This window comes from Tamandua tetradactyla, chromosome 16 (assembly GCF_023851605.1).
Source record: "Tamandua tetradactyla isolate mTamTet1 chromosome 16, mTamTet1.pri, whole genome shotgun sequence".
Taxonomy (NCBI): Eukaryota; Metazoa; Chordata; class Mammalia; order Pilosa; family Myrmecophagidae; genus Tamandua; species Tamandua tetradactyla.
Genome location: NC_135342.1, coordinates 79,607,341 through 79,749,667, shown reverse-complemented (window position 1 = coordinate 79,749,667; position 142,327 = coordinate 79,607,341). Strand labels below are relative to the sequence as shown.

Below are 142,327 nucleotides of genomic sequence, written 5' to 3'. Positions count from 1 at the left end.
GAAGGCTGGATGGTGGAACCAGTCTCTTGAGCCCAGCCCAGACTGCGGGTCTGGGTGGATTTGCATTTATAGGCTGCTCCCAGGTGATGCTGATGCCTCTGGGCCAGGGACCCCACTTAGCAGACTGCAGGCGCCCCATACCTAACTGCGAACCGGCATCACCCAGGGAACTTGCTGCAGGAGGGCGGTGAGGGCCAGCCTCCGACTTTTGAGGACATTCTTTGGAGGATTCTACCACACGGCTGGGGTTGGAAAGCCCTGCTCTGCGCACGGGGGAGCCAATGAGGGTGTTAGAGTCAGAGAGTGCTCTGGGCAAAAGTGTACTGAGAAGAGTACAATCTGGAGCAGATGGTGAGGGGTGGGGCTTCCGGGGGGTGGGCAATATTCCACGTCTTGACCTGGGTGGTGGCTACTCGGGTGTAAAAGCCCGTTAGGCTGCACACTTGCGATGTGCACGTCACACTGCCCTGAGTGCGAGTCACACCTCCACGCAAAGGTAACGCAGTGACAACGTGTGCCCACACATATGGAAAGCACGGGGCGGGAGGGAGGCGGGTGAGACCAGTGAGGAGGCGTGAGCCCCACCGTCGGGCAGGCAGTGGCCCGGGACACCGAGCAGACCTCGGACGTGGCCACCAGCTGGGTGCGGGGGTGGACGGCAGTCAGAAGCGGTCAGCATCTGAGCTTGTGTCTCTGCAGCCCCAAGTAAATGCAGTGACTGCCTGGCCCCCCAGCCCATCCTTCGCCCCACGCCAGGTGCTCCTTTCTCCTAGCAATGGGGTGCTCCCATTTTATAGGAGAGAAAACTGATGCTCCGAGAGGTTAGATGACTTGCTCAAGGTCACACAGCAGAGCTGGGCTCTGAGATTTGGACCTGTGTTTGGCTGACACCAGAGCCCTGATTTTCCTATGCGCTTAAAACAAAACAAAACCAAATACCTGCTGCATTAGGAAAACATTCAAATGTAGACAAAATAAAGAGGGCCGGATGAGGACGCGCGGGCACCCACCACCAGGTGGCAGTGTCGCTCGTCTTCTGGCGCCCTGCTCTCACCTGTGCCTCTGGCCCTGTCCACCCCACTCCTCGCTCCTCTCATCCTTGTTATTTTTAAGGTAAAGTTTATATACACTGAAATGCACAATTCTTACCGTTGGTTAAATTTATTACACTCACATCAGCACAGTTCTGTATATATTTTCTCCTTTGCGTATCATTTTTATTTTCTTACTTTTCCAAAATGGGCAGGTACTGTTACAATAAGGAGATAAAAGCAATAACATTCTGGTAAAAATGTTAAAGATGTTCTTTTGAACTACTTCCTACCTACCGCCGCCCCCTCCCCCCCATTCAACTGAAGAGCATTTCTGGGGACTGGAAGGTTGGAGATTTGAGGCCTTGGATCCCCCCAAATTTACTGTGATTTTTCACTCCCCCTCCCAGTAACCAGATCACTAGGGAAGGCCAGTGGGGGTAGGTGGGGGGCAGGTGGGGACAGGTGGGGGCAGATGGGGGCAGGTGGGGGCAGGCAGGGGGGTAGGCAGGGAGCAGATGGGGGGTCAGGCAGGCACAGCCCCCTTGTGGGCAGGGGCCACACACAGGACCCAGCCCAGGGCTGAGCCCCAGGCAAGCTGCCCTAAGGCCTCTTCCGCCACCTTCTGGGGACCCCGCCACTCATCCCACTTCCACAAGAGCTTCCAGCTAAAGGGCGAGTGGGGACCTGTTTGGGACCCCAGTTCTGAGAGGCGTGGAGCCCTGAGCCAGTGCAAGGCAAGCCCCCCTTAGCAGCTCCCAAGGGGAGCCCAGCCGGGCCTCGGGGAGGGGTTGCCTGGACGACCGGCTGTGGCTCCTCCCACGGCCGGCTGTGGATGGCAACGTCACCTGGCAACCAGGTGGCAGCGTCCCCTGAGCCGGGGCAGCACAGCTGCGCCCAGCCATACCCACCCTCCCCAGGGCCCAAGGGACCCCTGGGCCTGCCTGAGTCCTGGCACAATGAACGTGGTGAGTGGCCCTGCTGGGAGGAGAGGAGGAAGGTGGGTTTTCAGGACCTGGTGCACCAAGGAAGGTGAGCGCAGCCTGGGACCCTTCTGGGAAGAGGGGGACCCCCACTCACATGCCCAGCCCATCTCAAGGTCAAGGGAAGCCCAGGCTCTGGGATCTCAGCAGCTTCTCCAGAGTCAGTGTCACTACTTTTGGGGTGTCCAGATGTACTGGGTCACTCCCGCCTTCCCTCGCTCACCTTCACCTGGAAAACCCCTCAGGCCTCTGACCCACACCCTGCAGCACCCTTCCTTTGGACTCGCCCTGGCTGCCCAGTCCCCGCAGGGTTCTGTCCCCCTTGCTCACGGCTCCCCTGCCTCTCTCCTGCCTGTTCTGAGGTTCGCAGCTGAAGGTGCCTCAGAAACACCAGAGGTGTGAGTTACAAATGCAGCTTCCTGGGCCTCGCTCAGCTCGCGGGGATCCTGGCTTGCAAGGCTGGGGGTGGTGGGTGGGTTGGGGCCTGAAATTGCATACTTTTAACTTGAGGGCCCCACCTGGGAAACTCTGTGGCCAGCTGTGTGAACTGTAGTAAGATGCTTTACCTCTCTGGGCCCTGGTTCCGTAATTCTGAAGTGGTGATGAGAAGAGCTTCTTTACAAAGGCGTCCACGTGGAGTGTTTTGCACACTGATTAGTTGGGAGAAGGACAAAGAGCCGTCCAGCAGAGAGTTTCCAGCTTAGGGATGGGGTTGTCTGGGGTCTCTGGTCCCATGGAGAGTGGTGTGGGGGAGGGGGCGGCAACAAGCTGGCACCAGAGTGAGGAGGGGGTGTGGGCCAAGGGAGGGCGGGTCCTGGGAAAACGAAAGCAAGCATGTGAGCGGCGAGCACCAGGCTGGGAGCATATATGGCCGAGGCAGCCGGCTCCCGCCTGCTCGAAGTGAGAAGTGGCCGTCTCATCAGAGAAGGAGAATGCCAAGAGGTTGGGGGCAGAGGTAGAATGGGGGGACAACAGGGGAAAGACGGGATTGTCCTAAAAAAAATAAATAACTCTGCTAGGAAGATTAAAAAGCCCATTAAGGGGGTCCCGGGAAGGAAAAATCCAAACTCACATTTCCATCCCTGACCAGCCACTGGCCCCACTGTCCGGCCTCCTGTGTCCTAATGGGCCTGTTGGTGGTGCTGGCAGCCTGACCCCAGGGACAGTGGCGCGAGGGGTGCTGCCTGGTGGGACCAGCCCCATCAGTGGTGGTCTCTGCGTGATGTGACCGCTGTCTGCTCCTCGGGCTACGGGGGACCCCGCGTCACTGCCCTGACCTGGTCGGGCACGCCCGCCTCCCCAGGGACGTCCAGCTGTGGGTGATGGAAACCACGGTGACCGCTGCTGAGAAGTCCTTCGGCCAGTTCTGCACGCTGCTGGCCGCCTACACCCGCAAGACGGCCCGGCTGCGGGACAAGGCCGACCAGCTTGTCCGGCAGCTTGTGGATTTCGCCCACACCGAGCAGCCCGGGCTGCGGGCCGCTGTGCGGGGCTTCGCTGAGGACCTGGCCAGGGTGCAGGACCACCGGCAGGCGGAGGTGAGCCCGCGACGGATGCCGCGGCCAGGCGGCGCATCCCCTCCAAAGGGGGGCCCCGAGGGCACAGCAGGCCAGGAGACCCAGGGAGCCAGTCCTGGGGGCTACTCCCGGGGGCTCCCCAAATCCCAGGCAGGTGGCCTCCCGGGGGGGTCTTCCAGGGGCTGGAGAAGGGACACAAACCCTGGAGGGTGGCTGCAAGGTGTTGGAGAAAAATGAAAATCTCCTGCCAACCCAGAAATCTCTTCTCACAAATTATAGAGAAGAGTGAAAGTTTCATCTTTGAGTTACCGTTGAACCCGGCTGAGCTGCATAGTCTGGCAGTCTCTCCCTGGCTGGGCAGATCCAACCCCTGCCTGCGTGTTCTCGAGACACATGGGACATGTCCCCAGGGTGTCGGCTGGCAGCACCGATTGTCCTTAGATTATCTGATAACCGGGTGGCCTTCGGTGTTAGCTAACTGCCTTTAGCCAAAGGAAAACAAAACTGTGTACCCGGATGGCAAGCGGGTGGTTTCGCAGGCCAGAGGCGCAGGCTTCCTCAATACCTGCATTTCAAAGAGAAGGTTCCAAGGACCTGGAGGAAAACATTCCCTGTTGGAACACAGTCTAGAGGCTGATTTTGCTTCTAAAAAATATTTGCATGCATCTCAAAGGACAGAGAAATAATTTACCAGTAGGGGTTTTCTAAAGGAAATGCTCCAGGAAAAAGGAGAGGGAGGCCCGCCCCTTTAGACTCCAGGGAAAATTATTTTTAGAGGCATAAGCAGATGGCAAAAGAGAAGAAAGGGGCTTGCGGGGGCTTCCGGCTTCCCCCGGCCCACCTGGCAGTGCCCCACATCCTGCTGTTAGCAGTCACTGTCCTTGACCCTGAGAACTCCGTGGGCTCAGGCAGGCCTGGGCTGGTCTCCACACGCCCCCTCCTCCCGCAGGGGAGCAGAGAGCCTCTAGCGCTGGACTTGGCTGGTTTCGGGGCTGTGACAGCTCCTTTCTTGAAGGTCTGCAGTGCGGCAGGGGCAAGCACTCTGTGCCTCGGTTTCCCTGTCTGCAAACGGGGATGAGCTGTTCCCACCACGCCACCAGAGGGGGGTGGGAGGACGAACAGGTCACTAGCACTTAAATCTTGGCTCTCAGAGTGTGGCCCCAGGACCAGCTAGCTGGAAATGCAGCTCCCAGGGCCCCGCCCCAGGCTCACTGCCTCAGGAACTCAGGGCCTGGGGCCCAGGAGTCAGGGTTTTAAGCCAGCCCCCTGGGGATTCTGCTGAGAACCCCTGGTTTGGATCAGTGTCACTTAATAAGCGTTAGTTTCTATCATTATCATCCTTCTAAATCATATTTAGCGCTCCGGCTTCTCGCGGTGCCCACGCTTGGCATTGAGGCGCTTACCCAAGGGGGGGTCGATTCTCGCTTCCCTCTATCTCCATCCACATGCTGGGGCGCTGAGCCCCGGACGGACTGGTGGTTCCCCAGGCGTGGGGGCTGGCGCGGAACCCATCCCGCCTCCCCACCCGCCACCCAGGGGCTGGCCCAGGGGCCCCGCCAGCTACCCGCCGCCTCCAGCCCCGACCCTGCCTCCCCGTTTCACCAGCTGGATGGCAAGGCAGTTTGGTGAACTGGAAAGAGCCATGGACCCAGGTGAGAGAGCTCCGCGTCTGTTTTTCTTTGCCTGCTGTCACTTTCAGCACAAGTCTTGTCCCCAAAGTGAGGCTCGGTTTTCTCATCTGCAAAGTGGGTGCTGGGCTTCCCACCTCGCCGGTGGTTGGGACGGTGCCAGGGGCTGACACACGGAACGGGCCCGGCACAGACTCCCGCGCTGTTCCTCCCCACCCTGGAAAACAAGCCTCGCTCAGTTCCTGCAGGCGACACCACCCTGAGAGCTGCCCACGGCACACGAAAGCGCCATGAGACCCTGGTGGACGCAGGCACAGTCCCGGTTTTGCAGGGAAGGAGATAGGAATTTAGCCAAACTCAACCCACTGCCCGAGCTTTTCAAGGGGGGTGACAGGCATCTGATGCATCCCAGCCCCTCCCATGGCCTCAGCACCGTATACAGACGGTGCTTCTAAAATGCTGGCTGGAGGCTGGGCAGCTGAGCCTGGCTACCACGAGGCCCAGCGTCCCTGGGGCTTGTTTCTCCCTGATTCTCGGCGTGTCCCATCCCTCCAGGTCGAGAGGCTGGAGAGCAAAGTGGTGAACCCCCTAAAACTCTACGGGGTGCAGATAAAGCAGACCCGGGTGAGTGGGGACCCCGGGGTGGGTGGCATCTGGGTCCGCTCCACCATATCCCCCAGAGACAGCCCTCCTCCTCTCTCCTTCAGGCAGAGATCAAGAAATTCAAACGTGTCCGGAATAACGAGATCAAACAACTGGAAAAGCTGGAGAAACTGAGGCAGAAGTCTCCCTCGGACCGGCAAATGATCGTATCCACTTCCTGGAGGCGGGCGTCGGGCTGTGTGGCCCGGGGGCTGCCTTGGCCATGGGGCCGTCCCAGCCAGCTGGGCAGGGGCCGTGGAGGGTGACCTCCCCACAGGGCCTCACTGGGCTCGTCCTGGTTCCTTAACGGTGGCTTTTCCAGTCCCAGGTGAGTGTCTTGTGCCTGTCCGGGGAAGGCAGAGTTGCTCTCAGGTAACAAATGGCATCATGAAACAGCCAGAAGAGTGGTTACCTGGGCAGAAGCAGGTGTGTGAGGGCCCTGAGCTCAGGAAGGGAGGCTCAGGGGTGCAGGAAGGAGTTCGGGTCTGTGCTGGCAGCCACACTCTCTGGCTGGGGGACCTGAGGCCAGTCAGCCCTCCGCGGGGCTCAGCTGCCTCTGCTGTGATGTCCGATGAGGCCTCCTTGCTTCCTAAGTGTCACCCGGCCCCAGCACCCAGGAGGCAAGCGCTTCTAGCTTCACCCCACTGTCAAGTCTAGGAAACCGAGGCTCAGAGCCACGGGTTCACCACAGGGAAGCCAGCACGTGCTCCCGGCACCCCCTGCAGGAAGGACAGCCACGTGTGCCAACGCGGCCCTGCAGCGGCCTGAGCCAGTGGGTCGCACCGGGGCAGCTTTGAACCCATTTTTGGTTGTCCCGACTGGACAGAGGCGCTACTGGGTGTGCGCTGGTTTTCTCCTGCTACCATAACTGTCACCCAACTGAGCAGCTTAAACACCACCCATTTACCATCTTCCAGCTTCGGAGGCCAGGAGGGCACCCAGGGCTCACGGGCCAATAAAGTCCAGGTGTTGGCAGAGCTGGCTGCTCCTGGAGGCTCTCGCAGAGAACTGGCCTCTTGACCTTCTCCAGCTTTGGAGGCAGCCTGCGACCTCAGCTCCGGGCCCTGCCCCTTCAAGACCAACAGCTTGGCCCCTCTCTGTGCTCAGCTTCCTTGGCAGTGCCCTCCCCTGACCCCCTTCTCCTGCCTCCCTCTTCCATTTTCAAGGATCCTGTGATCATGCCGGGCAATCCAGGAGGAACCCCCCACACACACCCTGAGTTCTTTTCAGGTCCACAGCTCAACATCCTTAATTCCACCTGCTGCTTTAATTCCCCTTCCCCATGTTGGGGACAGCCACAGATTCCGGGGTTAGGACGAGGCCGCCTCTGGGGCTGCCATCCTGCCTACTACACGCGGCCTTGTGAGTGGAAGCCCCCATCTAATCAGGGTGGGCTGGCTGCTGCAGGGGCGCTTTTGATTCCTGCTGCAGTGACTCAGCGTTCCCCTCGCCACCTCCCTGATGCCAGCCTCCTCCCCTCTCCTGGCCCTGCGTTCCCCAGACATGGGGGCATCATCAAGGCCCCTTTCAAAGCTGAGGAACCCAAAGGCCACAAGGCCACCTCTCCCAAGGCCACATGGGTAGTTAAGTGGCAAACCCTGAAGTCAGATCTGCAGGCGTCCGACTCCAAAACCCAGGTTTGTCACCCACTGGGCCTGGAGTAGACATCGTACAGATGACGGTCAGAGGAATGAATGAATGAATGAATGAATGAATGACATAAAACTACTCTTCTACAGACAAGAACAGACTTTCAATGAAGGTGGAGCACCTACAACAATAGCTCAGGGGGTGCCGGCCGCTCAAGCCCCAGCACAGCAAAGCAAGCCTTACCATTATCCACAGTTTACTGGAAAGGAAATAGAGGCTCAGAGAGATTAAGTGACATGCCCAAGGCCACACAGCCAGTGAGCTGGGGCTGTACCCAGGCCTTTCCCTGTCCAGCGCCTGCCCCCTTAGCCATGTCCCTCAGTAACCGAGTTGCAGGAGGTGCCCCCTGGGGCAGGGCCTCCAAGAGTCGGAACCAGGGCACTGAGAATGATCCAGAATGGTACCCAGGGTAGAGCACCTCTGTGACCTCGGCCTCTCGTTTCCCTGGGGCCAGGCGGAGACGCGCGTGCAGAGGGCCTCGGTGGATGCCAGCCGCACCAGCCACCAGCTGGAGGAGACGATCGATGCCTTCCAGAAGCAGAAGCTGAAGGACCTCCAGGTAGGGGACGTGTGTCCTCTGCTCGGAGTTTTCGGTGTGTCTGGGAGCACGTTTTTGTGTGAATCTGTATGCATATGTGCCAATATTTACGTCTCAGTGAGCATGTGTAGGTGTTCATGTGTGGGAGTGTGCATGTGTGTGCTCATGTGTGAGTCCATGAATATGTGTGCTGTGCATGCCCGTGTGTGATCATGTGTGTGTGCATGTGTGCAAGTGCATGACCCGTGTGGGTGCCTAGCATGTTCGCACCTGAGTGCTGGCATGTGTGCACACGTGTGTTTTTATGTGTCTATGTGTGTTCATGTGTGTGGTGAGCATGAGTGTGTGTCTGCCTGGCTCTGGGTTCAGTTAACCCCTGACGGGGGCGCATGGCAGCTAGCACACTGCGTGTCCCAGGACCAGCCCCAGCAGGAGGAGAACTGGGAAGAACTTGTCTTCTCCCACACTCATCTCCTTTTCACTAATCATTTCCTCCCTGGGGAGAAAACACAACCACCCACAATCACCCCTTCATTTTCCTCCTCGAAGTGCTGAATGGGCTGCCTTCAGGCACGGCTGGATGGGTAAGGGGCCTTCTGCTTCCTGCTAGCTCCCCACCCACAGCAACCCCAATCCTGGGCCCTCTCATCCATCTTCCAAACCGCAGCCTCGGGGACATCTTAAAAGGCAGAGCTGATTTGTCACTTTTGGGTTTCACACCCTGCCCGGACTTCCCTTGCTCCAAGGATAAAGTCCAAAGTCCTTTCCACGGCTCCTGAAGCCCTAGCCAGGCCTCCAGTTTCATCCTACTTGCCTCTCCAAGCTCAAGAGCACCCAGCCCTTTCCTACCGCAGGGCCCTTGCACAGCCTGGGCCTGGGAAAGCCCTGCCTCACTCTCCATCTAGTCAGTGCCCCCAGTCCGTCAGACTCAGCTCAGAACTCATTCCTGGGGGCACCTCCCTGAACCCCAGGCCCAGCCGGATGTGAGCTCATCTGCTCTCTCTGCATTCTGCTCTGCTCTCTCTGGGGCTGTTATCCCGGGGGTGGGGTGCTGATTGTGTATTGAATTCACTCACTAATTTAGCAAATGTTTAATGAGTCCCTGCTATGTGTCAGGGACTGTGCTTGATGTTGGGGAGCAAAGTGGGGCCCCTATCCTCACAGGGCTGACATCCTGGGGGCACATGGACAAATCAAAGTAAGCCTGAGAGGCCCACAGCCCTGCCAGGGAGTGGACAACGTGCTTGCGCTGGAGAGTGGACACCTGCCTCCCACTCTGCGTGTCAGTGGCACAGGACAGACACTCGCTGAGCCTGTCCCCTGGTGGGTCCTCAGCACAGATCCAGAGCCAGAATCAACAGAAATTTATGAAATGAATGAATGAACAAATGGACAAACAAGCAAATGCACACATGAGTGAAACAGCGATTACTAGTGCTGAAGCTATCTGTGTTGCAGACAGGACCTAAAACAAATAGTAGCTCATTTTGAAGCGCCTGCTGTGTACCAGGGGGCTGGGATCTCGGGCGTGGTGCTCCATGCGGGATCAGTGGGAGGGCAGGATGCGGCCCAGGGTTCTCAACCTCCAGCTGCAGCACCAGGGGCTGAGAAAAAGCACATGCTTTGGGCATCCCTTTGAACTTCTGGAATTAAATTCGTAAAAGACACTCAAACTCTCCCCTACCTCCCAACCCTCCTAATTTTAAAAATGATTAAAACAAGAACCTGAAGTAGTGATTATCACCATATCGGTTTTACCTTGCATTTCTAATTTCTAATAAACTATGCATTGATAAACTATGTAAGTAGTGCTAAAATATATGAGCAGTGGTACTCATATGTGAGGATGCATCAGAATCATCCAGAGGTGGGGATCTGGAGTCCCTGATTCTGGGGGGTTGGGTATGGCTAAGAATTTGCATTTCTAACCAGCTCCTGGCTGAGAGATGCCACTCTGAAGATGGCTGTTCTAAGGGAATCTAGTGAGGCTTTGTGAATGGGGGGACTGCCCTTATCTGGTTTTGCAGCCAAGACTCAGAGAGGGTGAGTAGTTTCTCCAGGACCACATGCTTGTACAGGCAGAAGGAGGCCTTAAAGCCCGGTCTGTTGATACCATACAGTAGGACTTTCCACTGGGGCCTGGCACACAGTAGGACCTTCTGCTGGGGACCTCACACATAGTAGGACCTTCTGCTGGGGGGCTGGCACACAGTATGATTTTTCACTGGGACCTGGTACACATTAAGACCAGTTAGGGCCCAGCATACAGTAGGAGCTTCTGCTAGGGTATGGCATACAGTAGGATCTTCTGCTGGGGCCTGACATAGTAGGACCTTCTTTTGGGACCCAGCACACAGTAGTACCTTCTGCTGGGGCCTGGCATACAATAAGAGCTCTGTAAGAGCTTGCTGAGCTGGGTGAACCATCTGGTCAAGAAGAGCTCACACGGGCCATCCTCATCGACTCCTGATATCACAAGTCACATTTAACAGTGGGGTCTGGTCAAGTCGAAGGGCCTCTGGTAGAGCCAAATCACGTCAACCAGTGCCCGTCCATCTGCAAAGGCAGAGAGGATGAGCCGTGTGGACAGGGGATGCCCCGCTGAGACACGAGCCCTCCCGCTCATGGTGTGTTCCCCACAGAGATGCATTTAACCTTCCAGAACTTATGCGGCAGCTGCACCGGTCCAGGAACGGAATGATGTCTGCACAAGGCTCTCTGTCACTGTGTGGTTTGTTACAGGAAAAGACTGAAGTGTGGTTTCTTACAGGAAAAGACTGAAATTAATCCAAGCGCCCACCTGCAGGGACTGTTCAATAAATGAGGGTCCCTCCCCACAAAGAGATACTGTGCAGATGCAAACTGAGCAAAACAAACCACAATGGATAAGGTTGCCTCCTATGGGAAGATCACCTGGATTTGTGCTTGACTGATACCAGCAAGGATCAGAAAGAGGGAAAATGCACACCTGTTCATGTAAAGAAGTGGTGGAGGGACACGTAAGACACTTCCAGAAAGTGTCAGCTCAAAAGGGCAGCAAGGAAGGCAGAGCAAGGAGCAGGGTGGGAGAGGACTCCTGGACATACATCTCAACACAGTTTTGACTTTCGAACCATGTGAACATGTTATCTGCTTGAATGAAAATAAATCACATTAAAAATAAAACACTGAAATTGCTCACCCAGGACTTGTCTGGAAGGAGATCCCACCCCGTCCGGCAGTTTGTCTGTGGACAGGTTATACCAGCAATGTCCTTCTAACCCAACTACCTACCTGATCTGGGTTTCTCGCCCCGCAGAAAATTTTTCTCGACTTTGTCACCATCGAGATGGTCTTTCACGCCAAGGCGGTAGAGGTTTATTCCAGCGCCTTCCGGACCCTGGACAACTACGATCTGGAGAGCGACCTAGAGGTGAGCTGCGGGGCCCAGGCTGCTGCCCATCTGGTGGGTGATGGAGGGGATTTGAGGTCTCTTTTATTTCATTTTTATTTTTTTATTGTGGAATATATATGTAACATCAAATGTGCCCTTTTGACAATTTTCAAGCATACAATTCAGTGGTGTTAACTGCGTCCCTGATGTTGTGTTCCCATCATCACTGTGAATTGTTACAATTTTCCAACACCCCAAACAGCAACTCTGCACGCATTAAGCACTGACTCCCCACTCTTTCTCCTCCCAGCCCCTGGGAACCCCGAACCCACTTTCTGTCTCTATGAATTTGCTGGTGCTAGATATTTCAAGAAGACTCATGCAACATTTGTCCTTTAGTGTCTGGCTTCTTTCACTTGGCGTCATGCTCCAAAGCTCAGGATGAATTTGATTTTGGTTGTGCTTGGATGCAAACGTTTTATATTGGTGACATTTTGCAACTTTTCTAATTTAGAAAACGTGTTCTGATGAAACATTTGAATATCTGTCTCAGGGTTCCAAACCTTGAGGTAAGGAAGCTACCCGCACGCCGTCTGCTGTCCATCTGGATAGTCTCGGGTGCCTGTCATCCAGATATTTAAAAACAAATGGACGAGCAACCACAGACCGTGTCTCCAGGCTGCTGCTCGCTGTGGTTTTGATGGGAACCACGTGTTTGCTGCCCTCATCCGATGTGGCTAAAGTCCAGGGAGCTTAGCCCGTTGCCTACAAGGCGCGACCCGAGCCCAGTGGTGTGAAGCCGGGTCACTGGGCACCATCACTGGCCACCGTCCTGGGGTCGGCTGGGCGCAGCCGAGCCCCCTGCTTGGGTCTCCTGTGTGGCTGTTGTCCCTCCGTGGCGAGGGTTGGAGCTCCTTCAAAGTCTTCCTCCTTCGCATCTCCGCTGCCACCTGAGCCCAGCCCAGGCTATGTGAACACGCAGGGCCCCTCGTTCCACAGCGATTAAGAGTGTCTAGAAGGCGGCAACGGAGCCTTAACTCACCCAGGCCCTTTACGGGGTGGGCAACACCACCAGGAAGCCCACCGGTCCTGGGCCCTCAGTGGGTCTGTGGTTGCAATGTCTACTCAGGGCACCTCCGTGCGGCTTGGGCCTCCTCACAGCAGGGCAACAGCTTCCCTGGGAGGGACAGATGGGACCCAGCGCCCCAGGTACGGGTGGAGCCCTCACTGTTTATGGCCTGACCTCGGGAGGGACTCAGCTCCTCTCCCTCCCCCACACCGGATTCCTTAGAAACGAATCACTAAGGGCTGGCCGTGTTCAGGGCGAGGACCCAACTCCACTTCTGGGGAGAGAAGTTCACAGAGTTTGCAGGCCTGCGCACACGCCGCCACGTGACCCCACCAGGTGCTGCGTTCCCAGTAGACAAGCGGATAGGGCCGAGGGCCCAATACAGGAAATGGGGTCGGTCAGTACGACAGGGCATCACTCAGGCGCAGGAGGGACGGGGCTCTGCACAGGCTACCGTGCAGCTGAGCCTTGAAGACAGCATGTTGAGTGGCATCAGCCCACCAGAAAAGGGCAAATATTGCAGCCCCCATTAAGATGAAGTGCCCGCTGTTAGGCAAACCACAGAGACAGAAAGCAGACTGGTGACGGCCTGGGGCTGGGGAGGGACTTCTGGGGTGATGATGAGGTTTTGGAATTACATGGAGGTGGCGGTTGCACAACATTGTAAATTAGTGCCGCTGAATTGTACACTTAAAATGGTTAAAAGTGCCAAATTTCATGCTATATATATTTTACCACGATATAGTTAAAAACCAACCAACCAACCAAAAGCCAGTCTGTGAGCTTCAACGAAGATCAGACAGGCTCTTGGGCATCTGCTCTTCCGCTCAGTCCTCCTTTTGGGGTGCAGAACCACTCACCCCAGTGTCTTCTCCTGTGACTCTGGGCTGCCACTCAGCTCCTCTGGGTCTCAGTGTTCCCCTCTGTAAAGTAAATTTTTTTTTTTCTGATAAAAAAATATTCCCCTCAGTGTTCCCTCTGTTTTATGGGGCGATAATGCGGTTTAAGGATGGGGTGAAGTAAGAGACAGGAAGCACTGGGTCAGCGCCTGGCCTGGGGGGGGGGGCAGCAGGTCCGTGGCGGCCCCCACCTCCGCTCTGCACTCCGGCCCACCCCCGCTGCGCTCTCCCCCCAGGACTTCAGAGCCAAGATGCGCGGAGTTTACGGGTCTTACGATGCGCGGCCGCTCGGCGACACCACCCGCTCTGCAGCCGTCCCGTGGGCTGTTGCCAGCCAGGTGGGCCTGGGTGGGGGGTCAGTGGGGGTGGGGAGGCTGTCAGACCCGGGACGCAGCGACGTGGCCAGGAGGCCGGGGACGCTGAGAATGGGTCGCCGCTGGGGTCGAGGGCGGCTGTTCTAGGGCCTGAGTGGACCCTGCCTCGGGCTGAGACCATGAAGCTGCCCCCGGCCCTCCCCGCCCCCACCAGGGCCCCCGGGTCCTGAGCGCCCCCGCGGCCTCTTGAGGTGTTCCCACTTAGGAAATCAGGCTCCCGTGCAGAACTCCGAAACTTTCAGTTTGGGGAAGCGACGACGTGCAAGTGTTACGTGTCGCAGTAGGAACCCACCGCGTCTAAACCACGCGCTGCTGTTTCTGCAGGGAAATCTACGTGTATTCCTCCAAGTGGGATAGAGAGATAAAGAGCGCAGGGTCCTGGCAGGGGTGGGGGGTGGCCGCACCTCCTGACTTTCCAGATGATTCCCTCCAAAGACAGCGGAGGAAGCCTGGCCCCGAGCCCCGCTTCCTGGGCCCCAACGCACCGCCCCCGAGCTGGACTGCGACCGGGGCGGCCCCTACCCTCCCTCTGCCTCGGGTTCCTCGCCTGCCCGCAGGTGGCGGTGAGCCCTGGATGAGTAAACCTGGGGGGAGCGCCTCCACCTGCCCGGCTGCTCAGGACATGCCGCGCGCTCCCTGCCACTGCTGGTCCCAAGGTTGTGTTACTGTTACTGTCACCGTCGTTGTTGTTTAGAGCGTTCAGAGCGCCGTCCGCAGCCAGAGGGAGGAGGAGACGAGTGAGGACACCTCTGCGGAGGAGGAGCAGGTGGAGGACCTCAGGAGACAGGGGTGGGGACCCCAACAGCAGGAAGAGCACCCCCACGGCAGCAGGACCTGACTGTGCTGTGTGACCTCGGGTGAGGCACGGGGCCTCGAGCCTCAGTTTCCTCATCTGTAACATGGTCACTACTCCTCTCCTCCAGGCTGCTCTGGGGACCAACGTGCCTAGCGGGGCCTGACACACAGTTGGTGCTCAATAAATGCCTGACTCATGCCCTGTGTCCTTTTCTACCTTGGGACCTGGGACTGGGTGTGTTTAAATCTGGGTTGACGTGGAAGCAGGGGTGTCTGCACCCAGGCATGTCACAGAGGCCCGTGGAGGTTGGGGGGAGGGGAGGCGGGAGTGAAAGGGGTGGGGGTCCCCAGACCCTGCTGGCTCTCTGGGCCCTCCAGGCATGCCTTCTGGGGTGGCCCCCCATGGGATGAGACCGAGGCAGTCACCGACATTCCAGGTCCCAGAACCTGAGTCTGCACCCCAAAAGAGACAGGTTAAAGTCCTAGTCCCAGAAGCCCAGGCCTGGAGCTCACTTGGTTAAATAAGACGCTCTTAGTTAGCCGAGGGCTAACTCGGCTGGGCTAGGCGGCCCCGACCCAAAGCCTGGGGTCCTTCCGAGGAAGCAGACGCGGGAAGAAGGCCAGGCCCGACGGGGCTGCAGGCCACGGAGCACAGGGGAGCCTCGTGGGCTCCTTTGGAGGGGCTGTAGCGTTTGAAGATGGGCAACCACCATGCCCCGGCTCACCCAGGCCCCGGCGCTTTTCTCGGGGCTCCCTGTCAACCCCAAAGCCCTGCGTGAGATACAAGCTGTGGTAGTTAGGTTCAGGTGTCAACTTGGCCAGGTGAGGGTACCTAGATCTATTGCTGTGGACATGAGCCAATGGCATGTGAACCTCATCTGTTGCTGATCACACCTGCAGTTGGCTAGGAGGCGTGCCTGCTGCAGTGAATGATGTTTGATTTAATTGGCTGGTGCTTAAATGAGAGACTCAACATAGCACAGCCCAAGCAGCTCAGCCCAGGCCTTTGGAGATGCAGAAAGGAATCACCCCGGGGAAAGTTGTTGGAACCCAGAGGCCTGGAGAGAAGGCCAGCAGAGACCATCCTGTGCCTTCCTGCGTAAGAAGGAACCTCTGTTGAAAGTTAGCTCCCTTTCCTCTGAAGAACTATACGTTTTTAACTAAATAAATTATTAAAAGCCAATACATCTCTGGTGTGTTGCACGCGGCAGCTTTGGTAGACTGGAACACAAGGGCTCCGCTCTAGAGCCAGGAGCCCTGGATTCAGCTTGGGCCACTACAGGCCCCTGGTCGGCAAAGTGGGGGACAGAAAACCTTCCTCAGGGTGCCATTGTGGGGACCCGAGTCCTGACCACAGGACCCTGCTTCACAGCACATCCTCAGGGAAGCCCGCCCTGATTCTAGCTGGCAGGGCACTCGCCCCTGAAAGATCCAAAACTTTTTGTGTTTCATATATAATAAATAACAGACAAACTAATATGTGCCATACGTTATATATAACATTTTATGTTGTATCTTTATCTATTGCATTTTTACATTGTGTGTGTGTTTCACCCTTTATCCTGGCACTGCCCCTGACCGGCTCCTGGGCTCTCTGTGAGGATGGACACAGCGCACCTGCGGGAAGCCGCGTGGCGAGAAGGGAGGGGGACCCCCGCCCAGCTCCCAGCCCCTCTCAATCATCGTCTCTATAGTCTCACCAGGCCCACCCTTACGGTCTCTGAAGGGGACGGCCCTTGCTTAGCGGGTCCGTCTCGGAGGCCTGGAGTGGGGGCGGCGGGTGTCCCTTGCCCTCTGGCCCCACCTCTCCCAAGGACAGACTATTTGTACAGCTGGCCAGGAGCCCGCCTTGTCGGTATCTCCGTGGAAGCTCACTTAGGAAGCAACAAAATCCAATGATTTTCTCTTTCTGGAGGGCCCCGGGACGTGGGAGTGGGTGGGCAGGGAGAGCGGACGGGCAGCTGACTTTCAAGGGTCTCTTGGGGCCAAGGTCAGCCCTTGTTTTGGGATGGTCTTCCTCCCTGGCTTTTCCCCTGGTCCCTGAGGACCAGCTCGTCCATAGCCCCCAGGGCCAGGTGCCAGGCAGGGAGGAGCCAGGCAGGTGGACAGGTAGAGAGATGGCAGCTCGCTGATGGTAGGTAATAGATAAGTAAATGGTTAGACAGTGTTAGTAGATGGACAGGTGATAGGTGATAGAGTCCATGTAATGATAAATTAGATGCTAAACACAGATAGGTGATAAAGACAGAGATAGAGATACAGATGTATAGATCCATAGGTAAGTGACAAGTGTTTGGGAGAAAGCAATGTTTCTATTGTTAATTTCCACCAACTGAAAATGGCACCCTGGGGGAGGCTGTTGCCCCGTGGTAGGAAGATGTGAGGCTTCTTTGGGGAGCAGGAGCGTCTCCACCCTGTGGCAGGGACCATGCAAGTGGCAAGCAACAGAAGGATGGCGTTCAGCAGGAATGTAAAGAAAACCCCATTAATATCCAGGGTGTGCGAGAAGCTGCAGTGCAGTTTGAAGCTTTCATAACTTCAGAAGAGAAAGGCTACAAGCTGCCAAGAAACAGTCTGAAAGCTTACTGTTTATATATCTCTTACCTCTATTTTGTTTTGTAAATTTTGAATAATTTCTTTTTAATTGAATTGTATAAATTTCAGAGGGAAAAGTTTGGTCCCTTTTCTTTTGCTAGGGTGGACACTTACTTTTGAGTATGTCTCTCCGGGTTTATTTCCTCCTTGTTGGGAGGAGGGAATCTGGTATAGTGAGCAGCACAGCTTGGCTTCTGTAAGGTCCTTCATTTGATCCTCCTGGGAACCCCCCAGGAGAGCCGATGTTTCCTTCTCATTTGACGGATGAGGGAACTGAGGTTCAAGGAAGGATCTGGCTAAAGGCAGGCAGCCAGCGGGCAGGCAGTGGGGCCCCTGATGCAGCTTGGCTCCCTTCCCCACCCACCCTGCCCTGTGCTCTTGAGGGGCTCTTGCTTCCCTTCCAGCCACCTCTGTACCTGCCCCTCTCCTCCTGCCAGTGCAGTCCTGCTATCACCTGAGGAGCGTCCAGGCGTGTGCCCCAGGTAGGGGGCTTCGGCATTCAGGCCTCTCTCCAAGGTTGGCCGAGGGGCACGTTCCTGCCAGTCTGGGTGGGATGTGGGGACCTGAAAGTCAGGGGCACCACCAAGGGACAGCCGTGGGTGTGGGGTGGGGGGGATGTCCACCTGTCTGCTGCACCTGCGCCCTGGGAAGCAGCCTCCTGCCCTCCAGGGCTGCATAAGCCCACGACCAGTGCTAACCCTCAGGTCCTGAGGATGCTCTGCGCTGTGCTCCTTTCCCGAGACCCCTCATGGCTCCGCAGATTCACCTGCCACATCCTTTCAGGCCAAAGCATCAGAGTATGTTCACTGGCTTCTTAGACTCAGAAAAAAAGAAAAGCTGACATTTCTCAAAATGCATCCACTGAACCAAATCAGAAAGGACACGAGTGTCCCGTTGGCGTTAGGGTAGGGGACACACAGCCAGGCTCCAGGTACCAATCCTCCAAGTCCCCAAATGCATGAGTCAAGAGGGCTTCAGGCAGAGGACAAACTAAAAAGGATTAGGATTCCAGTTGGAAGGGACAGAGGCATACCGATGGTGTTACAAGATCCACCTCAGGGAGGGTTTGCTCCAAGTGGCTAAACAGGCTGACCAGCTGGCTTTAGGGTCGCACAGAGGCTTTCCCCCTTTTCTCACCTGCCCTACGTGTTAGGGGTTGAGTTGTTTCCCCAGAAAAGACATGCTCAAAGTCTAATGTCCAGTCCTGCGACTGGGACCTTATTTGGAAATAGGGACTTTGGAGATGTGATGAGTTGAGGCCAAACCAGAACTTGGGTGGGCTCTAATCTAACCCACTGGTGTCCTAAGAAGGGAAGATCTGGGCAAGAGACAGACACAGAGGGCGGGCCATGCGGCGATGGAGGCGGAGACGGGAGTGAGGCTCGGCAAGCCCAGGGTGCCAAGGACTGCTGGCAACCACGGAAGCTGGAGGAGGCGGGAAGGAGCCTCTTTCGTGGGTGTCCGGGGAAACAAGGTGCCAACACCTTGATTTGGGCTTCCGGTCAGAACTGCACGAGGAGAGACGTCTGTGGTTTTCAGCCACTAACTCGGTGGTACCTTGTCAGGGAAGCCCCAGCAGACCAGGAGACACCCCGCTGTCCGAGCCCCAGAGCTGCTCAGCCCAAGCAGGGAAGAGCCTCTATCTGACTCGAGGAAAAAATGCTTTCTTCTGAAAAGTCGCTGGTGTAACGTTTGGCAAGCTGGTAAAAACTCCTTGTAGATAGGTTAAAAATTAGACAGACTTGAGTTCATTTTTTTCTTTTAAAGATAATTTATTTCAGTTTTCACCTCTGACAATCCAAGGTGTAATATATATGCATATGTATTTCTTCTTCACAGGAAACAGATTTGATTTTAGCACTGTTTTGAGGTCTTCAACCTTGAAACTTTTTCAACCTTAAGATATAGTTTGTGGAATCTCACTTATCACCTAGTGGAACACGAGTTGCAGAATTGTAATACATAAAACACCTCCGTCACTGAACTCTATTTTTAGGTTACTAAAGAGGCAAATGCTTTAATGTGACAATGACATGTTTAGGTTCAAGATAAACTCAGGAGAAAGAGAAAATAGAGAATGTACATATGCAAAACATCACTAAAAACTTCAATTTATAACAAAGGTTGCAGATCAAACACTTTCTGGCACATGTACATATTTGAGGGGATATATGCCCATTGTTTGAATTCCTGGCACTTTCTAGTTGAGCTCATCTGTCTCCAGGTGTCCTCCTGGCAGACGCTAAGGCCGAGCCCTAGGCTTTGGCTCCTGACCCACCGGGATCCTCCCCAGTGGGTGGCTCTATGGCGACACTCTTCTTGCAAAGGAAAGAAACCAGGATTCCATCCACTTCAAAGCTCTACGCCACAACGGCAGGCCCTTCCCCCCACGTTGCCCCCTTCCTCGTTTTCACAAGCACATCCATCTAGGAAAAATGAGGGACAGGCCCAGCTCCCAATTCCAGCCTAGCGCAAAGGGGATCTATCTCACAACAGGAGTCCTCAATCCGTTAAAGTGCAAAGTTCCTTCAAGTGTGGCCCTAGAGAGCCTGCTCACTGCAGGCCAGTTCAGCTCTGCCTTGTCAAACCCTGGAGTCAAATGCCTGAGTCTGGTTCCCACCAAATCGCACGCGTGTTCTGTGGAGGTGTGGGTGTGCAAACGATGGGTGGGACAACCCCAAGACCCCTACTCTCTCCTGGAAGCGAGTTTCTCCCTTCCATTGGTAACTAATGACCAACTTCCCCTATGGGGACACTGCCCCATTAAAACCCCGTGGGCACGCCCAGTCCCCACGATACTGCAGGCTGGGACCCACTCCCCAATCAGGCACTCGCCTGGGCCGGCACATGGAGGCCGGGCTCCGGGTTCCCTGGGGTCAAGGCAGCCGAGCTGTGCATCCTCTCCTTCCCATGACCCCGAGGTGGCTCCCCGAGGAACAGAGGACACGCGGGCCCAGACATGGCAAGAGGAGCCCACTCGTAAATAAGGGCCCTCCTCCTGAATGGAGGAGCCGGTGGGCGGCGATGGTTTGGGTGTGGAGGGCAATTGCTGCATTTCCACAGCCTCGAGCCCTCTGTCCATTCCTCTCTGACCATCCCGCATGTCCCTATTCCCGGCCATGGGAGCAGAAACACAGGCCGGGAGCATCCACACCCAGTTGTACGGTGAGTGAACATCTGGGCCTCAGATCTAAACACAGTACTAGTCCATTAGGGGCATTTCCAGCCACTGCAACCCCCCTTCACTGGGAAGCTCGGCTGAAAGCTTTGCAAGTGAGCCTGGTCTCCAAAGAGCATAAAAATCAACAATATCCAGGAAAGGCGGCTGATGCAATGGAGACTTCAGAGAAACGCTTCCACAGAACTAAAAGGCTGGGTAGGGGGAGGAGAAAGGGGTGAAAAGAAATCAGTCCTGTATCTGGGGGCTCTGTAGGGACCCCCGCCCAGCTACCTGAGAGAAGAGACTAGCCTCTCTACTTCCCTTCTGACCTGGAAGCACCCCTCCCAGAAAGGGTGTCCCTTCCTTCTCCCTCTTGTGACCACAGACCCCTACCTTTTTGGAGCCCCTTTTCCTGCGCTGCCCACTTAGCGGAGGCAGGAGGGAACTGGATGATGCCGCTGATTAGCCCTGTGGCGCTCCTGCATCCTCCCGGGTGAAAGCAGTACCCAGCCAGCCTGATGCCTGGAGTGACGTGAAGGCCACCCACGTCAGATGGGAACCTTCTGGAGACCCCTTTGCAGTGTGAACTCTGGGCACGTTGTCACATCGGGAATCTGGAGTGCCAGGCGGTCCCCATGGAATCAACAACCCTACACAAAACAATCCACAGAAAAGCATATCCCAGTGCCATCGCCTGCCGCCTGTGGGAAAGGACTCCATGGCCAAGGAGGGCTGGGAGAAGTGAGTAACTGAGGACCCATTTGGAGTCAACTCGGGGAAGGGAGAAAAGAAAAAGGTAGCCTGGACTTGGTCTCAGGGGCGGGGGCCTCGAGCTGAGCGTGCCCCGTGCTCGACGCCTGCGCTGGGCTCCCTGTGCTAACACCTCGTCCAGGTCTGAACTGCTGCATGCAGCGCGGGAGCTGGTCCACCGCCCACCCCCCTTTGTGTCATTCCAGCTCCTCAGCCCACTTTTCTCTTCTAGCAAGAAGAAAATCACAGACTACTCCATTTCACAGTACAAGGAACTTAAAATATCAGAATTCGGCTTCCCTACTCTTGTTTAAACGCACACACACACCTGCATGCCCCACACACGCACGCACACAGTGGATGGCATCTGAATATTAACATGGCCCCTCTGAAACGTCTACTGATATTGTTAAAATTATAACAAAGGCCAAAATCATACATGGTTGCATCTCAAGCAGGAACTTTTATTGGAGAGTTTGAACTGTTTTGGCTCCGGTGCCTGGAGGTCAGACAGCAGAAAGGAGGTCATGCCATTGCTAATCACAGGCCTCCTGAGCCCCTGCCACGACTGGAGATATTTCTTCTTGGATGTTATCTGATGCCTCCTGCACTGAGTCAAAAGCCCCTGAGCTTTGAAGGCAGCATTATGTTTTCATCTACAACACAGCTTTCTCCCACCAAGGGGCCCTGTGTCCGGCTGAGTGTGAAATCCCTGCACACAGGGATGACTGCTCACCAAAAGAACCATGGCCATGGAGAGAAGAAACTGCCCCAGGAGGAGAGGAAATCTTAGTGAAGCCAGCAGCCAGCCTTCTTCAAGGGAGGTCACACCTTCTCCAGGTGGACAAGCCAGAGGTACCCCTGAAACGTGAAGCTCAGCCAGAGAAGGGTGTCAACACAAGAGAAGAGAAGGCTCAGCAGCCCCCAGGCCATCTCCAGAATCCTTTCCATCTGGGGGACCCCAAGTTCTCTTGGCACCTTTCCTGACTGGGGAAGCCTAAGATCTCTTTGCATCCCTTTCCCTTGAGGACCCCAAATTCTCTTGGCAGAATTTCCATCTGGGGACCAGCAAAATAGGAACCACTGCTAGAGACCAGATTCATTCCAACTTTCAGGAGTTAGATCTATAAAAATAAGGAGAAAGAAAATGACAACCTCTCTTTCCACTTTAAATTGCTATTTCAAGAGGCCTGTCTGGAAAAACAAAACAAAACAGGGTATCAATATTATTTGGGAAGGTCAGAAATTGCCTTAAAGTGCTTGGAAAAGTCAAAAGGAGTCAAAGCAACATTTGCTTCCTTGGCTTTGACGGTCACCCACCCTACCCCGTACTAGGAGCAAAGCAGGAACCAGGAACTTCCCATCAGCCATGGGGAAAGTCTCAGTTTCTTTTCCAGAAATCAGACCATATCAACACGTCTATACAGAAATCTTATATATACAAGGAGAAGTCTTGTGGACATCTTAAAGTTTGAATGCATTTCAAGTAACTAGGACAAAGCAAACACCGGATACGGAGACAGCAAAACAGGGAGTCCCAGTGTCAGTGCTGCACAAGACAAAGCGCTCCTCTGGACGGGTTTTACAGAGAAGAGAAGTCAGCACAAAGCCTCTAGAGGCGACCGTGAGGCATTTTAAGGGGGAATGAGTTATCTGAAGCAGACACCCAGGTGCCAAGCACACTTGACACTGTTTCCTAAAATCGACTGGGAGGAGATGGGCAGTACCCCCGGCTGACGGTGAGGATGGGCCACTCCCACCACAGGGTCTGCCCAAGCACGGGACAAGTGAACTGGTGACAGGCTGCGCTCTGTTTAGTAACATCCGCTGGGTCGAGGGAAATAAACGTGCGCACACATTCTCCTCTTAGTGAAAACAAGCCGAGTTTTCGAAGCTCCCATCACCTAGTTCTTCTGGTGGCAACATCCCCCACCGGCGCACCAGAGCTCGCTGTCCTTCGGCCCCCCCTCTTCTGGCCACCTGGTGCCCAAGCCCTGCTCAGCCGCCGCACACTCCCTCTGCAGCATGCCTGGGTGGAACTCCGTGCAGGGAGTCGGCCCCAGCTGGATGAGTGACCATCAGGCGGGTGTTTGTTGTGCTCACATACGGAAGGAACTGGACCTCACAGACTGCAGGAGGTGGTGAGGGTAAAGGAGGAGTTGGAGGATGGAAGGAGAGAGCCCCCTCAGGTCTAGTTCAAGGCCAGTGACTGCAAAGCAATGGGGAGGAGGCAGAGGAATCCAGACTGCCCGGGAAAGCTGACAGGAGGGAAATGGAGCAGACCTGGGACCAGCTCGCTGGGTGATTGGAGTAAGATTGTAGACCCCTTTTCCCAGATAAAAGCCTTGTTCCAGGCCCTGGCTGTGACATGGACAGAGGTAAAAAGGCTTGGGCTGCAGAAGGTAGAAGCCCCTTCTGGAGAATGCCAGGCTGCCAGGGGGTGAGGGTGCCCACTGTTCAGAGATGCAAAATCCACTCCGCTAACCAGCCTCGGGCAATCGCTACCAGAAGCCGCCTCTTGCCGCTGCCCTGCTTTGATCAATGTAATGCTGAACATGAATTTCTGTCTTTTTTGAAATAAAGAGCAGCACTGTTTGGTTTTACAAAGGGAAGTTGTCTTGCAGCTCTTAGAGATGCTTCTCTTTCCTGTGCTTGTTATAAGACAGAAAACACATGGCTACTCCCAGGAGCCGCGCACGGAATTTCTCTGCTTCCAAAGGCAGCTGTCAGCTGACCATGAATCCTTTGAAGATGCTGGCACACACCAGCTGATGTGATTCATTTCCAGCATGGCCACAGAGGTCCTGCAGTGTCCAGGGACTCACGGCAGGCAGGCAGGACACCCTCTGCACCCGCCTCACTCTAAAATAGGTGCTTCCCTCCTCTGCGGTCCTGTGACTCCCAGTTCCCACGTACGCAGGGAGGGGTGGGGAAAGAGCAAGGCCAGCTAACACTGAAAGGGCTCAGTGCCCCCTCCTCACAGCGGCTCCCCAGTGGGAGCTCCGTTCGCTGGGGTGCCCCAGGAGAGGGTGGGTACTCGAAGCCCCACACCTGCCAGGGAGTCTTGGGGCCTTGAGCACAATGGACAGCACCTGCCCTCCCAGTCACTGGTGTAACACTGGTTGCAGCTCCCTCGCCTCCCGCCTGCCCTTCCCCATATCCCATGCCCACCCCAGCCCTTCCCTTCCGGCACGATCAGCAGGATGGCAGTCCGTGCCAGCTGGGAGCAGGAGCTGTGGGCAGACGCTGCTCCTCCTCCTCCCTGTCGGGCACAGTCACTTCGGTTTTAGCCCCATGACCCAAGGGGCACTGTGGCAGGCAGAGTGGGAGTGGACACAGGCAGCAAGGAGGACGACAGCCGGGCATCTTCTAGCTGCAGGTCTGGGCAGCGCAGGGGCTCTGGGAGTGGCGGGAGCCATGCAGGGGTATGTGTGTGACAGCCAGGTGCTGGTCCTGGGCAGGCAGCCCACCCCACAGTCCTCTTTGGGGGGCTCTGAGGCAGCCTCCTGGGGGCCTATTCCATGGCCATTTGCTCAATGTGGTCACTAAGCAGCTTGTACTGCTCTGGAAGAGAAAACCATGTTATTTCGGGGAAGAGAGAAGGCTGAGCGTCCAGGTATGTCCTACTTTTCTTCTCTGGGGTAATGGCAAACCAGGACCTTACAGGAAAGGTGAGGGCTGGCGTCTCTGCCTTCTACAGTATCCCCTGGGTGCCAAGCCCCCAGAGCAGGGCTATGCTTCCAAGGGGCTTGGGTAACCCGGACCCCTCAGTTACAACACAGTGGGCACTGGGCATGAAACTGAACTTGCAAGTGGGTTCCTTGGAGGCAGGGACACGCCTTCGTACAGAAGTAAGGTCACAGCGGCTCCCCCAGGAAGCCCGTGGAAGGCCCAAGAGGTGGGACGGGTACACCCCGCAGCCCTGGCCTGGGTTCTGAGACCACACACAGGGGCTGCATGGTGGGGACAGCAGTGGGGTTCTCCTTGCCCTGTGCCAGCACGGGGAGCCAGCTGACAGCATCCTGCCCCGTCCAGGCCGTCCCTGACATGCCCACGCCTCCTGGGGGCCCTCCGCCAAGGCTCCCTGTAATTTGGAAATCAGTGTAGGATGGACTTCTTTTCAGGCCATGAGGAAGAACTATTTTGGTAGCAGACAGGATAATACACAAAGAAAGGTCAGCCTGGAGGTAGGCTGGGAGCTAACATCAGCAACATGTTCCCTTTTGTCATAAAAGCCAGTGATTCTGGGAAAAACCTCAAGACCCTCCCCCCCCACTTCCCTTTGTCCCCCCACCCACCATGGCTCTCATGACAGCGTGATTCTAGAAGAAAAGAGTGGCCAGAGGTGGGGCAGCTCATGTTGGAGTGAGACTGTTTACAAAGCTCGGAGTCTGAGCATTAAAAGGCCTCTTTACCGTGGGCCGTGTGGGAACAGGGGCTAGCCAGCTCTGCCCCCAGTCCAGTCCACCCTCGGCAAGTTCCATCTAGGAGGAATGGCTTTCAAAAGTGGAAAATGTGGGTGTATGGGGTGGGTCAGTGGTAGAATGCGCGCCTTTCACACAGGGGACCCGGGTTCGGTTCCCAGACCATGCACCCCACCCCCCAAAAATGTGGAAAATGTGTGCCGAGCACGGAAGCGGATGGAAGGAAAGAGGAGGGGTGAGTCGGGAGTTGTAGTTAACCTCACATTGCTCCTCTCAATAGGAGCTCTGCTCCGCGGGTGGGAAACTCCGGTCTGCAGAGCAGCGGCTCCTACAATCTGCCGGCCCCTCCCCATGGAAACTACGCCGCGCCCCACGGCCCGCGGCGGCTCTCACCTTCATCCAGGTTGCCGATCACTGCCTGCTTCTTCAGGAAGTCGTTGCACAGCTTCTTGCTCAGCCCGAAAGCCAGCATGTTGTGCGTGAACGTGCTGGAAGAAGAGACACCCGTGAGCCTCCACCCTGCCGGCCTCCTGGGGAGAGGGCGCGGCACTGGGGCGGGCACCGGCATGAGGCCTGCCTGAAATGGCCAGCGAAAATAACAATGCGCTGTTACCGAATAGGCCACCTGACCACACCCTGAGGTCACAAGGCCGGCTGCCATCAGGTGCTATGCTGGGAGGCTGGACTGATTAGGACTGGACGCGTTGGCACAGGAGACCATGGATCTCCTGCCGTGTCATGGGTCTGCAACGCAGAGGGGGTGGCTGGAGAGGACGTGGATGCAGTGTGCCTCCCTGAGCACAGCGGCTGCCCGCCCCTCACCCAATCCTGCGGGAGCTGCGGAGAGGGGGCAACTCCGAAATCTAGACCTGGCTGCTGCGACCACCCCACGGCCTGAGGCCCTTCCAGGGAGGGAGGTGCTGGGGCTGGCGATGCGTCCGTCCCTCTGCCCCCAGCGTCTTACCCCAGCTGCCCGAAGGTGATGTTCTCGTCAACCCGCAAACTGTCGTCGCGCTCCTCCTGGGTCATGTGGCACCACTTCTCCCTGCAAGCACAGGAGGCGAGAGGAAAGGGGAGTCAGAGAAGGCCATCCGTGGCCCCAGCCACTCCCCTCCAGCCCCAGCACTGATCTGCAGGGGTGACAGGCACCCTGACCAGGAAAGGGGGGAGGGAAGGAACTTCTCAGCTGCAGAGCTGTCCGCCTCGCTTTTGCAGAGGCCTGTGAGGATTCTCCCCACATCGTCTGCTGATGAACCCAGAACAGACTCGGGTATTTCATTCTCTCCAAGATGACGAGCTCCAGGCGCAAACACGCTTCCCAGCGAGCTGGGGATGGGTGCCCAGAACATTCTTTAGAAAACGAGAACACGGCCACCCTCTCCTCATCTCACGGCTCCACCTGACAGGGCCCCCGGGCATCGCGTGGTGAGTGGGGCCCGGCACAGGGCAGGAAGCTCTGGGCCCCGTGCCCGCAGGCCCAGGAGTAGGGAGCAGGTAGGAGGCCTGAGGATGCCCCTCCTTCACCAGGGCTCCCCTCCACCCTGGCCCCCGAGGCATGACAGCATGCCCTTCACAAGGCCTCTGGGGACCATCCCCAGTGGGGGCACAGCCGTAGGAAGGCATAGCTGGAAACCCCGAGTGAGAAGTGGGGAGCACCCCGCCAGCAGGGCTGTGGCTCTCGGGAGCGCACCAACGCGGAGGCCTGCAGTGCGGGTGCTCCTCTGTGCTCCCCGCCCCGTGCTCGGCTGGGAGAGGCACTGATTCTTTGCATTTCCAGAAGAGAAATCACCCGCTCCTGGGGGCCAAGCGCCCTGCCCCGCTGGTGGCGGTGGGGCCTGGCCCGTGTCGGGGTGGCCTGTACCCTCTCCCCCAGCACCGCCCTCTTTGCGGGGGGCTGGGAACGGCCCCTCCTCACCACTCCATGGGTGAGGACAGACACATCTCAGGGAAGGACACTACTTGCAGAAGCACCTGCAGATGTTGGGGAGAATGTCACTTTAGACCATTTATCCCTAAAAATAAAACGCTGGATGGATGAATGTGACTAAAAAAAGGCTAAGAGAAAGATAAAAGAAAAGGGAGAGAGGAAAAGTATGTGGGAGTGAGGGGTCAGGATGATGGAGAAGCCAAAGAACGAGAAATGAAAGAAAAGAACAAAAATTTGTAACTGTCTTGGGCCGCGTGGCCGTAGGCGGTCCTGGGGCTGTGTGCAGCGGGGGGCACAGGCGCCAGGGCACAGTGGGCAGGGGCACCCCTTCAACTCACCACCACACCTCGAGGCACACCCCAAGGCCCCACTTCCAGGTCCCTGATTAACACCCTCTTCCCCCAACACTGCCCTTAGGGCTGTCCTGGGACCCCCACCAGCAGGGCTGCCATGTCCAGCCATGCAGGTGGGCACTGCACAACCCCAGTCACTAGGGGGCATGGCCCCTGGCCTGGACGCTGTGGCTAGTACCCCATGGGGATAGTTCCCCTGACCGCCTGAAGAGGCTGGGGCCACTGACCACGGGCAGCACAAGGCGGTGCCTGAATGGGAGACACTGCCACGTGCACGTCACTAGCAGCTTGGAGGTGGACATGCAGCGAGCCACCCAGGGTCCAGACAGGGGACTCAGACCCAGTGGCCAAAGGCCTGCTGAAAGGGGAACGTCCCAAGAGAAAGTCATTTGTGCCCCTGTGAGCAGGGAGGACGCTACTGGAGTCTTGTCGTCAGCTCAAGTGACAAGAGAAATACTGTCGGAGGCTTGCCGTTGCTGGGGACCTGGATTCACCCCCCACCATGTGCTTCTCTTGCAGGGGAGGCTCTGAGGTACCTCTGCGTGGGTGTCAGGGCAGGGCAGAGGGGTGAAGACCGCACAGGGGTAGCCGCGATGGGCAGGCCCAAGGCCTTGGGAGGCTGCTGTCCTCCCAGCGGGGCCTGGCATGGCACTGCCACCTGGAAGGGGCCCGATCAGCGCAGAGCTGACCGCAGTGTCCCTCTTAGGACCCAGGCTGGCTGGGCCAAGCAGCTCTGCTCCTGGAAGATGGGTTTCATTGTGGTATTATCCGGATAAAGTGGGGGAATGGGGGGAACCCTTTTTTTTTCATAATCACACAGCCACATTGCAAAAGTTCTATCATTAGACAATCATCTTCAAGAAACATGGCTACTGGAACACAGCTCTACAGTTTCAGGCACTTCCCTTTAGCCACTCTAACATACCATAAATTAAAAAGGGGATATCTATAAAATGCATAAGAATAAATTCTTCAAGTTCACTCATTAATGTTAGTTCATATCAGTGAGACTATACAGTATTTTTCCTTTTGTTTCTGGCTAATCTCACTCAGCATAATGTCCTTAAGGTCCATTCGTGTTGCTACATACTTCATAACTTTATTCTGTCTTAACAGCTGCGTAATATTCCATCGTATGTATATACCACAGCTTGTTTAGCCATTCGTCTGTTGATGGACATTTGGGCTGTTTCCATCTCTTGGCAGTTGTAAATAATACTGCTATAAACATTGGTGTGCGAATGTCTGTTTGTGTCTTTGCCCTCATGTCCTCCGAGTAGATACCTAGCAATGGTATTGCCAGGTCATATGGCAATTCTATACTTAGCTTCCTGAGGAACCACCAAAATGCCTTCCACAGCAGGAACCTTTTTTTTAAAGGTATATTTATTATACCCAAATGTTCCTTTCAAAATAAAGTTACATAGTAAGTCAGATTCCTCATAAAACTCTAAGCACTACAAATAGATCACTGATTAAAGGAAACATGCATCATGGAATTTTCTTCAAAAAAAAAAAAACTGTATCTGAAACTATATTTTGAATAGGCAGGTCTTTAGCTCTAAGAATAGGATTAAAAAGGATATCTAAGGGAAACAATGTTTGAACAATTAGAAGGGCAGACGGGACTTCCTTAGAAACGGTGGAGAATTACCTCCTTCCTCACTCAGAGAGAACCTTCTGACTGACCGGAGGCGGGGACCATATTTCTCAGCTCCTTTGAAAAGCAAACACGTCTGCTCTCCTGGCCTACCAGCCTGGCGTCGGAGTTTCACGGTACGCCTGGGGCAGGCCGCTAATCCGCCTCACTTGTGGCCGGGGACGTGGTACAGTTGCCACCTGCCCACTCACGTGCCACGGACCAAACCTACTGGCAAAAGGGTGTCTCTTTCCAAGTAACAGTGTTGACTCTCAATCACTCTCAGACACTCCACATGTGTATTTTGTGGGGAGAGAAGGGTTAGGGGCAAAGAGGAGGCAGTGAGAAAGCTGCTCTTACAAGCTGTTATGATACATACATATATATACATTTAAATACAGTCTGAGTTCTTTTTCAGTTTTCCTTATTCATTTCTTGCCAACTCCTAATCTTTAAACATTCGGGACCCTAAAGGCCCTGGACACCTGGGTTCTCTCTTACTTCCATGCCACCTCTGCCAGTTTACCTGGTCTACACATGCAAACACATCGCCAAATGTGAGATAAAAAACCCTGCCATCCGCAGGGGCCCCTGTGGGCTCCCAGCAAACAGTCCCAGTGCCCCAGAGACGTGGCTAGGGGAGGACCCCGGCCACGCGCACAGACCCTCCTATCACAGGGTGGCCTGCCAGCCCCTGCACCCCAGGGGTACAGTATGGCCCAGAAGAGGGACTCTGCACCTGCCCACGTCCCCTGTGCAGGCTGATGTGACTGAGGACAAGGAGGTGCGCCGCGGGCAGGTGCCAGGCAGCTGGGACGGGCAGGGGGCTGGCTGAGAGCTCCACTCACTCACCGTCGGGGCACACCTTCCCTACCCTCTCCCCTCGGCCAACGCGTTCTGGGCTTTTCGTTATGTCTCAAGGGTCACAGCGGTTTCCTGATGATTTCAGGGTGCTCTGTCCTTGGTAAGCTCCTGCCCTGTGAAATCTAGAGATAAGCTCATCGCCGGCTGGCCACCCGGCCCCCGCAGCCCCCTCCCTTCGAGTTGCACTGGCGCCTGGGCTCGGGTTCCCACAGCGCCCAGGCTACACCCCTCCCCGGGGCCCCCGATGGCCCGCACTGGGGAAGGGGACAAAGTCACACGGACACACACCTCTTCTCCTCCTCCTCTCCAGCATCCCCTCTGGAGCGGCAGCAGAAACAGGTAAACAAAGGAACATGTCAGAGTCATGCAAGATATGTGGGTGGAAAAAAGAGAACAAGTGAAAGAATGAGTTATCATAGGCAGAAAAGGAGAGTGACAGAAAGAGACAGAATATCTGAAATAAATCTATCTCCTAGAAGTCTGAGAATGAAACAAGAGGAAAACCCCATTTGCCCTAATTACTTTTCCTGGCAGAGTATAAAATTCTCTCTAGAGTCCTCTGGAATAGTTTGCACATCTTTCCTGCTCCATTCCCTCCCTCCGCTTCCCCAGCTGATGCAGCCAGGGCAGATGGCTACAAGATGGCGGCAGGCCACTCTCCCCTGGTGGGGGGTTAGCTACCCCACTCCCAAAAGAAAATGCTCACAATACTCCCAAATGCAAGATTACAAATGTCTTTACTCAAAAAGCAGCCATGTGCTTTCTCTCCACCAGGGAGAAGGCTGAGGGACGGCCCTGATGTTGGAGAAGGAGGGGAGCTCGTTTTATTAATGAGGAAACTGAGGCTCAGGGGGCCCTGGGACTGCTGGGGCCTTGTGATCACAGATGCCCCCGGGGTCTGCTCCCCCTTCACTGCCTGACCGCATTAGGCAGTGGGGGACAGTCTCACCTCACTACAGCCAGGGAGAGAACCAAGCAACAGCTTCCACAGATGCTAATGCCAACCCCCTCACTGCCACCACATGCATTTTGGAGACGGTTTTCAAAAGGGGTACCCTGAAGTGGCGAGGCCAGGATGACCAGAAGAGGCAGTACCAAGTAGCAACTGCATTTTCCCTCCATTCAGGCCACCAGCTCCCCTCCAACCCCCAGGCTGGGCAGGGTCTGGGCCTCAGGGTGCCGACTCCAGGCGTGTAAGCAGGGTGCATCTAATGGTGTCATTCAATCGGATTTTGCATGTTCTGGGAGGGCGAGGCCAAGTCATGCCAGAGCTCTAGGACAGAAAGCGCTCATGCAGGCTAAGGGCCCCCACCCCAAGCCGTGTACCCCAGCACCCTTCCTTCAGGCAGCTTGCAGGGTGCCAGGGCTGAAAGGGGATGGAGAAAAAATGTATACACATCAACTCAGCTGCGCCACTGCTCTCCTTGGTCCTGAGGCAGAGTGGGGCAGCACGTGGCTCCTACCTGGTAGTGGGCGATCGCTTTCTCCTCTCACAGTGGACGGCGTCGAAAAAGGCTGCATTCCAGAACCGCAGAGTGTGCCTGCAGAAGACAGGTAGTGGGGAAAGTTCTCTTCATGGAAGGCAGGAAAGGCATCGGTTCTCAGGCCCACTTGTGGGGCACAAGGTGGAATTTCTTGCCACATCTGCACGAACTTACAAAAAGTCTCAGAGAGGCAGAGCTGAGGTAGGAAATTTCTCCAAATACAGATGGTTCCCGAGGGCCTGTGTCTCTTAGCAGAGCAGGCGGAAATAGGGCGAGAAAGCCAAACCTAAGCTGTGAGGCAGGCCCAAGAAGGGGATGGAGCTGGGTGAACTGTGGGATTCATCGGATTCAAATGGAAGACATTGTTTTTCACTTCTCCATTCCCTATGGAGGCCCAAGAGGAAGCAGAAGGTTCGGGAAGAACTGCTTTTTTCAGAATGGGAAGAAGCAGGGCTAAAAACCATAAATGGAAATCTGGCAGGGACATACCATGTGCACAGAGGACAAACAAGTTGACAAACTAAGAAAAACTCTTTTTAAGGATCAGTGGTTGGCAAAAACGGCCTGTGTGCCAATTCCGGCCCACTTTCTGATTCTGCAAATAAAGCTTTATTGGCACGCAGTCACCCCCATTCATTTACGTCTTGTCGATGGCTGCTTTTGTACTACAATGGCAGGGTTGACTACCTGCAACAGAAACTGTCTTGCCATCAAAGCCTAAAATATTTATCATTTGGTCCTTTACTGAAAAATCTGTCTGGAGGAGCCAAGCTCAGTCATTGGACCCCCAGAGTCTCTTTCTTTACTGGACCCTGGCCGGGTTCAAACTTCCTCACTGGGTCTCCCTGACAGCTCCAGCCCAGAGCCCCTTCCTCGGGCTGCCCTGTGCATGGGCTCTGCTGTGGGCAGACTGCAGTCTTCAGGGGCGCTGACGCCCACATGGGTGCCAGGTGCTAGGACACCACCTCACTTGTGAGTGGCTGCAGATGAAACACAGAGATGGAGGGCTCTGCAGGAACAAGGACGGCGTAGGCGGCTGTCTGCAGAGCAGGGCCGGGCAGGCTGTCCCCTGACCACTGCTCTCTCACTTCAACCAGGGCTTCCTCACTCCTTTCAACTCTGCTGAGATCTAACTCACATACCATAAAGTCATCCTTTTAAAGTGCACAATTCAGTGGTTTTTAATATATTCTGAGTTGTGCAACCATCACCACTAATTTTTCACCACCCCAAAAGGAACCCTGTACCCATCAGTAGTGACTCCTCTCCCACCAGCCCCCAACCCCAGTCCCTGTCAACCAGAAAGTATCTACCTTCTGGATTTGCCTATTCCATCGATTTGCCTATTCTGGACTTTCATCTAAATGGAATCAGACACTGTGTGGTCTTTCGTGTCTGGTTTCTTCCACTTGGTGTAATGTTTTCAAGGTTCATCCACGTTGTAGCATGTGTCAGAACTTTGTTCCCTGTTATGGCTGAACAATATTCCATTGCATGACTAGACTGCACTTGGCTTATTCATTTATACTGATGACTATTTAGGCTGTTTCCCCTTGAGCTCTGATAAATAATGCTGCTGTGCACATCTGCGGATGTGCTTTTGTGTGGACACACATTTTCACTTCTCTTGGGTAAAACCCTAAGAGTGGAGTTTCTGGGTCATACGTTAACTCTGTTTAACCTTTTAAGGAACTGCTAGACTATTTCCCACAGCAGCTGCACCATTTTACATTCCCACCACAGTATGTGAGCTTTCCAGTTTCTCACATCCTTGTCAACACTTTTTATTGTCAGTCTCTTTAATTTTAGCCATCCTATTGGGTGTGAATGACCTTCATTTTTGATGGATACCAAAGCAGCTAGAAAGTGAATGTGGGGTCAGTGGCTGCTGCATGTGCAGATGGAGATGGAAGCTGCGAGCCAGGGCTTACCAGATGGGCTGCTGCTGCAGGTGGGCGTACAAGTAGATCTTCTCCCCCCTCCTCTCCTCAGGGCTGAGTGCAGGCTCTGCGGGATGGGCACAGAGGCTGAGGGTGGCTCTGGCTGAGCACCCACGCCAGCAAACCCCACAGCCAAGGTCCCTGACAACTGCTTCTCCCACCAGAAATAAGAGCGAAGGTCAGAAGCACACACACTGAAATCCCACACCAGCCTTCCTGCCACTCACAGGCAGTGACGACGCGATGCACGAGCTGTTTATAGGGCCCTCCCTTTGCCCCCTTCCTGCCAGTCAAAGGGCCCCCATGGGTGCCAGGTGCCGAGGACCCACCGAGTTCTAGCACGGTAGCTAGCACAAGGTAGGGAGGGGCCCTGCCCCCCCTTGGTGCTGGCCCCCGGGGCGCCCAGGGGGCCGCGCAGAGCAGGGCCCACCCACCTATCTTCCGCTGCTTCTCCTTGGGTCTGCTTTCGTCGTCCCTTGGGGGAAAGAAATCACAGTCACAACAAGTCCATGCCAACAAGCTCAAACCAAGACTCCTCGAAACACGGAGAGTTTTACATTTCTGAACTGGGGGCGCATCGTAGCATCAATGTGTGCATTTAATGGGGTTTTCTGTGAAAACTTCTATTCAATTACTGCAGCACTTGTCAATCACTACTATTTTGGCCTCAAGGGCACGTGGCACTTAGACGTCTTTATGCCACTTTCTCTGAACCCCCAATTGTACCGACCAGAGAAGACGCAGGCCTGGCCCCTGGCTGTCACCACACCCTCGGCAGGGACATGGGGATCCGGGGTGGGCTCGTGGCAGCCCTCGGGCTGAGAGCTCTCTCTGGCGGACGCTGCCCCTGTGTTGGTGGAAGTCTCAGTTCCTTCCTCCTGCTTCTAAAATGCCCACCCCACAAAGGTCCCTCCCATTTCCCCCCAAGAACTGCTCTCCTGGGAGAGGAGGCGCCTGTAGCTTCCATACGCTCCTCAGCATCCTGAGAAAACCACGGAGCCCACAGGGAGCGCCCTGTGTGCCCACAAGTGGTGTGGCGCGGGGGTGGGCTGGCTGGCAGGTGGCAATGCCCCCCCACGTCCGCAGTGCTCCTCAGGCCCCTTGTCCACTCCCGCGCGGCCTGTGCCACGTCCCACAGACCCGGCAGCCTCGTCCACCAGCCAGAGCAAGACTCGGCCTCTCAGCAGCACTCACTCGCTCTTCTTGACCAGGGGCCCCTTCAGCTTGGTCTCCAGCCCCCCGAAGAAGCCCTTCACGTTCTCTGTCCGTGCCGAGGTGGTCTTCAGGAGCCGCTCGGCCATGTCCTTCTTCTCTGCAAACCAGCTGTTGGCAGACTTCAGGTAGGAGTCGACGCCCCCTGCGGGCTTCTCCTTGGCCTCCGAGGGGAGCAGCTGAGGTTTACCTTAAGAGGAGACAGGGAGTCCGCACTGTGTCGGAGCCTGCACCATCCCTGGGGCGGTGGGGAAATCTCCTTCCTCGGCCCCCCTGGTCGGGAGGTGGGTCAGGGAAGGCTCCAGCTGCAGGGGAAGCAGTCAAGGGCTGGGACTCCTTCTCCCTCTCAAGAGCAGTCACTAAGCACCTACTGTAAACCAAGAAGTCTGCCAGGTACTTTCAGGGACTAAAGAAGAAGCAGGTAAGGGTCCAGCCCTAAAGAAGCATAAAGTTTGGTAAGGAGTGAGAAATGCACAGCAGGGAGGGGGGGACTGTGGTGACAGGGCCAAGTGCTGCAGGAAGACAGAAAACAATGCTTATTTCCTGGTGTGAGATTTAAGACAGGCTTGGTGGTGTCTGGGCCAGGCATGAAAGGCAGGTGAGTGTGGATGTGAGACGGTGGCAGCAGGAGGGATATGTAGATGAGAACAAGTTAGGGCAACAGAGGGGCCCGTCTTGGGGCAGGGCACAGGGCTCGCAGGTCAGGGCGCCCTGCGCAGGTCATGGGCGGCGCATCCACTGCTGGTGTAAGCGGCTCTGCGCCCAGATCCGGCCCCGGCAGGCAGCACGGCCACAGCTTCTTTGGGAGCAAGGCACACAGCTAGACAAGAGGTTCCCACCTGACCCAAAGGCAGTGACGGGAGGCCTGGCCATGGGCAGAGGCCAAGGGTGTGGAGAGGCCAGCAGCTGGGGATGAGAAGTGGGAAGAGGACACACTGTAGGGCCGGCATGCAGCCGTGGGAGAGGGTGGACATGGGAGCTGGTGCTGGGTGCTGCCTGACCCGGTCCTAGGCCCCGGGCAGGCTCCAGGAGCCTCTGCTGAGGTTGCCCGAGGAGCTCCAGGCAGGGAATCCTCAGCTCCCCCACACTGGAAGGACCCAAGGAAACGCGCTAGAAGAGGCCTGGCAGCCTCAGTGTGCAGAAGAGTCTGCACGCAGCAGGGGCATCTTCAGCCCCCGCCGGGGCGTGCTTTCCAGTCGGCAACCCCAGCCTTCCCCGCGACGTCAACAGCCAGCCTGGCATCATGTTTTACTAAAACATAAAACCAACGTCGTCCTGGCCGTCACTGTAACGTTCTCACTTCCTAAGTGTGGTTTCAGACCGTGGGGTGCAGCCACTCCCCCCTCCCCGCTCTGGGGTATGGCTCTCGGCTTGGTCCCTCCCTGCGTCCTTTCCCCCATGTCCTCAGGCCCAAGAAGAGCCCGCCGGCCCTGCAGGTGCGTCTTACCCACGTGGTAGAAGGTGAAGCACATGGTCATGAGGCTCTTGGCAGGCCCGAAGTCGTCCAGCTGGTGACACCTGGAAGGAGAGGCGAGGCGTCCACCCGAGCGCTCACGGGAGGGCATCAGAACAAGACCGAAATGCTTCCCAACCAGCGAGAGCAGCTCCTCACTCCCACGATGTGCTCACCCTGGGCAGCCGGGTGAGGGCCCAGCTACTCGCCGGGGCCGGGCCGGGTGGGCAGGGAGGACAGCGCAGCCCCCAGCGGCCCTCTGCTGCCTGAAGACCCAGGCGGGAGGCCCTCGGCCGCGGCAGGGCCCAGAGGTCGGGCTTCAGGCTGAGGAAGCGCAGCCCCGACTCTGCTCCCAGCCCACAGCCCTCAGGCCCATGATGGGCCCAAGAACCGCGCCTCAGACTAGAGAGCCTCACAGCCCCTGCTTCCAGCAGGGCCCGCCCGGTCTCTGATGATGTCCCCGTCTGTTCTTGTGACGCTGACACTGCGCGCCCAGGGCCCCATGCCGAGGACTGTGGCTTTATGTTATAAAATTGGGGCTATACACCCACCTACCCTACATGCTTGATGAGGATCAAAGGAAACTATGATGTTAGAAAGACCTCACATATACTCAAAAATATTCTATAACCATAAGGGATTCTAGTTACTATCGTAATATTCTAATGTACACAGAGATCTGTTCAACTTCGCAAACACAAAAAAGGATGGGGTGGCGATGGAGACTTCAAAAAGAAAGACTTCCTGACACTAGTTACTTAGGCTACTAAAGGTACCAAAGCACCATGTTCACTGCTAATAAGAAAAGAAAACGAGGAACTAACTAAATGCCACAGGGGTGAGCAGAATGAACTGAAGTCCGCCCTCACATTAGACCACCACACAGCCAATAAAAATGCAGAATTGGACATAAGCTATTAACGCCTTTTGTGGGTACAAGAGAAGTTTGCTGGTGCTTAGCAGCGGGCACCTGTTGGGAGCTGAAGGCAAACCGCCGCAGCAGGCGTGCGTGGGGTCTTACCTTGGCATTCTGACCCTCTTCTGTTCTGCTTCCTTTCACAATTTTCTTTCCTCTTTAACTTCTACTTTGGACAAGCATTATTCTTTTTGTAAGTCAACAGATATGATCTAGACAGTGAGATTCTGGGCCACTTTTATCTTTTGATGTTTTTAAAAATCTAATAAATTTAAAGAACCAAACCACTGATAAAATTATAAAGCACTAAATGAAAGTAGAAACTGACGACTGAAATAATAAAATAAAATAAAAATAATTATAAAACTCAAAATTTTAAAACAGATAATTTTCAAACATTACAAGGTTCCTTTTCTATTTTTGTTTTTCACAACCATACAAATCTGTTTGTGGACAAAGCAATGGAAAGCTTTTGGATTTTGGCAGGCTTAGAATTTAAAGTGAATTTTTCTCATTCATTTGAGGATAAAACTGAGAATTAGACTGGCACAATTTATGCAAAATACAGGTCCATGAAAATTTTGATATATGCAAATATTAGCAGATTGAGGTATTTTAAATGCACTGGAGGAGGTTTCGTACAAGGCCATCTGGGTGGCTTGTTGAGCCCGGCCTCCACGGTCAACTGCTTCTCGGGGGTTTTCTGCCACCCCCCCCACCCCGCTCCCTTGCTAGCTGAGTCCCTGCTTCCCTGAAGGGAAGTATACCCTGCACTGGGGACATCCTGAGCAAGTGTAGGGGAAAGAGGGCCCCTTCTCTCCTTTGGCCTTTTCCCACGAGGACAGGCCTCATGTTCAAAGGTGAAGAAAGCAAGGAGCTATCTAGAAATAGGAGAATTTGGATTTGAGAAAGCAGCTCCTTCGGTGTGAGGAGAGGATAAGGCAAGGTGAAGGGGGTGGTCTTCTGAGCTGGAAGGAAGATGGGTCTGGGACGAGGGGCAGGGGTGCTGGCAGAATGAGCTCAGGGCCCAGGGGCCTGGCCTGGCGCATCTTGCAGCAGAACTGGGGTGCGGGGCTGAGGGCTGGGAGGTCACAAATGGTCATGCAGGCCTAGCTGCGTGTCCCGCTACAGGCCCCTCTTCTCTACCCGCTGTGGACTGTGGCTGCATTCGGCTTCCTGCAGCAGGGCTGGAGGAGGGCAGAGAAGAGCCCCCCATTTCACACTGTGGAGGGCACCGTGCCTGCCTGCCTCTGAGTCCAAGCAGTGGGTTTGGTAATCACAGACCCGTGGGGCCTTGGGAGAAGAGCCCTTGTAAATCAAGCAGTCTAGGACCCGACGTGACAGGTGCCCACAAACACGCAGGCAAAGAGGGGCCCTGCCCCACCTACTGCTGGTCCAGTAAGGCCTTTTGGGATAAAAGGCCCAGCAGTGTAGAATGCTAAAGCCATCAGGTCACCAAGCCCTAGAGGGTGTATTTGCTCATGGGCGGGCGGTCGCCCAGTTTGACACACTTCACAATGCTGGAGGAAGCAGGGACATCAGGGTGTAACCACTGCCTGTCCCCAGCGCTGCCATGGGAGCCTGACCCAGCCCAACTGCTTTGGTTTCTAATCCTTCTGCTGGGCAAAGCCCGTGGTCCACCTCCTGACATGCTGGCGACGAGCCCCCTCCCAGTGGGGGCCAATGCCCCAGAGCGTCAGTGGGGGTGACGGGTGCTGGGCTATCCCTGGGAGGGCAGGAAAGAGCACATGGCGGCTCCGGGGCACAGCAGCACTTACTCAAACAACACCACTGCGAAAGACTGCACCAGGCGGTAGAAGGTGGGCTCCGAGACACACTTGGAATTGCAGCGCTGTGCGGAGAGAGGCAGGCAGTCACCGGGGTGGCTGGACGATGCCCGTGAGGCTCTCTGTGCTTGGAGTGGCCATGCAGAGTACCCCTAGGCACTGCTGGGATGGAGCCCAGGATGGCTCCACTGTCCCCACCCTCTATGGAAAACTGACCCCCTCCTGCCAGGACCCAGGAGAGCAGGGCAAGCGACAGCCAGGCTGCAGGACCCCGGCTCGTTGCAGGCCTCAGCAAAAACCAAGCAGGCCCTTCCTGGGTCATCCTAACCATACTTTAGGAATTAGAAACTTCACACCCTCACCAAACACGGGGAAGTATGGAGGGACAAAGCTCCATATGACAACACAGGCTATTTCTGCATTGTGGGTTCACGAGTGATCAGTATTTCTTTTGTTTAAGTGCATTTTATGATTCTTCTATGAAAAATAATATGTGCAAAAAATACTTTAAAAAGAACTAAGAACTTAAGCCACTTTATAGAAAGAATCTATTGTATATTTATAAAGCTCAATAATCTTCTGAACCTTGGTAATATATGCATATTTTTACATGGCTGTGATTGTCTTAAATATATTCTTTTTTGCAAAAACTAAATATTGTAGATTATTTAATAAAAATGAGCATGGACATAATCCAAATACTGCCTTTAAAAAACAATTTCCTTGCATGTCAGGAGATTAAGCAAGCTCAGTGTGCTTGCTCATTCCTGTATAGGGAGTGTGGTATCCATGGGCTTGTCCATCGGCCACTGTTCTAAGGGACCTTTCCAGAACAACTTTGGAAGAATTTCCCCTTTTTGCTTGGGTTATTGGGTTATTCCCCCGGGCTGTTTACCCCAGAGTCAAACCACAGGGAAAATTAAAGACACACTGAAATGTTACAGATTGTTACCTGCTTCCTGAAGAAGGGCCGCCCTCCCCTCCCCTGCCCTCCCCACCCCCCTTCCCCTTTCACCTGGGCGCTCACAAGGCGAGCAAACCACTCCCGGCCCTTTCCGTTCTCGCTGCTGCAGTACTCTCCAAACTTTGCTTTCTCCTCCTGGTCCAGGTCCTCCCTGAAAAAAAAAAAAAAAAGAGCAGAGGGTAAAAAATTACCCTTTTTAATCTCTGGAACTAAGAAGGTTATAAGAGAAGGAAGAGAAGAGAGAAGGGACGCACGGGTGCTGCTCCCCAGCGGGTGGGGACCCCTGACTCGTGTCCGCGCAGCTGCCCGCCATGCCACCCGTCAGGAGATGCCAGCGCACCTCCTTTACAGATGGGGACACTGGCTCGGGGATCAGACACAGCTTGCAGGGCTGGATAGATTTCCCTCCAGACTTTCTGATCCCAGATCCCACTTTCTTTCTCTCGTTCCCTCCCGCCTTCCAGTGAAGTCTGGGCAACAGTAAGTTACCACCGCCCTACAAGGGTTTTGGTCCCCAGCTCACTGAGCCCCCACTAATCTTCAATACTGAAGTCAGTAAGAAATCACTGCGGGAATTCAAGAAGGCCTGGATTTGCTTCCTCAGCAGCACACACTGGGGACAGCACACATCGGCACAGGGGGCGTGGACAGGTCCCACAGCAGTTAGGAACCCACCTCCCACCCACCAGAGGGAGGGCGAGGCTGCTCCTTCCCCAGCACATCTGAACAGGCAGCCCACTCTGTGAGTGAGGAAGACAGGTAAGTCCTCCGCCATGGGGGTTCCCCCCCCCCCGAGAGGACAAAATTCTCACCTGATCCCAAACCACTTTCAACCACTCCTTGGGAGGGAACAATATCTTTCTACAAATTTTAAGACTCAAAAATGAAGCTAAAGGCTGATAATCAACTGGCTTGTGCAAGTTCTATTTATTTAAGCTGCTGGAGAAAACATTTATTCCCAAATACCAACACCAGACGAAATATGAGAATTTGCCAACCATTGGGAATGATTTTTAATGCTCTTGAAAATGCATCTAACTCACGTGTCCCTTTCCAGATTGCTGACAGTTGCTATAAATATAGACTAGTCTTCCTGGCGAACAGCCTACTTCTTTCTGGGCTTTCTCCCCTTTTTGTCAACTGGTATGTGCTCAGAGAAAGCAACCTGATTTCAGTGTTAGTCCAACAAAATAATCAGGAAGCCCTATCTACTGCTTCCTCAAATTCAAAATTAAGTATAAATGCACTTTTGGAAATAAAATGTTTGGGTTACCATATAATAGTCCCACCTGCATGGAACACAGGATGGACCCGTGAGGAGCACACCTGGTTAAGGTAGAAATCAGCTCTTTCCAGCTTACAAACAAGGGATCTAAATCGTGTAGAGAACAATTTTTCTGGATGGTGTAAACATTCCAAGGTTCTTGCTATTGCTTTAAGGAGCCTGGAAAGCTACTCTTTCCCATCCAGAGCCCTTTTAAAATGGTCTCTAACACGCCCCGAGGGGCCAGACTTTCGGTGCTTCACGTGCTGCTGTGAATGATGAAATACGGATGAACTGGGGTTTTAGATGCTTCGCCATTCCCCTGGTTGAGCCATTAACCAGCAGGGAGGTGAGGGAGGGAAGGTGAGAGCCGGTCCACAGACCCCTGCTTCTCAGTCCCGGTCTAGACCCAGCCCTGGGCCCCTTGCTCCTGTCGTCATGCTCCTCACCTACCCGCCAAGCACCAGAACAGAGTGGCCGTAAGGGGCAGGAGGAAGGGGGTCAGCCAAACCGCTGCCCTGGCCTGTGCCCGCTACCAGCACCGAGAGGATGACTGTGAACCTCTATCACCTCCGAGTGCCTCTAACTTTATTTCGGCTTATTGTTGCGGTCCCCGACCAACTAAAACTAACACGGGCACTCTCAAATGCCACTGCAGCAAAGCAAGTATCCCTTGGATTTAGCAACGATGAGGCAAAAGCACTTTCAGCACAGTGGTCGCAGGAGCGGGAAGGAGGGCAGGAAGTGGCGACAGCAGGTAGACACAACTCCTAAACCGGACCCAAGGGAATCAGACAAGAGGGAAAGAAGCCAGATTCAAAAGGGCAGATGTTGGACAATTCCACTTATAGGAAATATCAAGAATGAGCAAACCCAGAGACAGACAGTGGCTGGGGGAGGGGGGGGAGTTTTTCCTTACGAGGAGCAGAGTTTTGGTTTGGGGTGATGGGGAAGTTGTGGTAACGGATGGCGGTGGTGGCCCAACACTGAAATGAATGCCACCAGAGTGTCCACATGGAAGTGGTTACAACAGGAAAGTTTGTGTTGTATGTTACCACAACAAAACTTTTTACAAAAAGAGAGTGTAGGGCGGGCCACGGTGGCTCAGCAGGTAAGAGTGCTTGCCTGCCATGCCCGAGCACTCGGGTTCGATTCCCGGTGCCTGCCCATGTTAAAAAAAAAAAGAGTGCGTAGACAGAATTCTGGAGCAATACACATAAAAGTCGAATGGCGCTCACTGGGGTTATGAGAGATCTTTATTTTTCCCTTTGTGCTCTCTCTGTGCTTTGCAGCAGGTATGCAGAGCCTGACCATAAACAGGAAGACAGCACTGAGGGTGCTGATTCTGTGCCCTGGCCACGGTGCGCGCTGCCCCATCTGTGGCTCGCTCCTTGCCTGGGACACACCCCAGAGCGGAGGAACCTGAGTTCTCCCAGGGGTTCTCAACACTGGCTGTATTTCAGGGGCAGCTTTGGAATGTTCTGGATGTTGTGCCACCCCCCGAGTCTGACTCAATTCTCCCGATGGGGCCCTGACCCAGGTGCCCTTAAACCATTCCCCAAGTGAGGCACGCGTGCTGTGGGGGGGGCCCATGGCTGACGGGGCAGTGACGCACTGGCTCAGGGGTCCCAGGAGGCCGAGCCCCTCACCCTCCAGAGAAGACTTTGCCCACGTAGCGGCGCATGAACTCCCGCAGCTCCAGCGCCTCGGCATCCTCGGCGGAGCCGGCGCTCTGGCCGGACGAGAAGGAGTCGCTGGAGGAGGAGCGGCGGTACTGGTCCCAGGATGGGTGGGAGGGCGACTCGCCCCCATTGTCGTCACTGTCTGCCGACTCCGTGCTCTCGCTCTCTGAGGCCCCGTCGCCCAGGGAGCTGTCGCCGTCTGGCACCCGTGGTGGCAGCATCTCGAGGGGACCGGAGCTGGGCAGCTCGGTCCCAAAGTCCGTCAGTGGCCCCCCAAGACCCTCCGGGGCCTCCATGGCTCGGGTGGCCGCAGAGCAGGCCGCGGGGTTGGAGGTGGCCGGCTTCCCAGCTGTGCCCGTGGGGTCTCCCAGGCCACGCGAGCTGCGCGGGAGCAGCTGGCCCCTGAGAAGGTGCCCTCGGAGCTGGTCCGAGGTCCTAAGGCATCTGGAATGGGAACACAGACACATGAGCATTCTCGCCACCAGACAGGACAATTCGGACAGAACAAATGAACAAACTAGGACACCAATTCCTAGTAAGGAGAGTAATATCGAAAGGCCCGGAGTCCAGGGCTTCTGTACTGAGTCATTTCCTTCTTACTTGCCGGCACGCAGGAAACACAGGCCGAATAAACCAGCAAATGAGCCCCCATTCGGGACTTCTCCAACTGAACAAAGAATATCTCTGGCGTCTCCCCACCACCCCACCAGACAAGGGCACTGGCCTGTAGAGAGAGAGGCCACCCCTTGGGCTGGAAACCAGAAATTGAAGCGACATTTGTCTGTTCTTCCCTGCCACCGGAATCTCCCACTGACAGACAGTGTCAGCTCGCCGGGAGGAGCCACCTCCCCTGAGCAAGGGACGGACGCCTCGCCTCCAGCACTACCACCTCTTGCTTCCCTTCACTCTTCTACCCAAGACCCAGAACCTTCCCAGGCTGCCAGCGCCATGTCCCTCCTCCTCCTCCTTCCCCTCAAAGTCCCAGCACTGGGTGCCTGGACCCCCTACTGCCCACCCCGCTCCCCACACTGTACCTGGACCCCCCCTCTGGCTTCTGCTCCTGGGGCTAGGCGGGCCTCTCCCCTTCCTCCCTCTCCCCCCGCAACCCCACTCCAGAAATCTGGTTGTCCTTCAAAGCTCAGCCTCTGTACGCCTCTTCTGAGAAGCTTCACTCATCCCTGCTCCAAATTAATTACTCATCCCCCTGGGGCCCTTGGCATTTTCTCTCTCCCCATTTTTTTCTGCTTGCTTTACTGATAGGCAGCAGCCCTTCAGTTCATCCCACTGACGCGTACACTTCCTCGGGGTGGGCCAGCTTGGTCGCCCCAGGAGCAGTCCTGGCGTCTCGACCTATGTAAGTGTGTGCAGCACCCCTGTTGAATGAATGAGGACACTGGACATTGACCAGGCTCTCCAAGGGGGCGCAGGGCTGGGCCCAGCCGCACAGCAGCAGAGCTGGGTTGAGGACCCTCGCCTCCTCCAAACCGCGGCCTGGGGGTCAGGCCGGCAGTGGGCTGCTAGTCCAGGAAGCCTTCCCGCCGGCCAAGCCCGGAGCCGCCGGGCCCCCGGCCCCCGAGAGGGGGCAGTCTCGGGTCTAGCTCGGTCCCTCCCTGCCCTCTCCAGGCCCCAATATCTGGGCCGGATGGAGAGGCACCGCAGGCACGGCTGGGCTGAGCGGCGCCTGCTGAGGGTGATTCCCGACCAAATCGGAGCCTAGAGGACACGATCAGTCCCAGGCTGCTCCGCGTCCCCAGCCCTGGCCGTGCGGAAACCGCCTGGTCAGAAAGATGAAACAGCTCGCTCCGCCCGCCCAGAGAGCCGGAGGCGACATTTAGGGACAGCCCCACAAGGCACAGACCTCATTTCAAAATCTGTGGCAGGCCCAGGGCACAGCGGGGACTGGCGGGTCCGGGAGGTGGCGCCACAGCCTGGGGAAGCTTCCCAGTGGGCTGGGGTCACCCTCGTCCGAGCCCCGGGGCTGGGATTCCCTCCCTAAGGGCCGCTGGCCACCAGGCTCTCCACAGGCCAGAAACCAGGTCTAACACAACACAGCTAGCACGAAAACCGGAAACCTCACGCTAGGCAACTGCTAGTAGGAAACAGGACGGGACAGACTCGGCCGTATCTAGATGCCTGTGAGGTCACACAGCTCCACCCAAAAGATCCTATATTCCAAGGGGTACACGGACCACTCAGACAGGCCAGCACACAGAGGAAAGAGGAAGAGTAAATGCTTGGGCAATTCTTCAACCACATTAATAACCAAACACATGATATGCAAATTAAAACAAAAACACCATACACTACTTAGTCAGGAAAAAATTTTAAATTATAATCCAAATACTACTGAGGTTATGACAAAACTAATATTTGAACACGCTGCCAGCAATTGGTATAAACAAGACTTTTAGAAAACAATTAGATAATTCTTTATTTCCTCTGATCCAGAAATTCAAGTCCTTGGAATTTATCCTAACAAAATAATTCCAAACCTTCAAACTGAAACAGTATTTTTTTAATCCTGAAAAATTGGGGGAAAAGCCAAAACATCTAAATATAGTAAAATGGCAAGTCAATTTCAAAAACTTGCAATATTAAGCAGTATATGAAGCAATTACAATACTGGGTGCTTTATGTAGTTTAGTAATCAACATATTCTACAGCCAACAAATATTTACTGAATGCCTCCTGGCACCAGGCTCTGTTCTGCTCGTTAGGAAAACTGAAGTGAATTAAATTCAATTTTACTATAATTACAATTATGTATATCACGGAAAAGAATATAGAAATGTCGTATGGTGGTAGGATTTAGGAAATTCGCCCCCCCTTCATTTTCTTCATTATCAAACAATGCAGTCTGCATAATAAATGACAATTCAGAGGAGAAAAGGAAACCTGTTATTTGCAAATGTTCTCTGGTGCGAAGGGCTCCTGTGCTTGACTGGAGACTGGTGACCCGGCTATTTCAGGAGTGGCCTGGGGTACTGTCAGAGGCAGCTGAGGTAACTCCAAGCTCCTTTGTGGCTTGGAAATTGAATCATCCTCTCCTGGGCTGCAGGCTCAGGCAGGAGAAGACAGCACGGGGTGGGCACAAAGGGGGAGCTAGTCGCGTGTGCCATCAGGAAAGGAGCAGAAGGGACAGGGCACGGGGGTTCTGGGTGCTGGGTTGGGGTGTATGGCCGCAGGTGGTGCCCTGGAGCCTGGGGAAAAGTAGGACCGTGTGTCCCGCGCCTGGAAGCCCCAGCCCCCACCTGTGAGGCTGGGCTCAGGAACCTCACTTCTTGGGGATAGAAAGCTTGGGCGGGCCACGGTGGCTAAGCAGGCAAGAATGCTCGCCTGCCATGCCAGAGGACCCGGGTTCGATTCCTGGTGCCTGCCCACGTTAAAAAAAAAAAAAAAAAGATAGAAAGCTCGCTCACGGTGCTCAGAAACAAGGGTGAAGCCAGCCTGTGGTCAGTGCCTGGCAGGTGACCCACCTACCTCCTCTGGGGGAGGAGACACGATGGCCCCTTCTCAGCACCCCAATGACAAACCTAGAGGCCTAGATGGGCCAGTTGGAGGACATGGAGAATGTGAGATTTTATAACACGCTTTCATTCAACAAATCCTTACTGAGCACCTACTGTGAATCGGTTACTGTGGAAGGAACCAGAAATACGGTGGTAAGACCTAAGGAATATCTAGCCTGTGTGAGTGTGTATGTGTATGTATGTGTGTGTGTGTGTGTGTATGCTTGGCATGTGCATGTTGGGTGACAGAGAGAGGGGGAAAAGATAGTTAAAAAAAAGCAAGACTGCAGAACAAGAGAAGATATTTCAAATCATCTACCTGATAAGGGTTTAATATCCAGAATACTAAAAAAAAACTCTTATAACACAACAAGAAAAGTCAAACAACATAGTTAAAACATGGGCAAAGGATTAGAACAGACTCTCCTCCATGAAGATGTATAAACGGCCAACAAGCACATGAAAAGATGTCGTGAGGGAAATGCAAACAAAAGCACATCAGCTACTACTTCATATCCAAGAGGATGGCAATTAAAAACAAAACAACAGGTGTTGGCAAGGATGTGGAGAAATTGGAACCCTCTTACAAGGTAAAATGGAGCAGCTGCTGTGGAAAGAAGGTGGAGGTTCCTTAAAAGGGTAAACACAGAGCTACCACATGACCCAGCAATTCCACTCCTAGGAACATACCAAAAGGAACTAAAAACAGAGACTCGAATATTTATCCAATGTTCACAGCAGCATTATTCACAATAGCTGAAATATGGAAACAACCCAAGTGTCCATCAACAGACAGAGAAACAAAACGTGATCTGTCCACATACTGGCCTATTATCCAGCCCTCAAAAGGAACGGAGTGTTGATAAATGCTACAACGTGGCTGAATCCGAAAAACGTGGTGCTCAGTGAAAGAAACCAGACCTAAGAAACCACAGCCTATATGATTGCATTTATACGGAACATCCACAACAGGCATAAAATACAGATTCCTGGTTGCGAGGGGCAGGGAATGGAGGTTTGGGGAAGAGTGATGGCTAACAGGAACAGGATTTCCCTTTGGGGTGATGAAAATGTTCTGGAAGTAGATAGAGGTGGTGGTTGCACTATACTGGGGATGCATTAAATGCTACCAAATTGTACGCTTTAAAATAGTTTTCGGTATGTGAATTTCACCTCAGTTAATTAAGAAAAAAAGAAGAGTACGAACAAGAACGTTCAACAGCACTGATCCTGCATGTGGAACTCCTGAGAGCCCCAGCCCGCATGGCCCTGGGTGGGGAGGGGGGAAGGGGAGGGGGAGGGGAGAGGAGGGGAAGGGGAGAGGGGAGGGAGGAGGGGCGTGAGATGTGGTTCTTCAGGGGCGCATGCCCAGAGGAGGGCCAGCAGCAAGCCCCAGGGCACTAAGGCTCCAGATGTCTGGGACCATAAGGAACTTGGTGGCGGAGAAGCTGGGGCGCAGCTGCATAGGGGTGGAGAGGGGCTTGGAGTGGGGTTGCACCCCGAGGCAGACCATGGTGCCCCAAGGCCAGCCTGGGCTTCCTAACCTCCTGCCGCAGCCTCCCTCCCAGTGCATGTCCCCACGAGCCTCTCCCACGCAGCGGCCTCCAGGGGCGGCTCAGCCATTTCCCCACAGGCCCTGGGAACAGGTTCCGGGAACTCTGAGTCTCCCAACACCACAGGGCGCCCAGAGTGGCTTCGCGGGGCAGGGTGACCCAGCGTAACCAGACTGGGAAGCCCTGGCCTTTGGGACCTCGGCCACAGGCAGCAACCCCTCTCTGGTGTCCTCTAAAACTATCAAACGCTGCGGCCCGCCAAGGACTGCACAACCACGGGTCCCTGATGCACACTGGCTTGTTGCTCATATTCATTTGGCTTATCTTACACTGAAAAATCAGCAAACCGCAGCTGGGGCGCTGGGGGTGGGGGGGCTCATCCGCAGGTCAGGAAGTGACCAAGCGCAGAACCCAAACATGGTCGCCAGCACCGCAGGCTCGCCATCCCCAAGCTGGCCCTGCCCCCACGCGCCACCTCCCATGCTCTCCTAAGATTCATTTCTAAAACTGGAATTGCTGGGTCCAAGGGTTTGCACACGTGAAGTTCGTGATAAGTGTTGCAAGTGCCTTCCCCGAAGCTTGCACTCTGGCAACAGTTTCTTGTTGGCTTTCACATCCCAACTTGTAATTCAACAGGAAGGGCAATAAGGCACTGAACTCCAAATTCAGAGCTGCAATCAACTGGTCTCTCTCTCAGTTTAACTGAGAGAGAGTTTAACTGAGCACCGCACAGGTAAGTGGCAGGTTCGTTTTACAGCCCAGCGAGCTGGGAAAGCGACCCACCTGTGTAATCAAAGTAATCAAGCCAGAACTTTCAACCCCAACCCCCCTCCCCACCCCCCACCGCCCTGCACCAAGCCACTCCCCCTTTCTTTCATGGTTTCAGCGTGATTACTTCACTGGGTGGCTAGGAAAACAAAGAAAAACTGGTCTTTTCTTCCTTGAGTTTTCAGCTCCACCACAAACTAAGATGGAGAAAATCATTTAAATCTGTGCCTCAATTTCCTATTGGTGAAAGAAAAGACATGAATTTTATTTTTGTTTTCCCTAATCAGTAGGATTATTATCTAAACAAATGAGGTAATAGCTGTAAGCCTTGGGATAAACACCGTATAGAAATGAGTTGCCATTCTCTTAGCTCCTGGGGAGAAGCTAAAGCTTATCTCCCCTGGTTTCACATGAGACAGCTGATATTATCAGAAGAGTTCACACTTCTCAGGGCATAAATACATCTCTATCTAACACATTTAATCACTGACAATTCCAGCGGGCCACTGGAGTAGCACAACCATTTGTCCTCACTTTAAAGAAGTAGAATCTGGGGCTCGGAGGGGCCAGGCGGCTGTGCCGGCCCCACTGCCCAGACCCCGGGCCCAGAGGCCCCTGCACATGCTGCGTTAGCTTCCGTTCTACCCAGACCTCTCCAACCCCAACTTGAACGTGATTCACCTGCACAAAGCTGTGAGCTTATCTCCCCGGGGGAAGCCAACTGTTTCTTGCTTTACCTAAATGTTGCAGATGGCAGGGAAAATTGTGAAGCAAAACTGTGCCCCCTGCCCACAACCCTACACTAACCCCTCTACCCTGTACCTCCAGTTCATCAGGCCTTCAACACCGCCTCCCTCGATACCTCACAGGTGGAGAGGAGGGAGGGCTGGTGGGCAGCCTCCCTCATGAGGTCATGGGGGCTCTGGATGACTGGGTCAACAAGGACAGGCCCCCACACTGGCACTCTAGCCACTGGAGGGGCAGCTCGTCACTGCAGGTGGGTGCTGCAGTCCACTGGTGTGGTCACTCTCCCCATGAAACCCCTCTGTGCTATCCAGTTAAAGGTGTTTTAGAAAATAAACCCAAATATCCAAAGACAGGTCAGTCTTTCCTCCTCTGTGATTGTGGCCTCAGGTCCCGCTGGAAGGAAGAGAAGGCTCAAGGTAAGGCTGCAAAACCTCAGGCCAAGTCCACCTGGTCGCAAGCAGCCTGGGCTCTACCCAGGACCTCAGAGCAGACTTGGGGTCCAATGGTAGCTTCCACTCCGCATTCTCTTCTGGTGCCACCTTCTCAGCTGGACACCACCCATGGCTAGAGGAGACAGCCTGTGCGCAGGGACCCATACTCCTCCATAAAGGGCTGAGGAGCCCAAACCAGGCCAGGGCGCCCCAGAACACCTAAATAAACTTAAAGAGGCGCCACAGGATACACCCAATATTCAAAGGGACACATCCACACCTGTGCGTCCCAGAGCCCATTCCTAGCTTGCCATAGGTCACAGCTTCAACAGATCATGCTTCGTTCCTTTTGATGACACCACATCTTTGCAAAGCTGGGTTTTCAGCCATTTGCCATGATTAAAAGCATGTATGTGTGTGTGTGGGGTCGGTGCAAGGGTAGTTCAGTGGTAGAATTCTCACCAGCCACGCGGGAGACCCTGGTTCAAATCCTGGTCCATGCATTTCCCCAAAAAACAGACAAGCAGAACAAACAAACAAAAATTCAACAAATGGTGCTGCATAACAGATACGTACATGAAAAAATAATGAAATGTGACCCTGTCATACAGCTTACAAATAAAAGCAAGCACTGCCCCCAAATCAAGGTGGAACAGAAGGGGTGGGTGGGCAGTGTCCCCTCTGATTCCGAAGGTTAAGAAGCTGTGCAGAACTCAACAGAAACACACATATCCCACTGTGGTAACTGTGCTTAAGAATGAAATTAAAATATTTTTTATTTCAATGTATGCAAACTTTTTTTTTCAAACGGTGCAGACGGCTAAACAATGCTACCCCTCACCCCCCAAAGATGCCCACACCCTGATAAGGACGTTGAGATGGGGGAGGGTCCCGGATGAGGCGAGTGGCCCAGTGTGATCACAGGGTCCCTCCAGGAGGGGCACAGGGGTCAGAGGTGCATAAAGTGATGGACGGTGGGAGCAGAGGAGGAGAGGAGAGGGATGTGAAGATGGAGCTGAGGAAAGCGGGCAGTGGAGGTGCAAAGGAAGAGGGAGCAGGGCTCCCCTAGAGTTCCAGGTGGAAATGGCCCCGGCAACGCCCTGGCTGAAGCCAGGGAGACCCTCTCAGACTCTGGCCTCCAGAGCTGTGAGGCCGCACATCTGTGCTGATTTCAGTCACTTCAGTTTGTGGGATTTGTTACAGCTGCAGTAGGAAATTAACACAAACAGCTAATAGACTCTTAGGGCTATTAAATACTTAAGTTGTCCCAAATGTCAGGTTTTTGTTTCAGCCCAAGAGTGTCAGGGAGAAAAATTACTGAGACATCATGTTCCGTGAGAGTCAGGGCAGCTGGGCCTTAGAGCAGGCCGAGGAGTTGGACCCAGGCCAGGCAGGCAGCACAGCTTGGGCCCAAATCCCTTCCCGGCCACCTGAGCGTCTCAGCAGGTGGAGGAGCTGACACTCACGTCACATTCAAACTTGGGGAGTGTCTGTTCTTTATTCCTCTTTATCGTGAACATATCATTACAGAAAGGGTAGAAAACAGAAATCCCATCAGGCCATTTCTGCACAGTCCCTTCGGGTCTCTGTCGGGTGGACATTTTTTGCCTCTTCGATACCAAAGGCCTGTGACTATTCTGCATCTAGCCAGGGAAGCTCTCTTACACAATCTATATATGCAGGTGACCCAGAGTGAACAGAGACCCCTCGGCCCCAGGACAGTCTCATTGCAAACCCTCCTAACAGAAGGTCAGTGGATGCCTGCTGGTGTCCTGATGTACAAACCAGGGCAAACAGACTCCTGGTTGGGATTCCTGTTTTAGATAGAGTAATTTGATCTAATATTAGGTTTTTTGTTATTTATGTTCAGCTATTAAACATAAGACTATGTTTCACTGAAACAGCTGGAGGAGAGGAGGGGGAGAAGAAAGAGACACCCAAGGAGGAGAAGATTTTACTTCCTTGGGCATACTGCTAAATACAATTGCTCTGTAGGAAACGCTATTGTGAGCCCCAAGGATGAAATGAAAATTAGCGGGGTTCCACAGAAGCCTCCCCAGCATCCCCTGAGCACTGGTCTCAGCCTGGCAGGGTCTCTGAGTCAGGGGGTGTGGGGGGGTGCGGAAGGGGCAGGAATTACAGTCTATACCCATTTACCCACCCCCCACCCCAGCTTGCTGTGGAAAATTAGCCTTGGCAGCACAGCCAGCTCTCTCTGCGCTCCATCTGCACCTATTCAACACACTCAGCTCCCCCACCCACCACCAATGCCCCATGCATCCCCCTCCTTCCCCATCCCCTTCACCAGGGAGGCCAGGGCTCAGGCTGTGAGTACCACATGGCTGGAGACCCCCAGAACTGGCCCCACACGCTGGCCTCACAGGGCTGCAGCCCACCACGGCTGTTAGAGCAATAAGTAAATACCCACCTCCTGCTGCTTGGAACCGCTACACCTGACGACACAACAGCCCTTCCACCTGCCTCTGCGAGAAGTTTACTAGCTCAACCCTGAAAGCTCCTAACAAATAAATCAGCTCATCACTTTCTGGCTGGGTGATCACTGACGGTGCCGTGGAACCAAGAAGGGATGTCTGGCTGTTTGGGTGCTACGAAGCAGAAGTCATTCCAATGGATGAATTAGAGGTAAGTCAGAGTAGAGGCCCTAGTGTCCGTTCGGCTGTGAGTTGTGTTGGGGCAGCTATTCAGACATGGATTTTATACCCAGTCAGTAGGACAGCAAGGCAGCAGGAGGCTGCCAGAAGGATCACGGGAACCCAACACTTGAGCTGGACAATGCATCTGTTGAGCTTCCTGGCAGTCAAAGCCAAGAAGCAAAGAAGCCTGGGCCGTAAAATTGTTTTCATTCTGACAGATTCATTTTCAGGGTAATTTTTTTCGGACACTGAATTAAGAAATGAATTTGTCAAGAAGATACTTGTATGAAAAGACACCAATTCATATAATAAGAAGGGTCCCTAGCAAGGTTCTGCAGAAGATCAGAGATGTTAAACCATAACATTTCTTCAACTGCTCTCTCCAAAAATCTAAAGGTGCACATTGAATCAATTCGTCAGGCGTATGCCTGGGGGAGCACGCTACAAAGGGAAGACAAGCTCTGCCTGAGCGAGGGCCTAAGCTCACAAAGCTGGACGTACGACCATCGGTGAACGTGATCCTAAGATCCTCTCCCTCAGATGCCCAGTGTCTCCGAGAGCTGCTGGCAGGTGCTGGGTCCCAGACGCTCGCCGGTGAATTCTCCCAAAAGTGCCTCGGGGCCCACATTCTGCTTTGCCAACCAAGGACCAGGGGAGGGAGAATCGCTCATCCTGCCGCTAGCGGGGGTCCGGGAGGCCGACTCACACCCTCTCAGACACACTGGGCGGTGGCGCCTCACACAATAGCTGGAGGACGCCCAGACAACCACGTCGAGGAGGACAGAAGAGGCTGCTCAGGCCTCTTCCCCCACTGCATGTGCTGGCACACCTGGGGCTCATGCAGGTGCCCTCCTTCCTGGCAGCTTGAAAGAGGCCAGCCTGGAGGGGGGGAGCTTCTGAGACAGGCACTGCGTGGGGCACTCTGGCTCCTGAATGCCCCTGCTACCCCACCTAGTGACTGCTGCACCTCCTTGTGATCTAGGAAGATACAGCCCAGTGTAAGTTCCCTGCAGGTCTTGAGTCTTGTCTGTTTTCTTCTCTCTGAGATTCCCGGGCACAGAGAGATGCTCAGTGAATATCTGCTGCTGTTGAAAACTCACAGCTCAGGGTTAAAAGGTGATCTCCGCCCAGCAGCTGGCTGCCTTTACTATGCTGCTCCCTCCAACCCAGTGTTAGCCTGCAAAGGCAGCTGGGCTGCCTGCTCGCCCACCCAGGTTTTAATCACCCTACATACTTCCTCCCACTGGCCTTTGCGCTTGGTGAAGGGAGAAAAGCAGCTTAGAAAGACTGTCAGATAAATACACTGCTGCCTATTTATTTTATAGCTGAAAGGAGAAAGAGCTATAGGGTAGTTTATTGATCTTTCCATCAATAAAATGCATAAGCCCTCACTAAGGCATCCTGCAGGCTGCACAAGAGGAGACCCCATAATTCCTGATCTCAGCAGGCTTCAGTATGATCCAGGAGGCAAAGGGAAATCTCATTCAACAAGTCAACACAGAAAGCAAACACACGGGCTTCTGTGTACATACCAGATGCAGCACCCTATACAAAGAAGGGGGCCTATAGGCTCAGTCTTCAAAGAATGCACAGCAGGGAGAATAAGACAAGTCTATGAGGAACTGCACAACCAGGCAGAAAGAAACCAGGGCCATGAGGGGGAACAAAGAGCAATGGGAGAGGGGGGTGCTCAGAGGGGCGCAGGAACACCCCTAAAGGCAAAGCGATTCTGCAGGAAGTCGTCGTGAACTGTGGCTTGGAAGGCTGAGTCTATTTCTGGTGAGTAGAGATGGGAAAAGAGGCTAAGGCTCCTGGAATGTCATGAGTGACCACTGCAGTGTGAACTTAAATGCTATCTTGTCCTCAACTATTTCAGAGGCATTCAAAAGACTTCTGATCAGTCCCAAATAGGAGGTGTGGAAAAGCATGGAAAAGTGGCCCCATAAAGGCAGGCCTCTCCTAACATGCCACTGGGAAAGGACAGAGGGAGAGGGAGGGGGAGGCAGGGCAGGATCCACACCCAGCATCCTGGACCCTCGTGCCAACACACACCATTCCCGACTCCGCTGAGCCGAGGCGCTGCTGGGGCCTGCAGCGCCACGGAAGGGGAAGCCAGATGCCTGCAGTTTCGAAGGGCCAGAAAGGATGAGGGAGCACTAAGCCAACAACACACACAGACAGAGCCTTCACAGTAAGGGAGAGGGAGGTCCAGGAGAATAGGAACTCAGTCGGGTGCAGGAAGTAGAGCAGCAGGAGAAGTAGGAAGAAAAAGCACAGAACCACCCAAACCTCTGCCTGCAGCACCAGCTTAGGGATTTTAAGAGGGACGGAAAGCCAGGACATTATACAGACTGGCAGGGAGCCCCTGGCTGGTTGATGCCAGCAAAGAAACTGTGAACTGACCTTCGGGAGCACTAATGAGAATAACTGGCACAAAACAAGGGTGACAGCTTCACTCCTCTCTGTGTTCACCATCAATTCCAGGCCCTCTGTCTACTCCACACCGGAGGTGAGGACCAGCTGCTCTCGTGGAAGGTCTGTGAGGAGATGCATATGGGAACCGACTGCAACAGTTAAATCCAAAGCAACCCACTGGGATTCAGCATTTTGGAAAAAATAAAAGACCTGTAAAGGCATTTTGATTTGATAAATGCCTGTAAGACTTTAAAAGAAAGAAAGAAAAAGCAAAGCAAAGAAAAAAGGTGAATGCTACTAATGATGTGGAGAGGAGGGAGGGTGGGAAGGAATAAGGACAACCGGAACCAGCGCTGTTGGAGAATCTGCTCACCACATCACACGAGGACTGCTGAGAAAGCCCTGAAGTTTACCTCGGGGACAGACAGCTTGGGGAGAGCAGGTGGCACCCTTCAAATGCGTGAGGAGCTGTCACGTGAAAGAGGGATGAGACTGCCCTCTGGCTCTGGGGGGACCCCTGGTGCGGCGGGCAGGGGTCCCCTCTGAGCAGAACGGGCCTTCCTGAGGCCCCTCTCCGGACAGCCTGGGGTGGGAGGGTGTCTGCAGGTTATTAGAGGGCGGGGCCCCTGTTTCTTCAGATCCTGAGATAACATTTTCTTGCAGGTTTTACTTCATTGCAACTTGCATAATGTCTATATCCAAAGATAACTCCTGTTTTATGGCTCCAGGAAGGAGGGAGAGTCTAAGATTGAGTTACAGGAACAAGAGATAAGAGACCATCTGCTGGGCCTCCAGCCTAGAGAGAGAATAAAATGGGTGAAGCTCTCCCAAGACTGCAGAGCTGGGACTTCTCTGGAGCCCGCACTGAGCTAAGTGCTGGGGACACCGCCAAGGAAGACGCAAACCCCTCACCTTACCCAGCGGCCTTGAGGGTCTACCTCCCTCGGCACAGGGACACCTCAGAAGGCTCCACAGCAAATTCAATTTCACCAAGTTGCCAAAAAAACAGAAGGGTCCAGAATTCAATTAGTCCCGAGTGGGTTAGGAAGGAAGGAAGAGGAATAATCTGTTTATAAAATCAGTAGCGACTCCACAGGCTAAAGCTTTGAAATATCTGAGCTTCCATAAGCAGCCCTGGGTGTGTAACTCAAAAGCCATCTCAGCCACGTAAGCACTGGGGAGTACAGTCTGTGCTCCGCTACCGCCTCACAGGCAATTCCTTAGTGAACCGTCGGGCTTTCCAGCTTAAGGCCACAAGGGAGAATTTGGTGGCAGGTATTTTCCATTCACTTTTACCATTAACCTGCTGCGCTGGTTCCACTATGACCAGAGGTTAGAATTTGCCTACAAGGCATCCCACCTTGGTGAGCAGCTGTCCTTCTTCAATAAAATAAGGACACAGCTAGCAACTCAGGGACTGCTGGGTCCACCCTGGATGCATGCTGCCCGGGCCTTCTGTCCTCTGGGTAATTTGGTGAGCTGAATGAGTATTGGCCCAAGCATTGGTCCAGAGGCAGCAGCACTTAATAATTACAGGGGGGCTCAGTCAGGGCCATCAAACAGGCACGGTGACCCCAGGACCTGGGAGTGTGACCTTATTTGGAAACAGGATCTTTGTAGAAGGAAAGAGTTAAATTAAGATGACGTAAAGCAAAAACAAAAACACACAGGACTGTACAACACAAAAAGGTAAATGTAAACCATGGACTATAGTAAACAGCACAAATACAATAATATCCTGTCATCAAGTGTAACAAAGGTAACAACACACTAAGGCAAGGTATAATAATATATAGGAGCCTTGTCTTTTCTGCATGATTTTTCTGTAAACCTACAACTTCTCTAATTAAAAAAGAAAGAAGCAGTCATACTGCCTTAGGGTGGGCCTTAACCCAATATGACTGGTTTCTTTATAAGAAGAGGGAGATTTAGACACAGAGAGAGAGAAGTCCATGTAAAGACGGAGACAGAGATGAGAGTGATGCGTTCACAAGCCAAGGAAACCTGCTGCCTCCAGAAGCTTCAAAGGTCAAGGAAGGAGGCTCCCCTCAAGCCTCCAGAGGGAGCAAGGTCTGGCAGGCACACAATTTTGGACTTCTGGCCTCCAGAACTGAGAGAGAATAAATCCCTGTTGTTTAAAGCCACCCAGTTTGTCGTGATTGGGTACGGCAGCTCCCTAAAAGTCTTGGGATTTGGTTCTTCCCCAGAGAATCCCAGGGAGGTAGGGATGGAGCTGAACAACTGTGCATTCCCTCTGGGCTTGGTGCTCTACTCCTCTCGGCCCAATGAAGAGCCAAAGCCAAGAGCTGTGGGCAGAGGACAGGGGATCTCTGCCAGACCCTCCTGGGCACAGGGACCGCCTGGCAGGCCACAGCAAACCCTCTGCTCGAGCCCTTGGTGCTCAGCATTGCTGGTCACGAGGCCCATCAAACGTTCTGCAATCTGGCGCCCGCCCAGTTCTCCGGTGGCCAGGTGGGAGGGGACCCTGCCACACCTGGGAAGCATCCAGCTTTGGTTTCTTCAAGACAGAACTTCTGCTTTAATCAGGCTGGCTTCCTCATGTGCATGCCCACATGCATGCAAGCATGCTCAGCACCTCAGCAAATGCTTTCTTCATTTCCCCACACACTGTACCCCCACCCTCTGGCAAACTCCCTTGGCCAATCCAAAACCTACTCCTCAACGTGGAGAAATCTGAAAAGAGTTATTGTGTTAGGGTGGTGTTTTCTACGGGCAACTTGTGGTCTTCTTGAAATCCTCCCTGATGTTGGTGAAACATGTTTAACGATATTTTAATCTATCCTAAGGAAATAACCCAAAACACAGACCAAAAGCCCATATCCATATGCAGCATTACATAAACAGCAAAATATGCTCACCACCGATGGTCAGTAAGAAGGGCAGGTCACGTAAACTGTGGTGCTGTGCTGAGATAGGCCGTAGGGTGACATAAACCCTGCGGGGTCAGGAGATGCCAATGCAGAGCAGATGAGGATGGACAGCCACCCGCTCACCGAGATGACCACATGTCAGAGCGACACCGGTGAGGCTACAACGCGAAATGCAGAATCTGTCACAGACCTGAAGACCATGTGATTTTAAAATGCTATTGATCTTAGGAATTTGAAGAATGGATTCTCAGAACATGAATCAACAGGCAAAAGCTGAGCATCACATCACTACTGAGCCCTCGGACAAACGGGCCACTGCAAAACTTCTGCTTTTAGTGACATGATCATGATTTAATTCTATGAAATGTCCTCATCACAACAGACAGGCCAGCACTTGCCCAACCAGACAAACAGGTACCACCACCTGGCCAAGCCGACACATGAACCTGACCATGACAGTCCACCCCTCGTCAACTTGGCAGCTATACATAACACCTTAAACCACACCAGATTTCTAAATAAAAAAACAATAAAACACAACATTTTTTCTTTCACCTAAAACAAAAAACAAAAAACAAAAAACTTCTGCTTTAGCGTTTTCAGCTGTCTTCAGTTTCATCAGTGTTGACCGGTGTAGATGGCCACTCAGCGGTGTGCAGCGAGCTGCGTCAGCAGTCCATGCGCTTAGGAAATGAGAACTATGCTTGCAATAAAGCTTTGCCTTATTTGAGAGGGAGATGAAAGAAAGAGTGAGAGAGAGGGTGAGAGAGAGAGAAATGCAATGACTTTAAGATACTAATTTCTCTAGCAAGCCCAGAGCAGATTCTGCAGCACGAGGCTCTCCACACCAGTGACCATTTGGATACGGGCACGTGATGCCCGAAACTAAAGGCTCTTCACTGTCACACCTTCTCCACGTGTCCATCTACACTCATCTGTATCCGCAGGGGGGAGGAGCAAAGCTCATCTGGTTGTGGTCAAGCCATTCACTGCAAGCCAAAGCCCGCAAGGCCACTGGACCTCCCTTCCAACCAGGCAAGGCCACTCTGCAGAAACAGGGGGAGAGGGAATTTCAAGGAAAAGGGCTCCACAAGTCCTTCATAGTACCCTGCACATCAGGTATTTTTATTAATATGTACTTAATTATTCAACCTTTATTCTCCTCTTTCCTCATACAAATCACAATTTTCCTGGTCCAGATACATGCTTACTCCGGCATTTCTTCAGTCGAGAAGTCTTTGTTTCATCCCTCTAAAGCACACATCACCTGGTTTCCTAGTGGTTCCGAGCAAGATGGATGAGGGCTCTCCACCCTCTCACCCATGGAATGCACACAGTAGTTACTGCAAAACTCTCAAATGTGAAGGGAAGCAGGTAGATGAGGAAAAATGACCAGAATGTAAAGTACTAGCAGACTGGCAGTGAGCTTGCAACGGTCCCCTCCAGGACCCCCTGTCCGCTATAAATACCACCCGATACCCAGAAGCAGGGGCCAGTGTGGACGGAGGGAGCTCCAAGAGCAGCCTCTGGTCGCAGCTCGAGGAGCAGGAACAGGTTGCCTATCACCTGGAGACAGTGGGGGTCCCCTGTTTTTTTTCTTCTCTCTCATCTTGGACCGCAGCTCCAAGCAATTCCACAGTGGCGGGGTGGCAGCAGAGGCAGCAGAGAAGGCTCCCAGGTGTCTAAATCTCTGAGGGAGGGAAATCTTCCTTTCCAATTGGAGGAGTCATTATCCAAGATGGAGGGACAAACCCCCCTCAGTTTTCACTCTCTGGACTCTTGTTGCTGGGAATGGATGTAAGTTCAGTCGCAGAAGGAATACAGCCAAATGGGATGAGCAAAGCGTCTGCTTTCTGGCCAGAGGACCAAAGAGGGACCAGGGGAGTACTGGGGAGACTGCAGAGGGGGAGGAGTTCAGGAAGCAGCTCCAAACAGCTGCTTATGAACCACCAGGCTCATCCTGAGCTGAGCGTGGGCGGATGTAACCCCAAACAGCAGACCACAGACTGTGAGAACCGAAGCACAGCATGGAGCACTGCTCAGGGACCACAGCACACCCTACAGGGCAGCTCTGCAAGTGTTGCAGTTGTGCAAAACACGACTGACACTGAATCCCCATAGAAGGCTGGTGGGGACTGAGAGCCTGAACCTAAACTGATCAACTGTCTGCTAAATCAAAAATATCAACATTCTCCAAGGAATTCAAATGAGACCTACAATCTAATAACATAATATTCAAAATAATGTTACATTTTACATATTGTTACATAATAACAAAATATTTTAAAATATGTTACATATTACATTTTGAAAGTCTAGGATACAATCCAAAATTACTTGGCACCTGAAGAACCAAGAAAATCCTCAACATATGTGGGAAAAAATAATCAATAGATCCCAATGCCAAAATGGCACAGTACTGGAGTTAGCTGACAAAGACTCGAACATAGCTACTATTAAAATACTCCAAAATGTAAGGGAAATGTTCTCGAAATGAAGGTAAAGATAGAAAGTCTCAGCAAAGAAAAAGAAGATAGAAAGAAGAAACAAATGGGAATTTTAGAAATTTTTAAAGCCACTGAATAAGTTCAATAATGAATGGGTATAATAAAGGAAAGAGTCAGTGAATATGAAGTCAGATCAATAGAAATGATCTAATCTGAACATCAGAAAGAAAAAAGATTTTAAAAAAAGAGTAATGAACAGAGCTTTGGGGACCTGTGGGACAATACTAAGATATCTAACATTTGTGTCATCACAGAACTAGTAGAACAGAAGAAATGGTGCAGGGCAAAACAAAACAAAACAAAACAGTACCTTAAGAAATAATAGCTGAATACTTCTCAGATTTGTTGAGAGACATAAACCTACAGATCAAAGAAGCTAAGCAAATCCCAAGACGGGATAAGCCCAAAGAAATTCACACTGGTGTACAACTACAATCAAACCACTATGAAAATAAAAGACAAGGAAAAAATCTTGAAAGCAACCAGAGAAAAATGACACATTACTATAGGGAAATAAGGATTCAAATGACTGTAGATTTCTCAACAAAAATCATGGAGGCCAGCAGAAAGTGAAACATTTTTTAGGTGCTGAAAAAAAATAACTATCAACCCTAAATTCATTACCCAACAAAAAGAAATTCTTCAGGAATAAGGGTGAAATGAAGACATTCCAAATGAAGGAAAACTACAACAATTTGTTGCCAGCTGCCACGCTCTAAAAGAATTTCTAAAGGAATGTTTTCAGACAGAAGGGAAATGATATGAGAAAGAAACATACAATATCAGGCAGGAAGGAAGAGCAAAATAAGTGGTAAAAATATGGCAAGCCCAGGCCATGGTGGCTCTGCAAGCGGAGTTCTTGCCTGCCATACTGGAGACCTGAGTTCGATTCCTGGTTCCTGCCATGCAAAAAATAAAAAATAAAAAATATGAGGAAATATAAGAGACTATTCTTATCTTCTCGAATTCTTTAAAATATATCTGATAATTGAAAGTAAAAAATTATAATATTGGATAATGAAGTCTTCAGTGTAAACATACTGATGTAATACATAAGAAAACCACAACATAAAGGGGAGAGAATAAAGGGACTTATATGGTACTAAGGTTTCTACATTCCATTCGAAGTGGTAAAACATTGATTATAAGTAGACTAGAAAAGCGAAGTGTGTATTGTAATCCCTACAGCAAACACTAAAGAACAACAAATACTTATACATATCATCAAAAGCTCAATACATAAATTAAAATGGAATGCTAAAATTATTCAGATAATCCTGAAGAATACAGGAAAAGGGAAACAGAGGGAACAAGCAAAACAAATAATAAAATGGTAGACTTACAATCCAAGCCTACCAATCATTACATTACTGTGAATGCTGTAAATATACCAATGAAAAGACAGAGATTGTCGGAATGGAGAAAAAGACATGACCCAAGTATATGCTGTCTACAAGAAACTAACTTCGTATATAAGGAAGAGGTAAGCTAAAAGTCAAAACAGGAAAAAAAGATATAACATGCAAATGCTAATCAAAAGAAAGCTGAAGTGCTATATTAATATTAGACAAAGTAGACTTCAGAGCTAAGAAAATTACCAGGGATAAGGCAGGGCATTATATAATGATAAAAGTGTCAATTCACCAAGAATATACAGCAATCCTAAATATGTATACATTTCAAAATACATGAAGCAGGGTGATGCAATGATGACTCAGTGGCAGAATTCTCACCTGCCATGCCGGAGACCCAGGTTTGATTCCTGGAGCTCACACCAAAAAAAAAGTAATAATAATAAAAAAGGAATAAAACACATGAAGCAAAGATTGACAGAACTTAAAGGGAAAGGAGACAAATCCACAACGATAGTTGGAGAATTTAACACTCCACTCTCAGTAATCTATAAAACCAGGAGCAGAAAATCAGCAAGGATAAAGAAAAACTGAATACTATCAATCAACTGAATCTAAGTGACAAGCACAGAACATCCCACCAAACAACAGCAGACTAAACACCCTTTTCAAGTGTACATGTAATATTCACCAAGATGGACCATTTTCTGGGTTGTGAACAAACCAAAGCTGATTAAAACACTGAAATCATACAAAGTATGTTCTCTGACCATAATGGAAATAGACTAGAAATCAATAACAGAAAGATAACAGGAAAATTTCCAAACACGTGGAACTTAAACAACACATTTCTACATAATCCATCTGTCAAAAAAGAGTTAGTCTCAGTGAAATTAGAAAATATATTAAACTGAATGAAAATATAACATATTAAAATCTGTGGGATGTAGTTAAAACAGTGCTTAGAGAAATCTATGGCATTAAATGATGTCGGAAAAGAAGAAAAAAGTCTCAAACCAATAACCGAAGTTTCGACCTAAAAACCAGAAAGTTAGAAAAAGAACAGCAAAAAATTCAAAGTAATAAATAAACGAAGAAAACTATGGAAATCAAGGAAATTTAAAACACAGAAACAAAGAAAATAAATGATTCAACATTCTTTGAGAATATCATTAAACTTCTTAAAATTCAGTAAGACAAATCAAAAAGACAGAAGACATAATAATCAAGATCAGGAATGAAAGGATGGAACATCACTACAGACCCTGTAGACATTCAAAGGATAACACGGGTACACTAGAAACAACTCTGCATACATAAATTTGACACATTGCACAAAATGGACCAATTCCTTGAAAATCACAACTACCAAAACTCACATAAGATGAAATGGATAACCTAAATAGTCCAATAACTATTAATGGCATTAAACTGATAGTGGTAAACCTTTAAAAAAGAAATCTCTAGAGGATTTCACTGGCAAATTCTACCAAACATTTAAACAAGAAATAACACCAATTCTAAACAATCTCTTCCTGAGAATTCAAGAGGAGGGAGTACTTTTCAACTCATTTTACAAGGCTAATATTACTTTGTATCAAGTCAGAAAACATGGGCCAACATCCTTCATGAACATAGATGCAAACATCTTAAACAAACGATTGGCAAATGGAATCCAGCAACTTGTGAGAAGAATAAAATATCTTGACCAAGCAGGCTGGTTCAATATTCAAAACCCAATAATGCGTCCACCATATTACCAATCTAGAGAAGAAAAATCATGTGACCATATCAACCGACGCATATGAACTTTACAAAATTCAACCCCATTCATGATAAAAACTCTCAGCAAACTAGGAATAGAAGGGAACTTCTTCAACCTGATAAAGAGCATCTACAAAAACTCAATAGCCAGCAATCATGCTTAATGATGAAAAGCCTTCCCTGCAAGGATGGCCGTATAACAACGCCCTTTTCAACATGGAACCAGAAGTTCCTCTCCAGTCCAGTAAGGCAAGAAAAGGAAATTAAAAGGCCATAGAAAGGACAAAATAAACTGGCTCTATTCATAGATGACATAATTATCTACCCAGAAAATCCCAAGGAACCTTTAAAAGCACACACACACACAACGACTACAGGCTAAGGTCATCTTTGTTAGGTTTCTCCACTGTAAAGTTAATATTTTTTATCCCCCTTTCAACCAGGGCTCTTCAGAGGAAAGTCAGTATGTGTAACACTTAAGGAGCGGGGAGTTATGCTCTGCCTCTTTGAGGGCCAAGTATCCATATTATCTGGAATTCTCTGCCTGGGTGATTTGGGTAGACAGACACTTACCATACAACCCAGAAATTCTACGCCTAGGTATGTATCCAAAAGAAACAAAAACGTATATTCACACAAAACTCTGAACACAACTAACTGTTTAGGACAAGCCCATCCACAATCACCCCAAACTGGAAACGACTCAGACGTGCTCACCAGGTGGATAAGCTGCACCTACATGATGGACTTTGCTGGGGGAGACACAGCACTGGGGTGATCCAAGAGCACTACGTCAAGTGGAGGAAACTGCTCTCAAAGGGTCGCCAACGGTATGATTCTATTTTTACGACATGCTCCAAAAGATGGTAAGCATAGCGGGGGGCAGGGTGGAGGGGCAGAGTGGTGGAGGGGACGGTACGACTACAAAGGGAAAGCTCCAAGTTGGTTTTGGGGGTGATGGGAATGTTCTGTTTCCTATTTATTGTGGTGGCGAATCTACATGTTTTAAAATTCATAAAACTGCCCCCCACCGAAAAGTTGATTTTATCGCAGGCTAATTAAAAAAAATTTATACCTAGAGAGAGGTGAAAGCAGCCAGCCCAGTGCCCAGCACACAGTGGGGCTAAGGAAATAGCAGTTTCCTTTCCTTAAACAAAAGTAGGGGGGCACCTAGAGGAGCCCCTCCTGAGCTCTGGGGGCCCCCAAGCCCGGGCCTTCCCGGTGCTGCGGGACCTCGCATCCAGGCGGGCCCCCTGCGCCGCCAGGGCCCCACGGGCTGCACCCGCTTCCTGCCAAGCAGGTCTGAACCCGGATCCCTCGAGAGGCTGGAACCAAATCAGCCACCTCGATCCCGGTCACCAGCCGGGCCCAGAGACGGCTCCGCCTAGAGGGGCACCCTCTCCTTCCCAGTCCTCGCCAACTGCCGCTCCCCTGGGAGAGGACTGGCTCCTCCTGTGCACGAGGAGCTCAAACACAAGCAAGCACCTGGCAGAGGAAGGTCCGAGACGACCAGCACCCCAACTCTTTCTCCACGGGGTTGGGGATCAGGTTATGTGGAAAGGAACTGGAGAATTTGGGAAGTTTATAATACGGAAGTCCCTAATTTTTCTGTGACTTCTCACCCTTCGTCTACACGGAGGAAGGCATCGTGTGGGCAGAGAGTACTCTGGTTCCTCCCGGGGCCTCTGCGAAGCTTGAGCCACACAGGAAAGTCACGGAACCTGGAAAGCCACCAGCTCCATCGGAGGCGGGGGTGCAGCCAGCAGCCTGGCTCCACGCAGAGGGGGGTGAGAAAACCACCTGCCGCTGCCAGCATCTTCCCTACAACCCCCTTCTCAGGCGGCAGCACCTCACAGTGTCCCTCATCGGCCGCCTTTATTTGCCTTGCCCATTGGGAGCAAAGCCACGAGACTCAGGAAAGTACAGAGGGGCCAAGCGAGACGTGCGGGTCAAAGCGGGTTCCTCACAGAGGAGGTGCGCACCTGCGCGCTGACCCGGCCTGGGGAGGCCACCGCCCGGCCCGGGTAGCAGAGGGCATTCCGAGCCCAGGACTCCATCTCCGGACAGGCTGACGATAAGTTAGGACCATGGAGTCTTAGAAGTGGAATCCAATCCAGGAACTCCCCCTGGTACATTCTCAAGGCAAGGCCACAGGCCTCCGCCCGAGGATCAAATATCAGGACCCTCCTGCCCCCGGGAAGAACAGTGCTCCCTGTGCTGTAATTCAGGCCCTGGGGTGCCGAGACGAGGGGTGTGTGGCAGCCCCTACCCCCAGCCACTCTTTCATGCTGCACACACGTCCAGAAACGCATCTCACTGTTACAGACCCCTGACACCATTAGGGGTGGGGACTTTTCTTTTAAGAGAAGCAGGACTTCTTGGTGGTGGGAGGAGAAAGACTGTTTCCCAGAGTTGTTGGGAAAGTAGGGATCTCGCTCTTTACCACAACGAGATAAAAGCCAGAGCTTTTGTGTCCAGGGGCCTCCGTGGAGGAGATGTGACTTCTGAGGCACCCCCCTGAAAGCCGTGACCTGCTCTGGGTCTGGGCCGCTCACTGCCCCTTCCTGACAGACCCATATACTGCCTCCATCTCTCTACTGTCCACAGGAACAAAGGAGCCAAGTCACAAAGGATCTAATGCAACAGGGGCTTCCTTCTTTCTGATCCCTTGTGGTTTTATGAAACCAAGATGGGAAAGTGTGAGAAAGCCACAAAGGTCCTTGTAAAGCATTTCAAACAATTACACACCACCTCAACTGCAGCAGAGAACACTCTAACCAGAGAAAAGAATTAAAAGCTGCCCAGGTCAGGGAGAACACCCCCTCCCTCCCCTCCACATCACAGCCTCAACAAATGCCAACCTCCTGGAGACACTCGCCCCCCAAGCTCGGAAAACCAAAGGGTCAGTGATGTAGTTTCTGTGCCAGCACCGCAGCCAGGGCAGAGGCCCCGCTTCCTGCTCCCAGTGCCCAGCCACCTCGAGGGCTGGTTGTGTTTGTTTTCCCTTAGATTCATTTACCCCAGGTTCCCCACCGCTACTTCTTTTATTTGAGGAAATGTAAATATCTTCCCAAATCCTAATCCAGACTCTTCTTTTTGGGCTCAGACTCTCCCAAAACCTGGTGGGAAGAGAGCACCATTTCCCAGGTGCCTCTAATAATACCGTGTCCTCCAGGCTGTTGGGGGGAGGGGAGGGTGGCAGCTGGCTCCGGGGTGGGCCCCAGCAGTCCTGCAGAGAGGTCAGAGACCCAAAACAAGGGCTTCCTGCTAAATAGGCCGGAAGGCATCACACCATCACACCATCATTAGAGAAATTATGCACAGCCACAGTTTCCTTTACGATTTACATTTGCATAAAAGGATGGCATTTTCAGACATCTCATAAAAAGCTATTACTCCTACCTTTAATCTCCTAAAACTTTGTGCTGCATCTCTGAGTGCTTCTGCTGAGGTGCTGTGTATTAAATGCTCTGCACCAAGACAAAGCTGGCTGCTTCAGTAAGTGATAGAGGTGTGAGTTAGCCAAGCTGGTTTGGGCTGTTCTTTTCTATAAATGCTAATTATTACTAGGATTTAAAACCTTACGATAATTCAATAATAATTACAGCCGACATTCATTGTATGCTCAGTACATGCTACGCTAATGGTCTATAATGAGTTCCTTCTCCAGTAACATATGAGCTACTATTAGTACATGCATGAAGAAGCTTCAAGGCTCAGAAAGGTTAGGCAGCTTGCCAACGGCCACACAGCTGAAATAGAAGAGGGCAGCTAAACCCGGGCAGAGTGTGGCTCCACAGCCTGGCTAGAATGCATATATATGGGCAACTGGTGCTAATTTGGGGGGTGTGGGCAAGGATAGTAGGACTGACACCCCCTCTACCAACAGCTGCGGGAAAGGACATGTCTATAGGTCCTCCCTTTCAGAAGTGACGCAGGCTATACTTTTATACTCAATTCAAAGCACTGGCAGCTTTCTAATTCCCAGTTCAGCAGAGATTGGCCAACAGGGAGGGCTCAGAACTTTTCACCCAGAAATGTTGGGTCTTCATAGAAGTTACCAGTGCCTAAGGGAAGAAAACGAATGATTTTTTTTTTTTTAATTAGAACAAAAGAATAAAAGGCCTGCAAAGATGGGGCGGGGGGGGGGGCGTTGGGAACCAGTTGGAGCTGAACCGAGATAAGCCAGGCAGGGTGCTCTGAGGATGCCCTTTCCCAGCTCCAGGCCGGGCACACACACTGAGAGGTGTGACATCTTGTCTTTTTTGTGCTGTGCCAATTTTGAGGCAGGATGGAGTATGAAGGCTTCCATGCACTGGAGGGCCAAACTGAGAAACCACTGTTCCCTTCAGCCCTTTTGGCTGGCCTCGTTCTTTGGAGGGTCTCCGAGGCTAGACCTGTGCTGTCCAGTACGGCACCCATGCACTATGGTGGCATAAAACCCTTGAAATGTGGCTGGTCTGAAATGAGATATGCAGGGGCATAACATACACACTGGATTTTGAAGACTTTGTATGAAAAAAGTATGCAAGATATCTCACTAAATTCTTTTTATATTGATTACATTTTAAAATAATATTTTGGGCATGGGTTAAAAAAAAAAACTATGAAAATGGGAAAACATCAGCTATGTATGAATCGTTTGGTACTTTCTGCTTCACCCAAATAAAATCCCAAGGCTTCAAGGGTAAATGAGACTTCAGACTTCTAGAAAGAGAGAGGGGCTGGCAGACAGATCAGAAAGAGGAGGGCCCGGCCCAGAGAAATGGGCTTCACAGAGCAGAGGACAGGCAGGTGGGGCCACGTTAGGGAGTCACGTGACACTTCGCAGGATGCTGTGTCTAGAACCCACGCTATCTGTGTGCGATGTCACCACCTGGGAAAACAGAGAGCTGGGAAAATGCAAGACCACTCTCGCCCCTGGATCTGCTCGGGGCCAAGTCCAGAGATTTACCCCCACCAGGCTGAGGAGCACAGCTGCTGCTGCAGCGCCATTTCCTTCTTCTCCAATGGAAGTAGTAACTGCTCCTAAGAATAAGCGGTGCTGTTTTATAGAGTTCAAGCTGTTCATTTGACCAGCATTTATCAGGCTCCTAACACGGATCTGGACCTGCAATAAGTCCTGGGATACAGAGAAGAACTGGAGATGGCCCCTCAGTTCCCAGGGACAGGTTGGGTGAAAAAGATACAAGGAAATGATGACAGCAGTGCCACAAGCACCGTGATTCCAGGATGGAGGTGCTGTTGGGGCACAGAAGTAGACTGCTTCATTCTGCCAGAGGACAGTCGAAACGATCACACTCTTTAGGTCAAGTTGGCAGAAGTCAGCCCGTCAGATAGGGAAGGAAAGTCCCTCCAGGCCCAACACAGACAGTGCAAAGAGCAGCATGCGGTGATCTGACAGCCCCCCAAACAGCTCTTTCAGACTTAGAGAGTTGACAAAGATAGAAAATATTGTTTTTTTGGTTTCAGTTTACATTCGGAAGCATTCCCTCCGCCAAAGTCGTAAAACGGAAACATACATAAGCATTTTCCCGCTCACTTTAATATGAGAGCTGTATTCCCTTAACGTTTTCTGGTGTTTATAGTGAGAATTAAAATACATATAATTCTGCACTCTATCCTGCTTTATAGTACAAATATGTATCTTTTTAAAAATCTAGAAATGATGGAATCAATGGATGTTTGCTGGTATGTATGTGAAAAGAAATAGGTTCCTTCTGTTGTTTTGCTCTAAAGGACTTTAAATAGCTTCAAAGGGATCACTTTAAGTGTATTGATCCACCATCCAAGGGAGAGGCTTCTCTTGATGCCTTCTCTGCAGAATTCTAATTCAGGGTTTAAAAGTGGAGCCAGTTTTCCTTCATCTCAAATGCTTAACCTGGAGGCAGCTCCTGGCCAGCCTGTCCATTCTGGAAAGGAAGCACAGGTATGGGGTGGGGGCTTTAAACGGGAGGAGAGGGAAGGCAAGACAAGAATAGAAAATGAGACCTGCACAGAATCTGTCAAATTTCCAGAGACTAATAACCTTCTGATGTTCTCAGAGCCAAGTCTGCGATGGGAACACAGCAGAGCTGCTTGCTCTCCAGTGGTGTTTCGGCCTCAGCACTACTGACATTTGTCAGGAAGGGGGGGGGGGGGGGAGTGCTGTCCTGTGCACGCTAGGAGCTTAGCAGCACCCCTGGCCTCAACACCCAGTGGCCCCGACCCCTAGAAGCCAGAAGCACATTCCCAGTTGTGCCAACCAAAAATATCTCCAGGTGGTACCAAAAGTCCCCCAAGGGCAAAAGCGCCCCTGTTGAAAATGCCTGGTCTGTTACTAAGTCCAAGCAAAAACAACTCCAGAGAATCTCAATCATTTCAATTGCTTTCTCTTGTGTCATGAATATCACTTTTCCCTAAAAAATAAATGCACTAAAGAATTATACTAATGGGCTTCTGATAATATATAAGTCCCTATATACAACACCTAATATTTTCGGCTATGAGGAACCATGTACATTAAGTTCTGCTAAGTAAAATAGGCTCTAAACGGCATTGCCTACCCAGCTGCCTCTAGGATGTAGGACAGGTGAGTGCTTCCTTTCTTTGATCACTTGTTCATCCAGTCATTTAACAAATAAGATTGAGCAAATGCAGTCTGCCCGACACTGTTCCATGTGGACAAGACAGACAAAAGGTGAGCTTATGTACTACTCGGAGAACAAAGATGTAAACAGATCTTTAGTTGTCAAGAGTACTTTGAATAAAATATAAGTATAAACTGGATTAGACCGTTATGCAGCCCATGACACGCAGCTCATCTCAATTGAGACATATGGGCCACGCAGGTTTCAAAGACTCAGTACAGAAAGAGAATGTAAAAAAAATTTCATTAATAATTTTTTACACTGCTTACAGGTGGAAACGATATTTTGGATATATTGGGTTAAATAAACTATATTAGTGACATTGGCTTCACCTCTGCACCTGACTGGCTCACAGAGGCTACGGAAGCCTCCCGCTCCCACACGCGGCTCACATCATATTTTCTGCTGGCCTGTGCTGGGCCAGAGAGCCCAGGTGGAGGCAGGCAGCTCCCTTCACCCAAGGAAGCAGGGAGTGGAATTTCTTAGCAGGGCTCAGCTCGTGCAGGATCTGGATGATAATGAGGGCCCCAGGCCGAGGAAACAGTAATGACAACGGCTCTGCGGTGGGAAGGACCCTGGCCTGGTTAAGAAACAGTGAGGATGGGGGCAAAAGGGTGACAGGGCAGGGGCCCAGGTTGGTAAGGCTGGCTCGCCAAGAAGATGGGGTTTCACCCAAACTGGGACGGGAGAGTCCTGGAGGGTTTGAGTCAGAGGCATGACATGAGCAGTTCTCAATATTGGAAAGATGCTGCCTGGCGCTACCTCAGTCCTTGGGGACCCCCACAGTTTCCAGGGGTCTCACGGGTGTGACTTGGAAGAGAGTAGGAGATGAAGTCAGAGATGCTATCTGTTTCCCATGGGATGAGATGAGGCTTATTAATTCCACCTGCATTAAAATTTCGATGATGTGGAATACTTCCTTTCCCAATAGCAGATAAGTTTTTTTTTTTAATTATCCAAATTGAACCTCAGAATCCTAACAGCAATCTTGCTGCTTAATAGACTCCTCCCTAATCCGCCTCCTCGCACAGTAGAAAGAATTAAACTAGCTTTACCTCACCACTGCTTCCCATTGCTTTGTACGCTCAATTAAACTAAAAATAACTTTGGGGGTTCGTAGATTTGACATTGTTTTGATCTCATTTAATTATTTTCCTCCATTTCCTATTAATTCAAAATTTGTTTTCCTTTTACTCCACGAGTATTTCACCCTTTTTCACTCCTATTTTATATCTTGGCTTCCGAGGTTCACCCCCCACAAGCCCCTTAACTCTAGGATGTCAGCTTAACAACAGTCAGCTAAACTCATCTTCTGTGGCATTTTCCACTTGCCATTTGCTTTGCTATTTCTAGAGTCTCATTTTTTCCTAGCTCACCGCTCCTTTCTGCACTGTTGAGTCACTTGCTCTGAGTCACGCCTGGCTGTGACATGAAGGCCAGAAAGCACTCAGCTGGCACCTGGCTGAGGACAGACAGCACTGAGGAATGCAAACCTCTGTGGATTCAGCAGTTAAGAGAAAAGATAATTCCCTTTCCTTTTTTTTTTTTCTCCCAAATTTACCAACTCTTTCAGGATTTGTTGGAAAATAATTCCCTATGGGAGACTGAGTCTCAGCCATTCATTTCCAATTTTTAGAGGTAGGAGAACAGGCTCTGGGTGGGCCCTGGGGGTGAGACCCTGTCTGAGATGCATGTCCACTGCTGCACTCTGGCACCTGCAGGAGAGCCTGGACAAGAGGTGGGCGATGGAAAACCCAGTGAGCTCCAAACCGGGCCTGCGGTCAGCACAGGAGGATTCCCAGAGAATCCCGACAGCTGGCCGCCCTCCTGCACAAGCTGACAGGGCTGGAGGAGCCAGTGGCCAGAGGCACCGTTATTCCTTCTCAGGAGTAAATACTAACTAAAACATAGACAATGAAAAAGGAAGGAAGCCCTGATGCATTCTACAACAGGGCGAACCTTGACATGTTATTTAAGTGGAAGAAGCTGGTCACACAAGACCACATATGACGTGATTCCATTTACAGGAAATGTCCAGAACAGGTGAATCCAGAGACAGAAAGTAGGTTCATGATTGCCTGGGGCTGGGTGGAGGGGAGCTGTGGAGGGGCTGCTCATTAGAGGGGGTTAAAATGTTATAAAATTGATTATTGTGATGGTTATACCATTCAGTAAGGGTACTGACCATCACTGAATTGTCCACTTGAAATGGGTGGATTTTATGTGAAATATACCTCAATAAAGCTGTTGACAGTAAGGAGGGAGGGGAAAGGAAAGAAAGAAAGGGAGAGAGGGAGTGGGGAAGGAAGGGAGGGAGGGAGGGAAAAGGAAAATGAGAGAGAGAGAGAGAGAGAGAGAGAGAGAGAGAGAGAGAGAGAAGGAAAGAAAGAGTTGTGTGAGACTCTGAGCAGAGTCTGGGAGATGGTGAAGCTGGCGGGCAGGTCAGGGAGAGCCCTTCCTTTTCTGTTTAGGAAACTGAGGCCCAGGCAGAGCCGAGGGCCTTGACTGACTCAGGTAACAAGTCAGGACTTGGAGACCAGGGCTCTTCCACATCATCAGCTGCCTGTAACCCTCATGCATTTATTAGTTACCTACTATGTACAAAGCACTCTGCTAGGCCTATGAGGAATATAGAATGAAGAAGACAAGATTACTCTTCTGGGAGTTTCTTCTGATCTAGGAGAAAGACAGGAGAGGTGAGAACAGCACACTTAAATAGCATGCAAGTCAGAAAGGGAAAGCGGTGGGGGCAGGGCTTGCCATTGGCTAGGTGCTCAGGGTAGAGGGCTTTGAGAGTCAGGCTGCAATCAGAGGGGCAGATAGGACAGGTGTGGAGGCCTGACTTCACAGGTGCAGGTGCAGGTACACATACAGGCAGACGTGCAGGCACGGGGCAGGTGATAAGGTGCCATCCCGCTCACAGGCAAGTGCCTCTGCTGTGCCCAGATGGAGGGTCAGGGGAGACAGCAATGTGGGGGAAAGAGGACCCAGGCCGGGAGGCAACCACCTGGATCTGAGGCCAGCTCTGCCCTCAAGGCCTCTGTGCTCCCATCTGTGAAACGGGAAGGACAAAGGCGGCCCCTCCTAGTGTCTCTGCCAAGGTTAGAGGGTCAATCCGCAAAGCACTTAGCACACTGCGGGGCACTGCATGGAGCAGGCCCCCAGTAAACACGAGCGGTGCCATCACCACAGCTGCGCATCCAGGAACATAAGCTAAACCGCCCCTCCCGCTTTTTTCTAGTGGGAGTGCTCTGTACTTGCCTCCTCAGGGTCAAACCCCAAGACGGTTAAGGAATTTGACTCCAAAAAGCTCCACTCAAAGCCTCCAGCTGTGTCATTACACATTCATTTCTTCTGAGCGCCTTCCTTCTAAATGTAACACGCTCTGTCAGGGGTAATGTTATCAGCTCCCAACACACGGAACAAATCAGCCTCTGAGGTCACAACGGGAAGGGTGTTGAAGGCAGGAGGAAGGGAGATGGTGAAGCAGGGGTGGCAAGCAAAGCCAGGGAGCATGGTGCAGGGCTGCTGACTCTCGGGGGCACGGAAGGACATTGGGTTTCTGGAAGAAGACACAAGAAAACGGCAATAAAGGGTGTCAATGGGAGGGAAATGGGAAGCGGGGGAATGGCGAAGACAGGGAAACTTACTTCCACTGGAAAACTTATTGTACTTTTTGAATTGTGTATCATCTGGTCAAAGGGTCATAAAATAAAATATGATAAAATACGATGATATGATATTGTACAATACATTATGGGAGGAAGTAGGATACTGGGTACCTGGGCGAGGCAGAGGCAGAAATAAGGTATCTGGATAGGTGCACAGTCACTTCAGACAATTTCGCTGACAGCCTGTCCTGCTCTCACTCCCGATCCCCCCAGCACAGCCCAAAATGAAGCATGTTGCTCTATGAAGCCCTGGGGGGCCCACTCTTGGAACATCAGCAATATGTTATCAGGGTCAAAGCCCGAGACACTGAAACCCAGACCTCCAAAACCCTTCGTGTAAAACAAAAAAAAGTAAGGCACCTTCAGGCTTGATGCACAAGCTCAGCAAGAGGAAACGCACTTTCTGCCTGCCCTCACTGCCGCTGTGCGAAGCTAGCCCTGGAGCACCTAATTCAGCTGCTCCCCCAAATGTCAACAAGAGAGACATTCCTCCACTGCGAGGACAATGGAGAAAACCCATTTCCGAATGGGCCACTAGTCAGGCCCAAGCAGCGGCAGGTGAGGACAAGCAGCAAGCAGGCTGGGAGGGGGAACGGGGCAGGAGGATGCAAGTTCAAAGAATGGAGGGTCAGCTGATCCTGCCATTTACTACCACACCACCTTGGGCAAAGCATGCAATTGCTGAACCCTCACGCTCCTCACCTGTGACACATATATACTAACACCTACCTACCTTGCAAGTTGTAAGGATAATGGATGCTTAAAAAAAAATCTGATAATCCAGGCCAATATTCCTAAAACACTACAGTACCAGTTGCCATGTTTTTCTTCTTAAAAGCCATTGACTTTCTTGCCCAATGGCCAGCTAGCCAGACTATGTTTGACTATCTTTAGTCTAATTTAGTATCTTAAAAGGCAATAATCCCTCTCATCTTGAAAAAAATTGGTCATTTTATGAATATTTATTGATCACCTACTGTATGCCAGGCACTGTTTTGGCAACTGTTGATACAGTGGTAAATGGTAGGGGAGGAACAGACAATATAAGCATTATCAAATAAACAAGGTAATTTCTGATGTGGTTATGAAAATAAAATGAAACTGTATAATTAACAGAGTAAGTTGGTTGGAGACCAGGAGGAAAAGGAACATTATCTTAGATTGTCAGGGAAGGCCTCGCTCAGCATGTGATACTGAAGCAGTGACCTCATTAACAGGGAGCCGGCCATGGGCACTGGCAGAGGAATGTTTCAGGCAGGAGGGACAGCCAGGGCAAAGGCCCTGGGGTCGAGATAACTGGGCATGCTCAAGTTACAGAAAGAAGGCTGGACTTGTGAGTGAGCTAGCATTAGGGCTGAAGCTGCAAAAATCAGTGAGGGCAGTCCCCTTTTTGCCACCCTACTGGTAAGGAGTTTGGGTTTGATTCCAAGAGTACTGAGAAGCCACTGGGGAGGCATGATTTGGCTGACAGCCTTTAAAAGATCACTCTGGTATGATAAAGTTCTTAAAACTAAAGTCTCCCTAACTATAACTTTTGTTCTTTGGTTTGGGGGATCTTGGGTCTCTCTAGGACAACTTTAGTAAGTGACATTTCTGAACTTGTGAAGTCATGTCTCTCAAGATTCTCCAGGCTTACCAGCTCTTATCCATTCACCATTCTAGCAGTTTCCAAGGAATATTCTTGATTTTTTTCTATGTCCTTCATTAAAAGTGATGTTCAGAAATGAATACAATATTCTAAGCATGGGATAGACTGGAGTTATCACCTTCTCATCCCAAACCTACACTTTTATTGATATGTCCCAAGACTGTCTCAGATTTTAATTCTGTTTTGTACCATCAACTTGCCAAAAAAGCACAACCTCCCTGAAGTCCTTTTCATAATGTCTAGACCTAGAAAACAGGATTAAAGTTTGTTTTTCCCTAATGAGAACAGCTGTGTCCTATTGAAAAAAAAGTGTCACCATAACCCAAACAATGACACATATAGAAAAATGGTTAAAATAAAAAAAACTACTGGGTCAGCTCCTTAGGTTGCACAGCCACGAAACTTCTCTTCTGGGTGGAGGACAAGGAAAACTATTATAGCAAGTTTCCCCACAACTGCTCTGTACTTGTTCACTTGCATCATGCATCTGAAGACACCTAGAGTATTTGGAAATACTGAGCACTCAAGCAAAAGACATGCCTTGCAATCGCACTTCCTACTTGGTTTCTCAAGGACTTGTATAAACAAATCTGAGTAGACACAGACTACCTCCAGCGTGGGGTCGGGGGAAGTGCTGAAGGCTCAGCTGCACCAGCTAGCTAAGCTGATTCACTAAGCAGGGCAAGTGGTGGCAGATGCTAACAGGATGATGGCAAACAGGGGCCCCTCAGACGTGCAAACACTCAGCCTCGATCCTTCCTGCATCCTAGTGCACAGAGGGGGACATGCTATGCACCCAGTGTTGGACACCTAGGGTCAAGTCTTTTCTTTGCCCCCTAGTCGCTAAGTGACCTTGGGCAAGTCCCTGAGCCTCTTTCCAACATCTGTGGCATGGGAATAATACCACTACCCATCACTCCCATGTTAATTATGAAGAATAAGTACAATTTTAATTTTGTTATATATAAGTGAGGTGTTATAACTGGCAATATGATTTCCCTCCTCTTTATATTTCTTGCTGCCTGCTAACATTTTTTTATGTTTTTTTTCTTTTACTCTCCCAAAGTTGTTTTTGATGCTTCTTTTAACCTGATTATTTCTTTTGAGGGAGGAAGCATGGCGGGGGGGGCATGTATCGTGACTCACCCTGGCCTAAACCTTTCTTAGGACTGTCCTAAAAGAAGCACCCTCAGAGCCATTTGGGTTTACCTTTGAAGAAACAACTTCCCCTTGAAGAGCCAAAGTTACCACCATGTCTGTAGATGTTCTCCACTCTCTGGAAGTCTGTAGCAAATGATTTAAGGTTTGTGACTTACTCATGTCCCTGGGTGGCTTCCCACTGTCTTTAGTGTTGTGTTCTCAAACAACACCAGCTAATTCCACAGACACGTACCCTAAAAAGACACACACTACAGACAAACAAACAAAAAACCACCAACAATCAGAACATATTCCAGAAGCAGATAGGGGAGGCCAGGGATAATGTACCATCATTGGGAGGCCTGTGTGAGCCCTGAGCCATCTTCATTTCTTTAAAGGGGAAAAAAACCCCTCAGGAGTCAACTTTTTCATTGTGAGCCGATCTCAACAGCCTATGGCCCTGGGCTTCAAATACATAAGCAGTCCTGTTTCTGAGCAAAGTGGAAACAAAAATGAGCAACAGCCGAAGGGGAGACCCGGAACAATGGGAGAACACCCACTCTCAAAGAGAAACGTGGGCAGACTCGGGAGGCATGCGTACGCACAGTACAACCTAAACCTTTTCATTTCCTTTGCTGAATCCAGAGTTCAACTGCCTGAACACCGCCTTGCTCTCATGTTAGGGAAGGGGAGCCTCTGACCGAATGAATATGAAGCATCAGCACTAGATTACAATGGCCTGGGTCAAGCGTGGCCCTGGCAGCTGGCAGCCTGTGCTTCTAACACTGACTCACCCCAGCGACAAGCTCCACGTCAGGGGCACCTCACCTGAGCCAGCTCAGAGGCAAGTTCCTGCTCATTCTGCAGGCTGGCACCCAAGCCTGGTGCTTAACTAAAGAGGAAGAGGAGCTGGCAGCTGTCCACTGCCAAGTCTTTTTCCTGGTCCCCCTTTTAGTCCAACCAAAACCAATCACCTACAATGTCGGGAAGCACAAACCCAGTACAAGGACGGGAAAAAACACAGCCAGCTCCAGGAAGAGTAAATCCTGCCCTTTCAAAGACCCTGGAAACTGGTTCAGTCGACCCTGAGTCAACTATCCCAAGTGGGCTTTAAAACTGCATTTATGCGGCTGCTCTGGGCAAACCTCTTCTTTTCTGTGGACGGGTCAGGACAGCAGAGCCCTGCAGGAGACCTGGCAGAGCTAGCAGGGGCGGGACCCCACACCGGCAGCCCTTTTCCCGTATCCACACCTCGCCCATCTGCCAGTCCCAGGGGCACTGAGGAACACGCGCACAACTCCTCACACGTCTTTCTCCAGCGGGACCCATGCACCCCCTCCCCAGAATGCCCTTCCCGGGGCCCGGGGTCTTTTCTTCCCCAAACTGAGAAACCAGCTGCATCCCAGAGCCACTGAGCGCCAACATCTGCCAGCGGGGACACCTTCTCCAGGCGCCCCCCAACCCGAGCATCTGCCCGGCCCCTACCCCGCCGCCTCCTGCCTTCCTTTTCCTAAGTCCTCGCCTCGCACCCCAACCCCAGGTGACCCCCGACCCCCGACCTCCACACCCTGACCCCACGTAGATCCGCATCCTTGCCATCCCACGACGCTTAGTCCATCCCGCACGGACCTCCACCCCGTTACCGCAAAGGCCCCTCATCCCGCCACCGCCCGGGGACCCCCGTCCGTCACCCCAAGGCGGCCCCTTCCGTCACCCGCTGCGAGTCCCGCGCCCCCACGCCTCCCGGGGACCCCGTCCCGTCCCTCGCGGTTCCCCACGCCGTCACGCCCGGGCATGCCCTCGCCCCTCGAGCCGCGGCCGGTGAGCCGGAGGCCGCCCCAGCCCCTCTCACCGCAGCGGGCGCACCCGGAGCGAGCGGGCGCCGTCGGGACTCCGCAGCTGCGCTGACCGCGCCGGCCGCCAGCAGCCGGGTCCTTCTCCGCGCCGGCGAGCGCGCTGTCAGTCAGCCCGACGCCCGCCCCCGGCCCCGTCTGCGCAGGCGCCCAGCAGGGACACGCCCCGCCCCTCGCAGACCGGGTCCGGGTCACGTGGCGGGGGCTGCTGGCGGTCGCCGCTGTCCGGGTCTCCGCTGCCGCCGGGCTCGCCGGGGGTCCCCGGGGGTCGCCGCAGGCCGGGCCCCCACCCCGCCAGTGTGCCCCCCGGGCCCGGCCGAGCGCACGCTCGTGGGAATCGCGGCCTGGGATCGTCCCGGTTCCCCTTTCCTGGCCCTGCTCCTAAACAGGGTGTTCTCCCCGGCCGGGACGAGGCGGGGGCCGGTGTCTGTGCGAACACGCGAGGAGGTGGCTTGGCGGCTTGGGGAATAGAGAGCCCCGGCAGGGGGGAGGTGCGGTTCTGGTGGCTTCTCTGCCCTGATTTCCCACCTCAAAGAGGGTGCTATTTCCGGCCCGCCGTAGGAGTTACAGTGAAGGCGTAATATTAACAAACATGTTTTCAGAAGCGGTCAGGCAGGTATACAGTGGTATAGATGGACAATTTGAGGCCGATTTATTTTTTAAAAAGAGGCTTCTTAAAGACTAACAGATTCCACCTCAACTACTCCAAAAATTCTAGGCCAGTCTTCACCTTTTTAGTAAATACAAAAAATTAAACTTTTTCAGGTCATTCGGCTTCTTCCACATTTCCTTTTTTTCTTTAAAGTATAAAATAGGAGTTCTTGCTATGGAAGCTATTTTAGTTATAAAGGGAATATAGAAATATAAACTGATGCCCGCCTCCCCCCCCCCCCCCAAAAAAAAGAATTTCTGGCTATGTCAAACTCGGGTCCAGAGACTATCAAAGTAGAGAATCTGATTTCAGAGTGTTGCTCCTACACCGAAATTTTCTAAAGGCATTCCACAGCAATATTGCAGAGCTGTAGTGCTCCTTCTGGTGGCTACTTGTATGAAATAATACAGCTGTTTAAAAATAAATGCAGTGGCATCTGAAACAGGGTTGAATGTCAATTTAAGAAAACTTTTTTCTTAAGTCATAGGAGTTAGCCAGGAGTAATGGAATTCTACCAATTGAGATAAGGAAACGGCATATGAATGGATGAGAAAGCACCCGGCCTGTGCCATGGACAGGACTACTGGTCCCTGGAAAAATGACCTAATAAACTGTGGACTCGCTCAGAAAGGTTAAAGAAACAGCATGAAGACAAGAGCCGGGAGCTGCAGTTCCCTAAGGGTTCTGGGGCCTTCAGAGCCATTGCAGCTTTTGGCCCATCCCGGATTTGCTTGGGTGAATCAGTAGGGCTGCCAGGTATGAGAAGCTGAATCTCTAGGTGTTTTCAGCTTGGTGTGAACCCAGGAAGAGAAGGACTACAAGGCAGCCTCCATTCCTTTACGTATATGCTGCAGTTAGGTGGACGTGCCATTTGTCCCCTCTAGGATCTTGCCCCATATCTCACAGAATATGAGTACAATCTTGCAGAATTTAAGGGAATGGAGGGTGATCATACTGAAGGCTGGAGGAAATCCTTGCCTGATTCAGTGAGTCAGCCTAGCACAATGCGCTGACTTGTGCAACCCTAATATGGCTTTCACAATATCACCTGCTCAGAAAATTGAAAACCTGTGAGCTCACTCGGGGAGATCCTATTTTAGGGAAATACATTTCTCCTCAAGAGATTTGTATAGACCCTCTCTCTGCCTCATGAAAAGTTTTCTGATATTGCCAGAAGGTTGGAGAGAGGCAGATGTCATGACTATTTTCACAAAGGGGAAGAAAGTGAGTCTGCAAACCACAGACCAGCCAGTAAGCTTGCCACTGGCCTGAGAAATATTCAGAACAGATTACTTATGAAAAATATTTGTGAACCCTCCAAAGAGGAAGCACTGATGACCAAGTCATGCTAGGTTAGCCCCACCCAACCCCAACCCCTACCCCCTGAAATGTTTAGACTGGTGAATCAAGGAAATATGGTAGAAGTAGTGTATTTAGACTTGGAGGATGTATTTTTCAGGATTCTTTCCATTACAATGAATGACAGACACACAATACCATTGTTTTTTTAAAAAGAAGGAATATAATGTTTCATGTAACTGCAGGATGCAGAGGTGCAAATGATGATGTCAGAACTTGGTCTTTTTCCTTCTCTAAACTGCTTTGTACTGAGCTTTCATTCTCAGATAGGTTCTTTTTAGAAACGGCTTTCAGCAGTCTCGGCTTATATTTTCATAGCTTAGCAGCCCCAGTGGAAAAAATAATTCTCTTTTTCAATACTTCTGGCAAAAGGCTTGGGATTTGATGTGACTAGACCAAGAGCACTCGTGCTCATGCTCTGTGGCCAGCTGGCTGGAATAAGTCAACCTGCCAGAGCTGGACAGGAAGGAAGTCAGCCCCAGCCATACCCCTTAGGTGGAGAGCAAGGAAGGTTGTTCCCCACAGGGAAGATAAGGTGCTCTTGCCAGGATAAGGGGAATAGGTCAGGGGCAAGCAGGGAAAAACCACAGATATCCAGGATAAAGCTTTCACTAGAGAATTTCAGGATATTGCATAAAGCACCTGAAAAGAAGTTGGGAGAAACAGTAAATTTATTGGTTGGCCGAACCAAGACTCAAAAATAGAGTAGAGGGTGAGTCAGAAAAAACAGCCATATATGATAAAGCAGGTGATGTGACTCCGCATCAGTACCATGCCTCTGTTTGCCAACTGGGATCACTTTTCCCTCCCCCTTTGTATTTGTTTCCTATTGCTGCTGCAATACAGTACCAGAAACGTGGCTTGTGCTGGTTTGAAGTTGTGATGTGCCCCCAGAAAAGCCATGTTTTTTTTTTCCTAATGCAATCTTGTGGGGACAAACCTATTGTTAAGGGTGGAAATTTTGGATTGTTTCCATGGAGATGTGGCACACCCGTTTGTGGGTGTGACCTGTTGGTTAGATGAAGATGTGACTCTACCCATTCAAGATGAGTCCTGATTAGTTTACTGGAGTCCTTTAAAAGAGGAGACGTTGTGGAGAAAGCACGGTTGCTTCAGAGCTAACAGATGCAGACATTTAGAAATGTTTGGAGAGCCAACAGAGAGAGCAGACACCTAGACACAAATGTCTGGAGAGACAGAGCCCAGCAGACGTCGCCATGTGCCTTCCCATGAGGTGCTAAGCAAGCCAGAACCCAGAGCTGTGTCCCAGAGTAGCTAAGAAGGGCCTACAGATGCTTAGAGAGGAAACCACTAGCATCAGAAGCTGGAAGCAATGGAACCAGGAACAAGGACCAGCAGACGCCAGCCACATGCCTTCCCATGTGATGGGCATCACCTTTCTTGAGTCAAGATATGTTCCTCTGGGTGACTTAGTTTGAACATTTTTTTACCTTAGAGCTGTTAACTTGTAACTTAATAAATTCTTTTTAAAAAAGCTGTTCCATTTCTGGTATATCGCATTCTGGCAGAATTTTACAAACTAATACATGGCTTAAAACAACACAAATTACTATCTTACAGTTCTGGAAGTCAGAAGACCTAAAAATCAAAGTTTGGTAGAGCTGTGCTCCTTTTGGAGGCTCAAGGGAAAGTCTGCTTCCTTTTTCTAGTTTCAAGAGACCACCCGCATTCCTTGGCTCATGGCCCCATCTCCATCTTCAAAGCCAGCAGAGTATCATTTTCCAACTTTTCTGCCTCTGACTCTCCTCCCTCCCTCTCAGAAAGACCCTTGTGATTACTTTGGGCCCACCTGGATACTGCAGGTTAGCCTCCCATCTCTAGGTCCTTAACTTAATTCCTCTACAAAGTTCCTTTTGCCAAGTAACGTATTCACAAGTTTCAGGGTTTAGGACTGACCATCTTTGGGGAAGCTCAACTGACCCCACCCTTCTTTAGGGAGCACAGCCCTTGTCCATTCCCTTGCCCTGAGTCCTCCTGGCTATAGAGATTGGCACAGGGAGACATGACCCCAGCAGTGCCAACCAGTGTCCTTCCCTAGGGTTGACAGACAGAGGCTGGAAAAAGAAAGAATTCCTTTTCCTTGCAGTGGCTAAATGGGGAGGAAGTACATGTGGGTCTCCTGGGGGCCATCTTTCCCACCTCAGGGTGAGTGGGTGTGCAGAGAGCGCGCATCATGCAAACAGGCTAGGAGTTCAGTGGACACATCGTTGGCCAGTAACCCAAGTGAGGACAGGCTCCACACTGGTGTCCCATAGAGAAGAACTAAAGAAACTAGGGATGTATAGGTAGGAGAAATTTAAAATTTTGCCAAGATTTGGCTCCAGATTGATATAAACCAAATCTTTCTATGAATCACAAAATCAAATTGGAGTGTTGCATAATCCGCTGTTTTCTTGATGACACTGGGGCTAAATGTTTTCCCAGTCTCTGCTTAATGGGTCTCTTTAGGAATCAGGAATTTATTATGGACCAAAGCAGCCATTTATCTTTGGATGACCTTGACTGTTAAGAAATTTTATCATAACAGTCTTTCTAATACTTGAAGATAAGTTATAATGTCCCCTCTCCCCCGCCACTTAATCTTCCCCATTTTACTCCTAAAGAACTCTCAAATAGGTCTAGTGTGCTCTCTGCACACTTGGGCCCCCTTGCAAAGGTTCACACAATCTGTTTTCCCTTCTGGGTCCTTCTCACCTGTCCCTTTGCTGGGACCCTCTTCCTCTACCTTCACCCTCAACCCCTGTTGCCTAACAAATGGCCATGTGTCCTTCAGATATCCCATCCCAAATGAAATCTTTCGTGTGATCCCCCCCACTCCCCCAGCTAGGTAAAATCCCTGGGTAGAGCCTCTCGTCGCTGGCTGCCCTTTCTCTCCACAGGAATGCAGCAGTTCGTAATCAGGCATTCGTCTGTGCAATTCTACTCCATGCTCTGCAAAGGACAGGAACTCTGGTTTTGCTCACACAAGTGTCTCCAGCACCTGACACAGTGCCAAGCACTTGCTGCATGAGTGAATAGATGAGTTCAATTTCAGGATCTGGGGGACTGGGGCCCAGGACAAGAAGAGCACTGAGTTACTGCAGCCAGTGTCTGAGTGGGCAGGGACTCGCTTATTGATGACTCACAGATCCGGTCTTGGCACCTGTGCCAGGGGAACCAGGTCAAAGGCACATCTGGGCCATGGTCTCGGGCTTCTCAGGGAGGGAGTGTGGGGAAAGGCAGTGTATTCACAGCCAGGCAGGTTAAGGTCTGCAGGTTAGCTCTGCTCCCATTCTTCTTTTGGGCAATTACTTGACTCTGAGCCTCAGTTTTCTCAGCCATACAAAGGGAAAATACCAACTTCAAAATATGTTAGGATAGAGCGAGTCGATGTGGCAGTGTGACACAGCAGCTAAGATGGATCTGGCTCTGAATCCTGGCTCTCCACCTGCTCGCTGGGTGACCTTGAGCAAGTTGCTCAACTTATCTGGGCCTAGGCCTATTTCTCAATCTATAAAAGGGGCCAACCATTGCAAGTTCACTCACTCCTTCGTTCAGTGCGTGTTTAGTGAGTGCCTACCTTTTGACAGGCACTGGGAGATAAGAGCAAAGAAGACCAACAACAGATCCATGTCCTTTGTGAGGCTGGCATTCCACCAGGTGTGAACAAGTGAAAGATAGGGGATGTTAGCTGAGAGGTGGCACAGAGAAGAGCAAGGCAAGGAGGAGGAAATGAAATGTTGCAGGAATGGGAGGGAGGGAGACATTTCAGATAAGGTGCCATCAAGGAAGCTGCCTCGGGGGTCAAAGCCCAAAAGGCATGACGGAGTGGGCCTGGTGCTTTGTGCCACTGGTGCTCCCCCATGCTTGCTGGCCCCACAACTTCCCCACACACCGGCCTAGTATCCCCGCAGGCTGCACCCATGGTGGAAGGAGAGGTGGCTACAGTGCAAAGGAATTCAGAGACACCTTGTTCCACTTTGGATTGTTATGACTTCTTAGACCTGACCTAGGCCTTTGGGTGGTGGGGTTTCAGTTTTCTGTCTTCCGTGTCAGTGAAAAAAAAAAAAGAAAGAAACCAACCACTTCTGGGTAAATCTCTCATTTTCCACTCCTCGTTCTTTGGATGTGTGCATGTGTGTGTCTGACTGTCTGTTTCTCTCCTTCCCAGCATTCACTGTAAAGGTCATAAATCATGAGTACACAGAGTTGGATGACTTCACAAGTAAAACCCCATATAACCATCACCCACATCAAGAAATAGAATATTTCTAGTGCTCTAGCGCCCTGCCCCTCAGCATTAATCACCGCCATCCCTCCATATGCTCCAGGGGGACGGTCCTTCCTCGCCTCTTCCAGCTTCTGGTGGTCCCAAGTGTTCCTCGGCTTGTGGCAGCCTAGTCCAATCTCCGCTTCTGTCTTCACATGGTCATTTTTCCTCCTGTGTCTGTGTCCAAATTTCCCTCATCTTATAAGGACACCCATCACATTGGATTTAGGGCCCTCCCTAATCCAGAAGACCTATCTTAACTTGATGACATGTGCAAAGAATCTATTTCCAAATAAACTCTCATTCCCAGTTCTGGGTGGATATGGATTTGGGGGGGAACACTGTTCAACCCAGTACAGCCGGTTAGTGAACTTCTTATGAAGGAATCATGTACACATATTCCCTTGTGCCTGGTTTTTTGACTCAACATTACTTTTGTGAGATTCTTCTGTCTAGGTTGCAAATACTTGTAGTTCTTTCATTCTCATTATTGTGTAGTGTTTCACTGTATGAAGATACCAGGATTTCTTTATCCATTCTGTTCATGGACATTCAGGTTATTTCCAGTTTGGGGTTATCAGGAATAGTGATGTATGAACTTGTACAAGTTTTTTTGTAAACACGGGTATACTTATGTTCAACTTGAGCAGACATTCCTAAGTTTTCCAAGGTGGTTTAACACTTACATTTCCACAGCAGTGTAGGAAAGTTCTCCGTATAATTGCTAAAATTTGGTGTTTTTTTCAGGGTGGCCATCCCAGTGGTGTGTAAACAGAATTTCTATGTGATTTAAATTTATATTTCCCTGATGACTAACGAAAATTAGCACTTTTTCATATGGTTTGGATATCCTCTTTTATGGAGTTTCTGTTAAAGTGTTTCACCCATTTTCCTATTGGGTTATCTTATATATTTTTAATTACATTTTTTATGTGTTTAAAAATAAATACATGTTCACAGTTAAAAAAATATTCACCAATTACACTCTAGTTTCTTGTATATATTTTCCAGGAATATTCTATGTATTTATAAACATATATGTCTCCTCCCCCAACTTTTCTTTAATACACAAAGATATATACTGTTTCACACAACAGACTTAATATACCTGAAGACTGTCCATATCAGTACTTAAAATCTCCTTCATTCTTTTTTATACTTGCACAGCACAGTACTCCATTTGTAAGTAAAACATACTTAAATTGATAGGCATATAGGGTATTGCCAGTATTTCACTTCTACAAATATACTACTATAAATACCACTGCAAACATGGGTGAGTCTATCTTTAGGATAAATCTCTAACCGTGGAATTGCTGGGTCAAAGCGTAGGTACACATAAATTTTTGTCATCCCTTACCGCATTTTGCTCTGTAAGGAGCGGACCAATTTGCAATTGCACAATTTGGTCTGCCTTGCTAACAAGGGGTACTATCTAACTTTTTATCTTTGCAAATCTATTAGGTGAAAAATGGCATCTCCTTGTACTTTTAATTTGCATTCATTCCTTCTTGTTTGAATAAGGCTGAGTACCTTCTCACGTATTTGAATATAGGCTCCACTTTAAAAGGGCTATTTTCTGGGATGAATGGTTAGCTGGAAATGTGGCACCAGCAGGTTTGCTTTTTGCCTAAGAGGTAAACAGAATAAACCTTGGAGTAGGGATGCCCTCCACCCTTGCCAGGGCTTCCTGGGCTGGGAGGTCTCCCGCTCTTGAGCCTCCAATGAAATCAGGGAGAGGCAAAAACTATTGTACCAGTCTCAAAACAGGAAGAAACCTTAGAAATCATGCTTAATCTCATATTTTAGAGATTAAAAAACAGCTGAGGCTTAGTGAGGGGAAATGGCCTGCAGAAGACCACATGTCAATTCTGTTGGAATGGGACGAAACCCTTGACGTTTTTGTCAACTGCTGAGATCCCTGGTAAATATTTTAGTGAATGATTCATTGTCCTGCTCCTTTAGCAAAGGTGCCATTTTAAAGTTCCAGTAAACAAGTTATACTAGGAACTGGAAACACAGGCAGCACAAACAAGTGTGGGGCCTGAAGAAAATTATGGGGTGAGATCTCTCCACTATTCATTTATCATGAGAGATTTTGAAATGGGCCAAAAAGATTACTGGGCGTCTTCAACAGGCAACTACGCATTGCTGGCCCTCTGGGCTTCCTGGTTTTATGAATCTTATCTTTAAACTCTATAGAGCTTTGTAAATCATAACAAACTGACAGCAATGCAAATAGTCCTGGCTCAGAGATGTTAGAGACACAAATGAATCTTGTCTGGTGGAAGTTCAATTTATTTTCCTCCCCCAGTGTGGAGAAAACCAGTTTTGCACCTGTTAAGCAATTCCATCTTCACGCTCTGGGCTGCCTGTCTATGTGTTCTTGGAATCCCCTTGAACCCACTGTAGCGTCTTACTGACTCCTTTATTACTTAGTGGACTAAATGAAATCTTGACATGTGTTCATTCACTGTCATGAATTTTTTTTGTTTTTACATTTTTTGTCAAGATTTTATCTTTCTCAAAAAATATTTATTGTGGTATCATATATACGACACAAAATTTTCCTCTTTAACCAATTTTCATGTGTAAAATTCACTGATATTGCATGCACAATGTTATGCCACCATCATGACCATCCATTCTCAAAACATTTTCATACCTGAAACAGAAATTCTGTAACCATTCAGCATATCCCCACTCTCCCCTCCTCCTAGCCCCCATACCCTATAAGCTGCTTTCTGTCTCTATGAATTTGCATATTCTAGATATCTCATATAAGTGAAATCTTGAGGTATTTGTTCTTTTGCGCTTGGCTTCTTTCACTCAACATGATAGCTTCAAGATCATCCATGTTGTGGCATGTATGAAAACATCAGTCCTTTTTATGGTTGAGTAATTTTCTGGTATATGTATACATCACATTTTGCTTATTCATTCATCAGTTGATGGGCACTGGGATTGCTATGAACACTGGTATACAAGTAACTTTTTGTGTCTCTGCTTTCAATTTTTTGGCACATGTACTTAGGAGTAGAATTGCTAGGTCATATGTAATCCTATGTTTAACTTTCTGATGAACCACCAAATTGTTTTCCCCAGAAGCTGCATCATTTTACCTTCCTACCAACAATGTAGACTGGGTCCTGTTTATGTACATCCCCACTCGCCAGCATTTGTTATTTTGTTTTTTGTTGTTGTTGCTGCCTTTGAGTATGTGTTTGTGTTTATTTAAATTCATCAAAGTTTAATGAAATTTAACTTTCATGGAAGAGTCCAGAAACCCTAGGCAATCTGTTCTAGTTTGCTAGCTGCTGGAATGCAATATACCAGAAACGGAATGGCTTTTAAAAAGGGGAATTTAATGAGTTGCTAGTTTACAGTTCTAAGTCCGAGAAAATGTCCCAATTAAAACAAGTCTATAGAAATGTTCAATCAAAGGCATCCAGGGAAAGACACCCTGGTTCAAGAAGGCCGATGAAGTTCAGGGTTTCTCTCTCAAGTGAGATGGCACATGGCAAACACAGTCAGGGCTTCTCTCTCAGCTGGAAGGGCACATGGCAAATACGGCGTCATCTGCTAGCTTTCTCTCCTGGCTTCCTATTTAATGAAGCTCCCCGGGAGGCATCTTCCTTCTTCATCTCCAAAGGTCACTGGCTGGTGGACTCTCTGCTTCGTGGTGCGGCAGCATTCTCTGCCCTCTCTGAGTCTCTCATTCTCCAAAATGTTTCCTCTTTTATAGGACTTCAGAAACTAATCAAGACCCACTCAAACGGGTGGAGACATGTCATCCCTAATCCAGTTTAACAACCATTCTTAACTAAATCTCATCAATCAGGGAGATGATCTCATTACAGTTTCAAACATACAGTATTGAATAGAGATTATTCTACCTTTATGAAATGGGATTTATATTAAAACATGGCTTTTCTTAGGGGGCATGCTTCCTTTCAAACCAGCACACCAGCTGTGCGACTAGATCTATTTCACAGGTGAGGAAACCAGTGTGGCCAGCAAGGGGGCCATGTGGCAGGAACAGGGTCAAACCAAGTCCGTTAAGACACAAAGCCCTTATGAGCCAGCAGAACCACTGGCTCCAGTCTTAACAGCAGCTGGGGGTTCCCAGCACGCACTATGCGAGTTAATTCTGAGAAACTCTGGATAAGGAAACTCAGGCTGGGAGGAGAAGAGCACCTCTCCCCAGGCCACCTGAGTGACTGACAAAGGTGGGACCAGCTGCGGTGTGTGCACGCTTTGAATGCAGCAAAGGGGACAATCCTGGGAATGGGCGCTCACTGGTCTGTGCCTGCTGCTGCCTGGCCGCTGGTGGGGTCCATTTTGCTGATGGCCTCGGGAACATCTGAACATCCTTCACATCAAAGCATTTCTGGAATTCCTCAGGGAGGGACTCAGACCTCAACAGGGTCCAGGCCACCAGGGTCCAGCCACTTCTTGCACTCTTCCTCCTCATACTCCTTCATGGCCTTCTTGATATGCAGCTTGGCATGGCCCCACACAAGCTCCTTGAAGGCCTCCAGCTCGTCACTAAAGCCCTCCATGTACTGGTGGTCAGCTGTCTTTATCTTGGTGAAGAACTGCCAGAAGCAGGCCTGGGAGTCCGTCTTCAGGCTCTTGGCCAACTCCAAGATGAACTGCATGACAATGGTCTGGTGGGTCACCTGTTCCATGAGTGCACATTTCTTCCCCACCTCTAGGTCAATGCACCAGATGACAAGGTAGTTGGCAGACTCTTTGCACACCAGGTGGACACTGTCTCACAGGTACTTCTGGCTGTCATCCCAATGGTGGAACATGCCAAAGTGCTTGATCTGTTTCTCGTACTTCTCCATGAAGGTTTGTGTTTCTGCTCCCTCACCTCCTCTGAGTCCTCCTCAGCCTGTCCCTGGCTTGGTGTGGACCATGCTCTTGCTGAAGCCGTCTTTGCTGAGCATGTCCACGTTTCAGAGCACACTCTCCTCCTTCTTGTGCATTTCCTCCAGCTTCTGCTCCCAGCTCTGCTCCTCCTTGTGCAGCTGCTGTACCTCGGCCTGCAGCCGTTCCAGCTCCACCATTTCTCCCTTGCCCTCAGTCACCTCCAACTCCTTCAGCTTCTGCTGGCACTCAGCCACCTTGCGGCTGCACTCGCAGCAGCCCCTATCCAGTTCCTCCTTCTCCTTCTGGAACTCCTCCACGAGGTCCACCCAGGCCTTATGCCGCCAGCGGAAGAGGCTGGCTGTGTTGACGTTAGGGTGCATTTCGTTCTCATTGTCTGACACCTTGATGTGGTCCCACACGCTGTCGTCCACCATCTTGCTTGGGCAGCCCAGCCCACTACAGCAGCAGTGGCACTGGAGACTTGGCTTGCGGAGCCCCCTGAGTGTGTAGACATCTTAGTGGGGGTGCAGTGGTATTTGGGGGTTCTGATTTACATTCCCCTAATGGCTAGTGATATTGAGCATTTTTTTCACGTGTTCATTAGCCATATATATATCAAAAAAAAAGTTCTTTACATATTCTGGTACTCAAGCTCTTATTGAATATATAGTACTGATTGGAAATAATTTAGAAAGTATTTCCAAATATTTTCTTCCAGTATCTGGGTTGTCTTTTCACTTTCTTGACAATGTTCTTTGATGCACAAAAGTTTGTAATTTTGATGAATTTATCTATTTTGTTTTTGTTGTTGCTTGGGTTTTTGGTGTCATCTAAGAACCCATTGCCCAAGAGTTTTATGGTTTTGGTTCTTAAGTTTAGGTTGTTGATTCATTTTGTGCTAATATGGAGTGAGTTAGGCATCCGGTTGCAATCTTTTCCATGTGGATAGCCAGTTTTCTCTTGTTGAAGAGATATTCTTTGCCTATTGCAAGTACTTGGCACCCTTTTTGAAAGTCAATTGGCCATTGATATGTAACTGAGAAGTCAGGATTTAAGGGATAATTATGGTCACTGAATTATTTTATTCCTTTTTACTTTCTCGTGTATTAGAGTAGCAGAGGGAAATACCTGAAGTCTTTGAACTATAATCCAATTGCCTTGATCTCTGATAATGATTGTATAACCTTTATCTTGTGCCTTTGTGATTGTAAAAACCTTGTAACTAACCTTCATTTGTACCCATTTTACCCATTTTTTTTTTTTTTTGCCTTTAGTCTTATGATCACTGAAGACAGCCCCTAATGTTTATTAATGACGGACCATGAGTCAGTCCAGAACTAACCCACCCCAATTCCAAAGTTATCTTGATAACGGAAACTAGATCTAACCAAATGGGTCCGCCTTCTATGTACAGTAACTTAGACTTTAACCTATAAGTCACCTATACCTCATTGTACTAAATATAATTTGTCATGCCCATTATCATTCTTAAGGCCACCATTTTCTTACAAACATTCTGTGACTAATCATGTAATCAATCTGCGCATGCCTGTTAAATCACCTGTAGTTACATCATCTCCAGCCACTGTACTCATTATCCTAAAACCTATCTTTTGATACTCTAAAACTATCAGATTTACTGCTTTTCAGGGAGACAGATTTGGGGGCCAATAGGCTGTCTGATCTCCTGCTTTGCACCTCTTTGAAACCCCAGTGTCTCAGGAATTGGCCATTTGAGTGCATTGGGAGAGAATCCACCAACGTGTGGGTCTATTTTTGGACTTACAATTCAGGTCCAGTGTGTCTGTCTTTAGACCAGTACCACACTATTTTGATTACTGTAGCTTTGTAATAAGTTTTGAAAGCGAGACGCGTGAATGCTTTAACTTTGTTCTTTTTCAAGATGGTTTTGGCTGTTTGGGTCTGCTGCACTTCTATATGTGAATTTGATGTTTGGCTTTCCACTGCCAAAAAGGCTGCTGGAATTTTGACCAGGATTACACTGAACCTGTACATCATTTTGGGTAGCATCAACTTCTTAACAATGTCGTCTTCCAATCCATAAACTCGGAATATCTTTGCATTTGTTTACATCTTCTTTATTTCTATCAACAACTTTTTAAAAAGTTTATATTTTAACATTGTTCATAGCAAGTACACCCCAAGTATACTGGCTCTTGCAGTCTTGGTAGCATTAAAAGATAAACATCCTTTTTTCCCCGCCTATGTAAAGAGTACTGACCACTGACTGGAGGTCTACCTCACTTTTCTCTCTGTGGAAACAAATTTGGAAACAAAGATCGAAGGAGATGGGACTCCCAAGGTGGTTGACAGAATGTGTAGTACTGTGATGAATATACAGATATACAAGATGTGTTCACATAATTTTAAACTTTCAAAGCGCGATCTTTACTTCCCAAAACGTAGCTAGAAGGAAGAGTTTCTGGGAGCAAAAACGGAAAATGAGAAGGTGGCTTGCAGACAGAGATTCTGATAGATCCCTGAGCGGTCATTACGGCTTTCATCAGTCCTACAACTTAGTCTATGCTTGTCAGTTTAAAAACAAACACCAAGCACCTACTCCCTGCCCTGGGAAAATTGTCCCTAAATTATATACGGAATTCAAAGAAACAAAAACGTGTGTCTACCTTCCAAACACTGAGTACGTGTCACCTGGAAGGGATGGTGGAGCTCTACTGTTCAAGTTCCTCGGAGACCCCAGAGGCTCAGGGGACCCCAGGCTCAGCCTCAAACCCTCCTCCAGCGCGCTTTCCCTTCGCGCACGGGTCGGTCGGCTCAGTCGTTTCCACTCTCGCTCTTTTATTTTCTCAATTTCCTACCTTTCGTTCCTGCACAACATACAGGATCTGTCTAAAGCCGGCGACGGGGCGGCTCTGCGGGCGCCGGGCAACTCGGCCTGCAGAACCCGACCCGGTGCCACAGCCTCACGGCGCGGCTTGGGCCTCGCGGCGGCCCGTAACGCCCGTCCTTTCTCTTCCGGCCCTCATTTTGGATGGAGCCCTTTATTTTTGCGAGGGGAGGCCGCGATGAAGAGCTGAGTTTTCTCAAATAACTGTCTCTCTCTAAGACACTGCGTCCCGGAGGACTCCCTGCCTCCGCGCCGCACCCCGCCCGAGGCGCACCGACTCCGAGGCGCCGCGGGGGCGGCTGGGACTGCGCAGGCGTGGCGCCGCTGTTCCGCGGGCCCACTTCCGGGAGTCGGCGGGCGCGCTTCCCGGCGGTGATCTGGGTTCCGGCGTCTGCTCGGCTGCCGCTGCCTCAGACCCGCGCGGCGCGGGGAGCCGAGCCGCGAGGCCCGCTGCGGTCCGGCCATGAGCGCGGCCGCATGATGCAGCCCTGCCTCGGTCGCTTCAGTCGCCGCCGCCGTCGCCGCAGGCCGGGAGGAGCCGCAGCGCCGGCGACCCCGCCTGGGCCTCGGGTGAGTGAGGCGGGCAGGGCTGGGCCGGCTGCTCACGCCCCGGCTCCGGCCACTCCCGGTCCCCGGCCGCCTTCTCTCTGCCCCGCTGTCCCCTCTGCTCCCCGCTGCCGCGCACCCGCGACCTTCCGGAGATCCTCGGGGCACCTCTGACCTGCGCGTGACTTCCTTCTAGGTGTCTCCTTGTCACTTTTAGTTGCCCTGTTGGAATAGGGCCTGGATTGCGTGCAGCCCCAGCGTTTCCCCTGACCTTGGGCGTGACACTCAGCTCTCGGGCCACGGGTTTCTCTTGTGTGCGTTGGGGTTCGGGTGACTGGTAACCGGGTTGTTGTTAGGACCAGAAGAGACCCTGGCTATAAACACGTCTGTAGGCTGTAAAGAGATCTTTACAAGCATGTATTACAGTGGACATTAGCACATCGCGTGTGGCTCCCCGAAGACCACTGTTCCTTCCTCCCTTTTATTTTAAACTTTTCTCTTCTTTTATTCTTTGCCCATCATCCGCTTTGCTTTCCTACCCGCTCCTCCACCCGTCACTTGTCTTTGGGGTTGGGGAGTGAGGTGTCGCTGCCTGACATCTGCATCACGGACAATCAGGTCAGCCTTTAGGGCAACGTGTGCATCTTTTCTTGATGCGACCCAGCCTCATCCCTCCTGAGTGGCCATTGCTGCTGCACCTAAGTCCCTTTTGCTGTTTCGTGGGCACAGTTTACTAGCTAATGAATAATCAGTTTATTATGGACGTACAGTAGGAGCGTGAGAACTGTTGAGGAGTTGCCTTCTAGCCTGTTTCACTGTTTAGGTTGTATATGGTGTTGTCCAAATCGATACTAGTTGTATCCAAATCAGTGCTACTTGTTTCCTTTGAAATGTGCTTAGTGTATGTTTTTAAGGCACCTATGCTTATCTGTAATACTGTAACTGTCTTAGATGGTGTAGAAATTCACATCGGTATGTACTTCTTCCTACACTCTTCATTTTCACCAGAGTTTGATGTTGCTTTACAGCTTTTACTTAACTGAAGTCACTTTTAAAGAGACACCTTGTAGAATTTGCTTGTTAGAAAGTCAGAACATGGTTAAAATGAAAACACTCTTGGAGTATTTGGAAAATGGACTAGAACAGAAGGATTGATTAAAATGCATTTCTTGAACATTCTGGAAAGTAGAAGCGTTAGGGTTTTGGAAGTTATTTAGATTGTGTACTTTGGGGTGTTTGGTAGGTTTGCATTGGCTTCTGCATCTGGGATGAAGAATACGGGTATTTGAAAAGGTAGTTTTCTGAAAAATTCATTAAATGACAATTGGAACTATTTCTGTAGATGTCTCATTTCACTGGAACGGAAGTATTCTGTTACCAGTGGCTTTCTGGCCTCCAGCCTGCCTTTGGTTCTTTGGCTAATACTTAGTGAATTGACACCTGAATGTATTGGAACTTTACAGCCATGCTTATCAATGAACTGTAAAAGCAGAAATCCTCCTTCTTTTAGTTTGTAAGGTACCAGAATGCAATATACCAGAACTGGAACAGTTTTTAAAAGGGGAATTTATTAAGTTGCAAGTTTACAGTTCTAAGGCTGTTAAAATGTCTACAGTAAGGCACCAACAAGATGTTCCACTCATTCAGGAAAGGCTGATGCTGTCCAGAACAGCTCTGTCAGTTGGAAAGGCAAATGTCTGGGTCTTTGGCTTCTGAACACTTTTCTTAGCTAGGAAGGTACCCAGCGATCTCTGCTACCTTTCTCTCATCATTTCATGATGCTTCCCCAGGAATGCTTCCTTCCACATCGCCAAAGGTTTCTGGCTCCAAAAGCTCTGTTGGTTCTGAGCTTTTTCCCAAATGATTGCCTCTTAAAGGGATCCAGTAAGGAACCCCACCTTGAAAGGGTGGAGACACATCTCCATGGAAGCCATCTTATCAAAAGTTAACACCCACAGTTGGGTGGGTCATATCTCCATGGAAACAATAAAAAGATTCCACCCACCAATAGTGAATGAGGATTAAAGAGCATGGCTTTTCTGGGGTACCCAAGAGTTTCAAGCCAGCGCACTCTTTAAGAAAGAAAAAGCATCAATGTGAATAGAACAGCCAGCAGAGAGAAAGTGCTACAAACTTTGTGTAAGAACTTTATATAATAAGTATAAACAAACTTTAAACATTAGAGCAGAGCATAAGGTAAAAAATCAAAACTCCCACTTTCACTCCCTCCCCAAAGCCAATCATCAAAGTTAGAGTTCACAGCTTGCTGTGCAGCCATTCAGCTGTAGCATCCTTCCATCTGTTTTGGTCCCTTCTTACTTAAAAATATACTTCTTTACCATTGACAAACAACTATACTTTCTAATCATGAAGGAGATAGAGGCCATTGGGGAGAGTCCTCTCAACTTTATTCGTTTCTAGTTAAGGTATATTTGAGTATCCATCAGTCTTTTTCTTCTCCTTATCTCTGAGGAAGAGATAGTTCCTCTTTCCCAATATTGTTAATTCTTGACCTGTGCTTTGGTCTGCCTGTTATTGAACTCTGAGTTATCATATACGTATTATCACTTGGCTCTTTGAATTTTTTCTATTTCACCAACTGTCCACAAACATGTGCTTGCTAATCTTGACCCGATTTATTACTAGGTTTCATTCCCTCCAGAAACCTTCACTAAAACCCTATTATCTGATATAATCCAGACTCCTTCTGGGGCCAGGATAAGGCTTTATACTGGAATGATACCTTATATTTTAAAAACACCATGTTATCCTATAGTACCTTGTATTTAGTGAGTGCTTGATAAATGTTTGATTGATGAATAATTTGGCTAGGCACAGGGAGTGTAAGAGTGTTTAATTGGAGGAAACAGCAGGAACAGATGCACAGAGGTGTGAAATTCCATGGCCAGGGAGCCACAGCGAGTGCTACGGGAAGATCTCACTGTGTGAGAGAGGTGAAAATTGAGCCTGGAAAGGTAGGCCAGAGCCAGAGTCCATCAAGCCTTCAATGCCAAGGCCGGCGCTACAAAGTTCTTGACTAGGATGATTTTGTGACCTCCATTGTGATCTTTTTATAACAGCTTCATTCTCATACCATGCAGCTCACCCACTTAAAGTGTACAGTTCACGAATTTTAGTGTATTCACAGAGTTGTGCAGCCATCATCACAATCCATTTTAGAGCAGTTGATCACATTAAAAAGAAATCCTGTATCCTTTAGCTATCATGGCCCCAACCTCCAGCACTAAGCAACCTCCGGTCTACTTCCTCTCTCTATAGATTTCCCTATTCTGGATTTTCATATGAGTAAAATTATATAATGTGAGCTCTTTTGTGTCTGGCTTCCTTCATGTGGCATAATGATTTCAGAGTCCATCCATGTAATCAGTACTTCATTCCTTTTTATGGATAACAGATAATATTCCATTATATGGATATGCCACATTTGTTTATCGATTATCGGTTGATGGTCATTTGAATTGTTTTCACTTTGGGGCTACTATGAATAATCTATAAACATTCACATATAAGTTTTAAGTGGTCATATATTTTCAGTTCTCCTAAATATCTTCCCAGGAGTGAAATTACAGAGTCTCGTATGATAGCTCTATGTTTAATTGTTTGAGGGACTGCCAGGGTGTTTTCCAATGTGGCTGTACCATTTTACATTCCCATCAGCAGTGAGTGCATGAGAGTTCCAGTTTCTCCATATCTTCACCAACACTTATTTGTTGGTGTTTTTTGTTTTTTTTTTTTTGATTTTTTTTAAAATTCTAGCCATCCTAGTGGGTGTGGAGAGGTATCTCGTGATTTTTTTTCCAACAATTTTTTATCCACCATACAATTCCTCCAAGGTGTGCAGTCACTCAGTGGCTCTCAGTATAATCATAGAGCTGTGCTTATATTGCTACAGTCAACTTTAGAACATTTTCATAGCTCTAAAAAAAAAAGACACTGTGTTCTTAGTACTCTTAACTATTAAGAGTATTAAGTATAAGTGTCAATACTCTTAAGTATTGATATTTAGCTTCGCTGTGGTACCTTTGTTACAGTTGATGGAAGAACATGCAGATATTACTGTTAACTATAGAGTATAGTTTGCATAGGGTGTGTTTTTTCCTGTATCCCACCCTGTTATTAACATCTAGTAGTTGTGACATACATTTGGTCTCATTCATATCTCGTGACTTTGATTAGCATTTCTCTGATGACTAATGATGTTGAGCGTCTTTTTTTGTACTTATTGACCATTTGAATATTTGCCTTGGAGAAATGTCTGTTTAGATCCTTTGTCCATTTTAACATTGTGTTATTTGTCTTTTTATTGCTGAAGTGTAAGTCTTCTTTATACATTCTAGCTAGAAGTCCTTTTCAAATAGTGATCTGCACCGTGATTTTGAGAGGTGGCTTCTGCAGCTGTGTACGATGGTTGGAACCTGGAGACACACTTGAGGTTTGAGGTGAGGACTCTGCAGAGGCATAAGCCAGTGGTGAGGGCGCCTAAACTTGGGTTGTGGGAAAGGTGATAAGGGGAAGGACCGTAGCTATAATTAAGAAATAGCATCAAGAATGTAGGAGTGAGGAAGGAGGGGGTGTTCACTCCGTGTCTGGGACAGAGGGGTTCAAAGTTGTTTAATAAATCCTGGTGCACGACAGATGTTATCAGTTTAGAAAGAGGGGCTAGGTCTGTGTTAGGGTGTGGGTTGGTTCATTTTGGGAGGGTGCAGGGGGCAGTCAGCCCGGAGAAGCTTCTAGTTTCTCTTGAGACAGGCTTCTACAGTATCAGTTCCTTTTTTTAAATGGTTTGAATTCTTAGATTCTGTAGTTCCCACATTTGATTTTTTCATTACAGGGTATGCTTTCTAAAAACACACTGGGAGGCAGTGTGTTTTAGTGGGAAAACATTGGGCTTTGGTGTCAGCAGTCCTGGCTCCCCCTTTTCTGGCTGGGAACTTGGGCCAGTTACTTAATTTTCCTCTAAAACTCAATTTCCTCATCCCTAAAATGCACTAATCGTAGGGCCTAGCTTTTAGGGAGTTGGCAGAATTAAATGTAATAATGTCTATAAAGCTCCTGGAACTTCAGTGTTCAGTAAATAACCTTTCCTTTCACTTTCTAGTAGTTTACATTGCCATTCATTTGTAACTAAGAGCTGAATATATTAGCAATTTAAATTTTAATAGTATTTGGGATTTGGGGGAGTCTGATATAAAAAGTTACTTCATTTTAAAGAAGAAAACTATTTAAGAAGATATGGGAAAAGATTGGATTTCACCATCCTAATTCAGTCTCACTGTTCTGGGGCAGGGCATTTAAAGAGGTTTGGAACTCTGGAGTTCTTTTTATTTGTGGATTAGAACTTTTGAGGGTACTTACCATGCTGGACTTTTTAAAAAATGATCAGCTCTATTTACCTACACATTTGGGTTGTGGCTCTGGGAAAGGATAGGAGTGAAACCTTGGGTATATGTGTAAGCAGTCCTGAGGCTGTCTTTTCCAGCTTGAATACTCTAGGTGAGTTACCGTGAATGTGTTTTCTGCGTCTGAAATTGAGACTTTTTCCTCAGAATAGCATTTAGAAGTGTGGATTTCTCTCTTCTCATCCTGTCTCCCTTTCTCCCCTTAATACTTTCACATTTCTGTTCTGCTCCTTTTCACCAGGTTCCCCCTGGACCTTCGGACCCTACCCAACCACCCCTTCCATGCCAGATCTCACACTTGGGTTCTCTTTCCCTATTTCCTTTCATGTTCCTGTAGTCTTCATATCCGTGCTTTCTTGTCTCACGCACTCAAGCACTCTCCCCGATTCACGCGTTCATTCATTCAAGTGTTTCTGGAGGGTGTGGTGCTAAGTGAGTGCTGGGGTCCTCTGGGGCACAGTCTGTTGAGTGATGATGACCGGGGGCGGGAGGGGAGCACACAGATCACGGAGGGCTTTGTAGGCCACGGTGAGGCCTGAAACTCGGTGGCAAGTCCTGAGCTGCTTTTAAGCAGGACAGTACAAGATCTGCCTTTTATCTTTAAAAGATTGCTCTAGTTGCTGACTGGAGACAGGATTGTTGGGAGAGTAGCTGTGTTAAGCGTAGAAGCAAAGGACTCGTTGGGAGGCTGTCAGAGCTACACAAGCGAGAGCTCATGGTGCCTCCGTCTAGGCTGGGTGCAGAGGTCGAAGAATGGACAGATGTGGACCAGGTTTTGAAAGTAGAATTGACAGGGTGTGCTGCTGGGCTGGATGTGGAAGGTGAGGAAAAGAGATGCATGAGGGGTAAGTGCTGGTGTTTTGACGTCAGCACCTAGACAGCAGCGCGGCTTACTGCGGTGGGGTCGGGACAGTTTGGTAGTGGGGGGGGGGTGTTCTGCTTTGACCCTCCTTTGCTACATAGCCAGTTGGATGCCTTGAAACCTATCAATTTGTAAGATTTCCAGTGTAAATAGTTTTAAAAGACATTTCAGTGGAGTATATAAACAAGAGAAAATCCAGGACTGAGCCGCCACTGTCTGTGGGAGACTGAGGTGTGGCCAGTGTCTTCCCTCTCTCCCCAGGTGACTGACTTTACCTCTCCTGGCCTCCTCAACCTGGTTGTTTTCTCTCAGCTTGCTATCTTTTTTATCTGCAGTGCCCTCCCTAGTGGTATTTTAGAGTTATTAAGAATTTTAATATAAGTATAAAAGACCTTCCTAGAAAGTACACATTGTTACTATTCACAGTACAGATAATCTGCCATCATGTTACTGAGATTTGGCTTCAGTGAGGTTAATAACCTGAGGTTTTATACCTCAAAAGTTAATATTCTATTCTTTAGATTTAGTAATTTGAGGAGAAAATATGGCACACGTTAGTGGTAGGCTTTGAAAGGACAAACTAAATATTACATGGTTGCAGACTGATAGGAAGAACTTTTAGGAACGTAATTGCAGTAAGTACACTGTAGTAGATTATGTGGATACTGTGTTCTTTCACCTGTGACCTCCACACTCTTTCCAGGCTCCTTGAGGACTTTGGCTTTCTCTTTATGGTCTCTCCTACTCTAGATCTGGCGCCCGTTCTGGTTCACTTTATCATCCAGTTGCTGACATACCTGGGGCAAGTATACTTGATCTCCCTTCACCTCCTTTTACTTTAGCAACCTGTTTGCGTGGTCACATTCACAATTATCCCCATTATCCATTATCATGAATGGCAAGTCTTCTGGATTCTTAAAATTCCCCTTACTGACACAGCTGCGGTCCAACCTGGCCACCTTTTCACTTCCATTAATGCCAATTCTCAGTCTCCTCAGGGCCTCCAGGTCCTTGAGACATTCTGTCACTGGTTTCTCAGGCTCCTCCCTGTTTCATTCCACCCTCTTCCCTGCTCCCCCACTAGCTTCCTTTTCCCAATATTAGGAGCTCTTCTGAAGCCTTCCTGCCCTTCCGAAAGCCCTTAGCTCTGCCTCCTTACTCCTCACTGAGAAAGCAGTTTTATAGGGTGTGAATTGCTTCATCTCCTGTCTATTATGCTTCTCTGTAGCCCCCGTCTCTTCTCCAATCTCAGGAAGAAGGGTCATTTTGCTTTGTTGACCATCCCTCCCCCTCCCTTATTAACTGATGTCCACACTTGTTCCAGATTGTCTCCTTAGGTTCCTCTTAGTTGTGATAGTTGCCTTGTTTGATGGCCTTGACTGTTTTGAGGAATACTAGTCAAGTGTTTTTGTAGGATGCCCCTCAGCTGAGATGTATCTGATGTTTTCCTCATGATTAGCCTGGAGTTACAGGATTTGGGGAGGAAACCCGCAGAGAGAAAGTGCCCTTTGCATCACATCATCTCAAGGGTACATGCTATAACTTGACCCCTCACTGTTGATGTTGACCTTGATCACCTGGCTGAGGTCATGTTTGCCAAGTTTCTCAACTGTCAATTGGTCCCCACCCTATCCTGTCTTCTTTGGAAGGAAATCAAAGCCCACACTCAATTGCAAAATTATCCAGCTTTGGCCACTGAAACTCTTTCACTTGGCTCCTGTGCTGCATTGACCTACCCCATCATTGTGCTTTTCTTTTGGGTTGGGGTGGAGGGTGAGCACTTTTTTACTTTCCAGTATTATAAGATGCCCCAGGCTCATCTTATATATTTCCCGGCCCTTCCCTACAATAAGTCATTTCTAATTAAATCATTTTAAATTAGAGAATGGTATTAGAAACCATAATCTGGGCACCAGTATGCTGATCATTACTGGTTGTGTTTCTTCTAGATCCTCTCAGCTAACAGAGCAAGGAAATACGTGTGTGTGTATATATACTAACTCATGTATATATGCATGTCTATAAGTAATTCTATATGCATCTATACCTACATTAAATTAAACATGCGTTCAAACTGATGTCTCTAACTCTAATCCATTACCATCTGAATCATTCTGTTCTCCTTTTCCTTATCTGTAACCTTCTATGCCATCAAGCGAGAAACCTGGTTCCTGCCATCTGCCATCCATTTACTTAATGGTTCAGTTCCAGCGTACTTGTATAGTGGTTTCAGAATTCTTAATCATATCCCCATGGGGAAAAAACTTTATCATCTAGAGTTAGTGTTCCTGTATAGGTCCTTTTGTCTTTAGTCTTGTAGACTCCATTCATTTCCAAAGTTATTTATTTAGGTCAGCACCTTTTTCTCCCCTTTCAGTAAGGTTTTTCATACATTTGGAATAAAAAGTTAGATTCTTTTGTCACATGCTCCCTCTCATCCTGGGACCCCCCTCCTAAATTATTTTTTTTTAATTTGCATGCATTAAAGTTCATTCTTTGTGCTGTAAAGTTCAGTGCGTATTGACAAATGCATAGTGTCTTGTATCTACCATCACGACATCATTTGTAGAAGAGTTTCACTGCCCTAAGAAAATCTCCTGAAATTTACCTATTTCACCCTCCCCACTCCCCAGCCTTACTTTACCCCTCCCCTCACTTCTCTGTAACCCCTGCTGTTTACCAACTCTATAGCTTTGCTCTTTCCTGAATGTCATATAATTGGAGTCATAAAATATCTATGTAGCCTTTTTAGACTTCTTTCACTTACCAGTGTGTACTTAAGAGCCATCCATGTTGTTGCATGAATTAATCGCTTGCTCATTTTTATTGCGGAACAGTATTCCGTTGTATGGAAGTACCACTGTTTGTTTATCGACTCACCTATTGAAGGACATCTTGGTTGCTTCCAGCTTTGGGCATTATGAATAAAACTCCTATAAACATTGTCCTGCAGGTTTTTGTATGCTTATAACATTTCAGATCAGTTGAGTAAATACCTAGAAGGAAGATTGCTAGGGTGTATGGTAAGACTATGTTTCGCTTTTAAGAAACTGCCAGACTGTCTTCCAAAGTGGCTGCACCCTTTTGCTTTCCCATCAGCGATAAAGGAGAGTCCCTGTTGCTCAGCATCCTTGCTAACAGTTAGAATTGTCTCATTTTCTCATTAATTTTAGCCATTCTAATGGGTGTGCAGTAATATTTCATTGTGGCTTTAATTTATATTTTCCTAATGACAGATTATGTTGAGCATCTTTTCATAGTCTTCTTTGCCATTTGTAAATTTTCTTTTGATGTGGTTATCTGTTCAGATCTTTTGCCCAGTTTTCAATTGCCTTGTTTTCTTATTGAGTTTTTGAAGTTTTCAAAGTTCTTTATCAGATAGATGTTTTGCAAATTTTATTTTTCCGATCTGTGGCTTGTCTTTTAATTCTCAGACAGTTCTTGCTCATCTTTTTCCATTCTTTGTAGCTTCATTCGTTCCCTGAGCCTGCAAACTTGAACCCCAGTCTCTAAACATAGAAACCTGCAGTGGGTCTCTGTTGCTTTTGTAGTTGTAAAAAAAAATCAAATTTGTGCAAAATTAGAAAAAGGAAACAGGAGCCCTCTTAGCTTATGTTACCTTAGTCTAATGACTTAATTGGACATGCATTCTTCTTCATTCTGTTCCCATTCAGTCACTTTTGTGACTTTTTCAAAGCGTGACACAGTGTGAATGGCATGGAGTCACCGAAACCTGGGGCTGAGGCTCCATCACCTCACCAACTTTAACAGTGGATGGGCCCTTAAACCTCATGCATCTGGAAATGGGGAGACTAAGTCCTGCTTTAGGATTGGCCCCAGCATGAATTGAGGTAATAGACGAGACAGGATACTAAAAAAAAAAAGAGAGAGAGAGAGATTTTCCTCCACCTTTCCCTCTAGCTACAGATAGGTGTCCTTGGCTTCACAGTAGTTTACAAATTTGCTTCTTTAATTTCTCACCTCCTAGTCTCACGCAATTTAGCACATTACTGAAATTGCCAGGAGAAAGGCCACAGGATCCTGACTGTCACACTTGGCCTCATCTCCCTCAGCCTCTCTGTTGGCGGCTCCAGCCTTCCCAACCCCCCTTCCCTTCAGACTTATCCCAATTCTCTGGCTTTTCAGTCCCAGCTTCCTTTCTGCCTTCTTTTACCTCTTTCTCCCCAGCAGTCAGTGTCATGCCAGTTTTGCCCTGTGGCCTCTCACTGATCTCTCCACCCTCTTCCTTCACTTTGAGCCTCTCCTGGTATCTCTAGACGGGGTACTGGAGAGGTCACAGAACTAATCGTCTCCTGGTCAGCTCTGCTTGTTCTTCCTGCAGACACCTCAAGGCTAATGAGCCCTAAACTGAGCACGTGCTTTCACGCTGAGTCTGTAGCCCCCACATTCCATAGTTGTGTCATCCCAGAGTAGAAACGGTTCCCATCCCCTTGTCACTTGCCTCGCACTGGCCTCCCCTCTGTTCCATCCCATGGAATCCTCTCTTCAATTGCTTTTCCTTCCTGTGCACGGCTCTCAAATCAGGTCCTCTAAGTCCGGATGGCTCCCATGCCAGCAGTGTGAAGCTGATAACCCCATCCCTTGCTTGGCCTTCAGAGTGCTTTATAAAGGCAGCCCCGGCTTACCCCTTATGCCTAGCCCCCATGCTCTGTGTGCTCACTTGTACTCTTCTCTCCTCCTGTCCAGTTCAGCCACCTCAGATGCTCTCTGCTTTATCGACATTTTGTCTCGTTCTTCTAGACAGAATTAGCAGTGCCACCTCTCTCCCTCCATCACACTTTACTCCTAATTTGGGGATAAAACTTACCATATTATTTACAAGGCTGATTCCCACCTCTGTTGGCTTGTGAGCACTTCTGTGCTGAAGCTGGTTCTTCTTTGGTTTTTCATTCTTGGGGCCTTACGTGGAGTGTAGGGCTTGGAAGTGTCTTCTCCCTGCCTCCCCCACCTCCCCCTTTTCCTTATTTGTTGAATGATATAGATCTCATGACAGGATTTCAGTTTGCTTCATATACTTCTTTGTCTGAAACAGAGATTTGCTTACTTCAGTTTTTTTATAGGTCATCAGTGGGTGTATGAATTGTAAAGCAATGACGAGTTTAAACAGAGTATAATATAAACATGCATACCAGATGCAAGGGTAAACATTCTTATCATTGCCACAGTGAAATTAATTGTATCTTGATTCTTTTTTGTCATAGCTGAGTACCAAAGAATACTTTTGTCTTTTGTGTACGTATTTGTTTTTCAATTTGTTCATGAGAAATACTATTTTCTGTTTATAGCCAAGGAAAAAAGTTAGGGGGAAGAAACTTGATTGAAATTCCAGATAAAAGTAACCCAAAGTCAGGACCTCTTAAGTGGTATCTTGACTCATGAATGCAGTTTCTGTAAGAAGAAAGCTATCTCAGCACCTAGCCAGGACTTCACTTCTCTTACTTTTTTTTTCACACCTGCCACATGTACTTTGTTGTTGATTATTTTTCAACAGTGTGTTGATTGTTTTTCCTATTTTTTTACTGAGGTATAATTTATATACAATTAAATGCATGCATTTTAAGTGTGTAGTTCATTGTTTTAACAAATGCATACATCTGTGCACCCACTTCCTGTCAAGATACAGGATATTTCCATCATTTCTGAAAGGCACCTTGGGCTGCTTCCCAGTCATTGCCGTCCTTGCATTCAGACCTCTATTCTGGTTTATTTCAGTGTAAGTTAGTTTTGCCTTTTTTCAGGTATCATAAATGGAATCATACTATACATACTCTTTTGTGCTTGGCTTCTTTCGCTTAGCATTGTGTTTAAGAGATTTATCCATGTTGTTGCATATAACAATAGTTTGTTCTTTTTTTCTAAGAGGTATGCCATTGTATAAATATACTACAATTTGTTTATTCATCTCCCGCTGATGGATATTTGGTTTGCTTCTGTTTAGACAGTTATGAATAAAATTGCTATGAACATTTTTGAACAAATTTTTGTTTTGATCATAGTCATTGTTCTTGGGTAAATACCTAGAAGTGAAATTGTTGAGTCAGGGTCAGTGTTTGTTTAAGAAAGTGCCACACTGCTCTCTAAAGTGGTTGTTGCGTTGGTTGCTTTTAAAAATATTTATAAAAGTAATTGGGGATTTAGCCTTATTGTAGAAATTCTGTTGTAGATCCAGTGCCTGTAATTGAAAGTCCTGTGCTTTGCAAAATCAATTTTAGATTTTAGAGCATTGCTAATATAAACTCATCAGAAAACAGCTCAAAATATTATCTAACATTTAAAGTTGTTGACTACTACATAGATATTTGAATAAAGTTACTATATATAAATACTGTATTTTTAAAAATTACCTCCAGTTTAAAAACAGCATATACACCACGACAGTGAATCCTATTGTAAATAATGGACTATAGTTAATAGTACAACTGTAGTTAATAGTGCAATTGTAAAAATGTTCTTTCGTGAATTGTACCAACTCTACCACACTATTGCAATATGTTAATAATAGGGTGGTGTATGGAAACTCTTTTCTCTATTTTATGCACAACTTTTTTATAAACCTACAACATCTCTAATTAAAAAAACAAAACAAAGCAATAGTGTGGGATTCCTTGTTGTGTCCGTTATTAAAGAGTTTGGAAGGGACTGAGTGCTGGAAAAGTATTGGGGAGCCCTTGGTGTGCATTGTCCAGGGATGTGCCGTGGAGAGTGGACCCTGAGAACCCTTGCAGGGACAGGGCAGGTGGAGGAGAGTGGAGTAGGGCCCCAGTAGGACAGATGATGTTTGAACTGTGGGTGAGTTCTCAGGAGGACCACCAGAAAATGTTCAAGGGCAGGAACTAGGGAAACTCATCTCTGCCCACCGCTTGATCCCTATCCATAAACCCTTTCCCTTTTACCCTCTTTGGCTCCAGTCTCCTGGTTCTTGGTTTCAAGCAGCAAAAACCAACTGTGGGTTTAGGTAGGCAGGAAGACAACATTTTGGAAGGAGAGCGGAGAACTGACAGGCTGTAAGGGGACATGCAGTCAGGCTGCCAGGATGGAAATCAGCTCTAACACAAGATCTGAGGACCCTTCTGCTCCTTGGAACCACACGTTCCACCTGGGGTCCTGGTGGGTACTTCCTGCTGGCTGACCACCAGCTGTCTGTAGATTCACAGATGACCCCTGTGGCTTCTAGTAGAAGAACGGAGACCTTGCCCACCACTAGGTTTATGGGGCAAACATAGTAAGTTGGTTCAGATGCTTAGCAGTTAGGGAAGATAACCATCCCTTGGCTGGTTTCATTTGGGCCATACTTTCCTGCCTGGTCTTCATGCTTCCAGTTTTATGCATTTGGTCTGCTTTCCAGGCCACATAGGTAGGAAGGCTCATACACATGACTACCTCATTACTTTGCTTTAAACCCTTTGCTGGTGGGCCATCACTGGCATGATGCCATCTGGTCCTCTGGCCAGATCTACTCATGGCATAGCCCACTTTTTCAGGTTCCCCTCTGGTTGACCCTTACCCTCCTGCCAAATCCATGTCTGGTGCTACTGAAAGCCACCCTGGCCATAGACCTGGGCACTCCGCCTCTTGTGCACATTTGCACCTATTCTTACCTCTGACTTTCATTGTCACCCTGTCTGCTTAGAAATGCTTCTTCACTCATTAGATCCCTTCTCAGGCATTACTTTATGAAAAATCATCCCAGACCTCTGCCAGCTGGATGTTCACTTAACTGTGGGTTTGAATCAGCTCTGGTGTTGCCATTGAAGCTGTTTGGAAGGTGGGGAGGAATTTATGGATAATTTCTGAATAAGTCTGATAAATAAACCCAGAAACTCTCACTCACTTCTTACCTGGAGACTATTGTGTTGAAGGCTGGGTGCCACACACTTCCAGTGAGAGTGCAGACTAGGATGAAGTGTGCTGGAAAGGAGAGGGCAGAAGGGACATACCCTATCTCAAGGAGCAGAGAGGAGGGTCTTGGTAGTTCTTGGGGCTCCAGAAGGGAGCTATGGGGTAGTTCTGACCCGGGAAGAGGGCTTGTGTTTTCTGCTAGTGTTGAAGGGGAACTGCTCCATTGAGGGCGTTTAGTGGAAGGAGGAAGTGGAATAGCTTCCTAAGAAGGCATGCACCCTGTATATACAGAGACCAACCTGTTGGAGAAAATACCATTGCTGAGGAAACCAAACACAGGCAGAGCCAGGCTCAGAGGTGGCCAGCTCGCAGACCAGTTTTTTCCTCTTTTCCCAGCCTAGCCTCACTTAAGAATGGTCCACCCCTCCCGACTCACCCCACCCCTACTCCAGGGGGCTGACAACCCTCTCCACACTCAAGATGTAGGAACCAACCGCAAGCCTGGCTTGCCCTGGACAGGAGGAAAATGCAGTTAAATTTTGAAATAAGATCAGTGGACAAACTGGAGTAGTTTTGTACTGTTGGTGGGAATGTAAAATATATAACCATTTTGGAAAACAGTTTGCAACTTTCTGAAAAGTTAAACGTATACCTACGTTATGATCCAGACATTCCATTCCTAGAGAAATGTCCAAGAGAAATGAGAGTAAATATCCTTACAAAGACTCTGCATAAATCTTCTTAATAGCCTTATGGATAATTACCAAAAACTGGAAGCAACCCAAACTTCTGTCAGCAGGCGAGTTAACAAATTGTGGTATATTGCACCATAATCAGCAATAACTATGAATGACCTAATTGAAATACATAACCATATTGTGGATGAACTTCAGAATAATTATGCTGAGTGAAAGAAGCCAGACAAAACAGAGGACATACTATTTGAGTCCATTCTATCAACTTCTAGAAAATGGCAACTAATTTATAGTGGGAGAAAGCCAGTGGTCAGGAGTTGGGGGTTGGACAGGGAATGGAGGGTGACTTCCCAAGGAGCGCACAGGAAATTTGGGGGTTGATGATGTGTTCATCCTCTTGCTTGTAGCGCCTTCACAAGTGTACAGGGCTGTCAAAACGTTCCTATTTGTGTGCTTTTATAGGTGCAGTGTACTTATATGTCATTTATACCTCAATAAAGCTGTTTGAAACAGGAATGTATCCCATTGGGATGTCAGTTTGAAACACTTTCTTCTTTCCGTTGCTGCTTTCAAGGGTCAGTCCTGTAGGGTCCCTTAAAGATATCACAGGCTGAAGCTGTAGCTGAGGGGGGTACCTCTGTGCTGTGCAGGGCCCAGCCCATGGTATGGCTTTAAGAAGCTTGAGGAAGAAACGGGAAGAAGCCGGGAACCTAAGGAGATAGGGCTGGGGAAGTTTCACAGTATCATAAATGCAGATAATATATTCAAGCTGACATAAAGGGAAGTTCATTTAAAACATTTTCTGTTAAAGTCATTTCAGATGTTTCAAAAGGTTTTTTTAAAAACAAAACAAGAAACATTTCTTTCCCCAAAATTTTGGTAGAATAGCCTAAGCAAATGATTTCGTTGAAAGGTTTTAAATATTTTTATCACAGTAGTGAATAAAGTAAATAAAAACAATGAATGATGAGTAAAATATCACTTAATAAATATCATTGTTAAAGTGTCAAGGACTTATAACTTACTGCTCAGGAGTTACCTATCTCGGGCTTCCTAAACTCTAGTCCAGAATTTTTTACACACGCAGTGACCAGCTCTGAGGGAACATGGGACAGTTCTTTTAAGAAGATGTGCATGTTTTTTTTATTTGGGAATCTCTTTGTTAGAGCCCTCCTGTTGGTTTGCTGGGATTAATCCTCCAATTTCATTTTATTTTCTTTTGTTTATATTTTCTTGTTTTTATTTTCTCTTGTACTTGTTGTTTAACCAGAGTGTCATTGAAAGCTCTGGCTCCCTTGGGAGAGCTAGGAAATATATGTGTACACTGCCCTGTGAATACACCCTTTAAATATCCATCTGTATTTGAGCTAAATATGCGTTAATACTGTCTCCAACACTGTAGATACTATTCTAGCCATCTACCCTAGCTTGTCTGTAATCTCCCTTTTCCAATAGTGATAAACCTTACTCTTACCACCCATCATCCATTTTCTTGAATATTCAGTTCCAGCATATATGGATAATGGTTTCAGAGTTGTTAACCTGTCAAGTTCCTTTTGTCTTCAGTCTTACAGTGCCTACTCATTTCCAAAGTTTCTTAGGTCAGTACCTTTCCCCTATACTTCCTTCAGTGAGGCATGCCATAATTTATAATATAACTAGATTATTTTGCATAATCTGCGTTCCATTCCATCCTGAGGTTACCCGCTCTCCTAAATGATTTTTTAAATTTGCATACATTAAGGTTCACTCTTTGTGCTGTAAGGTTCTGTGGGTTTTGAGAAATGTGTAATGTGGCCTGTCCACCACTATATTATCCTACAGAATAGTTTTACCACCTGTGCTGGTTTGAAAGTGTTGTGTACCCCAGAAAAGGTCCTTTAATTCTGACTCAATATTGTAGGATCATGGAGTTTCCATGGGGCTATGACACACCAAGTTGTGGGTATAACCTTTTGATTAGATGGACATGTGACTCCACCCATTCAAGGTGGGTCTTGATTAGTTTAAATGGAATCCTTTAAAAGGGGAGGCATTTTGGAGAAAACACATTTGCTTCAGACCTGACCGAGATCCAGACATTTGGAGATGCTTGGAGTACTGACAGAGAGAGCAGACTCCCGGACACAGATGTTTGGAGATGCAGAGCCCAGGAGAGGTCGCCATATGCCTTCCCATGAGATGCTAAGTAAGCCAGAACCCAGAGTTGTGTCCCAGAGGAGCTAAGTGAAGGCCCACAGGTGCTCAGAGAGGAAACCATTGGTATCAGGAGCTGGAAGCAGCAGAACCGGGAACAAGGACTAGCAGACATCAGCCACATGCCTTCCCCATGTGACAGACTTCGGTCTTCCCTGAGTCAAAGTGTTTTTTTCTGGGTGCCTTAGTTTGGACATTTGGCTTTAGAACAGTAAGCTTGTAACTTAATAAATTCCCTTTTTAAAAGCCAATAAATAAATAAGTAAATAACTTAGTTTCCAGGAGTGTCCATCAGTTTATTAAGGAAAATGTAAAGTAGAGCAATGCCTTTATAGTTAATAATAGTGCCTTATTTCTGAATGACAGCACTTCATGTGCAAAATGTGATGTTGGTTAGGTGTGCTCCCCAGAATCATTATGCCTTAAGAAATATTACATACTGTCTGTCATAAAATACATTTTTCTCAATCAGGTTTTCTTATCTTTCAGATCCTCTCATACAGGACAACATGCACCTTAAGATCCTGAAGAAAAGGCACAAAATGCTCAAGTAATGTTTAGAAATAACTTGTGAGGTGAGAGTGTGATTCTTTACTTGGGGTGGGGGCATAAGTACTGTTTACTTTTCGGCAGCTAATATTGATTAGTATATCATGTGTGGGTGCTAACACACAGATACAGTGCCAAGGTGAAGGCAGCAAGGAAGCCTGTGGACCATGTGCATATGCTAAGACGTGGCCACGGTACCGAGGTGAACCACAGCAAAGAAACTTGCTTTTTGTTTGTTATCTTTGAATTACATACCACCTGTCCTAAAAAGAAAGCATATCTTAGGAGGGAGGAGTCTGTGAATTGGTAAGTTATTAGCAAGTGTTACAAGGCAAAGGGACATTGGAAAGGTAAATACTCAAGTGTAAATGTAATGGAAAGTTTTGGCTTGTGTGGTTGACCCTTAAATAATGAAAGTCTGTGGCATTGCTTTTAATATTCTGGAAAGCAGTGCTTTATTTAACATGATGATAAAGAGGTAAGGCCTAGGAATATAGCAAAAATCCCATTAAATCGGCCATTACAGTAGAAAAATGCTAATGGGGCATGTTTGACAGTCAGTCTACACATAGTGCTCTCAGGTCCTCTCAGAAGTGATCTTTAGGAGTATCGAATCAGTTATGATTTTGGTATTTTTTGCAGCCTAGACTGTACCTGGTGAACATGTGCGTTCACTGTTGCCTCTCAAATTGCCGTGCTGTTTGCTCTCGTGGTCCCAGTGTTTTTAGATTAGGTCCCATGTAAAGGTTTTATTTACTCATTTCCGCCCCTCCCTTCCTGTTGCACTCATGAAGTATAAATACAGTGACTCAGCGGAATGCGAGTGCATTTATTCCAGATAACTGCATTTGTCCAGCCTAACCTTGCTTTGTTCATTGATTGCATTCTTAAAAATAGTGACTTTTGGGTATCAGATTTTTTTCCTGTTGATTTCACACATTTGGCCCTGAAGTACATCAGCATGTGTGTCAGCATCCTAATGTACCCACCTGGGAATGGCCTGCTGTGACCCACATTTGGTATCTTTGCACTTTCTCATCCCACACAACCGTATCTGCCACCCGTACCCCAGGTAAAGGCAAACACACAGGGCCGTATTCTGGTCTCTGGCAGTTCTCACCAGTATCTGAACCAGGCAGGTTAGGCTGAACTGGCTCAGCTCTTCAACCGGATACCTTTAGAAGACTTGGTTGGCTTTGCTTTCTGCATGGGGCTCAGGCTGCAATGTTCTCTTAAAAAGGGTTAGCCTGTCCCCGCACATGTGATGACACAGCCCGTGTGGCTTACTGCCTACTAAGCCAGCACCCATATCTCATAGAATGTGTTCCACCTGAGGAATAGCCATAGCGCTAAGCAAATCTGGTTGGAGAAGTTTCTCAGCTTTAAGGCCTTGATATACTTGGGCAGAAAGCTATGTGAAGATTCATGGTTGTGGAAATCACAAGAAAACAACGATCGAGAGAGGAAAGAGAATCTTGTTACTGCGTCCGCGTGTAAACAAACACGTACTTGCTTTGTGTCAGACAATGCACTATGTGGACAGGGAGCATGAGGGACAGGAGGCCCAGCCCCGCCTCATCGGGGTGCAGTGAGGCCCCCTTGGGTGGGGAGTGGTTCGTGCCCAGGAAGTGGAATGCAGGAACGTACCAGAGAATTCGTGGGAGTGGGAGTGGGAGTGGGGTGGGGTAGGACCCTTTCAGGGCTCCCTGAGGAAACCAGGCTTACCCCACGTGTAGGCAGAACCCTTTTCCCCCACCACCCCCAAATAGTCAGTTCTGACGTTCAAATACTCTTTTCAAAGTGCTTTTCAGAGGAAGGAGATATATCTTTTCACTGGCATCCCTGGAAAAGAGGGAGTCTGGGCCAAAAAAAATGAGTGAGATTTACATAGAGGGAATAGGGTCAAAGTTGAGCAGACAAAGGCAATGAAGGTTCAGTAAAGCCAGCTGAAGGAATGGTTGAGTCTGATTATAAACAGAGATTGAGTCTGATCTAAATTATTTTCATCTTTAGTTTCTTCTATTTCACTTAAACTTTTTAAAAAATGTATTTTCATCTCATCTAATAGCAGAGTTATTTTACTAGCTGTGGAAAACAGTTTTTCTCCTCTGTAGTCATTATTTTTGGATTGAAAGGGAAGTTTGCAAAATACATGCACAGTGAACTCTTATCAGCAAGTTTATTCCTTTCTTGAAGCCCTTTCATAATTGTGAGTGTCCCATTCACATTTAAGAAAAAAAATAAATGGTGCCCACGTTAGGAAGACTGGGCTGGTAATCAGCTATTGCAGATCTACACCTGGGAAGTGTTCTTTGGGCTTTTGGGGCCATACTCGCTCACGTTACATTTACTCAAAAGCAGAGCAGAGCATCTGCTCTGAGAAGGTCCTTGGATCACTTCATTAAAACGTTTGTCACCATTTTTTTAATCTCTTGTAAGAGAGTGAAGACAAAACTCAATTCTGTTTATTTCCTTTGTTCTTTACTTATCACAAGTGTTCGCACTGATAAGAGAAGGTCGTACATTTAAAGAAGTTGTCAAATGAAAAATGCAAATTGAAAACTCCTAATTTTTCTTGGCTTCTTTGGATCCCCTATGTTCTAGGATATCAGGTGCTGTGGGATACGTGGGCAGGGTTACAGAAGAATGGTTTAAAAAAATAAAGGAAACTTGAAGGAGATTAAAATAGAGGGGAAGGGTGTCACCTACCAAGCCGTACGGGATCCGAGTTAAAATGAGGGAGAAGTGAGAGTAAACCAGGAATCAAACTGAGAAAGGAAAAGCCAGGTGAGAACCAGGAGCCAGTTTATAATGAATAGAGAAATACTCAGTGATTCATCACTCTTTCACCTGTAGTGTGTTTCTGTCTGTGCTGAGTAAAGCACAGAGACTGCGCTGTGGGGGTCATGGGGGAATGGTGAGTAGCCGGGTGTGGTGAGGGTCATTTCTGTCACTAGGGAACTTGGGGGGCATGGTTTCACAGAAAGTTGTTTTTATTCCTTATCTGTGTTCCTGTGGCTGTGGCCAGCATTAGGTGATGGTTCTGTACACATAGGCATGACCTGTGGGATTCATTTTGCTGTAGACAATAAAGCACAATATATGGCAAAAGATTAAAAAAGTCAGATCTTAACTAGCTAAATGTTTTTATTCTTTTCTGATATATATATTTAAATTATCTTTATAAAATGACCCAGGGCAAACCGTAGCCTCCTGGGCTTGGTGGCCCGTGAGTGTGTGCTTTTCCCTGGAGCCTGACCAGCAGGTGTGGACTGCCTCTGCAGGGTGAGTCCGGGGAATCATGCAGTCATCAGGACACAGGCTCCGAGACGTTGAACACCACCCACTCCTGGCTGACGGTGACAACTATGACTCTTCCTCCTCCTCCTCCTCCGAGGCCGACGTGGCCGACCGGGTCTGGTTCATCCGCGACGGCTGTGGCATGATCTGCGCGGTCATGACGTGGCTGCTGGTCATCTATGCAGACTTCGTGGTGACGTTTGTCATGTTGCTGCCTTCCAAAGACTTTTGGTACTCTATGATCAATGGAGTCGTTTTTAACTGCCTAGCAGTCCTCGCCCTGTCCTCTCACCTGCGAACGATGCTCACCGACCCTGTGAGTATGGCTGAATCTCGGGAGTTTCCTCTTTCCACGTGGTCTAAGGTGACACAGTAGACTCTTGCTCATATAAACTCAGGTTTTTATTCATTCTTGCAGACCTACAGACAGGTAGCATTTTTCTTGTTAACTGGAGAAGAAACGTTATTTAAATAGAAGTGATATCATGGCAAATTAATGGAAAACATTACCTTTCACTGGCCTCTTATTTATTCAGATGAAGGGATTGTACTAGATAATCTCTAAAATCCTTCTAATTTAAATATTTTGTTTCTGTAAGCATGGACTGAAAGCTGGGAGATCAGGATTTTAGATTTTTCTACTTTTCTAATCTTTTAAGTTGTCTTTTGACCATAAGCAACTAACTTTACTTCTTTGAGCTAAGGTTAAATATTATCTCTAAGTTCTTTCTAGTTCTGTATTTCTCAGTTTTATGTTTTGGCTAAAGGCTGAAGTAAATGCTTCCTCCAACTAGCTGTGAAAGGTAGAGGTCTCACCTGACTGAAAAGCAGAGGGGAAGAGTTCACTAATTACTTGTTTCATCAGGAGTGAGCTGGTGCTTTGCAGGAAGAAACTGCAAAGTAGACTTCACTTACCATGCACACTCAGAACTGAGGTAGGTCCCTGGAAATGGGAAAGGTGTGTTGGGTTCATCTCTCTCAGAGCGGTTTTCTATTAGGCTAAGAAAAAGATAGGCCAGACCTGACACTATGTTTGGCTTCTGCCATCTGGAAGGCTATCACACTTGGAGCCTCCTCATTGGGTTTAAAGTTGCTGCTCTGAGCTTTAAAGACACCCTCTAGGAAAGGACATCACAGTAAATGGTTCAAGCTCATCAAGGTCAGACCCGCTGTGTCCAGCAGTGAGGGGTCTCTAGCTCACCCCCAAACTCTGAAGGAGGCCCAGGTACCTGGGGGGAGGACACACTGCAGGCCCAGCATGAGAGGGTTCTGGCCAGCCACAGCCGTTCTGCCCCTGCACTTGGCCAGGTGTGGTTCCATTTGAAAAGGTTCTTCTACCATGTCAACACTGTCTTTTAAACCATTTGTAAATTTAAAATCTACTCTGCTTATATCTATTAATAAGCAGTCTCTAAAGAAGGTAACAAAATAATAATATTTTGTTGTACTTTTTTTGTTTGTTTGTTGGGGACATAAGATTGGGACTGTCACCCCTGGCTTGAGAAGAAACTGGTAGTGATCAGTCCCACAAGGTGTGGTTTACATACTGATTCATCTAACTTGGGCTGCATCTGAACTCATTATATGGGGTTTTGCCATACGTTGTTGACTCTGCCTTCTCATTTACCTAGTAGAGGTCTTGGAAAGCTCTGCCCTGGAAATAGAGCAAAATTGTAGACCTGCCAGGAGGCAGCCAAGTCTGCCTCATCTGATGGTGGAATCTGGCTGTAATCAAAACCTCTTCCCTGCTGGGTTTGTGCCTTCCAAGACTCACCTTTTTCAAGAACCATTTAAAAGGTTATCTTCTCATTTCCTTTTATGCAGCAAAAGCTTCCCTCTGGGATCTAAATCCTGTTCCTGATCACCTCGCAGTCATGTAGTGACATTATGGAGAGCAACAGAGGGATGAGACCAGTAAATTATCTCTGGGGATGTTTATTGTAGAAATTCACTGCAGGAAAAGCCCTCTTACTGTTGACCATCTGCCTGGATGTTGCATTTGTAGTAAAGGGAGCACATTCATCCAGAAGCTTCCTGTTATGTGTGTGTGAATGGCAGGAACGTGCAGGAAGGAGGATTAACCAAGCTGGGACTTTTCTTAGTAAAGTTTTATTGTTCTCACAAGTGCAGTTGTCTCTTACTCCTTTACACTTATCAGGCGACTCAGCAGTCCAACTCCTGGCCTCTCTCCGATCCCTTCTCTTCTGGGAAAAAGTCTCAAAACTCTCAGGAACTCCAAGAGCTGGGGGAGGCAGTGTGGTGGGTACTACAGGTGTGAGCAGGACAGCACCCTCTGTCCCCTCATGGGTATAGTTATTTACTTATGTCACTACACAGAATGTTGAGCAGAAGTATGGGTCAGGGAACCCAGGGTAGCAGGAGTTTGTGATCTTGGATGTCAGGTTTTGGTTTTTTCTTAATTGAGATACAAACTGTAACATTTATCCCTCTAATATGTACATTTCAGTGGTTTCTAGTGTATTCTCAGAGTTGTGCGCTTATCACCACAATTTTAGAACTTTTCTTCACCCCGAAAAGTCATCCTGCACCCCTTAGCTGTCATCTCCCAAGTTTCCCAACGACCCCTCTAGCCCTGAGCAACCACTAATCTACTTTCTCTATATGTGGATTTGCCCTAATTTGGACATTTTATATAAACAGAATCACAGAATGGCCTTTTATGGCTGGCTTCTTTCTCTTAGCGTGTTGTTTTCAAGGTTCACCTGTGTTGTAGCCTGGATCAGTACTTCCTTTTCAGGTCTGAGTGATAGTCCATTGGGTGGATGTGCCATATTTTCTTTACCTGTTCATCTGTTGATGGACAACTGCATTGTTTCTACCTTTTGCCTCTTATGAATACTGCTGCTATGAACATGTATGTGCAGGTGTTTTTGCGGACATGTTTCAGTTTGGGGGGGCATGTACCTAGAAGTGGAATTGCTGGGTCATATAGTAAACTCTATGTTTAGCCTTTCAAGGAAGTACCAAGCTGTTTGCCAAAGCAGCTGCACCATTTTACATTTGTACCAGCAGTGGGTGAGAGTTCCGATTCCTCCACATCCTCACCAGCACTCTCATCATCTCTCTTTTTTATTACAGTCATCAGAGTGGGTGGGAGTGGTCTCTAATGGTGGCTTTGACTTGCATTTTTCTGATGACTGATGATGGCAAGTATCTTTTTATGTGCTCATTGGCCACTTGCATATCTTCTTTGGAGTAATGTCTGTTGAGACCCTTTGTCCATGTGGATGTCACTGCTTCAGCCAAGGTGCATATACAACTCTGGTGGCCAGTCACAGAACCCACTGGGAGCCAGTGCAAATAAAACAGAGAACACAGGGACTCTCAAAGACCCCAAGGACTTCACTTTGTCTGAATCCCCGGCAAACTCTGGGATTGGGGACTGTGGACAGAGGGGAGAGACTGCCAAACCCTCTCAGGCATTCTCTGTCTTTTGGGACATTTATTCTGCCTTTCTCAGCATCCTGGGTCTTGTTACTGCCAGTGAAGGAGGGTTGCCCCATAGACCAGATTGAATTAGAATCTGTAAGTTTCCTGTCCACATTCCTGAAGAAAAGAGTGCTTGGCCCAGCTTAGGTCAGATGTCCACTCTTTGTCCACTCAGCAGAGCGTTCTCTTTCTTCCCTCTACAGAGCCACATCTTTACTGTTCCAGGTTCCGTTCTGGGCTGAACTAGAATCATATCCCACTTCTGGATGGAGTAATTAAGGGGTCATAGTAAATATCCTCAGAGGAACTTAATCTATGATTTTCCCTCTAGGGTTCTCCAGCTTTTTGCTTTTACTAAAGCTATAGGACCAATCAACTCTCATTGGAATTGGTTCTGGTTTTGTGTTGTTATGAGAAAGTCAGTGCTTTGAGTAAGGGACAGATGGTGTTTTAGTTTGCTAAAGCTGCCGAAATGTAATATTCCAGTAATGGATCAGCTTTTGTAAAGGAGATTTATCAAGTTACAAGTTTATAGTTCTAAGGCTATAAAAATGTCCAAACTGAGGTTTGCAGGGAAAGATATCTTGACTCTGAAGAAAGGCTGAATGATGTCCAGGATTTCTCTGCCACTGGGAAGGTTTGTGGATGGCATTGGTGGTCCTTGGTTCAGGTTCACTGCTTTGTGCTTCTGACTCCAGTGGCTTAGTCTCCAAGGCTCTGGGGGCCCTCACTTAGCATCTCTGTCTTGGCTCTCTCCAGTTTCTGGCTTACTTAGCATCTCATGGGAAGGCGCATGGAAATGTCTGCTGGGCTCTGGTTTCTAATGGCTTTCCAAGCATCTCCACATGTCTCTATTTTGGCTTTCACCCAAATGTTTTCCTGTATTGGCTCTTTTAAGGTCTCCAGTAAGCTAATCAAAGCCCGCCTTCAATGGGCGGGCGGTGGTGGGGCGCCACACCTCCATGGAAATAATCTAATCAAAAAGCCAACCCCACATTTGGGTGTGTCATATCTCCATAGAGACAACCTAATCAAAAGTTTCTACTCTGAGCAATAGATCTGCACCCATAGGATTGGATTGGGATTAATATAAAAATGGCTTTTCTGGGGTACGTAACAGTTTCAAAACACAGACAGGAAGGTGGGGTCTGTGACATTTGACAGGTTAGAGACCCAGTAATAAAGCAGTGAGCCCCGCTATTGAGAGATGAGACTTTTAGCAGTCTTACCATGTAGAAACACAACTAAGAACTTAAAATTGTGAAAAAGACATTCTGTGGTTGAGAAAAAACCACACTACCCTGGGGCCCACAGACCTTCACCCAGACCCTGCCATCTTCTGTCACCAACCTTGTTTTGTGACATTTGATGAGTGCTTAGAAAAGGTACACTTTGTGGAACTGGTGCAATTGTTCCAAGAACTCTGCCAAAATTTTTTTTTATTTATCTTTACAATGACTCTCAAGAGGTCAGGTGATTTGTATATCCAGAGAGGAGAATGAAAGAGGTTAGTAAGGTGCCCAGGGCCTTGTGGCTCATGAGAGGCAGAACTGGGATTTGAACCACATCTATCTGCCTCCAGGCCACTGCTTTTTTGTTAACTTCTCATAGAAGGTTTCAGATGTGTGCAGTGGTAGAGAAAATAGTATAATGAACCCTGTTTATGGGCCTGTGGTCAGTCCTGTGTCATTGGTACCCTCATCCCCTTCCTCACCTTCCCCTGCCTGAGGTTATTTTGAAGTAGATCTCAGTCATTAGAGCAGTGCATTTATAAATATGTCTGTGTGTATCTTTGAAAAGTAAGGACTCTTCTTTTTCTAAAAACCTAGTCACAATTCCAGTAATCATGTAAAATAGTTTAATAATTTCTTAATATCATCTGTCCAGTTAGCTCACATTTAAAAGCTGTCTTCATTCTTTTACATTTGTTTTTGTTTGAATCAGGACCCAGATTCAGCCTGTACATTGTGATCAGTTTACAGTGTCTTATGTCTCTTTTAGTCTGTGTGGTCCTCTTCTAGCTCCATCACTTTTTCCCTTGAAACTTTTTAATTGAAGAAGCACAGCCCTTTGTCCTGTGGCTTTCCCCTCAGTTTGGACTTCACCGTTGATGTCCCTATACCACGTCTGAGCATGTTCCTCATCCCCTTACCCCCAGCCTTCTGGGTAGAGTGGGAGGCAGAGCCCCAGTCCTTAACTGCCCTTCGGGTGGCTCCTCGGGGAGTTGGGCGCCAAGATGAAAAGACATGGGGGAGAAGGAACATAAGGAAAATGTGGTCTTGTGAAGTATCAGCCTCTGGAAACGTGACATGGCTGGAAACACTTTTCCTAAGCTCCCCTATCTGGTCTCCTTCATTGTGTCAGAGTAGACGTGGAATGAGTACAGGCTGGGGAAGAAGGGTTTGCTAGAAGAGGCGGATTCCCACTAAATGCACGCAGGGGTGCATACAGAGGTATGTCTGGCCATGTGGTGCAGTAACGGGGAGCTCAAGGGCATCACCCTGGTCCTGTGATGCCCTGACTAGGGTTCACCAGGAAGTTGGGCTGTGAAACATTTGAGAAGCATTTTACAGGAAATCATCCCCTTGAAAATGGTTTTAAAATAAGAACTTGGGCTTAAAGAATAGGCCCTGTTACTTGAGAGGCTTGCTTTGATGGCACAAAGAGTAGGCGCCCAGTGGTGCAGAGGATGTGGGGTACTTGCCCTGCTGCTCTCTCATCAGAGTGTTCCTGCAAGACCCTCCTTTGGGTCTGGCCCCGCCAGTGGACACAGGACCACTGCTGGGGAAGGGGGGCTGGGTGGAGGGGTTCTCGCCCTGTTTGGTGAATCTGGTCCTGCAAAGACGCAGCCTCCAGAGACTCAGAATGAGACTCTTTAGGGAGTAGACCACAGGGGCCTTGGGAAGATTCCTGGAGCCCTGGAGACTGCCTTTGAGAAGCTTGATTGCCTACCCGAGTTCTGAGTCACAAGAAGGACAACTTGGAATCAGAAAATGCCTTGAAACAACATGCAGATCTCAAATTGCCGGTACCACCTAATGATTATTGGCCACCCCTGGGAGGTACAACGCATTTCTTAGAGAGCTGATTATAAATGACTCCTAAAGGAATGTGTAGTGTTGGAGTGTCCGGCGTTCCAAAAATGTAGTATAATTCCATTGTTTATTTGTTTTTACCAAGGAAAAGCACATCCTTGTCTCAAAATAATTATGGTATCTGAAGTTTTAAAATCTGGTCTATTGCTTTTGATTATGGAAAACTAGCATTGACCTACAGGGTATATACAGCACTAGAAGATCCTATATGGTCATAAGCATGAAGACCCCTGGTAGGTGGAGGAAAGTTGATTAAAGACCCCCGATGGTGATTTATAAGTTAAAGAAACAGTTTTATTTAATCTTTTGATTTAAAATATCAGAGACAGACGAGGCAAGATGGAGGCTTAGCGAGGTGTGGGATTTAGTTTGTCCTCCAGAGCAGCTAATAAATAGCCAGGAACAGTACAGAACAACTGTTGGGGCTACATCAGTGACCAGACACACAGTGTACACCAGTCTGGACCAGCTGGACTGGCTGCGAGCCCACCCAGAAACCATGAGTTCCCCAAGCTGTGGTGCCCCTCCTCCACAGGCTGCTTCCCAGAGGGGAAAGGAAAGGGACTTTACCAGCAGCAGGGGCTGGGTGCAGCCAAACTCCAGTTGTGGAATTAATTCACAAATTCTTACTACTAAAAATAGGCCCCAAGCTCAGCTGAACCTTGAGTAAAAGTGGAGGTCACTGTTTTTTTGCCCGGGCTGACGAAAAAAGAAAAAAAAACACAGGCATTTTTGGATCTGAAAAGGTCTGGGCCCTGAAGGAAAGTAGAGGGCACATAGGACCTGCAGATACACAGAGCAACTTACCAACTTAAGTTCTTGATTGGCAAACCTAAGAAATGGGGGTCCTGCTCTGAAAAGGATTTTTCGTTTTCATTTTTTTTGGCTGTGTCTTTATAGCTTGACTACTCTTTAGATACAGCTGTGAGGCTTCTCAGGCTCCAACTGCCCCTGGCATAGGCAGAATTAAGCTTGTTTGATTGTTTTTCTGGAGAATGTGCCTTCCGCAGAAGAGGGCTGGGGCCCAGCTCAGGTGGAATCCCTCCCTCAAGGAATTCAGACCCCAGGGTCTGGAAAAGTGAAGCAATTAAAGTCAGCCTTCAACCTCTCCTCTGTCTCAACCACACCCCAACAGGGGGAGTCTGCTGAAGTTAAAGGTACCACATCACCTTATGCTGGTGGGACCTGCAGGCAGAAAAGTGCCACATACTGGGCAGGATAGGAAAAACTCAGAGTCCAGAGACTTCATAGGAAAGTCTTTGGACCTGCTCAGTCTCACCCTCAGGGAAAACTGATGGAGTTTTCTTTCCTCCTGAGGAGGAGGCCAGTTTGGTCTGCAAAAATCTGGCTGGGGTCTATAATACCTAAGTAGACCCCCTAAGAGTGGGAAAAAGGCACCATGCAGTCAGAGCAAGGAACAAAAAACAAGAACTGAAAAATTCTGATCTGTTAAATAGATCAGAGGACTAGAATAAGCTGAACTGAATGTCAAAGAACAGATAGACAACAAAGTCATCCAGCAAGAAAATCCTAGGTAAAAACTGAAAAAAAAATCTCCAGAATAAACTAATTAAGGTAATTAAATGCTTAGACACCAGCAAAAAATAACAAATCATACTAGGAAAATTTAAGATATGGCCCAGTCAAAGGAACAAACCAACAATTCAAATGAGATACAGGAGTTGAAACAATTAATTCAGAATGGTAGTACAGACATGGAAAACGTCATCAAAAATCATATCAATGAATTGAGGGATGATAAAAGAAGGCAAGGAATGAACAAAAAGAAAAAATTGAAAGTCTGAAGAAACAAATCACAGAACTGATGGGAATGAAAGGCACAGTAGAAGAAATGAAAAAGAAAAAACAATGAAAATCTACAGTGTCAGATTTCAAGAGGCAGAAGATAGGATTAGTGAACTGGAGGATGGGACATCTGAAATCTGACAAACAGAAGAAAATATAGGCAAGAGAATGGGAAAATATGGACTCAGGAAGCTGAATGACAACATGAAGTGCACGAATATATGTGTTGTGGGTGTCCCAGACGGAGAAGAGAAGAGAAAAGGAGGAGAAAAACTAATGGAGGAAATTATCACAGAAAATTTCCCAACTCTAATGAAAGACTTAGAATTACAGATCCAAGAAGTGCAGTGTACCCCAAACAGAACAGATCCAATAATGTACTCCAAGACACTTACTAATCGCAATGTCAGATGTCAAAGAGAAAGAGAGAATTTTGAAAGCAGCAAGAGAAAAACAATCCATCACATTACAAGGGAAGCTCAATACGACTATGCATAGATTTCTCAGCAGAAACCATGGAGGCGAGAAGACAGTAGGATGATATATTTAAGAGAAAAACTGCCAACCAAGAATTCTATATCCAGCAAAATTGTCCTTCAAAAATAAGGGGGAAATTAAAATATTTTCAGACAAAAAAATCACTAAGAGAATTTGTGACCAAGAGACCTTCTCTGCAAGAAATACTAAAGGGAGCACTAGAGACAGATAAGAAAAGAGGTGTGGAGAAGAGTGTAGAAAGGAAAACTATCAGTAAAGGTAAAAAGAAGAAAAATTAGATATGACATATAAAATCCAAAAGGCAAAATGGTATTAGAAAGTACTACCCATATATTAATAACACTAAATGTTAATGGATTAAACTCCCCAATCAAAAGACATATACTGGCAGAATGGATTACAAAACAGGACCCATCTATATGCTGTCTACAGGAAATGCACCTTAGACCCAAGGATAAAACATAGGTTGAAAGTGAAAGTTTGGAAAAAGATATTCCATGCAAATAACAATCAGAAAAGAGCAGGAGTAGCTTTACTAATATCCAACAAATTAGACTTCAAATGTAAAACAATTAAAAGAGACATAGAAGGACACCATGTATTAATAAAAGGAACAATTCAACAAGAAGACATAACAGTCATAAATATTTATGCATTGAACCAAAATGCTCCAAAATATATGAGGTAAACACTGAAAAGAGAAATAGACATATCTACCACAATAGTTGGAGACTTCAATTCCCCACTGTCATCAATGGACAGAACATCTAGACAGAGGATTGATAAAGAAACAGAATTTGAATAATACAAATAAATGAGCTAGACTTAACACATATATAGAACATTACACCGCACAACAGCAGGATACACCATTTTCTCAAGTACTCATGGAACATGCTCAAGTATAGACCATATGCTGGGTCACAAAGCAAGTCTCAATAAATTTAAAAAGATTGAAATCATACAAAACATTTTCTCAGATCATAAAGGAATGAAGTTGGGAATCAATAATAGGCAGAGTGCCAGAAAATTCACAAATATGTGGAGGCTCAACAACACACTCTTAAACAACCAGTGGGTCAAGGAAGAAATTACAAGAGAAATCAGTAAATATCTCAAGGCAAATGAAAATGAAAACATAACATATCAAAACTTACGGGATACAGCAAAGGCAGTCCTAAGAGGGAAACTTATTGCCCTAAATGCCTATATCAAAACAGCAGAAAGGACAAAAATCAAGGAATTAACTGTCCACTTGGAAGAAGTAGAGAAAGAACAGCAAACTAACCCAAAGCAAGCAAAAGGAAAGAAATAATGAAGATTAGAGCAGAAATAAATGAAATTGAGAACATGAAAACAATTGAGAAAATCAACAAAACCAGAAGTTGGTTCTATGAGAAAATCAATAAGATTGATGGACCCTTAGCAAGGTTAAAAAAAAGAAGAAGAGAGAATACAAATAAATAAAATCAGTTATGGAAGAGGAGACATAACCACTGACCCCACAGAAATAAAGGAAGTAATGAAAGGATTCTTTTAACAACTTTATGCTAATAAACTCAACAGTGTAGATGAAATGGACAACTTCCTAGAAAAACATGAACAGCCAGCACTGATTTGAGAAGGAATAGATGGCCTCAGCAAACCAATCACAAGTAAAGAAATTGAATCAGTCATTAAGAAGCTCCCCGAAAGGAAAAGTCCAGGACCAGATGACTTCCCATGTGAATTCTACCAGACATTCCAGAAAGAATTAGTACTAATCCTTCTCAAACTCTTCAAAAAAATTGAAGAGGAGGGAAAGCTACCTAACTCATTCCACAAAGCCAGCATCACCCTCATACTAAAGCCAGACAAAGATATTACAAGAAAACTATAGACCAATCTCTCTAATGAATATAGTTGCAGAAATCCTCAACAAAATTCTTGCAAATTGAATCCAGCAGCACATTAAAAGAATTATACACCATGACCAAGTAGGAGTTATCCCAGGTATGCAGGGATGGTTCAACATAAGAAAATCAATATAATATACCTTATCAGCAAATCAAAGCAGAAAAACCACATGATCATCTCAATTGATGCAGAAAAGACATTTGACAAAATTCAACATTCTTTCCTGTTGGAAACACTTCAAAGGTAGGAATAGAAGGGAATTTCCTCAACATAATAAAGGAAATAGATGAAAAACCCACAGTTGGCATCATCCTCAATGGGGAAAAACTGAAAACTTTCCCCCTAAGATCAGGAACAAGACAAGGACATCCACTGTTACCATTGTTATTCAACATTGTGTTGGAAGTTCTAGTCAGAGCAATTAGACAAGAAAAAGTAATACAAGACATCAAAATTGGAAAGGAAGAAGTAAAACCCTCACTGTTTGCAGATGATATGATACTATATGTCAAAAATCGCAAAAAATCCACAGCAAAACTACTAGAGCTAATAAATGAGTACAGCAAAGTGGCAGGTTACAAGATCAACACCCAACAATCTAGTGTATAGATTGTTCTATACACTAGTATTGAACAATCTGAGGGGGAAATCAAGAAAAACATTCCGTTTACAATTGCAACCAAAAGAATAAAATATTTAGGAATAAATTTAACTACAGAGACAAAAGACCTGTACAAAGAAAACTACAAGTGCTGCATATATTTGTAACTGTTGCCTCTTATCTGCCTTAACATGCCCTGACATATCCAGACATCTCTCGTTCTTGCAAGCCTTGCTATTCTAATCCCCTGCCTAGCAACTCCTGAGCATATATCGCACCACCTTTTCACCTCTTCTTCATTAGACCATGTACACTCCTCACCTCACCACCCATTAATATTCAACACACCTCCTAACCAATCCACATCCTACACGACACCATACCAGCTGCCCATCAAAGTTTCTTCACCTCTAATTAACTCCCCCTCACCAACCCTATATATTCTTTGTGTTTCCTCCTGTCGGGGTCTTAGCCTGTAAGCCTTGCCAGCCAGCTAGGTCCCGCGAGCCCTATACAATAAATTACTGCTATTATTCTTTAGTCTCGGTTTATTGTGCTCGCGCGCCCTCCAGACCTTCGAGCCCCGTGGTCTCGTCTGACGCCGCTCTCCGGCCGAACCACATCCGAGGACGAGACCCCAGTGCGGTCGGGCTAGGCAAGCCCCAAGCCGCATACAAGAAATTGTCAAAAGAAATTACAGAAGACCTAAGTAGATGGAAGGGTATACCATGCTCATTGACTGGAAGACTAAATATAGTTAAGATGTCAATTCTACCTAAATTGATTTGCAGATTCAATGCAATACCAATCAAAATCACAAAAACTTACTTTTCAGAAATAGAAAAACCAGTAGCCAAATTTATCTGGAACGGAAGGGTGCCCTGAATAGCTAAAAATATCCTGAGAAAGAAAAATGAAGTCAGAGGTCTCATGCTACCTGACTTTAAGGCGTGTTATGAAACTACAGTGTTCAAAACAGCATGGTACGGCATAAAGATAGATATACTGACCAATGGAATTGAATAGAGTGTTCAGATATAGACCATCTCATCTATGGACAATTGATCTTTGATAAGGCAGTCAAGCCAACTGGCCTGGGACAGAACAGTCTCTTCAATAAATGGTGCCTAGAGAACTGCATATCCACATGCAAATAATGAAAGAGGATCCATATCTCACATCCTATACAAAAATGAACTCAAAATGGATCAAAGACCTAAACATTAGATCTAAGACCATAAAACTTTTAGAAGGAAATATAGGGAAATATCTTATCAATCTTATAATAGAAGTTTCCTAGACCTTACACCCACAGCATGAGCATTGAAGAAAGAAATCGATAAATGGGAACTCCTCAAGATTACACACTTTTGTTCATCAGAGCTCTTCATCAAGAAAGTAAAAAGCGTGGGACAGAGATCCTGGAATGAGCTGAGACTCAGCATCAAGGGACTGACAAAAACCCTAGGATGAGCTGAGAATTAACATCAAGGGATTGAGAGAAACTTCTTGACCAAAAGGGGGAAGAGTAAAATGAGACAAAGTGTCAATGGCTGAGAGATTCCAAACAGAGTCGAGAGGTTATCCTGGAGGTTATTCTTACTCATTAAGTAGATGTCACCTTGTTGTTCAAGATGTAGTGGAGAGGCTGGAGGGAATTGCCTGAAAATGTAGTGCTGTGTTCCAGTAGCCATGTTTCTTGATGATAACTGAACAATGATATAGCTTTCACAATGAGACTCTGTGAATGTGAAAACCTTATGTCTGATGCTCCTTTTTGCTACTATATCAACAGAAGAGTAGAACATATGGAATAAAAATAAATAATAGGGGGAACAAATGTTAAAATAAATTCAGTTTGAAATAGTGGTAAATGAAAGCAAGCGGTAAGGGGTATGGTATGTATAGTCTTTTTTTCTCTATTATCATTTTATTTCTTTTTCTGTTGTCTTTTTATTTCTTTTTCTAAATCGATGCAAATGTACTAAGGAATGATGAATATGCAACTATGTGATGATATTAAGAATTACTGATTGTATATGTAGAATGGAATGATATCTAAATGTTTTGTTTGTTAATTTTTTTTAATTAATAAAGAAGTTTAAAAAAAAAAAGAACAAATCAAACCTTGAAAAAAGAAAGTAAAAAGACAGCCTACACATTGGGAGACAATATTTGGAAGTGATATATCAGATAAAGGTCTAGTATCCAGAACATATAAAGAGATTGTTCAACTCAACAACAAAAAGACAGCCAACCCAATTACAAAATGGGCAGAAGGCACATAAGATGCTCAACTCCCCTGGCTATTAGGGAAATCCAAACCAAAACCACAATGAGGTATCATCTCACACCCACCAGAATGGCCATTATCAATAAAACAGAAAATGACAGTGCTGGAGAGGATATGGACAAAGAGGCACACTTATCCACTGTTGGTGGAAAAGTCAAATGGTATAACCTCTGTGGAAGGCAGTTTGGCTATTCCTCAGGAAACTAAGTATAGAATTGCCATATGGCCCGGCAATACCAGAGGACATGAGGGCAAGAACACAAATGGACATTTGTACACCAATGTTTATAGCAGTGTTATTTACAATTGCCAAGAGATGAAAACAGCCAGAACGTCCATCGACATACAACGGGCTATGGTATATACATGCCATGGAATATTATGCAGCTGTAAGACAAAGTTATGAAGTATATAACAACATGGATGGAATGTAAGGACATTATGCTGAGTGAGATTAGCCAGAAACAAAAGGACAAATACTGTATGGTTTCACTGATATGAACTGACATTAACAAATAACTTGGAGAATTTCAGTTGGTAACAGACCATCAGGAGATAGAAACAGGGTAGATATTGGGTAATTGGAGCTGAAGGGATACAGATTGTAGAACAGAACTGATTGTAAAAATTCAGGAATGGATAGCACAATACTACCTAACCGTAATACAATGATGTTAGAACACTGAATGAAGCTGAATGTGAGAATGATAGAGAGAGGAGGGCTGGGGGCACAAATGAAATCAGAAGGAAAGATAGACAATAAAGACTGAGATGGTATAATCTAAGAATGCCTAGAGTGTATAATGATAGTGACTAAAAGTGCAAATTTAAAAATGCTTTTGCATGAGGAAAAACAAAGGAATGTCAATAATGCAGGGTATCGAAAATAGATGGCAATTAATATTTTCAAACTTTAACTTATGTGTGAGACTAAAGCAAAAAATGTTTATTTAGTGCAAAATTTACATTTTGACTAGTGCGTTTCCTAATATAATTTATGTGGACAGCTTAATCGAACACCATAGTACTGGGAACCTTGAGTAGGGCTTGAGATTTTGTAGGTTTGTCCAGAGTGATTTCAACAGTGAATAAAAAAGTATTTGCAAAGTCCCCTTGGGGGAATGGTGAGAAAGGGGGAAAATTCAACTTGCCCAAGTGGAGAATTCTTGATATTCTTACAAGCAGTGGGGACAACCAAAGCAATAGGCTGAGCCCTCAATCTTGAGGTTTGTTTGTATGAAACTTAACCCCACAAAGGATAGGCTAAGCCTGCTTAAAATTAGGCCTAAGAGTCACCGCCAAGAGAGCCTCTTCTGTTGTTCAGATGTGGCCTGTCTCTCTCAGCCAACACAACAAGCAAATTCACTTCCCTCCCCCTCTCTACATGGGACATGACTCCCAGGGGTGTGGACCTTCCTGGCAACTCAGGACAGAAATCCTAGAATGAGTTGGGACTCAGCATCAAGGGATATGAGAAAACCTTCTTGACACTAAGGGGAAAGAGCGAAATGAGACAAAATAAAGTGTCAATGGCTGAGAGATTCCGAACAGAGTCAAAAAGTTATCCTGGAGGTTATTCTTACACATTAAGTAGGTATCACCTGTTTAGTAAAGGTATAATGGAGAGGCTGGAGGAAACTGCCTGAAAATGTGGAGCTGTGCTCCAGTAGCCATGTTTCTTGAAGATGATTGTATGATGGATGATACAGCTTTCGCAATGTGACGGTGATTGTGAAAACCTTGTGCCTGATGCTCCTTTTATCAGCCTTATCGACAGATGAGTAAAACATACGAATTAAAAATAAATAAAGAATAGCGGGAACAAATGTTAAAACAGTGTTAAATAACATTGATTGAAATGCTAGTGATCAATGAAAGGGAGGGGTAGGTGGTATGGTATGTATGAATTTTTTTCTGTTGTCTTTTTATTTCTTTTTCTGAATTGATGCAAATGTTCCAAGAAATGATCATGATGATGAATATGCAACTATGTGATGATATTGTGAGTTACTGATTATTTAACAAGAACGGAATGATCATATGGTAAGAATGCTTGTGTTTGTATGTGGTTACATATCTTAAATTAAAAAAAACAGTTATTAAAAAAGTTGCAAAGACAATATTGGAACACTTCACTTTTTTAACTTCAAGAAGTGCATTTGAGTGTTAAGAAGTGCTAAGGTCTTTTTTCTTTTTCTTTTTTTTCATTTTATGTATTTTTATTGGGAAAACTTCACCACCATACAATCCATCCAAAGCATACAGTCAGTGGTTCACAGTGTCGTCTCATAGTTTTGTATTCTTTATCATGATTATTTTTAGAACATCTACATTACTCCAGAAAAAGAAATAAAGAGAAAAAAGAAAAACTGCATGCATTCCATACCCCTTACCCCTCCCTGTTATAGATCAAGGAAGCACTAGGGTCTTCAGGGAAACAGCTTGGAGTGATGCCGTCTTTAACTGCTGCTTGTTTGTAGGAACTAAGACTTAGAGATTGCTCGACTTCCCTTGTGGCCCATCCCTGCCCCCACCTCCCCATTACATCTCTGAAGGCCTTGCTTCCGGCCAGTGCCCAGGGCTCCAGCTCAGATTCTTTAGAGTGCCTTGAAACCCACAGTTCTCAGCCTCCACCTCGGCAGCAGTCTTCCCTGCTGAGCATTTTACAAGTACAGAATGAGCCCTCACCCTGCAGAGATTCCGATCTGAGGCTGGGGGTCCAGCCAGTCAGGTGGGCTTGAGTGCCCCAGCAGCACCTCTGCTGGGCAGCACAGTTACACACCATCCCCTGAACCTCCACCTCCACCATTTCCCAAGAGTGAAGCTCCCATCTTTCCATTCACCCAGCCCTCATTGTGCTTTAACATCGTTTCCCCCGGCTTGCTGGTCACAGTGACCCAGTGGCTTTCATTCTCCAGAAGTGTGCATTTTCAGTGTGGAAGACAGGCTCTGAGGGCGTAAGAAGTTCCCTTTCTTAAAGCTGTCTCCCCGATTCATTCCAGTCAGGTCTGCCTCTTTTAGTCCATCCTACCACAGCTCCCAGATTAATAATCCACCAGTGTTTTTCATCTCCAGCCTGATCACAAAGCCTTCCTTGGTGCAGCCAACCCAGGCCCTCAGCTCCCTACTGTTCCTTCTGAGTGCCTCCTCCTCTGGTCTGCAGCTTACATTGTCCTAGATAGAATGACTCCTTGCTATCTGCATGCTGCCTTTTTTTTTTTGTCCACCCTATTATTTATTTTTAATCCATATGTTTTACTCATCTGTCCATAAGGTAGATATAAGAAGTATCAGACAGAAGGTTTTCACAATCACACAGTCACATTGTGAAAGCTATATCATTATATAATCATCTTCAAGAAACATGGCTACTGGAACACAGCTCTACATTTTCAGGCAGTTCCCTGTAGCCTCTCTGTTACGCCTTAACTAAACAGGAGATACCTATTTAATGTGTAAGACTAACCTCCAGGATAACCTCTTGTCTCTGGAATCTCTCAGCCATTGACACTTTATTTTGTCTCATATCTCTCTTCTCAGTCCATTGGTGCTGAGTCCCAGCTCATTCTAGGATTTCTGTCTCATGTTGCCAGGAAGGTCCACACCCCTTGGAGTCATGTCCCACGTAGACAGGGGGAGGGTAGTGAGCTTGTTTTTCATGTTGGCTGGAGAGAGAGGCCACATCTGAGCAACAGCAGCGGTTGTCTTGGGGGTGACTCTTAGGCCTAATTTTAAGTAAGCTCAGCCTATCCTTTGTGGGGTTAAGTTTCATATGAACAAACCCTAGGATTGGGGCTCAGCCTATTGCTTTGGTTGTCCCCACTGCTTCTGATAATATCAAGAATTCTGCACTTGGGGAAGTTGAATTTTCCTCCTTTCTCACCATTCCCCCAAGGGGACTTTGCAAATACCTTTTCATTCACTGTTCAAATACAACTGGAATTTATCAAGACATTACTCTGGACAAACCTACAAAATCTCATGCCCTACTCAAGGTTCCACATGCTTATGGTGTTTGCATGCTGCCTCTTGCCATCACTTCACATCTTGCCTTGCTCATCTTTCTCCAGCTCCTAGAGTACTTGGGTGTACAAACGAATGCACTGTTACAGCTTCTGTTCTCCTTGTCGTCAGGCACTGAGCCAGGGCAGGTGACATTGGTCACATTTTCCAGCTTTGTGTGTGAATGTTCTTAATTAAGTTGGCAAAGAGACAGAGGTGTTACATAAGTTAAGAAACTTGAGATAAAGTCCTTTTCGAGATTGTTTTGTTCACTGTTCCCTAAATGCAGCCCATAGGAAAACCCTCTGAGCAGGGCTTATCAGCACTTCCCACCACCCTGGGGTGCAGGAAATAAATGGTGTTGACAGAGATAATCAGCTGCCCTTGAGTGGGAGCTGCTCAACAGGTAACTCTTGCCTCTGATGTAGCCTGCAGTAAGCTAGGACGGACTCAGGTGATTTATCAATTTACGAAGGATAATGTGGTTTATTTTAGTATCTATGCGCTTTTTTAATGGAAAATAAACCTTCTAGTCCTGCCTGAGTAATAGTTACTTTTCCTGTTTATTATACTTTTAGTCACTTAAATTGTAAGTTATTTTATGTTATATATTTTAATTTTATATGTAAAATCTCTTAACATGAACTCCTATATTTATTTAATTTTTGTGTTAACCTTCTCCCCAGCTAAAATGTGTTTTGTTCAACTGTAGGGGGCAGTACCCAAAGGAAATGCTACGAAAGAGTACATGGAGAGTCTGCAGCTGAAGCCCGGGGAAGTGATCTACAAGTGCCCAAAGTGCTGCTGCATCAAGCCCGAGCGCGCTCACCATTGCAGGTAGCCACCATGCAAGGTGGGAGGGTGCCCGGGGTGGCCGCAGCTCTTGAACATGCTGGTGCACATACAGGGTGTGGGGCAGTGTGGCCGGACCATAGCAGCAGCATGATGTTGGGCTGTGTGGTGACCCATAGGTGTCATTTTCTTTCCACTGCAGAGGCAAGGCCATGGACCAGTCCTGCTGAATTCCATGGGGCCTTACAGGACTTTTCAAACAGTGCAGACTCTGGGCTTCTTCTCAACCAGAAGGGCTCACTGTGGCGGGGGCCCGGGGAAGTGCTGGGGCACCTCTTGTTTCCCTGGCACAGTCTCCTCAGGTTGTGTTTACCTGCCCTGCGTTTTGGGGCACATCCTCTGGGAGCCCGGGAGAGAGGCTGAGAACCATCCCCCTCACCCAGGTCAAGTGCTCAGTGGAACTTTGTGGCTCTGAACCTGTTATTCCACTGAATATTTTCCTTAGGAACCAGAAGGCTTTTAGATTAATTCAAAGTTAGAAATATGTATTATCAACTTTTCTCATTTATTCTCACCTTCCCTGCCTTTGATTGATTGATTTTGGTTGTGTTACTGTGTTTTCCTCAGAGGATGGAATACTAAAAATCAAACCTCTCCCTTTCAGTATTTGCAAAAGATGTATTCGGAAAATGGATCATCACTGCCCATGGGTGAACAATTGTGTGGGAGAAAAGAATCAGAGGTTTTTTGTGCTCTTTACTGTGAGTAAAAATGTCTTTGTAGAGATTTATACTGAATTTGAAACTCTAACTGGACTCTTGTCTGGAGTGGGTCAGTTGATTCTAACATCAGACTAGTTTCTTCTCCAGCTTTTTCACCAGGACACACATTAGGAGACTGTGCTGTCCTTGGTACAAAGGAATCTCACAGATGAATGTATGTTGCTTGTATTATTTTAGTTACTGGCTATGGTATATTTTTCTTTAAAATGCTTTAAATCATCTTTAATAGGGTCTTCCTAAAGTGTTTTATAACCATTTTCCTGCTTTATTTTTTTTAATTGTTTTTCTAGGTCCATTATGATCTTGGAAGGTGTTAACTGTTACAGTTTATTCCTTCTCTCATTAGTTTTTACTAACAAAAAGAAGTGAATATAGCATCGAGCAGTCCTTGCTCCTAGTAATAATTGCTTACAAATTACTAACTGATTTTCCCCTCGTTTTAGATGTACATAGCTCTGTCTTCAGTCCACGCTCTAATTCTCTGCGGATTTCAGTTTATTTCCTGTGTTCGAGGGCAGTGGACTGGTGAGTGGATAGTTTTTCTATCGTTCCCAGAAGTGCATGCTATTGGGTGAAAAGGGAAAGAGCTTGAAAGAAAGAAATCATTTTCAACTTTTGAAGGAAATCCTTATGGTTTCTTTAGGAATTAATTGAATTTTTTTTAGAATGATTAACTTTTTCTTTTTTTAGAATGGTTAACTTTTAATATTGCCATTTTGTTAGTAGAGTGAAGTCAGTTAATAATTTTCCTTAGCTAATTACATTAACTTCTACTAAGTGGTTTTATTTGAATCTTGCAGATTTTGAGCAAGTTAGTGTTATTCCCACCAAAACTCATCTTTGTTTTTTGGTTAGCTAGCTAACCACTGTTCGGAGTGATCCTTTGCATTACTCAACTATGTGTGAACCCAAGCAAGCGTAGTCGAGACCTGCATTAACTGGCCACCCTTAAGTCTGGAGATAGAGAAGTCCAGGTTCACCACGCCCCTGGGCACAGGCTGGGGAGTGGACAGGCTCCATGTGTGTCTCCCTGCAAGGATCACCCACATGTGTAGATATGCAACTTTAGTCCTTTCCTGGTTTGGGCTACATTTTATTAAGCAGTTTAATACATTGCTACAACGTCAGTAGAGATCTCAGATTTCAAGGAGTCTTTTTGAGAGTGCCATCCATGAAAGGGTAGGTAAAGGCCTGGAAGGGTTGAGCTCCTCTGCGCCTTGGTGAAGAGTGAATGTGCCTGTTTACAGAATGAGCACGTTCTCAAGTTAAACCCCTGATGTTCTCCATTCGAGGGTATTTATGAGATTCTGATGTCCCATCACAACCAGCCTTTTCTTGTTCGCAGAATGCAGCGATTTCTCACCACCAATAACTGTAATCCTGTTGATCTTCCTGTGCCTTGAGGGTCTTCTGTTTTTTACTTTCACTGCGGTCATGTTTGGCACCCAGATCCACTCAATATGCAACGATGAAACGGTATGCTCAGTTCTCTGCTGCGTTTGCTACGTGTTTGGTCAGAGACCGAGTAAATGGGAAATACTGGTGTGGACAGCAGGTGTATGAACACTCCCTGGGGAGATCCCTTCAGTAGCCTTAATAAGCTTAGCCCAGCCTCCTGGATTCGTGCTTGCTGTCATTCTGCGTAGTGCATATTTTGCATAGTAAGCATCACTTTGATTTGAAAGTCAGTAAATTCTCAGTTTCTAGAAGACCCTGCCACCATAGCAGATAAATGAGTTTTGGGGAATTGATTGCCTTCAGGTTCTTCCTGCAAGTCAAGAGAAGGCACTTGATAAATACTTGCAGGAGTGATGAATGGATAAAAGTGCTGGTGCCCAGCTCGGGGACAAGCCCCTTCTCCCACCCCCTGTGGCTCTCTGAGCTTTGATGGACTTTCTGCCCCCCTCCCCACTGACTGCTGGTGGCTTGGTCATGATGAGTGGAAAGCAAGAAGGTCAGTCTGCAGGTGCCAAATGAGGCTAACGATTACTGAAGTGTAAACGTCCAGAATTCTTCTGAATTTATGTCTTATCTGCTTACTTGGCATGTTAACCTTGATACTTAAACTTATCTAGTTATCTTCTCTAGTTATCTCTTTCCACTTTCTCCCCTGCTGTTAATTTGGGTTGTTGGGTAGGATCAAGGAGCAACACTTCCATTCCAAGTTTGGAACAAGATACATATCTCAAGTATTTATCATAAAATGTCACAAAAGGCCCCAAGGCTCTGTAGTGCTGGGTTGTTTCCCTGTGGTCGGTGATGTGCCCTGGAACTCGTCTCTGCTCCCATCCTTGGTATGAGCATCAAGGCGCTCGGGTAGTGTGGGAAGAGCCTCGGGTAGTGTGGGAAGAGCCTCGGGTAGTGTGGGAAGAGCTTCGGGTAGTGTGGGAATGGAGGTGTTCTGATGCCACCGACTTTTTCTTGTTCACTTGGATCAGGCCACCCCTAGGTTGGGAGAGAGGCACATAGTAGCTGTTTCAGAAACATTCTCTTGATTGACACACTGCCCTTAGTTTTATCAATTTAGATAGTATTTCTTAGTCAAAATCATTTGTGTAATTCAGTATGAAGGGACTCAGCCCTCTGACATTTAAAAGAAAGAACTTTCTAACACTCGGCCTGTGTTTATCCATGTGGCTGCAAGTTCCTCTTCCTGTGGAGCTTTGACTTGTTCGGATTTGCTCTGAGAGGAGATAGCTGGGGATTAGACCAGCAAGAACTAGTGGTTACTAAGCTTGTTGAGGATTTGCTTTGCATACCTGGGCCCATTGTATTTCACCTGTGTCAGTGCCCTTTCTAGGTAGGTGCTGTTGTCTTCCCCATTTTACAGGTGAGGAGACAGAGGCACAGAGAGGGCAGTCGCTTGTCCAAGGGCATGCAGTTCTTAGGTGTCCTGCCTGGATTGGCCACCCTGGCTGTCTGGCTAGGTGCCTACAGCAGGCCTTCTCTCCCATTCTAGGTTCCCCTAATGACTCTCTGAAATGGAATTTGGGTTGTGGTCCTGTAGTGTGGTGCATCTCGATTTGGCAGCACATTCGACCCACTTGGGGAATCTTTTGTAAAAGACCAGAGTTGGGCCCTACCTTGGTCTGATTGAATCTGACTCTCTGAGAGCAGGGCCCAGCATCAGCCACTTTTTGAGTTCTTTGGATGCTTGGAATCTGCAGCTCAAGTTGGGGACACTGCAGGACCCCACCACTGGGACCCCAACAGGCTAGATGATTCTGTGCAGTTTTCCCTCCTTGACATCTGTATTATGGAAATGGCATGGACACTGAACCTGCTCTCTTAGACTGTGCCTCTTCTCCCTGCTGGGGGAGTGGGCCTAGTGCCCAGCAGGTGGCACAGAAGGAGGAACCTAGGGTGCAGGTGCCTGTCCCAGGGCCCTCCAGGCCCCACTCACCAGAGCTCACTTGTCTGGTTTTAATCCTTTTATTTTTTACATGGGCAGGCATCGGGAATTGAACCTGAGTCTCTAGCATTATAGGCAAGAACTCTGCCACTTAGCCACCGTGGCCCACCCTGGCTTTAATTCTAACCCACTCACGACCTGAAGGCTGTTTGTGGCCTTTATCTATTGTCTTTGGAGTATGATGGGATATTTTTGTTACAGTGCAGGATTCCTTTTCCTCTGTGTGTGAACATAGCTTCTAAATTTAAGCAGAAACCAGTGGAAAATTGTAAAATGAAGCACAAACTTGATTATTGAATGCAATTGTTCGTAACCTCTGTGGGTTGAATATCTGGGAACCATAGACCTCTAGAAAAATGGAGATTTTTTTCTAAAAACTAGTTTTGAAAAGAATGGAGAAATGGAGAAACTTTTCAAATCTGCTATCAGCTGGGTGATGATGGTTCATGCTATGTACTGTATTGAATGGTTTTGTCCCCAGTGCTGTCTGACAAGAATGTAATTTTTTTTGTTTTTTTAACATTTTTTATTGTGAAATATAACTTATGTCCAGGAAAGTGATAAATTTCAAAGTATAGTTTAATTAGTAGTTATATAACCAATTTCAAAGTATGGTATGGGTTACAGTTCCATAATTTCAGGTATTTCTTTCTAGTTGTTATACTAGAGGCCAACAAGAAATATCAATATAGTAATTCGGTAGTCACAGACACTTGTTAAATCCTATCATCTCTGTTATAACTCCTCGGTCTCATTTGATCCTTCTCCCAATCTTCAGTGGTATTTGGGCAATGACCATTCTAACTTCTTCATGTTGAAAAGGAGTGTCGGCATGATGGGGTAAGGGGATGTAGCTGGTTGATGTTCTTAGAGAGACTGGTGCCTCTGGATTTCACGGCTTATCTGGCCTAAGAACTGTCTGGAGGTTTTAAGTTTCTGAAAAATAAACTTATTGAATGAAGCTTTTGTAGCGCCTCAGATAGAGCCCTGGGAAAGTGTAACGCTTAAAGAAGCCTGCTGGACTGAGAGCTGCGCTAGAGGAGATGCAGGTGCATAACACACGTTAGCCGATATACTGCTCGGGAGTACTCTTAGGAACGCTACAGGATATTACTAGGAAGCAGGGCTGGCTGTCATGAATTTCTCTCCATTTGATACAAAGCATTATTGGTAAAGCCTCGCATGGGATTCCAGTGGCCAAGTGAGGCCCCAAGGTCTTTATATGGGTTGACAGCTAGCGGTGGACAGTGAGGCTGCTTGCCCACAGGATCTCCTCCTGTATTCTGGTCTCGCAGTTGCTGCTCCATCTTTCTGTCAGGTGGTGTCTGTCAGGGAGGGTCCCAACATAGACTTCAGTGGTGCAGACGGCAACCAGTTGCTGGCTGTGTGCCAGGCAAGGTCATTGCTGCTGGAGCCTGCACAGAGAGCCCACCCTTTACTTGAATACTTTGTCCTGTGGTGAAATGGGGTTCTTGGGTTTTGTTGGGGGAGGTTCCCCTATTTTAGCCACCCGACAGGACTTGTGACTCTGTTTGGTGTTGCTTGATGTTGTCTGATACTTGCTTTTATTTTTGCTTCCAGGAGATTGAGAGACTGAAAAGTGAGAAGCCAACGTGGGAGCGGAGACTGCGGTGGGAAGGGATGGAGTCTGTCTTTGGAGGGCCCCCTTCCCTCCTGTGGATGAATCCCTTCGTAGGATTCCGATTTAGGCGACTGCAGATGCGAGCTCGGAAAGGAGGCCCTGAGTTCTCTGTTTGAGGCTCCTCTCATCATGCTGGAACTTGCTGACAGACTTTAAATTATTTATTTGGGCTCTGAAAGGGTATTGATGGCTCATCTGTGACCAGTGGGGCAAACTGAACCTACACAAACCAATTGCTTGCAGCAAGCAGAGTTTTATATCTTTATAGTCACAGATGGCAGATTTTCCAAAAGTAACACTGGATGATCAGTTTTCACTTGGACAACTAGTGAAAGGTGTGTGGCCACACAAAGAAGCCAAATGTCATTATCTTCCTGCACAGTTAGGATTTTTGTTAGGAATATTTTGCATTTTATAAGAAGCTGTTTGGGATATTACATAGGTTATTAAAATCCTGTGTACTGAGTTGCATTTTTCAATCATGAAGAAAAAAAAAATCAATGTTGTGAACAAGAATTCTCACACTAATGTTTCAGGGAATTCCTATTTACCCGCGATTTCTTAGTGCTCCCCCTTGATCTCCAAAGGGGAGTTCACTTAGAAATACATTTTGGTCTTGATTAGCTCTAACACTTACTTTGCACCGAAGTTGCAAAAGGTCTGGGCACTGAACAGCACGGCGGGTCCAGGTTCCAGTACACTCCACGGTGCCGCCAGAGAGGTGGCCCTTCCCCCTTGCAGCAAGTCTCGTGTGCGTGCGTGCGTGCGTGTGCGTGCATGCGTGTTTAAACTGGCAGTGTTGTTTAGATGATAGGACATTTAATGACCGTGTACAGCAACAAGCTATTTTTTAGAAACCAACGTTTCAGGGAAGAGGGGAGAGCCGCTGCAGCGCCCTCCTCCGGTGGGGCTGACATGAATGTATTGCAGACTGGAGAGCGTCTTGATCCAAAGAACAGGTTCCCACGTGGTCCTCTGTCGCCCTCCTGTTTTAATTTCATTTTTAAGTCACGGTGCACAGGGACCTCAGCACTGATCTTTTTATTGTTGTTTCAGACAAATTAGCAGTAAGAGAAGACAGAATCTCACTGTGGCCCTCATACTCTGTGGCCCTAACACTTCACTGCAGCACACCCAGCAGGGTCACAAAAGAAGCCAGGTGTCTGCCTTCTGAGGTCACTGAGATGGTTTGGGGACAGCGGGTAGCAAGCCCTGTAGCAGGGGCAATGCTTTGTGCCTCCACAGGTGACGGGAGGAGACAGGTTATGAAAACACCGAAGCAGTGAGGAATTAACAGCTGGTTTGATTTTTGGTTTCATTTCTGTTTGTTTCTCTACCCGTGCCCCAAGTGATAAAATAGGAATGAACCTTGGTGCAGAGCTTAAACTTATGCCAGAAAGCAAACAGCTCCCCTCTTTGGGGACTTGCCTTAAACTTGCCTGGTTTGTACATTTTTTGCCAGATGCGTCAGGAAACGATCTCTAACAGATTCTAAAGGTCTTCTTTTAATTTTACCTCCCACACTAGGAAAGGTTTGTGCTTCCCTCCCAGTCATCATGCCTTCCTGTTTAAACTGTGAACTTTTTTTAATTTTAATTAATCTGTACCCTAAACTCATTAGGGCTTATACCACTGTTGATGCAGAATCGCAAAGGGACCTACTTGCTACACAATCGGTAGCCAAATGAACAAAACCACATGATGTTTTGAAGCGGAATCAGTCACAGCCCTGTACCGACTGCGTCACAGCCAGAGGAACAAACACGGATCGTGGGTGACCCAGGAGACACGCGCCTCCAGGGGTTGTTTTACATATTCATTTGCACATCCATTGTCTGGGTTGGACATGTGTATTGGGCTTCAGTGTGAGGCGTTTAAGATGTATATCCTGTTTATCAATAAAAAATTATCCAACTGGTTGAATCCTGTGAGACTTGGCAAGTATGTGCAAATCAAGTATACTTGACTTTCCAGTTCCTCTTTCAATGTAACTTTTATATGAATAAAGTAACCAATTGGCAGTTCTCAGAGAATGATGTGGCAGGTGATCTCAGTGGCCGTGCATGTGCTTTCTTGGGAGGCCCGCCTTCTCTGGCAGCCCCCACTGCTCGCACCCTGCAGCTCTTCTCTTCCCTCCTGTGCAGCTTCTACAACCCCCATTGTGCTTTAGTTCCCAGGACAGACGACTGCAAAACCTCCTCTCCACGCTCTGGTTACTCAAGCACCACTCGGCCTCTGCCCTGCCCACATACTCCTGCTCACCCGGTATTTTACATCATTTTACTGAGCTTTATGTAGTTGTTTTCCTAGACCATGTTGAAATAAAAACATAATTTAAAAAGGGACCTCTCCCATCCAGAATCTCATGCATCTCCAGTCCAGTTTTATCCACTTAACCAGTGGATAAATGTTTGCACTGCGAGACCTAATGTTTGCACTGAGGAACCCCCTGGGCCTGCCAAGGAGGGAGGGAGGAAAGAGGGGTGGCCAGAGGGCGTCTCTGACCCGTGGGACACGGGGCCCTGGCACAGGGGACTAGGAGGCAGCAGCGCTGTCTGTGACGGAGAGGACTTCACTGCCATGTTATTTGTATCCCTCCTACTCAGTATATAAAAGTACGATGTTAGATTCAAGATGAATTATCCTGGTAAGAAGGTGGCTGGAGCCCATCTTCTACGGTATGTAAATCCGTTTGGCTTCGTAGGTGGGGACAGGTACCTTGAAGGACGATCTGGTGGAAGCACCTGTGTGCTCCCATGGAATCCACGCTGATTCCCCAGGAGATTCAGAAGCTCTCAATGAAAGGGCCAGCTACCTTACAGCATGGACTGAAGGTCAGACCGAAAACCACTGCTTCTTACCCAACTGACCATTTCAGCAAAGACATAAGCTGAAGATGTAAAGGCAGAATAGTGGCGATAACTGAAATTGCAACTGGCTCAGGTAGCTGTGAAGCTTGAGCCACTTTCAGTGCTGGAAAAGAATGCATGGCTCAGCTGCCGGCACAGAGGGGAAAGCCAGAACATGATTCCAGAAAGGTCCAGTAAAAGACGGAATAAGTTTCTGTGCATAGCACCTAGTGACTTGTCTGAGTTCCTGTTAACCCTGGGGTTTACTTAAGGCTCTCCCTTCCCTTCCCATTGACCCAATATATTCATATCAACAATTGTATTCATTATGCAGTTGATGTTACGATAGTCACTGCAAAACCAAGTAGGGACCTATGATTTTTTTTTTTTTTTTGGTAACTTTCATTTCGTCTGGAGATGAAATGGCCTCGTGTTTACATATGCTGTGGGGCCTTTCCGCTGGTCACCAAGTCTTCCTCTACCCCAAAGACCTCTGGGGCTATGGAGTAGTCCCCACCAGGCGCCCGAGCCCTCCTTGGCCTCTGCCAGGCTGGCTTAGTTCTCACAGCCATCTTCCCAAGACGCCCTGTGTTCTGGTTCCACATCTCCCGTGTTCTTCAGTGTGTGGGATCCGTTCTCCAGCAGTTCCTTCAGAAAGGGTGTGTCATTGCCCAGAATTTCTCAAGACTCTGCCCTCACCTCTGGCTGATGGCTTAACTAAACCATGGGCTCTCGGTTGAAATACTTTCTTTCATTCGGCATGTTGAAAACATCATCCCACTGTCCACCTCCTGACGCACATCTGGAACCCTTCCTTCCTGTGGCCTAGCTTTAAAGAAAAATCCACGAAGCTTTATATCCTCTCTTCGTCATCGTGTTCTCAAATTTAACAGGGATTGCCTTGGCGCCCGTTTTCTAAATCCCACTCGCTGTGTAGTGCTGGCAGTCCCTTCCCAGATGGAGAAACAGGAGTTTTTTGGGTTCTGGCAAATGCACTGCGTTCTGTCTTTGGGAATTGGGCCTCGGTTTTCTGTGTTTTCCAACTCCTACGAATTGGACGCCGGCCGCCCAGGCTGATCCACTGGCTTCCTCTCCCAGTGTCCACTCTGTTTTCTGGAAAGGGTCCTTAACTTTGTCTTCCAGCTCTTCTACTGTGTATTTTTTTTTCAGACTGAGATAGTTTTAATTTCCAAGAGCTTTTTTGCTGTTTCTTTGTCCTTTTTAGGAGATAGCATCCAAGTTTTCTTCTGCAGATGCAACATTGCCTCTCCACCCTCTGAGGAATCGGGCTTTGGTTTTGTTTTGAAT

The 142,327-nt window shown here is 48.2% G+C and overlaps 3 protein-coding genes and 1 pseudogene across 5 annotated transcripts; 2 read left to right on the top strand and 2 right to left on the bottom strand.

Moving 5' to 3' along the window:
* Positions 1-1,866: 1,866 nt before the first annotated feature.
* Positions 1,867-14,730, top strand: CIBAR2 (CBY1 interacting BAR domain containing 2). Its single transcript, XM_077130494.1, has 9 exons — positions 1,867-2,063; positions 3,318-3,552; positions 5,715-5,783; positions 5,867-5,968; positions 6,124-6,129; positions 7,906-8,010; positions 11,288-11,401; positions 13,567-13,668; positions 14,399-14,730. The coding sequence occupies exons 1-9, from the start codon at positions 1,867-1,869 to the stop codon at positions 14,540-14,542; spliced, it is 1,074 nt and encodes a 357-aa protein (XP_076986609.1). The 3' UTR covers positions 14,543-14,730.
* A 6,717-nt stretch (positions 14,731-21,447) lies between these two features.
* Positions 21,448-78,526, bottom strand: KIAA0513 (KIAA0513 ortholog). Of its 2 annotated transcripts, XM_077133215.1 has the most exons (13): positions 78,445-78,526; positions 57,870-58,039; positions 42,881-43,357; positions 40,019-40,118; positions 38,995-39,068; positions 36,295-36,365; positions 34,830-35,037; positions 34,070-34,110; positions 33,627-33,702; positions 31,675-31,752; positions 26,393-26,473; positions 25,822-25,916; positions 21,448-24,568 (listed from the first exon to the last, which is right to left on the bottom strand). In XM_077133215.1, exons 3-13 carry the CDS (start codon positions 43,207-43,209, stop codon positions 24,519-24,521), a joined length of 1,203 nt encoding a protein of 400 aa, XP_076989330.1. In that variant the 5' UTR covers positions 43,210-43,357; positions 57,870-58,039; positions 78,445-78,526; the 3' UTR covers positions 21,448-24,518. The 2 variants fall into 2 exon arrangements, with proteins under 2 accessions (XP_076989330.1, XP_076989329.1); XM_077133214.1 differs by lacking the exon at positions 57,870-58,039.
* An 8,942-nt stretch (positions 78,527-87,468) lies between these two features.
* On the bottom strand, positions 87,469-92,759 carry LOC143659866 (hsp90 co-chaperone Cdc37 pseudogene; annotated as a pseudogene).
* Positions 92,760-92,915: 156 nt separating this feature from the next.
* Positions 92,916-140,093, top strand: ZDHHC7 (zDHHC palmitoyltransferase 7). 2 transcript variants are annotated; one of them, XM_077133211.1, is made up of 8 exons: positions 92,916-93,043; positions 110,542-110,627; positions 113,886-114,217; positions 132,255-132,379; positions 132,999-133,095; positions 133,560-133,641; positions 134,462-134,592; positions 138,110-140,093. In XM_077133211.1, the coding sequence occupies exons 3-8, from the start codon at positions 113,903-113,905 to the stop codon at positions 138,284-138,286; spliced, it is 927 nt and encodes a 308-aa protein (XP_076989326.1). In that variant the 5' UTR covers positions 92,916-93,043; positions 110,542-110,627; positions 113,886-113,902; the 3' UTR covers positions 138,287-140,093. The 2 variants fall into 2 exon arrangements, with proteins under 2 accessions (XP_076989326.1, XP_076989327.1); XM_077133212.1 differs by lacking the exon at positions 92,916-93,043 and adding an exon at positions 93,176-95,158.
* The last annotated feature ends 2,234 nt before the right edge of the window (positions 140,094-142,327 follow it).

Bases quoted from the DNA above. Each gene is read 5' to 3' on its own strand.
- CIBAR2 (XM_077130494.1), top strand. From the start codon at position 1,867: ATGGCAACGTCACCTGGCAACCAGGTGGCAGCGTCCCCTGAGCCGGGG. The intron at 2,064-3,317 runs GTGAGCGCAGCC...CCGCCTCCCCAG, and splicing joins GACCTGGTGCACCAAGGAAG to GGACGTCCAGCTGTGGGTGA. The intron at 3,553-5,714 runs GTGAGCCCGCGA...CCATCCCTCCAG, and splicing joins AGGACCACCGGCAGGCGGAG to GTCGAGAGGCTGGAGAGCAA.
- KIAA0513 (XM_077133215.1), bottom strand. From the start codon at position 43,209: ATGGAGGCCCCGGAGGGTCTTGGGGGGCCACTGACGGACTTTGGGACC. The intron at 35,038-36,294 runs GTAAGACGCACC...TCTCCTCTTAAG, and splicing joins CTTCACCTTCTACCACGTGG to GTAAACCTCAGCTGCTCCCC. The intron at 26,474-31,674 runs GTAGGAGCCACG...CTGTGCTTGCAG, and splicing joins AAGCGATCGCCCACTACCAG to GGAGAAGTGGTGCCACATGA.
- ZDHHC7 (XM_077133211.1), top strand. From the start codon at position 113,903: ATGCAGTCATCAGGACACAGGCTCCGAGACGTTGAACACCACCCACTC. The intron at 132,380-132,998 runs GTAGCCACCATG...TCTCCCTTTCAG, and splicing joins GAGCGCGCTCACCATTGCAG to TATTTGCAAAAGATGTATTC. The intron at 133,096-133,559 runs GTGAGTAAAAAT...CCCTCGTTTTAG, and splicing joins GGTTTTTTGTGCTCTTTACT to ATGTACATAGCTCTGTCTTC.